The following is a 135,152-nucleotide window of genomic DNA, read 5'->3' as shown; positions in this document are numbered from 1 at the left end:
GGAGGGACTAATCATTCCTGCCTGAGCTGGAGAATATATAAACCTGGAGTTTCAGAACCTTTCCACCGCTCGTGGGATCCAGAGGAGGACTGCAGCTCACCGCTCTCAGCCAGACTGAGACCACCACCCTCAACTGAACTGCAATCACCACTTTGGCCAGACTGCAGCAGCTCTCCCACCAGCAGGTTTTTCCCCTCTCCCTTTGCTTTGGGCTCAGGGGGGGCCCAGGGAGCACCGTTTTGTTTGTGCCCTGGGGTGCTGGGTTGTACATTTCGGCTTTGTGGGTTAGGGTCGGTTGCTTGTCTGTGTGGTCGTACTTATTGTATTATTTTATTAAATTGTTATTCTGATTTGTAATCTCTCTTTTGAGTTGGGTTGGTTTCCCCTGCTGGTTAACTTTTAAACCAGCACACTCAGGTGATCCCATACAGAGCACCAAAGTTCCATCTTTTGCACAAAGATTTTATATTATGATTTTATATTATGAGCTTGGCATTGTCTTGTCTTTTCTATATGCAAGAAGACTCCTGAGACATATTTGCATGGCTCAGGACTTGAGGAGGGCAGGAGCCCCAGGTCTTCATCTGGCATAAGACTTCTGACCAGATCTTCACCAGGTTATACAGCCCTTTCATGAACTCTGACTCCCAGGGAAATCCTCCTCTCCTGCCTCTGCACCACACTGTTGTTAAACCTCTCAGATTTTACCCTCTCGAAGCTGGCCAACAAACACATGCACTTGTATCAGTCTGATTAACAGACCCATTATCAATTTGTTACATCAAAAAATCTGCATTTCCCTTGTCATGAGCACTGTAATGCAAGACATACAAAAAAAATTCAAAAATCTGGGAAGTGTCTCTCCTTTCACAACTGCTGCTAACACTCAGAGAAGATGAATGAAAGCAAAGCATCCATCCCTCAAGCACTGACTACAGCTCTTAGCCTCTCAAAGATCATGCCCTCAATTGCAAAGATCACTGTGTCAAAGGTTACCTAATTCATAAAGCCATGCACACTGCTCAGGATTCAATTGCAAAATGAAAATGGGTGAAGCTTTTGGGAAGAGGAGGAAATCCTGCTCAGGCTTCAAGTAGGAGCACAGAATGGTGGCCAGGAAGTGGCCCAGCTAAAAGCTTCCAGTCATGAACAGCACGTGTTAATTGCAACTCTTCTGATTGAGAGCAAGGCTCTAGGTGTGCCTTCTGCGATACTGAAGTTTAAAAGGGTTAAGCAAAGGTCAGGTGTGCTGCTAACTCACATGCAATCTAGTTGTAAAACCCTGAACATCCTGTTCTACAAGCCACATGAAAAACTGAACGATTTTGCATTTCACTGGCATTCCCAAAAAACATGTGCATTGCCTCAAGTCAATGTATTTCTTTCAAACTCTATAGAAACACTTCCTATTTCGGGATTTTTTGTTTGAACTGAACTAAGTCCTAAAAGAAATTCAGTTTTGAATGAGAACAAAGTATTAGAGATGGCAACAATCTACACTTTGGTTTATTCTACAGGTTAGGGGGTTTTTGTCAAAATTAAGATGGATTAGAGCAATGTTTTCTTCTTGATTTGCATTTTTTCACAATTAAAAAGAATGTTCTTTTCTGTAAAAATTTGTAGAAGTGGTAATCCTGGCCTCCAAGGCAGACCCCAAGAGGGAATGACAATCTGCCTGCCCAAAAAACTGTTCTGCAGTTTCACCTGCATACTGGGTAATTTTTGTTGGATTGTGATCCAAACACACTGGCTAAGGCCACTGTGCACTATCACAGAGGTATTAAGGTTATTGCAATATTGAAGTTTATGACTCCTATGTTTGTATTACTAATAGTTCCATAACATCGAATATCTAAGATGCTGTGGAAACAATACCAATCACTGTAAACTAGATTTAAATTGTTTTTGAGTGTGCCCACCTGAAGTTTCACTGCATTTACCAAACTGTTGAAAAGTGAACCTCATAAACTGTTGCATCTTCTCAGTGTTATGCAGACAAAGAAATGGTTGCAGGTCATAGGTGAACTACCTATCTGAGCAACATAGGAAACCTTGTACCAGTCCAGGATATGTTCCCTGGGGGGAAGTAGACCACAAATACACAAAAAGGAATGGAGAGAAGCCGCGTACACCTCCCTGTAAGCCCACAGCCCCTTAAAATTAAAATAGGACTTGCTGATGCTGTTCATTGGATGAAGAACAGAACAGTCAGATATTAACTGCCTGAAATTGTACATCATGAGTTGTGGTGGTCCAAATTTCTGCTCTGAACAGCCTCTTGTGAGCACATAAATTAATTTATCTGGAATAGCATTTAAAAAAAATTCTTTCAGAGTAAAATCAAGTTTAAAGCATCACTCCTACTGAGAAACCATATAACCACTATTATGATGTATAAGTATATATGTATAACCATCATACATTATTTCATAGAATCACAGAAATACAGAATTACTTGGGTTGGAAGGGACCTTTAGTGGTCATCTAGTCCAACTTTTCTACCATGGGCAAGGACATTTCCAGTACACTGCTTGTAGTTGTCCCACCACATCTAGATATATTTTATGTCAGGGAGCAGAACCCAATGTGGTTAAACTACCCAGACTACTTCTAGATTTTGCCTCGAAAGAAACAAGCAGAGAACGTGTTCTGTATCCTGGTCGTTCTACCACACACATAAGACACACCTCACCCAGACTAACCATCTGAAGTCCCTTTGCAGCTGGTGGAAAGGAACTGCAAAGGATCATCAGTTTGTCTGTGAGATGGACTGGATGAAGCATCCCTGGGAAAGTCTTGGCCCCAGCAAACAGGAGACAGGAAAAGAGCCCAGCTTCTGCACCATGACTGCAAGCTCTGCCAGCTCTGCTTGTGATGGCACAGCTTTGTTGTACTTCCAACGTGAAGTGTTCTAGGGATAGCAGCATTGCACCCAACCCTGATCCTCTGCCAGGAACACCCCAGCATCTCCTCCATCCCAGAGTGGCACTCAGAAGCAATGGAGAAAAGCCAGCCTGAAAGCTGCTCTGGCCAGCAGAAGTCTGAGTCAGCCCAGAGAATCAAGTTCCTGCTTGATTCTACCCTTCAATGGCTCATAAGCACCAGTGCTGCACCCGCTTCAGCCCTCTTTGAGGCCACCTGTCTGTATAGGTTTAAGGAAGCATTTGAGCAACTCAGAGGAATGGACAGGTTCCCTTCTTCAGCACAGCAAAACTGGTCGGCTTTGGGCTCACACTGCCTCTCTAAAGGCATGCTTCTACTTTACTAAGACCCTAATGATTTACATATGAAGAGCCCTTGTTCCTGAGAGAGACCAAGGCTTTACTGCAGCTCCTCACTACTATTTCTGCTGTTTTCATCAACTCAGCTTGGAGTAACAGCAACTCCCAGTCTGTGCAACTTAGTGATGCCAATGTCATTCTTGCACAGGAGGAGTCTACAGCTCCCTTCACCCTGAGCAACTCACATTCCTCTTGCTCTGCATGGCAAGTCTCACCTGTGGTCTGCACAGTACAGAGGTGTTCCTAGTTTGTCTATATTCAGAGCACACTGATTTATTAACAGCTTGTGAACTACTTTGTTTGAGACATGATCTCTCCTAATGTGTAGACCTACTGAATTTATACTACTTCTTTTCTACTTTATCATTACCCATCAAAGATGTCTGTGACTCTCTAGAGATGCCACTATCAGTGTCATGCCAGATGTCCAGCTGTGGGAACCATCTCTTTATCTGTTGTCACACTGGTTTGGGAATGGTTAACCCAGACCATGGAGTGACAAGACATGCTAGTTGCAATTCTGGACAGAACAGGGATTCTTGGAAAGTTCAAGCTGTGAGTAGTCAGTGCTCTCTCCTCAGTGGTTCTGAAATACACAGTACTCTCTATGAATGCTGTCGTGAGGCAAACTACTTCCATGCTCACCATGGAGCAAGAGTTAAGTGAAAAGGTCAAGTGTGAATGCAAGTCTGTGGAAGGAGAGGGAACCAGGAGAGTGGATGCAGGGGAGCAGGAGTGCTCTTACCCCACCGTGTGATTCTCTCTTGCATGCAGAAGCCCTTCTGCCTATGAACAGCACGAACCAAGCTCCTTGCTGTCACCTAGGTTAAAAAAATAAAAAGGGAATGGATATTGAGAAGAGTAGGAGCATCAGAACAGAGGTTGGGAAATTATGAAGGAGGAGAATGGAGGAAGGGACCAATGAGGGTAAGTGCTTTCATGTAGGTAGCATTAACAACAACAATAAAAATCAAAGCAGCAGAACAGGTGCTTTCTCCAACTCACTCATCACTCAAAGGCACCTGAGGCATAACCAGTGTCTACACTTTTTCTTGGAAACCAGGTCACAGTGTATTTCAGCAACCAACACCATTACTACATAACACCGGGAACTATGGGAACAAATCCCTCTCCTCCAGGTAAAAACACTTTGGGAAAGTTCTCCCTGATAAAATATCTCTGTTTGCTTAATACACACCTGCTTACACAGCAGTGCAAACTTGACATGTTTGCATGACCAGCTCTATGGAAAGATGTAGTTAGTTCCTTCTGGTTTTCCCTCTGGCCTATACAAATCAAGTCTGGGTCTTGATGTATCTCTGGAAAAGGTAGAGAGGCACTGTTCCTGGGAAGCTGGTGAAGAGGAAAAGTAATCATGTGCTTTACTAAGCAATTTTATTTTATTTTTAGTAAACTGTCTGACTGAATTAAACTTTTAACACTACTTGATTATTCAATAGTGCTAGCTGGAAAAGTTAATTTATTAATGGGCTAGTTTTTACTGCTGTTAGCTGGTTATTTCCATTGCAAAATTCTCTATTGATAGGGATCATGGGATTTCTGTAGGAATACCTTTTATTGGTATTAAATCTAAATCAGTTGATTCTATCAAGTTTGTCTGGTTTTCTACCTTCTTCCTCTGCCTTGGAGCCTCAGGCTATGTCCCTGTAACATGGACACTCACTACCAGCCTTGTTTTGGCTTGCCTGTCTGATGTACTACTTAGATATTCTCTAAATGATGCACAACTAAATAACTAAGTAACTACTATTGTTTACATACTTAATTGCAAGATGTGGAAAAATACGTCATTACTTTTAGACCCAACCCTAACTAAATGATAAGTCTGCCAATTTTAAGACCCTGAATACTTAAAACAACACAGTGTCACCAGGAAAATAAAATCTACAGTTTAACAGAGCCTGGTTTTTGCTTCTGGAAGAGGGAAGAGAGGTTCTACCACATACATGGGAAACACAGGTTCAGCAAAGATTTGGCAATTATGGGTATCACACCAGAGTTTGTCCTAGTGTTAAGCATGAGGACTCTTCACTGCACAGGACACACAGATCTGTGTTTCCTAAAAGAACCTGCGGAGCACATAGTAAGTTGCTTTGCTTGTCTGTCTGCTACTTGGTCCCAACTCTTTGTATGCTCTTCAGAAAAGGCCAAATGCTCTTTTCCAGTTGTCTTCAATGGCAATCCCCATAATTTCAGTAAAATATCTTATATTAATTCCTGCATGCCCATGTCTCAGATATATGCTGAGGTAAAGAAAGTCTGTGTCTCTACTCTTTGCTTAGGAGAAGAGGTAAGCAACTTCTGTAGGGTCATGCAAGAAGACAACAGCGCAAGAGAGATGTGAACCTGGTTCCTCTGCATCCCCAACTAATCTGACCTATTTTACAATAACTTTTGATGGAAGCTGTTCTGGTGAAGGCCTGAAAAGAAAAAGTCTCTCAGCAAATCACTTGGTACATCACATAGTACTTTGTCCTGCCAGTCTGAGGATTTGCAGCCCTCTTAAAGTTAGAAAGTGTTAAGAATGCCCAGAGATAGTCAGTCCTGAAAATTCCCAAGCCTGATTGCTTATACATCGAGTATTTAAATGCTCTTGACTTTTTGAAATGGGAGTATTCATGCTTACCAAGGATTTAGTGTACTATAAAGCCAGGAGTCAAGGGAAAAAAAAAACCAAACACATACCTCAGCAAATAGAGTTTACTCCCTTCTAATTCAGGGCAATCTAGAGTTTAACAGCTTTGTTCTGACTCATACACGAGTTTAAAGCAATACTGCTACAGCGGAGAGAGGGTTAACTTTTACTCCTAAGCTATAGTATAACAAAAAAATAAGACCCAAAGGGCCAGAACCTGTATTCATTGGCAAGGAGAAGCACTATAAAAGAGGGTGGAAGTTTCCTGTTAGACAGGAAGGCAGGAGAAACTGCACCACACTGCAGAAAAGCTCCCATTAAGAGCTCAAAATATTTCTCCATTTCCTTCACCTCTCCACTAAGCTGCCTGCAGACTCTCTGCAAACCCCTTGCTGTAAATCACCCTCTTTGAGTCAATTCCCCCTGCCAAAGTCACAGCTTGTCACATCAGCAAGATCATTTCATGGAGGGTTGCAGACCTACCTCCTGGACTTTGCTGTGGTCTCTTCCCCTTGCAGAGCTCTTTAGGATGCCCTGCCCCAGGATATCAGCACAGGCACATCCGGTTTGGTGGGTGAGCAAAGTCCTGGTGTCTGCTTCATCCTGCCACTGCCCGCAGCCTTCACCATCATCAGTGTTTCAAGCGCGTATGAAGCCGGATGTACAGAAGTAGTAGGGATGACATTGTTTCTTGCACAAATTACAAAAGAAAATTGTAAAAGTTAGCTGAAAAATAGTGAGCATCAAGGCTTTCTATGAAAAGCTGCGGAAGACATTATCTGTATAAGAACCTGTAGTGGGTTGACCATGGCTGGACACCAGGTACCCACCAAGGCTGCTCTATCGCTTCCCTCTGCAGCTGGACAGGGGAGAGAAAATATAACTAAGGGTTTATGGGTTGAGACAAGGACCAGGAGAAGCCCCTTGTAGCCTTGGTATCAACTACCTCAGGAGAGAGTACTCCAAGAATCCAAAGGGCTATCGATAGGCTTTTGGTGTAGCTACTCTGAATACAGACAAGATCAAACAATTAGGTACTCTGCCTGGCCTCTCAGAAGATCCCTTCATCATGAGGTTGCTGCAAGTTGAAGACCAGCAAGTGCCAGTTGCTACCAGAGCAGTGCACCAGCAGAAATCACACCAACCAAGACTCCGTAATTCCCATCTATAAGCTAATTTGTCAACTGGAGAGCCAAGGAGTGCTCAGCAGGACTTGCTCACCCTTTAACAGCCCCATATGGCCCATGTAAAAGTCTAATGGAGAGTGGAGACAGTAGACTATTGTGGCCTGAATGAAGTCACGCTACCTCTGAGTGCTGGTGTGCCAGACATGGGCAAAGCATCTAGCAGCTTCTCACACAAGCCACCCCAGTATTCCCCCCACCACTACCAAAACCTGGCCACACAAACCCAATACAGAATCCTATATTTTTGTTTACCCACGTAGCATTTCTAAGCACCAAGAAGGTAAGGAGAAAAAAAGAAGATAAGGAGAAAAAACAAACAAACAAACAAAACAAAAAACTAAAAAACCAGCTCACATCAAAGCAACCTAATTTCCTCTACAGCACACTGAAGAGGACTTGGAGATAGGCAGGAAAGCACTGAGATGTGAGGAGTTTTCGTCAAAAGCCTCACCAATAAGATGAGCATGGTACTTCAGGTACTGAGACTTCAGGTCTTGGAGATCTTCTCCTTTCACAAATTAAATAGCTCTGACACTAAGCCAAGACCAGAAATTTGGGCTACTGTTCTGAGACCCACAACCCTGGTGATATTTCCTGAAATTCTGCTTGGATACGATGATCTGCATTGCAAGTTCACCTGTGCGTAAGTACTTTATATGGTATACAATGTCTCCTACACGGCAAGAAATACATTTTTAGGCTATTATACCTAACTTTTCTGTGTATAATGGTTACAAAGAAATCTGAGAAACTAAACACTGTACCAATTGCATATACAACAAACAATTATCACAGTATTTTCCCTCAAGGAAAGCACAGCAGCAGTAACTCCTCTCCATCCATATTTTGACCAAAATACTCTGCACACCAGCCTCCTCTTCATCATCAGACTTCCAGCTCATACAGAATTATAACCTGCACTTCTGTGGCTAGAGTAGGCTGAATCTCATAAGCTCCAAAGAGGGTTCAGGATCATGGGATCCTGCAGTTCTGCCTTAGCTCGATGGCCCCAGCACGACAAAGTCGTACAGAGCACAGTTTCTGGATTCCCCACTTAATATTTGGCACTCTCTGTATGCATAAGATGCCATGTGGCATGACAGTAGCTGGGTCAACATTACCTCTTCTCAGTCTGATGGTAGGGTATAGTGGCTAATTGTATCAAATGTTAGTAATTGATTAAAAAAAATTAAGAACATAGAACATTTTCTGTGAGACAAAAGCTTCCAGCACATGTAAAACCGGGAAATGTCTGCAGACAGCTATGCATCTTTTGAGTAATCTTTAGGCTGCTGACTTGTCCTTGCCTGAAGAATCAAGCATGCAGAAAGACCCCTCCCACCAAACAACAAGACACCATAAAAATGCACACAGGCCAACTGCACTCCGCAGCCAATACAAAAGGAAAAGGTCTTTGACTGGTACCAGGGTATTCTGCATGGGCCAGGGACTAGCTTCCTGACACACCAGACAAGCCACACTGTAGTTAGATAATATGACGGAACACACTGTAGGAGGATGGGTGGGTCTCTGATGGGCTGGTATGTACCCTGTCACCTGCTTATTGATGCCTCTCTCTGGCCATGATGCAATTACAGAACTCCTCTTTCTTCACAGCTGTCTCTCTTGTACTCAAAGCAGAGGGACCTGTGCATTGCACATTGCAAATCCTGGTGAAGCCCTCTTCATTTATGAGTGTTTCAGTGAGAGGTCTGATGAGGCTTGACTTGTTAACAGCTACGCAAAATGTAACTCCCTTGCTGGATTTAGCACCCTGCTGTTTATGTGATAGAAAAGAGCTTTCTATGACTCATCCGATGTACCTCTTAGTTCCTTTATCAATATTTCCTGGAAGACCTCAAAAGCTCGAGTCCTGATGCCTTTCTGTAGCTGTAACAGCTACGCAAATGCTGTAAGGTTAATTCTTCTGAACTCATCTGGACTGCTTCTAAAGAATCTCAGAGATATAGTCTCTTGCCTTTTACCAAGCATTTTTAAGGTCATCACAGACAGCCTGTTGACTCACTAGAATAATTTGCACATATTAGGCCAGAAAATAGCATGCATAGTACAGGCTATGATCTACAAAATCTATAGAACCCAATGCACAAGCAGTTTTCAGTGTCTGGACCACTTTCTTGCACTCCCACCGTAATAGCAGCACAAAGGTGGAGCCAATACAAGTAACTGAAGCCTGAATGTATTCCTTATCACCATTACTGCTTTTCAAAAAGTTAGAGTCCTTAAGAATTGCTCATTTATATGATGCATGTTTCAAAAAGCATTAGCCAAGTTTGTTGGCAATCTTTAAATGCCTTTGCAGCTGGGCAGCATAAAGAAAAAGATAAAAAGTGGACCAAACCCCAGCAGCATCAGATATATAAAACCAGAAACCACAGCTGCACAAACGTAGTAGCATTTCACTTCCCTTTCTATGACCTTCTCAGAAAAGCTACATGCATGAAAGAACAAAACCCATCCAGCCCAAGATGTCGCCTAAGAGTACTCAAAAGCAGATACTTGGAAACAGAACTCTTGAACACCTTTTCCACACATTCTTTCCACTTCCATTTCCTTACAGCTCAGCAGTTGCCAAAGACAGGGGTTACAACTGTCTATTTCTTATGAAATTTTGGGTTCTTCTATCCAGTCATTTTTTAACCTACCTAAATTTTCTGACATCCAGAGACTAGGGAGTATGGGGGTGGGGGGAAACACTGTACAGCTGACTTAACCACTGCGTAAAAACCCACTTTCTCATACTTGCTTTCAGTATTTTGCCCTCCAGTGTCATTTGACCGTTGTAGTTCCTAGTCGGAAAGAGAGTAAGCAGCTCTTTCCTGTTCACTGCCTCCACTATGTTACTATTAAGGACATGTGCCTCACTCAAAATGAAACAGGCTGCTTTACAGACTAGGTCTTCGGAATGAGTTAGAGGATGTTCAGTGGAGCAGATACTCACAATGGAGCACATGGATCACAGTGGAGGTTCCCCTTAAGGTCTCCTTCTTCAAACCTTACTCTGATATTAATAAATCTGTCTGCCCTATAATGAGGAAGAAGCTGCTACCGTCTCTCTTCCAGGAAAAGAAAAAAATTTGTGACAGATTCTTGCTATTGTTACTCTTTGTTTCCTCACAAGGAAAAAGAGCCTCTTTCCATACTAAAGAAATGACTAAGTGCTCTTGGTACATTTAAACACAGATAGAGGCTAACATGTACGTTTTTAGCAACTTACTGAGAGATGAAAAAAGGCTAACATCACAACAAATCCGATTTCTGTTATCAAATCACCCTGAGTTGATATATAGCTCCTTGAGAGCAGCTTGTGCGGCTGCAACATCTGGGCAGCCGCCTGCCTGCGGGGGTGCGGGCAGGTGCGTGCCCGGCTCCAGACACCCCTTGGTAAACTCTGCCTTGTTTTGCTTCCGAGATGCAAAATCACCCTGTAACTAACTTTTGAGACACACGGCGCCTTCTTACCAGAACTTTCCCGCAGCACCGCCGGCACCGATCCTGCTCCTCCTCCTGCTGCTCCGGCCGCCTCCAGCGCCGAGCCCGGCCCAGCCCTCTCGCCCCCGCACAGCACCGCCCCGCTGCGCTCCCGCGGAGCCACAGAGCTGCTGCCGCCCTTTCCTCCTCCTCCTTCTCCTCCTCCTCCAAATTCCGCCGCCGCTGCCGAGCCTCCAAGTTTGCGCCTATGGCAAAGCCGGCGGGAGAAGGACAGGAGCTGCTGCGGCCCCAGCGCGCCGCTGCGCGCAAAAAGTTGGGGCTGAGCTCCGCGGGCCGGGCGGAGCCGGGCACCCTCGCTGCCGCTGCCTCGGGACGTGCCCCCGGCCGCGCTCTCCCCGAGGCGGATCGCGGCCGTCTCGGCTCCGAGAGGCGCGCTGTGTGCGGGGGTTGCGCGGACATGTGCGCGGCGCGGCATTTTGCTCCCTGACGTGGAGGAAAAATACGAAGGGCCGCCAACCCCCCCCTCCCCCCGCAACCTGGCGGGTAGAAGTAGGAGGAAGAGGAGACGGCGAGGGCCCCGTCGGCACCTGGGTGCGGGAGGAGCCTCCCCACCGCCCCTCCGGCGAGCGCGGCGCCGGGGAAGCGCCGCGCTGCGGGTTCCCAAACACTGCGGCCGGCGTGGGCCCGGCAACAAGACAGGACTGTGCTGGGGGGAAGCCCCCGGCCCGGGCTCCTCGCCCTCTCCGCGGCTGCCCCGGGAGCGCACAGTCGTGAGCAGGGCCCGGCTGCAGCGGTCCCGGGTCGCGTGGGCGCGGGGCGCCGGCTGCAGTTCTGAACCAACAAGCTGTGGTCTAGCTTTAAACCTCTACTAAGAGTGAGATAACCTGCCGCTGCACCGGACTAGTGCAGTGCCACAGCGACTTCCAGGAAAAGGCCGGTGGTTTAAGGTCAGGTAGAGCTTGCGGGCCTGTACCCCTAGTACACCGGCTCGGTGGGAAATGTGGAAACGACCACCAGAACGGAGAGCATCTGTCTGCTGCCGTAGCGCAGATCGTGCAGCTGGGCACAGCTGTGGCAGCTCGGCTTAAGGGTGATAATTATTTAAGCTGCTGTGACCGAGTTACATGTGTGCTTGAACTCCCACCACAGAAACGCGTGAGTGAAATCAAAGGGACACAGATGCCGAACAATTCACCTGTGGGTTTGCTCTCCTACAGAAATATTGGTCTAAGTGGTAAAACTTTCTCCCAGAGACAAAGCCAAAGCCTTAGTAACAACACACAAACATCCAAAAACCGCCCAAACAAAACCAACCCCACAACCGCAACCCAGAAAGGCAGAGATACAAAACACTTAAAAGTTCTTTGAATTCAGTTCCCAAGTCCCATTCCTCTGAAATGTTTTACTCTCTTCCTGTATCATGATTGTTTTCTTGATATGGACAGAAACTTAAGACTTCAAATTCCAAATCAGTTATAATATTTTCCTACTTCAGTGGTTAATTTACTGGTGACCAGAAAAAAGGTCTGAATTTCATGTATGCAGTTGCTCATTCTCTTGACTACCTAAAGAAGATATTTTCCTCCAGTTACTATTAAAGTTTAGAAACCAGAAAAAAAGTCTCCGTCTTTGTGTCATAATGACAAAACACTTGAAAACTGCAACTGCTTGAAGAATTTATCCAGATTCCTATGGTAACATTATTCACCCCTTCCTCCCCTCCACTCCCCACCTTAGTTGCATTTCCACCATCAAAAACTCTTGCTGGTTACAGTTCATCTTTGCCTGCCAAGACAGTGCAAATGTTTTGTGCTGATCCTCTACCTAGCATGAATTTAGCTCTCTCTTCATGTATGTCTTTATTTCTTTTCTCTTTCCCATGTGTTTCCCTTGTTTAACAGAGCTTCATAACCTCTGGCCGGTGTTACTCAGGAGGTCTGCTTATCACATTGGTCCCCGCTGGACTTAAAATCTATGTATCTTGTGGTGTATTGTGTGTCTCCCAGCTGCTTATCTTCCTCCTCATCCCTATTCTTTCGAGTCTTGCATTCTTCTTCACTGGTATTAATCTCCCCCACTGATTTTAACTCCATTTTAGCAATAAATAAATAAATCTGTGGAAATATGAATCTGAATTTGTAGCTTTTGTTCACTGCATCATCTCTTTCTCTTTTTATTCCCCATCTGAATATTAAGAGCATCATAATGCTGGGGGTTTTGTATTATTATTTGCATTTTATATCCTTTTTACTTTAGCCTGCACCATGCAAAATAAATGCTAACTCACAGCCTAGGAGTGGAGAAAAGGGGTTTACCCAATAAAAGAACTGAATTACAGAAACAGCAGGAGGGGCTGGGAGGACTGACAATCTGTTTGCCATTTGTGAGCAAAAGCTTTATTACTCTGCTGCACTTCAGATCACTAATAGCTGCCTATCTGACCTGTGATAACCAGTCATATTTTTTATGCAAAAGTACACTTTAAAAATATAAGTTTAAACAGAGAAAACATTATGGGGTAAGTTTTTCCCACCTCTTAATGGATCTTCACACTAAGAACAATATTCCAGCAGGGAGAATGGGGAATATTCACAGCTTTAAGATTTGGGGAGCAGAATCCTACATTTGCTAGTCATAATAAACCATATGTTATCAAGCTATCCTTTCTCAGGACGTTTATATATAATACAAAAATTGGAAAAAAAAAAAACAACCAAAAAACCACTGGTAGCTTACTTTTACATATGGCATCAGTAAAAACCAGTGGTTTTCATGTAGCACTTTGCATTTTTACCTCTTTGCTCAGCTTGAATCAATTCAGTTTTCTATCACTATCTAAGGACTGCCTTAGGTCATGTAATCATGTTAATATAAGGGAAATCATGTTAATATAATGGACCAAAATATTACTGTCAGACACTTATGGGTTTTTTACATTAATTTTATTAGACATCTTGCAACAAAGAAAAAATGTCAAACAAACATGCAATTCAGAGGTCATTTTAACAGTCAAATATTTTCTGCTTTTCAGTGTAAGTGCCATATTTGAATGAACACTTCCTTTTAAAACAACATGCCTTCAGGTTTGTTTTGCTGCTGCAGTTGTGAGACCACTCCATATTCTTTCTCTGTGGAAACTGACCTTTACAAAATACCTGTTACTCAATAGCACTTACCTTTTTTGACTTCCAGGCCATTTGCATTTCTTTATTCTTACAGCCCACCTATGATTGCTCATGCATCCTATGGCACAGTATTAGCTGTCTGCGTGTCAGACCCCCCTCTCTTCCCTAAACCAACTTCTCTTTAAGCCACTAATCAAATCTCTGCAGAACATCTCTTCGCACTACAAATATCTTGCTGAGGCTATTTTGTATTGACAGAGATACTTCTCATCCCATTCACTGGAGTTAGCAGCAGCAGGTACAATTATTTCATCCCTTCTTATAGTCCAGAGAATGAAAGAGCAAGAATGCCATTTGAATGCAGATAACTCTCATGACAGTCAGACATGTTACAAATATGCTGCTAAGGCAGATTCGCACATTGTAAAATTAAAATAAATAGAAACCCGCCAGAGTTTGGAATGAATATCTAAGATGCTGTCAGATGAAAATATTTGTGTTCTGCAAACAGGCTAACTGCAATTCCTGCCATATGCCAGCACATTTTCTGCCTGTCAGAAACACTTGTCTGGAACATGAATGGAGTTTCCCTGAGCACTTCCAGTGGCCAAAATTCCTCTTTTAACCTCTCCCACTACCTGCCCCTCTTCTCAAATGTTATATTCATGCCACACAAAGCAAAGCTGCTGGTGATTTTCAAAGCTGCCCATCTTGATTTTTTGCCTACCCTAACAGTTTATATTATTACACAAACATGTGCTGTCATTTCTGATAGCACATGCTCAGCCAGAGCAGTTCCAGGTTTAGGTGTAGGAAGTAACTATTTGTGTTGATATCTGTCAGGTTCTGTGCTGCCCCATCAAGCATGAGCAGTTGCTTAAATCTTAAATTAAAACTTGAATTCCATACAAAGTTATCAACCTGGAATATAATTCATAAGTACCACTGTATAACAGTCCTCATCTATTTCGCCATTTCTTAATTTTGCAGCACAAAATTAAATATTGATAGTTATCCTTATCTGCTACTAAGTACTCCACTGTTCCTCACTTAATCAGTCTTTCCATTCATTCCAAGTGCTGGGCAAATGATTTATCAAAATGATAGTAACGTAGCACTTAGTTCTAAAAGCCCAAGTATTTACTTCTAAGTGATGAGAGGAAAAAAAATGTTAGTACTCAAAAAGTCTTTAAAATCCAAAATCTTCACACGCTCTGTAGAAACTCCAGTGCTTTTCCATTACAGAGCATGGCAGAAACTCCTCTTTACGTACCATTACTCTCTCACAGAATTGAAGAAAATGTGTCAGACTTTCCACTGAGTTAAACTGGACAGAAGAGCCTGTTGAAAATGAACGCAAATGATAACAGAGTGTTTACTGGAGTAATGGAAAACAAACATTGGCACTACTTTCTAAAAAGGTGTTTGCTATTTGTGAGACCATGTAATCATTAGTGTTCCCTACAAATCTGTAACATATCCTAGAATTCTTGTGGAGAAAGACTCAGGACATTTCACCAGTATCTCTCACCCACATCCAGCCTACAGTGAGACAAGGGCCATATTAGACCTTCTGGTGCCCAGGCTGAAAAGTTAACCATCCCAGATATTTCCAGTTACATAACAGGAAAATGCAGTTTTTCTTTAGTACTGATGGAATTTCACATATTATGTCTACAAAGAGGTACGCTTGGTGTACTTCCCTAAATTGAGGACTCTCACAGGGAATACCCATCCTACAGTCCTGAAAGGACTATATAGAAAGGAAGGCATACACTCATAGAGAAGAAATTGCAGGATTGAATAATGGGTGTTTGCAATATTTAAATATCTGCTGGACTGAATTAACTATTGAAATGAATATATTTAAGGCATTTGTGTCAATACAAAAACTGAACTTTTTAAAACTTAAAAATCATTCACAAAGTAACATTGTAAAGATCCAGCAGTAGGAAATGTTACAAGGCATTTCTCCGTACACAGTACAGACCCCAAAAGGCATTTGCAACTGTAGATTTCAGTGTTACTTGCTTTTGTTTATCTTTCATCCTCACTTTCTCCCTTCAGCACCCTTGCACAAAGTAACAGAGTTGCTGAGCTGCCACAACCAGCCCAGCACAGAAACTGCCAGTGAGGGCAGAACTGTCACACTTAGCAGGTGGTATCAAGAGAGGGAAGACTGTCATTAAAGTAGGGATGTCTTCTGATTAAAAAAAACAACAACAAAACCAAACAACAAGCCACATCAAGAAGGTGTCCAAACAACATTCAATAAGCAAAACAGGGTACATATTTCAGGACTATTAGATCAGTCAAGATAAATCCTTGTCAAAGTGCAGAGAAAACATATTTGAAGTGACATCAGCTGGCCATTTAGTTTGCACCTACTTCTGGGCTCCCATGTGCCACCCCAAGAGTCTCTTTCTCTGATACTACAGTTTTCCATTTGTGTCACCTACACCGCTTCCAAAAAGCAAAATATATTCGCTGAAAACATTGGTAGAAGAAGCCAGTGCTAAAACAAACAGTGTAGCTTGTAAGTGTTAAGACCTTCTAACTCCATGTCTTGGTAATAATTACCCTGCCACACCCTGAATCCCAGGAGCTCACCATCAAAAGCAGCGAAGCAGAAAATTGCTATTAGAAGCAAAAGGTCTGTGTTCAGAAACGCAAACAGGGAGTTTTATGTGTGTGGATGTTCCACACCCGCGACGTCCACAGCAAAACTTCTGACTCCAGTGAGGACAGGATTGCATTCGGCATTTTACACCATCTGTGCATCTTCAGTACCCTCAGCCACAGCATAGTACATAATAGAACAAAGTATATGATCTCATGTCTGGGGTATATTTAGGTATGACTGACTGCAACAAAGATAGGCTGCACACAAGTCCCATGCAAGAAGTTACATCACAAACCCTCCTCACACAGTCTTTACCACTTGTGAAGCAGCTGTCAGTTGCACTAGAAGAAGACAACTTATACACTCATCTAGAAGCGATGTTTTAAAGGGTACAAACAGGAATGTTTGGACAGAAAATCAAAATATAGTTTTAAGAACAACTTCAGGTAAAAATAATCTTAAAAGTATGCCTGGGAATTTTTTTTATAAAAGAAACTGGCAGAAACTGAGATGAAACATTGTCATTAATTCTGAGTCTGTACTGCAGTGACATGACAGGCATGGCTTCAATCTGCTTTGGTTTGTTCAAAATAAGCTTCTTCATTCTCAAATCTCTACATTTTGTATACAAGCAGAGGGAAAATTCTTAGCACAGCCTGAATTTAACATCATGTTTTGAGAGATCATAATTGGAGAAAAGACATTCCTTTCTTACTTTGGAAATACTCTTTGGAAATGCTCCACATTGATTTAACTTACTTACTAAAAATTCTCAACTCAAATACAAAAGTGTAAGAGAGATCTGACCAATTAGATCTATTGAAGTAACTTTTTTCTTCAGCAGCTGACAGCTTGTTGATTCCTTTGGGTTAAATTTACGTTTTACTTATCCGATTAAGATTTTGTAAATTAAATATCAGTATTCTACTGTAAATACTTTACCCGAGTGAACAATTAAAATATCTAATATCTATAACCTCTATTTTTTAATAATTTAGGTAACAGTCAACAGCTAGCAAAACCACAGTAATTTATATTTCCTAAGGCCGCCTTCCTCAATTCTGACATCAATGTTTGATATCAAAATTTCTACATCCATAGACAATATTTCTTCCCCAGTAAGGATGAATCAGTATTTTAGTCCCTGTGTTTTTTCCTCTATATTCTGACACAGATTATTAATGTCCTTCCCATTTTTCTTTCTCAATTTTTTCTCCCCTTTCTCTTTCCCTTTCCTATTATTTTTAATCATCCAATACCCACTTTGATGTTTCCTTCCTCCATTCTGCTGACTGTTAACTCTCAGACCCTTACGAAAGACTGGCAGCTTCCAGGCTGTAAACAGCAGAGAAATGTTGCTATACTGTTATCCAAAACTCAGGGCCCCCAATACAGAGGAAAACTTAATAAATGAAGACACACAGAGGCAGGGTCTTTCTCTGCTTTCCTACCCTTGCTGTCCTGTTAGGTGTTCTCAGTTTTCTGTCATCTTCATGAACTACAGGATAAAGTATCAATACTAGAATGAGTTTTTTTCCCCAAAAATATGTGGAATGCACATGTTGTCTCTTCGCAGCTTTTCCATCCTGCTTATCAACAGTTTTTCTGTCTCTGAAGGCATCTATTTTAGTTCTACAGTTTTGAAAATCCCATTGGTATCTTCCTTACTTATCCCAAGCAAGAAAGTGTTGGGACTATCCAGAGGCCCGGTTATGCATTTTATAACTATTTTACTTGGGGAAATTATTTGTAAAAGGAATTTAAATGCTTTTGTAGTTTAAGCAACATATTTGAGTAAATTTACAGGCATCAGTGAATCCAGTTTAAACATTTCTGTAAAACAGGTAATCATTAGTATAATCTGAGAGATCATCTGAGGGAAAGATGATCTCATTTGCAGTATTTGGCAAAGTCACAGGAGATTTTATTCTTCTAACTCAAAAGGATCTGGTTCAGCACAGCTAGTCTAGACATGGTCTACAGATGCATAAGCTAAGAGAAGATCTAAGAACAACACACTTAAAGGTGACAGCCTTTGATCTAGAGTGCCACAAGGGAGTATTTATAAAACAAAAATCTATTTTTAAGTGCTTTCAAGTTTCTTGGGACCTACCCACACTCCTCTCAAGAACTTAGAGAAGACCAGTCAAAATCTAGGAGTCTCAATAGGCATTGTCTGTTCAGACCAAACAAGGCCTTAGAAATGACAGCCAGCAATTCACATAACATTTTTGGGCCCTCTGACTCTTAAAAAAAGGTTTCTACTAAATTGAGGCACAAGAATTCTGCCCATGCTAGTAGTAATTTTGAAAACAACTTTTCTTTCAGCTGATCGAGACCTGACATTTTGGAAAAAGAGATGTGTGTGAACAGATTGAATAGTAAGAGTAGACCTTTCTCCAACAAAATATGTTTTCCTAGTAGTTTAATATTTTTCCCCTCTGAATGCTTTTGCTTTTCTCCAGGTCTCCCCACAGTTCTTGATTCACTTCACTTGATATCAATTCTTTTTTCCTCCTGTAAATGCTGGAGTCCAAGGTTTCTGTCCTTACAAACCAATTACTAAGGAGTGATCTTTTTTTAACATTCAGATGAACCATGTCAGTTAGACACCTGAAGTTAGGGTGGTGTCCATCCACTATAAGACACAGGTCAGCAGGGATTTTGTCAATTGTGATCCTCTTTGGCTATCCCCATCCCAATTCTGAAAGTAGCTTTTCCCCAAGAATTAATTTATAAAGCAACTGTAAATTACACACACTGCATTTTTTTGAATTAGTAATTATAACTCTTTGAAAAAAAGTCAAAGGATATTTATAGCATCATTATAATAAATAAATCATTTTAGTTCGGAAGCTACCTAATGGACTTTAATGACCAGATAATTCATGGAACAGCTATAACAGTGCCAGAAGGACGCAGAGCACCTTCTGATAGTACCTTAGCCTACATTTTTTTCCCTTCACATATCAGACATAAGTCACTGTGGATGATCTATAAGTTCAGTTCATCATTTTCCTATAACTGGAATTTGTATAGTAATAATGTGGAATTTAATTCATACTTCCACAATTCACTATTCTATTCTGTTGTTTCTAGATAAAATGCTAGATTTGAGAAACATTTCCTTTTTCACTCAGTAAAGGATAGTATTCCTCAGAAGTTCATTTTTCCTTTTTGCCCTCCAGTGAGATTGGCAAAAACAATGTCACAAAGCAGAAAAAAATATTAGGTGCTTAAAATCATTCTTCTTTCAAAGTTTTTATAACTGGGCCTTTCTTGTTGCACTCTGTATCTGCATGGGAAAAGGACTTGCAGGTATGATTAAAGATTAAGTAATCATGCCTTTTATTCTAAAGAATCACTTTCAAGGTTTACGCTGAAATCTCTAATTATTTTATGTTTCATTTGGCAGAAAATATTATTCCTACAAAAGGACTCAGAGATGGTATACTTTTTCAAAAGATATACTTTTTCTGTTTTTAAACATCTGAAGAAGGTAAAATAATAATATTTAAAAAAAAGTTTTCTTTAAAGCATTGCCCAGATAAGTGATATGAAGTGACACGAATACATTATTTTCCATTAAACTTCTGCCTACATCACAATCTCATACAGTAACTGGTTTTTATCTTCTTCTAGGTATCCTTGGGCCTGTTAGCCAGTAACAAATACTTGTACATGACACATTCTGAATCATTATTCTTTAGGAACCTTGGATTGGTGTATTAAGATATTGTTAAGTTTTTCACTTAACAATGTGAGGAAGTCAAGTCCTCCACTGCACTCCAGAAATCCACCGATGTTTCAATAACCTCTAAGAGAAACAAGATAACAATTTAAATCTCAGTGACTCTTGCCTTCTTTGATACAGATATGATTTTTTCCTCAAAAGGTGAGAGAAGTATAATTGACACACATGCAAATACCAATTGAGAAATGTAAACAGCCTCCCACAGAAGAATCTATATTCAAGACTGAATTTATAAAGAAATAAAATATAATAAGTATTTTTGAAATAAAACAGCTGATTCCATTTTTCTCACACAAATATTTTTACACAGTTGTCTAGATGACCTTTTGGTTTCTCAGTTAAATCAATCACCCTACTTCAATATCAAATTGCAAGTTCAATAACAACAACCTAGTACCTTTTATTAAAAGGGACAAAGATTGCTTTAATATGATTCCTAGGAGTCTACTTCTTGGTATGACTAGCGGGGTGCAGGTTTCCAGCATATGTTTCTTTCTTTTCAAACTTATTGATTTATTGTTGTACACTTGATTATACAGTTGTATAATCATTTGGAAGGAAAATGCTTCTCTAAAATTATTTCTAACCACTTTAAGAAACTTGAATTTAATGTGCCAAGATAATGCATAAGAAGCAGTTCCAGGGCTAAACCTGGGTAATTAAAAACACAATACTTTAAAATTCTTGCAGTTTATAGCAGACTGAGATGCAGACTGGAAGAAATGGAAGAAAAAGTATAAATCAAACTTCAGCCCACCTGTAGAAAAAACAGCAGCTCATGTTTTCCAAGCACTGGCAAAATCTACAGCGGCTGTAACTCATTTGCTGAGTATTATGTACAGCCTCAGAACAACTCATAGAGCCTTCTCCTAGGCTATTAGCATGTGGTGATTAAAAGACTGAATTGTTTTGTTTAGAAGCTTTGTTGTAACTTTCTTAAAAGTCACTGAAAAAAAGATAGAAGTATTATATAATCTGAACACTCACCAAGGTAAAATCATCAGGTAGTCTCCTAAATGCTTTTATTTCACATGTACAGTGTCAAAAAAGTCTTTCCTCTCTGTTTCAAGCAAAGCAGCAGCTGAAGCCAGTGCCTCTTGAAGCTTGCTGTGTATCACACTGCCTTTTGTTTATTGCTTCCAAAAGTAAGATAAGAAAAGATAAATGTGTTCTAGGAAGATTATCTACAACAGTTCTGTTTGCCTTAGTCTTCTCTCAGTCTCCATGGGACCACCAAAGCAGATGAAAACATCATAGTGCAGCTGATGAATTAAGAAGATGGGTCAGTTATCAAAGGATTATTTTTACAATTGTTTCACAAAGTAAAAAGGCCAGAAAGCCAGTGTTCAAAGCACTTGACTAGGAGTTAGTTTATGTACTCTTAGGTAGGTTTTCTTAAGGAAACATGGTTTCTGTATCAACAAAGAGGGGCAATGGTTGCAAGTTTTTTCAAGCAAGATTCCAACTACATTCACTGGGGAAAAAATCACCATAAGCACATGAATATGCTGTACAGTCATATTATGGAATGCCCATCCTTGAAAATATTCAGAATTTGACTGGACAAGGCACTGAGCAACCTTATCTAACTTGGAAACTGGACCTACTTTGAACAGAGGGTTGGACTAAAGATCTCCACAAGTCCCACTGAACCTACATTAGCCTGTGATTCTGTGTAATCACACTGTTACCTAGTTATTTCTGCAGTGATTTGCCAGTTTCAGAAAAATCTAACTTACAGGTAAGAAAGATAGATATTAAATTCTTAGAATTGGCTTCCATGACATGTAGTCCTTGATAGCTGTTTCTTTTTCCCCCCTTTCTCCCCCTCCACAAGTTTTTGGCCATCTAAAAAGTGATTTTTGTTTGTTGCTTGCTGGCCACATACTTCAGTTCTGAGTCAGTCATGTGACATACTACCTTCTAACCTGCTGGAAGTCAAACAACAGCAGATAGAGGATTTTGGAAAGGAAGAGTGTGCAGATGAAGAAAGCCTATACCTCAGTCACGGTATGCAAAGGTACTGGAAAACACAGCTTAGTAAATTCTGCAAGCAGAACTGTGTGCTTCTCAGTAAAGTAAGTAAGTACCTAAAGCAACTGCCTTGTACTTTACAGTACTGGAAAATACTTTTAAATATTTTGTCTATGAGCCCTAAGGAAGAGAAAACAGTGTAATACTTGTGCCTTGAAATACCTCTGAGCTTGAAAAATATTATGGATGCAAAAAATTTGGATTCCAGAAGGCTGAGAAATCGAAATTTGAGATGGTGGTTAAATTTTTTAAGCCTTATACTGCATTTTAGGCAGCTTTTTTTCCTTCAATTAACAGGGTAATTATAGTAAGTATAAACAAAAATTTATATATGGAATGACATTTCTGTAAATTCCCAATTTACTATTTTTTATTATATTATGAAACTTTAATTTTGCATGATCTCCACTGACTGCTATGGTTACTTTTGCTACAAAATTACTCTACACTCTTGCTGTAACAGTTTCCACACAGGATTGAGCACCCAAGGACCACATATGCTACAAGACCATTATTCTGTTAAGCAAAACTAGTAACCATATTTCTTAAAACATGAATGTGGCTGTTAATTTGTTCAGCAGAGAAACGTAACTCCTATGAGACATTACTTTTCAATTCACATCATAGGGTAGTTCAATTGGGGTTTTTTATACATAAATCTGAAAACAATCTACTACATAGTCTGGTTTTTTTAACTTTAAAGACTACCTTCCTCCAAATATTCTGCTCTGGCTTTTACTAAGTCTGAAAAAAAAACCCCAAAACCACAACCCACCAACAACAACAAAAATAACAACCAAAAAAACCCCATCACAAAACAAACAAAATAAACGTGTGGGATAACAAAGCATTTTCTGCAGAGGTTTGTCAACCCTGGGGTAAACTTCATCCTTTGCAAGGTAGCTGCAGGGCCTATGTACAGAAGCATATAAAGAAATGCTTTAAACCGTGGATACTTTCAGTTTGCAATGACTGACAAAGTTTAGGCCCTTCACTTCTGGTTTCTGTCCTACTGCCTCCCAGAGCAGATCTCACTCGGCGCTGTTTCCCACTTCAGTGCAGTGTTACCTGACACCAGGGTTTGAGTGAGGTTTGACTTTGCACTTTGGTCAATCAGGATCGTCCCTCTTAGTGTAACCACAAGCAGTACAGAAAAAAGTACCAGGTCCAAGTGCAGTTATCACTGTTCAAATCGTACAAATATTACACATAGGGTTTAATGTGCAATCAACATAAAAATGTAAAACTGAAAACACAATGTTACAAGCTCAGTCAACTACACAAAGATCAGAGAATGTTTAGGAACATTTCCACATCTTCCTTTAAATTAGATTACATGAGATTATTTAGCAATGCTTATGTATCATATTTCTCCACCTAAATCCAGAAGACATTTGGCTATGCTATTATTTTGGAAAGACATTTAACTCAGTACTCAAAATGATACGGAGTTATTTTGTTAACTACATCAAAATAGCAAAATGTTTCTAATTTGGACACAGGAGAGTCAACCGTACTGAGTTCTGAAAAAATCACTGTTGGGTCATTTAGATGAATCCAACCCATCAGCAGCGTCATCCTTTTTCTCCAGCACTCTTTCCCTCCCACACACTAATCAGTTCCATGCTACCTACTTTCTTTTTCCTTTCATACCTCTTGCACAGTCCCTGAATCCACCATTAGCTTTTTAGACAGTTAAAAGAACACTTACTCATAAATTCCCTGTCAACAGCTGCTTCTCTTTCAGCACACAGCAAAGTTTTCATAACTTCTCTTGGGGGCAAGGATGGGGTATCTGGATGCATGTTGCTCAGGTCAAAGCTCTCAAGAGGCTGAGCAATGGAGACACTACTAAAACTCTGATGGTGCTGGCTATGGTTGCTGCAGACCCTTGTGATAAAATTCTTTCCTGAGAGCATAAAACGATAGTTTTCTTCTAAGAACAAAAAGTAACACTTAACACTGGTGCTTTAATGCACAGAGCAGATATGCTTTTTATTTTTCTTAACTTTTTTCTCTAAATTTCCACTTAGTCTTACACCACCTAACACATGTAAGGGCAGACTTTCCTTTGCTCCTTTGCAGCCCAGTTGTTGCTGCTGTAAGATGATTTTTTTTAAAAAATATATGCCTTCCTTGGCAAAATTACTAGACACCACATGAATTTAACTTGGAAAGTAGCCTACTAAATATATGAGTTCGTTGCTTGCCTCAAGGAACACAGAAACATATACCATATCACATGATATCCATATCATGATCACAGCAAAACTATTCTTACTTGCTTTCAAGAAAACTTACTGAGTTCAGCTGCTCATTTTATGCTCCATACCTGAAATAACACTAACATAAACCTTCCGAAACAGCTCCTGGTTTAGACATTAAGAAATCACCCAGATACCCTTGAAAACACTCTCTGTTCTATACAACTTTAGGGTCTTTCATGAACTAAAGTTGAACAAGAGTTGTTCTAATCTTTCTAAGTGGAAAGATGGGTTATTAAATGCATTAATGATTATTAAAGGCATAATAGGATTGTCAGAGCACAAGAACTGGACTACCTGTTTTCCAAAGACTGCCTTCCTGAAATAGCAACCTTCAAAATGAATATGCATATCACACTTACTGTAACAACTGGATAAGCTTTTATTTTAAGCCACTTTTCTGGAATTTCAATATGAAATTAATTACCTAACATCAACATCTACTCTGCAACTGACATCTGCTTCTGAATCCTTGTTATTCTTCGTCATTTTTAGCAAACATTATCTCGTCATTACATGTATCAGAAAGCACAGAGGAATAAATTCCAAGCCATATAATAACTGTTTCCTCTGCTTTCCTATATACAGATAGTCTAAAAGTACTGTTTATTTGCTTAAATGTTTAGTTCTCACTCAGACTTGAATACAGTAATTCCCTCTTTCTGCGTGCATGACCCTGGAACAGAAGGGACGTAAACTGAAATTTAGTCGGGATTCAGATGACCAATTCCAAAACTGCAATATTTAATGCTGTTCAATTTTTTTGCACTAACACTCCTAAAGTAGCTAAAAGTCTGCTGCTGTACAAACCTTCAAGCACCTTATTAATCTCAACCAAGCTGGAAAGATTGGTTGAGATTATGATTGATTTCTTACGCTGGCAGCAACAGAACATCAACTCCATCTGTCTTGCCTAGGGGCCTTGATTTGGTACATGTTCTCAGGACACACTTCGTAAACTGGGCTGCATACAAAGTTCATTGGTAGCTGCTTCTTTCTGTTACAAAATGGCTAGATGCAGCTCCTGCGCATATCATTGTCTTCCCACTTCTCCATACCCTTCATACAGTATCCCAATGAACACTGAGCTAAGATACAGGAAGCTGGAAGGACAGTGAAGGAGGGGTATTCAAAAGAATAGCATTCTCCTCCAAAATCACTCCAATTACAGACCTCAGTCTTCTTTCTTAACAAGGCTCTGGGATGCACAGAAAAAAAATCAAATTCATTAATACAGTGAGAAAAACAGAAGTTTGATTCTTTACAAAAGCAGCATTAACTTCTACTATATAATACGCAAAGGCTTCAAGCATATTAGAAAGATAAAAGAGTGCCTGGGAATGCGTCCAGGCAAGCAGTATGGAATAGTCCACATCCACACCAGCAACGTTTCCTCTGTTTTTGAGTAGGCTGGCTGCAGGCAAAATGCCTGTTGTGAACAGTGTTTGGAACAAACTAACTCCTGAACTCGAAACCATTTGAGAGTTGCCAAATGACTGCAACTGTTCTCACAATACAACACTCCAGGTTAATCCTTTCCTGAAACTATTTAAGGCACTGTTTAATTTCCTACTATATATCTGGCCATCTGAAACAGAACTGAAACTGCAAACACTCTGGTTTTCCCTTCCTCAATTTCTCACCTTGGGCTAATTACACATCACAAAAAACAACTTCTTTAAGTACTCTTTTCCAGATTGCCCTGGACTATTTGGGAAAAAACACTCTCTGCCCTTTAGGCTGATTTTCATTTGTCAATAGTATTTTTTGAATAAATAGATTTCTCAGTTCTAGAAGTTACAACATTTATCATAAATATTCTGCAAGTGGAATAATTTAGAAGAACTAGTGAAATTTTCAAAAGCCTATTAAAAAGTTATAAAACTAAACCCATTTTAAAGTCATTTACACCTGGTATAAACTGAAGTTACTGAAGCAAGGCAAACTGAACTCATCATCTGGATGGTCTTAGCTTGAAGAAGATACCAGCAGAACATGGTAGTTTGAATATCAAATTAGTTATTTTGAATTATTATATTTTAATTTATTTTTTAAGAACAGACTAAACCTGGTATCCCAGTTCACATGAAATGCAAAATCTCATCCAATTAATGGCACCAACCCCAAAAGCCCAAAACCTTTTTGGATTCCAAGCACAACTGGCTGTCAAAGAGACTTGGGTTTCCCGGAGAACACATTACTTATCAAAATTGGACTGAAGTTCTTAAGTCTGCTGGGCAATTCCGAAAAAATTGTTCGGTGTCATTTTGTTTCTTATGCACTCTGTTTCTTATGACTATTTATCTCTAAAAGAGATAAATAACCAGGGGTTATTATCGTTGCTTGGGCATACTGGGATTTCCACCAACACAGACTATTCAATACGATTTGAAGATGTACGTGAAATTAAAACTTATGCTAGTGTATCTGAGTTTGCAACAGAATAAATAAGTATTAAAATAGCTTATTAACTTCACTATATATCAGATATTTTAATGTAAAACTTTACACAAAAAATTTTAACGCAGCAACCAAGTCATTATTAACTATTCTCTTCACACAACAAATTTATGGAAGAAAAGAAGTGTACTTCTTTAGGGTTCATGTATAAGTTCTAGCACTACTTTTATTTCAAGCCCAAGATCTGTGACAATCATGTACCCCAGAAAAAGCAATCGGAAAGCAATAGAGGAATTTTGGGATTTTAGTTCTTCAGAAATCACTTTCTGATGCTTTCAGTCATGGCAAATATTAGATTTTAAGTGGTACATACCCAAAGGCTCTCCTTCCTGTGTTGGTAACTCCAGGTCACTGGAAACTGACACTTCATCAACAATAAATTTTGACAATTCTGTCCCAAGATATGTAACCTGCACAAAGAAATCTAAATGGATAACTCATTGATTGATTTAGTGGATTTTTTTTTTTTTAATAGGTGTAAAAATTTCACTTTTCTTATAAAATGGAGTTTATGGACTTATCAATCTAATTTGTGTCTGTCAAGATTAAGGAGGAATTCTGCTAATTTGAGTTCTAAATGAAAGAAAAAAAATCCACAAGCAAAATACAGTCCATGTGCAAAGCCCTCTAAACTCTGCCAGTATGTTTGCAGCGTTTGTCGGTGACATCCTGACATTTCAATAAGCTTGCTCTTTTTTATTCAAACTACCTTTCAGCTTTTTCTATCCCTCTGAATCATTATTAAAAAGAGTGTTTTCAAATACATTAATGGCAACAGGCAGTTTAAAAATAACATGGGCCTATTACAGGATGAGGATGGTCAGCTCACAAACAGGGATAGAGACAAGCCAGGGATGTTTAACACTTTCTTTGCCTTTGTCTTCAACATGGAATACACATCAAAGAGGTCTCAGTGCCCTGAGCTGGAGGACCATGACTGTGAGAAATATCAACTCCCAGTCAACCCTGAAATTTTGAGGAATCTGCTTCTCCAGCTGAATCCCTACAAATCTATAGGGCCTGACGGGATTCATCCCAGAATCCTCAAAGAGCTGGCTGATATAATTGCAAAACCTCTCTCAGTGATTTTTGAGTGGTCTTGGGGTTCTGCAGAGGTCCCAGCTGACTGGAAGCTGGTGAACACTGTCCCAGTTTCCAAGAAGGGCAAGAAGGAGGACCCTGGAAACTATAGGCCTGTCAGTCTAACTTCAATGCCTGGTTAAGTTATGGAGATTATTCTGTGAAGTACTGAAAAAAACCTGAAAGACAACAAAGTCATTGGTCACAGCCAGCACAGCTTCATGAGAGGAAAGTCCTGCTTATCAAACCCAATTTCCTTTTATGACAAGGTAACCCTCCGAATTTATCAAGGGAAGCCAGCTGATGTAACTTTTCTGGATTTCAGCAAAGCTTTCAATACTGTCTCTCACAGGATCCTTCTGGTCAAAATGTCCAGCACACAGCTGGATAAGCACATCATGTGGTGGGTGAGCAATTACAGAGTAATAGTGAATGAGGTAACATCAGACTGGTGACCTGTCACTAGTGGGGTTCCACAGGGCTCCATCTTGGGCCCTGTGCTTTTCAATATCTTCATAAATGACTTGGACAGAGGACTGGAAGTAAGAAAGTCTGGATAGTAAGAAAGTCTGCAGATGGTGTGAAACTGAGAGAAGCTGCTGACTCCCTTGAAGGCAGGGAGGCCTGAGGACTGGGCAATCACCAACCATATGAAGTCCAACAAGGGAAAGTGCTGGATTCCGCAGCTGGGATGGGGCAACCCTGGATGTACAGACAGACTGGGGAATGAGATGCTGCAAAGCAGTGTCAGGGAAAGGGACCTGGGGGTCCTGGTTGATGGCAAGTTGAATATGAGTCTGCAGTGCCCTGGCAGCCAGGAGGGGGCATCAGGCAAAGCATCACCAGCAGTCAAGGGAGGGGATTGTCCTGCTCTGCTCTGCGGCAGCCCCACCTTGACTGTTGTGTGCAGTTTTGGGCAGCACAATATAAGAAAGATATTGAATTCTTAGAGAGTGTCCAAAGGAGGGCAACAAAGATGGTGAGGGGCCTTGAGGGGAAGCTGTATCAGGAGCAGCTGAGGTCCCTTGGGGTGTTCAGCCTGGAGGAGACTGAGGGGAGATCTCATTGCAGTCTACAACTTCCTCATGGGTGGAAGAGGAGGGGCAGGCACTGATCTCTTCTCTGTGGTCACCCGAAGGAACATCCTGAAGTTGTTTCAGGGGAGATTTGTATATGATATAAGGTTCTTCATCCAGCAGGGGTTGGGTGCTGAAACAGGCTCCCCAGGGAAGTGGTCACAGCAAAAAACCTGACAGAGTTCAAGAATGGATGATACTGTCAGGCACAGGACAGTCCTGTTGCGGTGAGGCCAGAAGGTGGTCTCAATGATCCTTGTGGGTCCTTTCCAACTTGGCATATTCTGTGATTCTGTGATCTTTAACACTATTCTTTCAAATCCCTGATAGCCCACAGTGCAAGCATTCCACATTCTTTCAACACTTATGACTAGTTCATCTCTGTACAGCTATAGTTATGTAGCTCTATCTTTGCTGCTCCCTTGGTAAAAGTAAGAAGATCTCTTAAAATTTAGGCTTGTATTCTTTTCTGCTTTAAGAACTGTACAGAGATCTAGATTAGTGAAATTTGTTATATCCATTTATTATTGCTATTTTTGGCAGTAAAATCAGGCCTACCTTATTCCACACATACTTCCATGTCACAGAAATATCACTTCCTAGTAGGTCTTTAACCCATTGAACTGGATTCTGCAGTATTCGTCCTTTACTGGTTCTGATCTTGCCATTCTTTAAGATTGTAGCTTTATGACTAAATTCCTAAAAAAAAAATAAATTTCAACTCATATATTAAAAAATCTGAAATAACATTCTTGGAACATGAAAAATGCTGAAGAACAATATAGCTGAAAAGTTGCAGCTAACTCTCTTTTTCTCTGAAAAAAAAGTGAAAGAATTTATTGCCACTATCATAAACTGTGTGATGTAAAATAAGAGGATTTATTCCACCAGAAAAAGATGTTGTAGCCAATAAGAGGACAAATCTCCCTATGTGTTTACCAGAATTGTATTTACATCTTAATTCCTCCTAGACAAAACAAAGCTTTGAATAAATTATTTTGCAACAGTTAACTCAGGCACTCACAGGAGGCAAGTCCGTGCAACAAGGAACTGCTACTCAAATGCAATCTGCCTTACACATGTGGAACATGCATGTCACAGTGAAATTCCAGCAAAATGCAAAGATGAAACGTATTTGCATAAGAATTTCCCTTATATCAAGGGATATAATTTATATGTTTTAGGAGGAACCTGACAGTCTTATCTTATGCAAAATTAAGTATAAAAGAACTTACTGTTAATGCTCCTTTGATAATGTAAATACAGCTCAGTTCTGCAAACACAACCTCCAGAAGCACAACTCATTGTGCTTAATAATTGTTTATAATTGAGCAAAATAAATAACTGTTAAACAATTGTTTATAACAGAGCAAGTTTCGGTTTTGTCATATTGGTCTTGGTTAGACTAACAGAGCTAAACAGTGGAAAAATCAGCTGTTGATAAACTCCATTAGTAAAGTCACTTATCATGCATGAGGTTAAATAAATAAATCAGAATAAGAGGAGGATCCAGCAAATATTGAACCACCTCCTACCATATCCACTGGCTTGGGGTATCCGTAAGAATTTAAATTAAGATGATTAACCCAAACGTTTTGATGAGCACTCAATCCAGTTCAGTTTCACAGCCTAGGCCTACAGAATTCAACAACTGCATTCAGCCTGTCCAAAGCTAACCATAGGTATGGACTATGCACCAGCTGCATGTTGTTAAGTACATCTCTATAATGAAAAAGGAAAATTTACTGATCATCTTCTCTTTGCAACACAACAGACATTGATTTCTAAATTTCAATCTCTATAGCACATTCTTCCAAGACATAAATGGATGTCATTTTCATCCTAGTAAAGATCACTGACTTTTCTACACTCTGAACACCAGTACTTCCACAGGGGGTTATAATTCCTTAAGATCCACATGCATCAAGCTGGTATCAAAGAAAACTGTCTTGAGAAATGACAGTAACCATACTGAATTCTTCATCCCTTGAATTAGTCATCTTGCAGTTCAAGGGAATATTATATGTTCTTTAAAGAAAAGAAGCATGTGTACATACCTATCATACAGACCACCGTAGAGCCTTGTGATTTACACTATCTTGTTACTAACACAAGACCACATGAAATGGCAACTCTCAGTAGAAAAGCATTCCAGAGCAGATTATAGGTGTAGAAAAAAGTGTCCTTTCTACATTAACTGCACCGGGTGAGTTGGCTGAAGAGAACCTTTCACGTTTTTATCAATATGCTGCCCTGCAAATAACTAGCTCTCATGTGGGAATTCAGTTAATAATTCCCTCATTTGCTCAATACTAAACCAGGCCCCTGCCAGCTGCCTTGCAAATCTGCTCTGTATTTGGAGGGACATGGACATGCTTTTCTATCAAAAAAGAGGTTTCTTTTTATTTTTTTTAATTCAAATATGGTTCGTATCAGACTGTAAAATTAGCTTGTAGCCTACAAGCAAAAAATTTTGCACGTATTTATGCCTATGAAATCCTTGATGTCACAATTCTTTATTTGAGGGATTTGCTTCCAAAAATCACATTAAATCACAAAACCCTTAAGCTCTCGCTCCTTCCTTCTGGTTCTAGCAGTAGGAAACATTAACAAACTGATAATGCAAAGTTAAACACAAATTTTACACATGCAATAGTCTGCGTGTTATAGTTACAGATCGATAAAAGACTTAATCCATAGCATTTTCCTTTAAAACTCATAAACAATTATCTGTAACCAATGAACAAACACATTCAATAATGAGTGCTGAAGATACAGACTGAATTATGAGAACTCCTGATTCCCCATTTTAGTGTGTGGGGTTTTTTTCATTATATGCTAATATTAATATTATTAGATCTCAACAATTACCTGCAGTTTGAATTCTAAAACATTTTCTCCTGGCTTAATCCTTCCCAATTCAAGCAGATCTATCAACTGAAGCTTTTTCTTACTTTTCCGTTCATACCTCACTTGTTTTTGTTCCCATTCCTGGTTAGTATAGCTCTGTGAAGATTTCTCACTAACATTTACTTGAGAATCTCTATTTGAGGTAAGATTTGTAAGCACCAAGTTGGTATTAAATGAATTCTTACTACTCCAAAAGACCATTTGCTGTGAAGTATTAGGGAAGTTCTTCACAGGTGCTAAAGAATTTACTTGCTGCTGCTGGAAAACTTCTTTCTTGTTTACATATCTGTGCAGATTCCCATGCGTAATAACCTGCAGGCAGTCACTGGCTGGGTGACAGACATTCTTATTCACAATATTTAATGTGTTGGTCACTGAAGTGGGATTTAAAGACTTGTTTCCTTGTTCTGCAAATGCTACACAATCAATGTCTTTTTGCTGTGAGCATCTTGTTTTAGCAGTGGAAACAGTAGGATCTGAAGGCAATGTCACCACTTCCGCAGCGTTTGTCAGCTTTGACATGTTGTCAAAGGGATATTCTCTTACACTGTTTTCAGATGCCAAAGCATGATCAGAAGCCTCTTTGCTTCTAATTGCTTCTTTATTTGCTCCTGTCTCATCCAAGCAGATGTGTGGATGCTGGCTGCAGTCCTGAGCTGAAAATCTATTTTCTAAAGAGACATGTGCTCCTACTCTGCTTCTATTAGGCATGTTGGCACAAAGCCCCATACTAAATGTAACTACATCAGGACATATGATTTCATCAGCAGTTAAACTTTGTCTTACATCATTTCCACAGAAAATAATGCAGTTTGAGCTTTGCTTCTCTGAAGATGATGAACTGAACATTTGCTTTGTTTTTCTGTAACTTTGTATTTTCTGCACTAATTTTTCCTGGTTTTGGGCAAGAGTCAACAGACTCTTTTGCCTAGAAGCAAGGTTAACTAATTGTTTCCTCAGTGCTCCTTTTTTGAAAGATTCCACTGAAGCCCTATAGAAAATAAAAAAATAAGGGCATCAGAGTTACTGTAAACACAAAATAAAGACAGTTTAATAGATGTAACCTACTAAGAACAGCAATATGTTCCAAAGGACTCTGCCAAAACCTAAAATATCAACAATATTTTTATCCTGTATGAAGTTTAAAGTTCAAATCACAGGGTTATGGACAAACTGCAGAATCTCACAGCAGGATGTACAAGTAAGAGAATCCCATAGAATTTGGATGGAAAGCATCAAAACAACCTTGTACTCCTATACCACCCTTAATTCACAGAATCCAAACTGGGTCTGTATTATAACTGTCTGCTCTTTTATTACCACAAATAATAATACTTCATTGAATTCAATGCCTTTCAGGATCTAATTTGGAGCCTTCTAAAATGAGCTCAGGACGAACTACTGAAGGGTGATACTATCAGAATTTTTTTATGGTGCACATAACAAAATATTTTGTGAAGTTACACTAGAAGTACCACATGACCATTAAAAAAAGAGAATAGAGCATCTTAGGATTACCTGCAATTCCCAGAAATATTTATCACTTCCCCCTGGAACAGTTTCACTCTCAGTATTAAAATGCAAATAAATCTGTGTAGCTATTAATTTTACTGTCCTTGTTTCTTAATTCAGTCACTAGTTCGTTCACAAGGATAATCTGGAACCCTAATTCCTCATAATTTTTTTTATTATCTGGTAATTTACACATTACATTTTATAGCTGGCAAAATGGCTCGTGGCAGAAATATTTCAGTCTCTGCTCAACAGCCTGTATGTTTTGCTGTGGGTCTACCTGGGAGCTGTACATGCTGCTTTTACATAATCAACCAATTCTGCTCACACAAACATTATGGAGACATCCTCAGAAGCTGGCCTAGAAAGCATCCATTAAACAGGATGTTATATTCTTATCTCACCACATGACCAGCACTGAGGTAGTCCCTCTCAGAAGGAAGAAAAAAAGAGGCCTTGTGAGAGCTAGAGTCATGAAGCTGACAATTCACACAGTCCATGCTCACACTAAGGTGAGCACTCCTATCCTACATTTGAGTTGTCCTCACAAAACATGAATGTCTGCAAGCATGCTTCAAGCCATTTCTTTAAATGGCTCTTGGCCGAACACTCCTAGTCTAGGGGTGCTAAAGAAACAAACCAGAGGCAGGGACACTCCAAATAGTGTCTTGAGTTGCTACTACCTTCCCCCATGATACAGATCAAAATTAATGTCTTTGTTCAATACCTCCATTTCCCAATTTCTTCTTAGGTATTTTTCCACACTTTTTGCATGTTCACTACTGAATTTCAATGCCCACTGTGTGCACAGCAACTGATTTGTATGCACTAGCTCAACTGAAGTTCTTCCTTGATGTAAATGCTTACTGGGGGTAACTGAAGCCAGTGTGGATCATGCTCCCACAAAATCTGAATGAAAACCACACAGATTTACTTTCATGCCACTGTATGCTAGTCTCCTAAAAACTTCTAACACTACTTCTATGAAGAACAGCTTCCTATCAATACAATCCCTCTATTCTGCTTACCTGTATTTTTTAGCAAGGGCATCCCTCTCTGTTTTCTGGCTTGCAAGCATTTCATTCAAAGTATCTTGTATTTGAGACAGCCTTTGTATATACACATCTGTTCAATATTTTGAAATAATCAAAATTATGGTGGTAATAAGCAGTAGAAAATAATTACAGTAATATCCTTTTTAATGTAGCAAATACATAGCCAAAGTATGAAGATATAGTTAGAGCAGTACCTTATACTGTCATGCATACTGATAGCTCTTTACAACTGGATTACTTTGAATGAAATCCTTCAGAATTAAATGCAGGTTTAATTCTGAGAAAATAGTTTGTACTGGAAAATTTTGAAGTGCACGTACTTTGTCTAGATTAAAAAACTGCCCTATGGATGATAAGCACTGAAAATTTTGAAGTTCTTTGTGTTGCAAAGAGCTACTTACGATGACAATTATACTGAGGATACCTGCAGAAGTTACACAGAAGGTGCACAAAACTTTTATGTTTGAAATATTATAAAACAGTTTAATGAACCAAGACTGTTCCAAGTTACATACAATGATAAAAGTATATCGATCAAGTTTTCACAGTTTCAAACCCATATTATAAACTAGAATGATAAATTGTCCCTTTTTGTTAGTTATATTCTTCTAAATTGAGAAGAACAAATATCAACTCCTCTATATATACCCTATCTCTTAAGACATATAATATAAGGGAGGGCTAGAAGTCACGACCAGTGGATACCACCAGGATAATTTGCTACACATGCTTAAAGTCTACAACAATCAGTGTAAGCTTTTCTTAATCATGAAAAACGAAATTATAGGATTAAAATTAGCATTTGTAAAATCCAAACTGGTTTTAAAGCATCTACCAGATATTTACCTACTCAGTAATACATACATACTGCTCTTATTAAGGCAGCTTAACAGCGAATTTGAATCTGCTATTTACAGGAGGTTTCACGCACGCAAATACCTTAGGATTTTATTCTGTGTTTTAAGTTTGTCAATGTACTTCCATGTTCTTGTTCAGTCTTGTGCCTCTTCGGTAGTAATGATTATGACTTAGTTTAAGATGTGCTATATTATTAATGCTTTTGCCAGTAGTGGTAACAGAGCACCATGTTCATTTCTCTCAAACTCCTAAACAGGAGAAGTCTGATAACTCTTTTCGATCTTTTTATGAAATTGCACTTATCTCTGTCCATAGGCTCCTGCTTCTTGTATCATCTACCTGCTTGTCCAACATTTTTCAAGAAAACATACCTATTTTAATTAAGACTTCATACATCACAAATTTGCTAAACTATAAATCTGCATACTTCCATATTTCACATTTCCTTTTAAAGGGAAAAATTTGCTTGTAAATATAATTTGAAAGCTCCACCCTATATTCAGAAAAACAGATTTAAGAACAAACCCTTTCTTTCTGTCACGAATCCAAACTGTTTCATGGGCGTGAGCTGCTCCAAAGTGAACAGTCCTGCCTAGATGGCAAAGGCAGCTGGAGAGAGAGGCCTTCGTCAAAGGCATTCCTACAGCAAGCTATGCCAACTTGAAGAGTCACGGTACAGACACAACAGACTCCAACTGCTTCACAGCAGCAGCATCATGATCTCCTAGGAAGTCACTGTCACTTAGTAAATTCTTGAGATTAAGCTGAACTGAGATTTGATAGCCTAAGACAAATTACACCTCTGGGCATCAGCATTTCTGAAACTGTCCATCATCCACAGTGTTTGCTTAAAGAATTCTCTTTTTTCTCTCATAAATTATTTCAGGCTCCTGGAAGTCCTGCCACAGAAGACTGAAAACGCTGCATCTGCTACTTTACATACAGACATAGATGTTCTTGATCATGGAGAGGCTCATGTACTTGTAACTGAATAATGCTGCCAACAGTGGGCATTCTTATCTAATGATCCATTTTGATATAATCAGTTCACTTGAGATCTGTGCCTCCAAGTGGCATGTTTACCTTTTTTGTCAAAATATTCATTCCTATGTAAAGTGGAAATACTTCAGGAAGTGCACTTACCTGAGAGATGCTATTAAAATCTTATTCTCTAAAGATATATTTTCCAGAGGAGATAATCAAAATATATTACATGCAATAACATTAAAAACAATTACATAACCAAAGATATCTACCCTCTAAAAATAGGTGAAACACTTGAATTTATGTCTACCTGCATCTTTAGAAGTTGTCAGTTCATATAGCAACAGTTCTTTCTGCTTCTTTTCTGTATTTTGTATGGCAGCAACATTCTGTTAATGAACACAAAATTACATTAAGAAGCAGAGCCAAGTGCACCATAAAAACAGGCCATGATACATGGCCTGCGGTTTAAGTATTGGTGGACTCAAGTCATTCCAGGCAGGGAATTACTATGTGAAGGGAATGGGGCACTGCTAAGACAGACATACATACTGTCAAGGGCTTGCTCTGCAAGGGGTTGTCACAGTCTGGTTTTATCTAGGCATTCAAACTAGTCCATACTCAGAGACCCACCTCTGAGCACACTGCAAGGATTAGACAGTGAAATTCAGCATGACAGCATCACCTAGGCAATGCAGATACAGCCTACAGATACCAGCAAGAGCTCTCCTGACAATCTGTGCAAAAATCTTCCTGGTTGTTTTACATTAAGATAAACGATTTCTAAATACCTTCATCATGAAGCCAATTCATTACTGTTTCAAAAAGAACCCTTTTGGAAACATGATGAAAAGCCTTAGGACTCATGACATTTTTTTCTATTCATATAACCAGTAAGAAATATAAGTATTGAATACCCTTTGTACAATAAATGTAAGTGCACAGGAATCATTAAAAGAGCGAACAATAAACACACTTGTATATGTAAAACACAACTTACCTATTATAAACCTCTGTATGATGCTGTTTTTACATACATTTTAATGGATTAATTATTTACATTATATTTTTATATTACTCAGTCAGCAAATGTCACTATGCACTACCACACTAGGAAGCAGTTTAACAAAACTCTGTTATCTATACTTACCACACTGTATTTCTCATGTTGTGGCTCCCAAGCTGCATCATCATTTTTACAGTAGTCAAAGCAACAATGTTCTGATTTCCTCTCTCCACAATTCAGAAAAAATAAATAAAATTTATTATGAATTTGCAGAAGCATAATAGGTTACAAAGATACAATGGCAGATCAAATAATAAAAAATATCTTGTATAAAAATGAAATCAAATTTAGGTAGCATAAGGAAATAAGTCCTTAAAGTTAACACTTTGAAAACCACTTATTTCCCTTCCTGTAATAGGAAATATGGATAATAAGAAAATTTGAAGACCTGAATATTTTCTTACACCTCATTCTCTCAAAAAAACCAAAACCCACTCATGTATCCTACTTTCTGTAAATAAATTAATATAATTCAATAGTTAACAGAGTTAAAAATATCAGTGCCAGGCAATACGCAGCTCCACAAATCAGCACTATTTGAATGTATATTTTTTTTCTTAAGACCATGGGGTAATACTATAATTTACATTACAAAACCAACATACCAGTACCTTCAATTGTCGGAACGGGAAGTAGAGAGTTCATAGCACTGTAAGACTTCAGAAGTTCTTTCATTTCTTCATCACAAGCTTGATCCACAGCACTTTCCCCTGCTCCATCCCTCTCATAGGGATTCGCTCCATACTGCAGTAGAATCCTGACTGCCTATTATGTATTTTTATTATTTGTATTGTGGTAATTCTTACTGTGGACAACTATGTGTGTTGTATCTAACATAAATCACAAATAATACACATACAAATAAGATACTCTAAAACCTGTTACACTTGCAATCCAAATTAAACAAACCAGATTAACTGGCTATTATCAATACAGACTTCCATCTTACATTTCTAATTTTTCCATTAAAATACGTAAAGAGTTCACAAATTGTCATTAAACCTATCACTTTTATGGTACTGTTATACAAAGCAATTACAAAACATCATATATCTAAATTAAAAGGAGCTGGCCAATTGAATTAAGACCAAAATGCGAAAAAGAAGTGGAATTTTTTCTTTAACAGCAGTTTCGGTTTTCTGGTTACATGAACTGATATTTTTTTTCCTAATTCCAAATAACTTGCAAGTCTGTTTAATTGTAAAATGTGGAAATGAGATTAGTGGCACCAGCGGAATCATCTATCCCCTAAAATTCAAATTATATGAAAGTGCTGATGAGGTCAGAGCTCAGATGTTAAAGAATTTTCATATGTTTGATTTCCCCATTTTAGCATTTCTTCTTATTTCTTACACTCAGAGTGCAGTTAAGTATGAGAAAGTATCAGAAAGACAATATTGTCTTGAAGTTCAGAATGTTCTCCATTGGTTTTCCCTTGCAATACTGAATAATAAGCTTATACGTTTGCAAGAACCCTAATAATAGTTTGGCACCAGGTCTGTGAATCATCCCCTTTGTTTGACTGTTTTTCACAGAAAAAGATAAATGTGATCAAACATGTCCCTCTGACAGATATAAAAGTACTATGTCTGAGCCAATCTGGCATTATCTTCTTTACATTCAGTTCACCAGAACTAACTCTGCCAAAAGAACACTTTATTTATTTGTGTGCAGTGCTGGGTCCCACAATTTAAGAATGATGTGAAGGTCCTCGAATGTGTCTGGAGCAGGGCAACAAGACTGATGAGAGGGCTGGAAGCCATGTCCTGCGAGGAGCCAGTAAGGACTTTGGGCTTGTCTAGTTTGGAGAAAAGGAGGCTGAGGGACAAACTGAAGCTACAGCTTCCTGAGCAGGGGAAGTGGAAAGGGAGGTGTCCATCTCTTCTCCCTGGGATCCAGTGATAGGATGTGTGGGAATGGTTCACAGCTGTGCTAGGGCAGGTTTAGACTGGACATTAGGAAACATTTCTTTACTTTGAGAGATGGTCAAACACTGGAATGGGCTTCCTGGAGAGGTGATCAATGCCCCAAGACTGGGGTATTTGGACAATGCCCTTAACAACATGCTTTGATTTCTGGTCAGCCCCAAAGAGATCAGGCACTTGGATGAGATGATCACCATAAGTCCCTTCCAACTGAAATAGTCTATCCTGTAGAACCATTTTTAAACAGCAGGCCTAGAGTCTTTAAAAAAAAGAATTTTTTCACAATGGAGATGGTGAGACACTGAAACAGGATGCCCAAAGAAGCTGTGGACACCCCATCTCTAGATGTTCAAAGTCGGGTAGGACAGGGCTTTGGGCAAGCTGAGCTAATAAAAAAATGTCCCTGCCCATTGCAGGGGGCTTTGTGGCCATATACTCCTCTGCTTAAGCCATAACCACCAGGGGCAGCCGTGGTGGTTGCATTGAGCTTACCTGGATTTTGGGGGATGAATGGCAATAAAGTAGCCAAAGACTGCCTGGAACAGTGAACAGGTGTCTTGCTGGTATGCAAATATGACTGTAAGTAATTCATCTTACTCCATAAATAGCAGACAGCCCTGGGCTCTTCAAGCTCTCCTGCACAGCAGTGGTCTGCACACCAGGATCTCCCCTTCAGTAGGGACATCTCTCAAGGTTGCTCCTCAAGACTGAGAGATTCCTTGCCACAACAGATTCTCAGTGATTAACTGTATGCTAAACTTCGATATGTTAGCTAACTGATAGAAAGGACTGATTGTGCACACATAATCCTTTAGATACGAACTGCTGACTGAGTCTGAGACCAAGTCTGGATCTAGTCATCTGAGATGGAGTTTAGAAAGCAAGGGGGTCCTTTCTGGACATCATGACTCAACAGGAAGGTCCCCCTTCCGGTTCCGTTCCTGTCCTCTATGCAGTAAATAATCAATGTATCTTGCCTCAAATCTTGTTAAACAACTGTCACATTTACCAGTGAACTTTGCTAACTCAGTCTTTTCTATCAATAAAGTATATTGTTTCTTCTCTCTTACGTGTGAAATGCATCACTCTACTCTGCAGCATCACTCCTCCCTGCAGCAGGGTTGGACTAGACAATCAAACCAAGAATGCTCAATTTTAGTATTAAAAAGCCCAAACCTGGGAGAAAACCAAAGGAAGTTTCTGAATTTTTATGCTCTGCCTGCTGTACTAAAAAAGGCAACTAACTGTACAGTTTCAACTGTCACTATTGAAAAATATTTCTTTCTCTAATTTGGATCACTTTAAAGAATCCTACTTTATTTCCTAAATGCAAATCTACACTAAAATTCTATTAATAACTTGAATGAAAAGAGGATTTTGCTCTGCTGGAAATCAGCTTCAGGAAATCTTACGAAAAAGAAAAATGTACCTCCAAATAATTGCCAGAAACAGCATCGTGTATTGGTAAAACACCATCCAGACTTCTGCTGTTGACATCAGCACCTGCTTTCAGTAATTCTAAGATCACATCAGTAAATCCCCTACTGGAAGCTTCGTGAACTGCTGTCCAACCTAATAAAGGCAAGACGACACACAGCATGCATCTGATTTGGAAAGATCCACACAGATCGCTTAGTAGTGATTATACATTTTGCTGCATTTAAGATAAATCTTGTACAAATAACCATCTTGAAATGCCAAGGTCAAATATTTTCTGTGCAATTCAGTTTACCTCAGAGAAAAATGTAACCAATATTAAGCAGAAAATATACTGCTTTCTTTTCTACTACAGTACTGAAAATAATAAAAGAAACAAAATACTGGAGCAGAAAAACTCTAAAAATTCAGAAGCAGAACATTAATAGTCTCATTTCTAATCTCACTACCGTTGTAGTCTGCCAGGCATCTAGAATAGAATACAATGCATTTTGAGAGTATGAAAACAGAAATATGTTATACATTCAGGCAGAGAAAAAAGAAAAGATAATCTTGTCATCTGGTTTTTACCCTTATTTCTTAAGGAAATAATACCTGTCGGAATGTGCTTCACACACATACATATACATGCATATGAGCATTATTTCTCTCACCAAACTTTCAAGTTCACTTTCTGTACACATCTCTATAAATGTGTTCTTCAGCAGAGAAGCAAGACCCTATTAATACTCCTGCTGAGAAAAGGTCTGCATTACTTCCATGCTGTGACACAAAATCCAGGTATTCGCTGATTGTGCTTGCACTTGTTTAATGAATTCCTTTTCTCCTCACAATTTTAAGTCAAGAATCCATATTTATACTACAAATTATGTAAAACTATATCATAAACAAGCCCATAAGAGAGTAATTTTCAAACCTGCATAATCCTGTTCATTAACACAAATTCCAGATGATATTAGAGTCTTCACCAAGGACAAATCTCCTCTCTTAGCAGCAATATGCAGCTGAGTTTCCCCTTTTTCGTTTCTCTTAATTTTCTTCTTTCGTCCAGTTCTTGAATTACAGGTAGTGTGTACAATTACAGGTTCTTTCCTGGTAGATTCTAACAGCATATTGGGTGTTCCTTAAGAAATTTTTGCACAAAGAAAGTTTAATTATAAACAGAAAATTAAGCTTCATAACTCATTTGAATTACTGCAAATGTGTGCAATACTGTTGCTTTAATTAGTCAATAACATTAACTGACTACATCAAAAGGTTAAAAAGTAGTGTGTAAGAGCTCAGACAACAAACAGACCCTAAAAAAAAGAAGTTAAAGTTCAAATCTAGATGATTTAACAAGGGTACAACAAACGTGGGATGAAACACAAGGTAACAAGGTTAAAGTTCTATACTGTATAGAGGTAGGGAGTATGTTATGTTTCTTCATGGACTGCTTTCAGGCTACCAGGCGTGGCTGCTAAACACATAAACTACACACATAAATGTATTTAAGAAACCATATAAAACTATATCAGTTCCATATACAGTATATCAGATAGATACATGTGTATACATATATATACATATATACACACTTATACGTATAGGTATACATACAGATAGGTGAATATGTATTTATATACATCTATACATATCTATAAATACATAAGGTACTTTTACAGCTCTGATGTGAAAAAGTCCTGTAGGCTGATTAAAAATTTTTGATTAATGTTTAGTGGCATAGATAAATTGTCTTTTAATTAAACCTGTGCAGGATTGGACCCATAATTGTAAATAAACTTGATTTAATCCTTACTGGTTCACAGAGCAAACAACACTCACTTTAAATTTTATCATGTGATCATCAGACAGGTTCTAATTCTGAAACTAATTCAAATTATAAATTCAAATTGAAATACAAAGAAAAACACAGATTACCAAAGTACTGATTATGCATGTAGAATAAGGACAACCCCCTTCTCAAACTACAACCAAAAAGACAAGGTATATAAATCTTCAAAAGCTCTATCATGTATGTCAGCTTTTTAAAAACTCCTGTACTCTTCATTTTAATATCATGCTATCAATATTTTCTTAAAAATTCACAGTGGTCTTTCTCTGTTCTCTTGAAAATCTGTAATTCATTCAAAAAACCTGAAAGTGTAAGGTTTAAAACGAGCGTTTTGCATGCTCTTATCCTTGGAGATTTTGTCAATTATTCCTATGAACAATTAGTTGCTGCATCTCCCTCTTCTCATCAGACAAGCTGTTTTCTTAAATATTTGCAGTCAGCAGTATCCACTGGTATCAAACATCTTCCAGGATTTGACAGCTGCCTTTCTTAAGGCTCCTCCTGCACTCTGGAAAATTCGCTTTTCCAATGTTTCCTTGAAGGTAAACTACTAAGCTTGTCATCCAAGACTATTTGGAAGAATACGAAATGATATTAGAGACAGACATTCACTGAGGATAGATCCATACTAACGTTAAACTATCCTGTTCAGGCACTGCTCCAGCCAGGCTATGGCAGCATGGAGCTCACTGTAGGCTTTTCAAAGCTGTCTGAAAGCATTCAGGTAGTCCTCTTTGCACTGTGGGTGCTTGGCCCACACTGTATTGGCAACCAGAAAAGCTCAAGAGTTCATTTTTTAAATGAAAACTGAGATTCTAGAGCTCACAGAGCCATCACATTATTAAAATACTTCTCCAATTTGAAACCTACTTTTCCGTAAGATAATGTATTGTGTTTTGTCTAAAAGCTTCTGGGTCTGAACTCCCAAAGCAATCATCTGCTTTCTGGTTCTTCCTTTTTTTTCCCTTTGATTCATGGGAGAATGTCCAAGGGACTGTTTATAGACATCTAAGAAAAAAAAGGCACACAACAGCCCATTAAGTTAATGACCCTTAGGAATACTGGCAGCCAGTGAACAGAAATAATTGCAGAGTTTTCCAGTTAAATTGCCATGTACAACAGTTTGCTTCACGGCTGTTAGGAAACATTTGCAAAAGCATAATGGGACACTGGTATGTAAATCAAAATACTGGTTCTCTGTTGGATGCACTGTCAGGTGGGTCATGAGCAGGAAAGATCCAGATCTTGGCAAAAACAAAGTCCACTCAGCACAGTATAAAGATAAAATGAAAAGATTACAGTAACCAGCAATCAGGCTAGATCAGGCTGACATACCTCAACAACTTCAACTTTGTGCTTAAAAAAGACATTTGAATACCTCAACATTGGTCTAAGAGCAAGGCTGAACTGTAAGAAAAGAAGCAAACTGTACCTTCCTTCCCTATAAGCACATTAGGAGTGTTGGTAGCCTAGTAAGTGACTGACTGTAGATGACAGCAGCTCTGCATCATTTCAGAAGAAAAATTTTTATTCAAGAATAGAATAATATAAGGAAGAGCAGTGGGAGGTAGGAACAATCAGATGACATACTATGGCCAGTTAATGAAGAAAAGGCATAAGAGAGCAAAAATCTGAAAACTCCAAAAGTAAGAAGACATTATCCCATCTTCCCTTTTTTTCTACTGCAATCTGAATGTCATTATCCTGGACCCCAAACTTATTAAGGCCTTCAACTGTACAAAGGGCAATACCTTCTTGCACCACCTCTCAAATGGCAACACTCTCCTGGTACAAAGGGAATAATAAAATTTTATCTGAACAAAATATTTCCTGAAGAATCTCTTTTGAGGAAAAAAGCAGCCTGGGAAATGCTATTTCAATGGAGACCAAAATGTAAGACACACATTCAGAATAAAGTTTTTTAAATCATAATTTTATACATAGGAGGCAAAAAATAGAAATAAAAAAAATCCAAAACTGTATTAATGCACACAGACCTTATTATAAAGGTTCAGCAGGAACATAAGAGCTACAAAAAAGAACGTCTATAGAAAAAAGAAACATTTCTACGTTCACTGTTTGTTCTTCCAGTAAATAGCATGGGTGATGACATGTATTAGATATGCCATGGATTTTTTTTCCAGCATGATTTAAAAAGACATGCCTACAGCAGGAAGAACAAAATTTAGAAATAGGAAAGATAAGCACCGACACTGCCAAGAATTGGAAAGCAGTAAGTAACAAGAAGCACTTACTCCTCTCCTTCTCCCTTCAGCTTCCAAAGGAGAACACACACTTGCAGTCCAGAAATTCAAGAGAGTAGGGACTTAAGAAGGGTTGAAAATAAGCAACCACCTGAGAAAGGAAGAGGGAAGAGTGTTCTGTACCACTGAAGGCAGAAGACAAGAAGACTATGACTATCATAGAGAAAAGGATCAGCAGGAACTTCAAACAGTTTCTTGAGTGTTTTTTGTCATGTGTAACAGGACATTGCAGAGATCGGCTGATGGTTCCTTAACTTTTAAGACTAGTGAGCATCCAGACCAAACTGAAGTCCCCAAACAGAAGGAGAGTACTCATCAAACAGAAGTAAAAAATGTGCATGTTGATGATATGTGAGCAGATGTATTTGTCCATATTGTGTGTGCATTTATGGGGGGGCTGGGTGTATATTTGTTATATTATTACATAACCATGCTCTTATATACACCGGTTTTAAAGAATTGAATGCACATAGGAGCATGAATCCCATTGACTTTCAAAATATTCTTGATGCTAGCATTCATTTACATCTCATTCAAAGGCAACCAAGGTTTGACCAATAAACCCCAGCAACACATAACTGCAGTTCAGAGAAAAAACTTAAATTTTTTGCTGCACACACTTAGAAAAAAAAAATCAAATGTTATATCCACACACATATGCATTCACACATGCTTCTATAAACCTATATATATATCTATAAATCCACCTTTTCTTATGTATGTATATGCATACACTTATACTGACACAGTAGTTATTTGAAAGAGAAATTTTCAAAGAGCTGAAAACAGTTATAAATTAAAAAAATTGAAGAAAAAATGTCAGCAGAAAAATATTAATAACAGCTAGGAAGTATTTCACAACATATCTCACACTCAAGATGAAAAGCTGTAGTGATTCAAAAACTAACCTAGCTTAGGAAGGGAAATACAGAGCAATAAAAAATGAGAAATGAAAAAAATGGAAATGAATAGTAACAAGTATAAATAAGGAGTTGTAGAAAACTGATGTGGAAAACAAAAGAACACAAGGAAATAGTCACAGACAGCTGAAGTCCTAAGAATGTGCTATTTTAAAAACCTATCAAAACCAGAAAAAATAATTCCCTAAGTTTTATTTGAAAGACAGAAAGAAACAAAAAATGAAAAGAGATCATAGTTTACTTTACATATAGAACATGCTGTTGCATATGTATAACTTGTCTACAATATTGTGTGTAATAGTACTTACCATATTTAGCTTTCTAGAAAAATTTTCAAGCCATAAAGGTTTTATTTGAATCTAAAACATAACAATATATAAAATATTTATAAAAATACTGGAGTCTAATCTTTGTTGCAAACAGCACCTTGCACAAACCAGAAATGGCGAGAGTAAAGAGTGACATTGCACCTCCAAATTTTTTTGAAGATTAGTGACCTAAGTGATTCTTTTTGAAACTTAAGAGGAACCCCTGGCTCTTCTCTGTAAGACTCCAAGTGTGATTCAGGGTATCCAAGGAGTCTCAGAGCAGCAGGCTGAGGGTACTCACTAGCACCCCATCCACCTACCTTGCATATATCACCCAACGGCTTGTCATGGGCAAGTCTGATATTGTCCCAGTCCCTCTTCAAGTACAGTTTTGAGCTCTGCCAATGAGCCCCGCTAGCTTAAGAGCAAAGACCCTCTTCTTTCTCTGAGAAAGGTGAATGCCATCTGACACCAGCAGGTCTGGTGACATTTAAACCATCCCATTACTGAAAAACCCAGAACTGTGGCAGTGACATCAGTTATGGAGCCATGTTTTAATAGACTGGCTTTGTCTGTTTCTTCCAATGTCGCGGCTCACAACTGGGAGAGTGGAAGAAAATTATCTGTGCACCAGATTCCCCTACCAACTATCCCAAGGTTCTGAAGTCTCTTTTGATTCTCCCTGGACTGTGCATTGTAGCTTTACTGTCACCCACATGGAAAAGCAATAATGGATAACAGTCCAAGGCACGGGGACTCCTTCAAGACTTAAACATGCCATAGCTCACACTGGTCAATGGGTGTCCAACAGTCTTAATTCTAGCTCTAATCAAGGCTTATCTTGTGACACATCTTTGTACTTGCTTCTGATCAAACAGCCTTTTCTGAACCTTCTTCTCAACTTAGTTCCCAAGACTGTACAAGACACAACTTCTTCCTTAGCCATAATCACTAACTCTAACTCAACTATCTCCTTACAAACTCACTAGCTGTTACCTACACCCAGCCCAAACAGTAGCAGTTAAGGCTTGGCAACTCATAAGATCTAGATCTAATCCTAGATTCACCACTGTTTATCCTATGGATCCTTTAAAATTCAGACTATATGACAGTTTAAAACCAAACTTTATCCCTAGCTCTAAACCATACCTCACCCATCAGCAAATCAAGCCATGTCCCATCTTCCATTTAGACAGACAATGACTACTGTGCTTCACATCTCCATTTCAAATTTAAAGGTAACTCCAGCCCAAGAAACAGCTGGACATCATTATCATTTACACTTCATCAATGTACAGCAACTGTGGAAGGTAAGGAGTGCTCACTGCTACTCAGGCATCAGACACTGAAGTTGATAGAATTACTAGCAGTAATTAAGGAAACAGTTTAACAGATGGTCTGAATTTCTCCATTTAATGGTTATGCTATGACAGAATAATTCTTTCCTACCTGATACTGAATATCCCCTGGATTTTTCCACATAACTGGTAAGAAGTTTCTTCATAGATGGGTCAGAAGCTTCTTCTAATGCACACCTTCCCATTTTATTTTTTAATAAGGGATCAGCTCCATACCAAAGTAGTAAGTTCACCACCTAAAAAAAATAAGTTTTTTAGATCATATCTCTTCTGGTAGTATTTTCCATACTCCTTACATAGGCTTCTCTCTCTTGTACTTGACGACATGAGCAACTAAAATCAAATTTCTCTATATTCTAGTTCAAATACCCTAAGCACTCCCCTAGATAAGGCATTATCCTATCATCTTATTATTTTCATTTTTATAAATTGCTCCAGTTGCCATTAAGACAAGGTCTCCCAAAATACAAGGTAGGATTCATGGCCCCATAGCTCTTAACTGGTAGAAAATAACACGGTATGAGCCAGCTTATCCATTTAGGACATCACAGAACACGTGGAGTTGGAAGGATCCACAAGGATTGAGTCCAATGCTCAGCTCTGCACAGGACCATTCCAAAGACTCACACCACGTGCCTGAGAGTATTATCCAAGTGCTTCTTGAACTCTGTCAGTCTTGCTGCTGTGACCACTTCCCTGGGCAGCCTGTTCCAGGGCCCAATCACCCACTGGGTGAAGAACTTTCTTCTAATATCCAACCTAAACCTCCCTTGACACAACTTCCAGCCATTCCCTCAGGTCCTGTCACTGGTCATCACAGAGAAGAGATCAGTGCCTGCCCCTCCTCTTCCTCTCACAAGGAAGTTGTAAACTGAAGTCTCTCCTCAGTCTCCTCTTCTCCAGGCTGAACACACAAAGTGACCTCAGCTGCTCCTCAAGGCCCCTCACCATCCTCGCTGCCCTCCTTTGGACACTAAGAGCTCAGTATCTTTCTTATATTGTGGTGCCCCAAACTGCACACAATATTTATTCAAGGTGAGGCCGCCCCAGTGCAGAGCAGAACGGGACAATCCCCTCCCTTGACCAGCTGGTGATGCTTTGCCTGATGCCCCCCAGGACACAGCTGGCTGTCCTGGCTGCCAGGGTACTGCTGATATCTACTTTAGGACAAAAGAAATTTTGATCTAGATGTGTTGATTGTGACTCCTGAGACTGCAAAGGGGAGCTTTGACAGCTATTTCAGATATGCAAGATATATCTGATCAAATGAAACCCATTCTGATGGTCTTATTACCAATATTATGATTTTTGTACAAATATAAAGCCTGATTTTGTTCTTATTCAAGAAATGACCTTTTTAGCAAAATGTTCAGCCAAGCTTTGCAGGCATGGGACATGGGAAATTTACAATCTGATTGTTTCATTTCTGTGGGTAACCCTGCAATCTTATTCCACCACTAGTGTGATTTTACTTGTACCTCTGCTTTTGTCCCTTCAGCATGTTGTAATTTCAGACTGACCTTGACTCACATCCTCCACCCATGTGTTTGAGTCCCTCATTATTTCTAACCAGACTGCTAATGAGAAAATTGTTAGTGACATTTTCTCAATTCATACATGCTCCTAACAATAGAGTAAAATAAAATGGGGTCAATCAAGAGCAAACCTCTGGATTTTTTCAATCAGTAATGTTGAGAACTCTTCTTCCACAACTGTGATCATACACACTTGCATGTTCTTCCCCTTAACTGTACTAAAAAATCTTTCCTATACTTACCATTTCTCCTGAAATAAATTAATTTGGCATATTGCAGGCACAGAAAGGAATAAAATAGTAGATAAAAGGCATGTTTCCAATCTACAGTAATAATGCAGCTTTGAAAAAACAGCTTCAAATACTATGTTACCAAAAGTCTGAATCACCATCACTATCACTGTTTTGTTGCTAGTCAGAAACAACAAAAATTAAGTCTGACAGATCACTGCAGCAAGACAATTTTACTGATAGTGAGCAAACAGAGACTGAGTAAACACAGCATCACCAGGTAGTACCACTCCCTCTGGACATACCAGCTTGCATAACTCTAACTCAGCTCTGTGCTGAATGATCTCAGTGTGCCTCAAGTGACCTAGTTGAAATGACTGTTCTTCCAATATCATTCTAGTTGATGGCCCCTAAATATTACTTGCAGAGATGCAGAGTTCTTCATGCATAACCATGGACATGGTGTGTTAGGTACAGTCACAGAACACAGAAGTATTTCATGAACCCACAACAGTCTGTGATGCACAAGCTGAAAACCATTCCTGGGGCTCTCAAGTCTCAGAAAAAATTATTAGCTGGAAGTCCACCCTTCCTCTTTGCTCCAGGGAGATTTGTGAGGAAACAGAATAAATTTCATCTCAGTTGTGAAAAGAGCAAAACACCCCACAAAAAAATACTTAAAAGATCTTGGAAATCAATAACTATTAGGCAGCAAACGTGCACTTCTAGAGAAAGAAACTGCAAGCAGATAAAAGGGACACATAGAACTCCTACATAAATTTGGGTCACCCTAGAAATATGCACAGACATGCCAGCTGGAGGCAAGCACTGCCAGACTGAAAGAGGATCCACAATTCAGACACAGGTTTATGAAACCACAACATTTGGCAACAAATCTTACAATTATTTCACATTCGCTATTCAGTTAACTTTCAGTTTTAAGACCATACAAAATATAAAGCCATGCCTTCATAACCCTCCATGCTGTGTGTTAAAACAGGGTGTGCATGGCTGTGGCAGCATGCCATACACGTGTGATTACAAAATCATGTATTAAACAGTAGCAATCTATTCCTCAGTAGTACACTGTCCCCAACAGTTAGAAAAACAATTAATTTCTCCTTCAGGAAAAATCCTGTAAAGCATGGAACGATTTGAACAGAAACCAAGCAGGAAGGACTTGCAAGCTCCTGAATTTGCCTATAATCTGAAAAGACCAGCCACATGCAAAAACATTATGTGACCTTCTGGACTCAACAACAATAATTTGTAATACTAAATCATAATTTGTGTTCAATTTGGAATATACCTCATAATGGCCTTCTTTAACTGCATCTTGCAACGGTGTTATTTGTTTCTTTTCTGCAGCATTAACATCAGCACCTGCTTTCAAAAGCAGATTTGCTATCCCATAAAAGCCTTCCACACTTGCTATATGTAGTGCAGTCAAGCCTATGAAAAAGAAAGGCATGTATTTCACATTTGGATAAAAAAAAATCTAAAAATTTATGTCAGCTTTAGGTTGCCTGTTTGATAAAGATTTCAGAGAGTATACTGAAAAGGTACAAACTGATGCATTACAGTAAGTTGTATGAAGAAATACTTATGAAAAAGTCACAAGGGTTGGGAGATCTCTTGCTTTTCACAAAATTTGCACCTACTGAAGAAGCAGACGCTGCTGTAACAACATTAGTTTTAGATTTGGTAGTTCTGTTATGAAATGAGAGAATTATTTGACCCATATCTTGGTAACTTCTCCTGGAACAAAACATATATGCTGTTTTAAGAACAGCATAGTTTTTCATGGCACTCTTAATTTATATAGCTATGCTGAAGAAAGTTAGTAAGAAAGAAGCTACAAAAATAAAGATGTGAACTATTACCAAACAGAAATGTTTTTTAAGACTACCCAAGAATAATTTCAGTGTCCAAAATAAATTAAAATTCCCTACTGAAATTCCATCTTCATTCCTAGCTATATGGAATAAGCTTCACAACAGAATTCTACTCTATGAAAGAGGTGTTGAGGAAAAACGTGGAATATAAGCCTTTGAACTGAGTTTGGCATAGTCATGCATTAACTCCTTAAACATGCAGGGTGAAAGAAACAAGGGAAAAACAGAGAGGATTTTCCACTTCCTATCTTCCAACTCTCAAATCAACACGCCCTCCAGAAGACCATTTTGATCAACAGTCTTACTTTTCAACAATCTTCTATTATCAGAAGGTTGTTGTCAGGGCCTAATTCACATACTAAATATATGAATTAATAAGGCTTAATGAAACTCTTTTGCTACCATAGAGCAAAATTATCTTAATTTCACTGGAGAGAGAAATTCTCAAGGCTCTCTTATGCACAGATGAACCTGGAATATTGTATATTATGAATATATGTGTTTATTATGAAATCTGTTAAGGGGAGAATTAAAAGGTTCACTTAAGGGAATGCACTAATTTTTCCCTCAGTAAAACGTATCCTCTATCTGATACAATAATAAGGCCCCACCTACAACACATTCAATTAATAATTCTTAGGGATTAGCGACATGAGGCAAGGATGCTGTGCATGCTCCAGATCAAGAAGAAACACAAGTTTCACTGCAACTGTTTTTCAGATCCCTTGAGACACTGTGAATCAAGACTCAAACTAAGAGCACAAGACAGCACTTCTAAAATGCTGTTCATATCCTACATGCTGATGCCCAGGAAATAAAAAGGAGAAAAAAACCCCCAAACCAAACAACAGAAGATCACAAGAACTCAGCAAAGTACTGAAGCAGAATATTGTAGCACAGGAATAAGGAAAAATACTAGGCTAAAATAGAGATAATCACTGGTGAGAGGCTTTAAAGGAAGAGAACAGGTACAGAGGCAGAATATAATTCGGAACAATGACTCCCAAAGAGATCAAGATGAAAGTGCATGTCAAAATGGCACAGGTCTGGCAACTACTTCTGTCTGACTATACCTGCCTCATTAAAAAAAAAAAAAAAAAAAAAAAAAAAAAAAGCATGGCCAGGTTAACCTCTCATCTCTTCAAGGAGTACAACTAAAAGATACTTTGTGCAGCTGTGCTGTTTTTGCACTAAAAAAACAGCAACCAGAGCCTGGGGAATGAAGAAATCGTGGCCTGGCAAAACATTAAAAAGGCAGGAAAAGGAAGCAACTGTGACAGCAAAAACTAGAAGCAGTGCACTTTGGTATACGTGCCTACTGTGGCTGCACTATCAGCACTTCTTTGTCGTCAGCATGGGGCTTTGAACCCCATCAACAAAATATTTTCTCACCTGCCTCTAGTACAAGTTAATACATATTATGAGTCACTCTGTTAGCTCAAACATCTGTACTCCAAAAGTCTGAAATCTGCTGACCCAATCTATCTCCCAGTATATTCCAGAAGACAGATAATTTTTAACTTAATTTTGGAATGTTATGTGCCTGCATTATGCAATAGCCTATAACTGCAGAATGTGAGTTTTTTCCTTTCCCACAGAACAGTTGTGAAATCCTAGCCACTAGCATGGTATGAAAACACTCTAAGAATTGAAGTTTTCTACCAAATGAGTCAGTTGCCTGAAACAATCTTCTCTTTTGTTGTGGAAGTTTATCAGATATTAAGGGAGGAGATGGGAAAGTGCAAATAAGAAACAGTCTTATATTTGAAAAAACCAAGTGATACTTAAGGTGCAAAGCCTTTGAAACAGAGTATCACACATGAAACTGGATAAGGTGAATTGCTTCAAACAAAACATTAACAGCTGGCCACTATTTGTCATTCCTTTTTTTTCATGCCCAAGATGAAAGAAAAATGGAAAATACCAAGTAGTCACAACTTTCTTAGAAAGTTAGGACAGTGCCGAATTATAAAACTACAAGTTCCCTTAAGATCTAATGGGCAAAATCAAAGTCCCTGAAAAATTAAACTGAAAAATCTACATCTTGGTGTCTCAAGTTGGTCACTGAAGTGGACAAAAATAACCCCAACTTTCAAACCCATGAAGTTGATTATTTAAGAGACTGCTTTGTGATAAGCAGGCACAGAACTGTTGAATTAAGGCTAAGTAAACCTAATTGCATCACTATGTAATTTTTAAAGTGCTTACTTTTCCCTCCAAATTTTCTTTTCTCATATAGTTTTATAAGTAGATCTACGTATTTTACCATGAACAAGTACCAAGTGAAACCAATAAAAATATAATAATCTACTGACCAGTAACAAACCTACAGTCTTGTCCACTGCACAAACTCATAATACACGCTTTTATTAGTTACAAGTGGATACTTCACTGAAAATAGTATTTTAATACAATTTAACTTACCAGAATAATCCTGAGCATTTACATTTCCACCAGCTTTTATGATCTTACGTACAAGGTCTACATCTTGATGAGTAACAGCTCTGTGCAGTAAATTCTCACCATACACATTCCTCCTGTGGATTGCTGAAAGTGTAAGAGGGCGAGCCAGACCCTTACCAAAGGTTTCTCGTTCTGAAAAATAATGTTAAAAGCTCTGTTGCACAGAAAAATACCTTTTCTCTCTTATTTTGGCACTTTGTATTACAGTTGGTAAATGATCTTTCTGAAGAAACAAATGCTCATTCAATCTAGTAGAAATGAGTATCTCAAAAAACACATCACCAGTTAAATAATAATACCATTCAATAAAAGATGCCATAGGGAATTCCATAACAAAAAGGCAACTGAAATGCAACACACAGAAATATGACTTTGTAAAGGTATGTTAACTTTAGACTTCTTCCTTTCTAATGACATTTTTGCAAAGTGCATTGCTTCCCAACAGATGATAAAACTGCTATTCTGCAATACGAATCATTGTAAGAAGACCACCCCAATAACTAAGTCAGCTATTCAATAATTTAACTGTTAAGAAAACTCAAATTTATCAACCATTATTTTGTAATAATTTTTCTTTTAAAACCTCTGCTTTGTGAGGAAGTATTTACATTCGGATAGTGATTGAGATTAGCTCCCTCAGACTACCTTTTCCTATTACTTCACAACCAGCTCAGCCTTTTCTGCAAGGAGTGAAAGGTTAAGATGAGGCCTAAATGTAAAAAAATAAAATATAAAAGATACTATTTTTAATTCTTAGTTTACTATTTTACAAAACAAATGCTATCTCCCATTATGCACTCATCACAGTTTTCATCTTGGCTGAAATTATTTCCAATACATAGATGAGCTCTTCTGTACTCCACTAGCAGTGCCATTCCAGCATCCCTTAAAACTGTGGAGAAGAGCATCCTGGCTACTGCATCTGATGAAAAACAGAGAGGGAAGAAAGAAGGGAAGAAGAACAGCAGAACTGCCTGCAGGAAAACACAGTGCATGGCCTAGGCCATTATTTCATCTACTAATGAAAACGCTTGGTACAGCAGGTTACATACACTGCTCCTCTCCACAGGCTGTAGCAGGTGTGTCTCGCTGGCCCTAAAACTCTGCCCAGGTGTCAGAAACAGACCTTAAAAACCGTATTTCTTCTAGAGCTGTAACTCACGCAGCCTGATGTCTCTGTTTTGTGCATGGTGATATACTGTGAGCTCAGTATATTCCCAAACTTTTTAAGTTCTTGAGTCTATGTAGATTTTTGGAATCTGACAGATACGGGTTTACTCAGGACCTTCCCCCAGCTGAGCACATGGACAGTCCCTCTCATCCAGCCTTGCAAGACCTTAAGCATTTCAGATATGCAGTCACTAGTCAAAGCTGGTCTAAACTAGCCAAGCAGCTCAGGAGGGATTAAACTGCACAGATACACACAGAACAAGGCGCAGTTTTATGCTGCAATTTACCTGATTCAGCTTCCTCCTTCAAGAGGACCTATTTTCCATCACTTCCACCTTGCCTTCCCTAGTGCCTTCCATGTGCCTGACCTTGTGCCAGCCCAAATGAAACTTATCATCAGGCTGTTTTCTCAGAGAATTACCAAACTAAGATGACTCATGGGCTCTTGATTGCTAGCCCTGACACAAAAGGGAGATAAACTTGCTACACTGGTTTAACACAAAGCTACCTCTACAGGCATTGCAACTCTTTCTGCAGAAATCATGCTAAAGAACCAACAGCCTATTTATTGAGTGGAAACTAGTAAGTCAGTTTGAAATAGAGGAGCAGCTACTCATTCAGCTTTAAATCTCATCAACATAGTGCTTCTACCATGAATGCTTAAAATCCTGCAAAACAGAAGGTTTGTTAATTGGAGGCAGAATTCTTCATGTTTTGTAAGATCTATAATGTAGCTGTTACAGTTCAAATACTTCCAAACTTTGTAAGATGTTTAAATGACTGTAGATTCATGGATAAATCCCAACTAAGTGGCCTTAAAAAAAACCCAAAACAAACCAAAACAAACCCACAAAAAACAACTATTAACATCCCAATCTTAAAGGTGCTGGAGTGAGGACATAAGTGAGGAGATTCTTTATCCTCCTACAAAATTCCTCATTGAGGTAAAGAACTTGTCTGCATGTATCTTCAAAGGATGAAACATAGTCATCTTTCTGTCTGACAAAGCACATCGCAAAGAAAAGTACTTTACAAGATGCTCCATAACTGTGGTAGTGAAGGCCCTATAATCCTGTAGACAGGATAACAACATCAGGCATTCAAAATAGAATAAACCGTTTTGTAGAGGCCAATTCTTGCTGATGGCAGTGCCCTGAGAATGAAGTTGCAAACAGAACACTAAATGACAAAAGGATATATAAATGCGTGTCATTTATATACTTTTTCACTCTTCATGAAAACATTTCTCTTCTTGTCAGAATACACTGTAATTTTTTTTCACATAAAACACTGTGATAAAAATTGCATCCTGAAAAACTCATGATTCTTAAGGAGTTCATGCAAACAAGTCAACTGTTAGGTTGCTAATATGAAGGTTTTCAGAAGTGAGGGAAATTATCAATAATTTTAATTATTAAAATGAATGTTTCTACCACCTTTTAGAAAGAAATTCATGCCACAATATATTGGTAAGGTTATTAATTGTATTTGATTCAGTATAGTTGTTCAAATAATAAAATAATCTGTATGATAACAGCATAGAATATCTTACTCCGTTTGTTGTCAATTCTCTTGCTCCTCCGATTAACTTCCGTATACTCATTCAGAATTATTTCTTGCCATATTCTGGTTTCTAGATTCTGCTTGTCTTTAGAAGTAGATTCCTGAATTTTACTGACAAGAGATTTGCTTAGAATCAACAAAATTATTCTCTATATAAAACAATGTTTACAGTAGAGGTAATAATATGAACGTATCTGATTTTAAAAGGAAGTAACAGCATGCAAGTACACAGGCTAACTTAGGCAGTACTTAATAAAGAGTAGATCAGAGGAGAAACAAACTTCCAGATCTTTTAATAAAAGGTAAAACCTTTACTTTTTGATCATTTTAAACTCACTCACATGACAAATGAGTATTCTATATGCATTGTATTTATTACATTAATATTTTTTAAAAATTAAGAATATTATGCATTAATTTCTCATACTCAGAATCCTTGAGTTTGTTTCATGTTATACTGCCACTGTGAGACATTCTCTGCTGAGTCTCTTCAAGTATTTTATGATGAGAGGAAACACAATCACAATCTCTGTACCTTCTTGAGGAGGTCTCTCTCAACTTCTTCACTTACCTTGATATTGTTTGGGCTGTTTCTGCACATGCTGTAAGCTCCACTGAATGTGAATGTCCCTCACCAGTTTGCTTTTCACTAGAGGTGGCATCCCAGTAATCAGGAATTACTTCTTTCTCTCTCTGCTGATCACCCACAGGTTGTGATAAAAAGAAAGAAATATTACAAGCAACCAGTAAGCATGCAGTAAAACAAGAGCTGTACATAAAAGAGTTCCAAGAACACTTATAAATTCTATGTGTCTTCACAGACAACAGAGGTGTTGCTTAAGTGCATAACTAGATTTCTACAGATAAGAGAGACAAAGGCTGCCATAGGAGAGGCACCCCTGAAGTAGTATGCCATACCATGTGCTCCTGACAGAAATAGCCAAGAGAATTAGGATACTCAGAATCACAACTTAAAACATAAATCTCGGCTGGCTGACAGCAAACAAAAGCTGTTCCATCTGAAAGTTATCTGGACATATGAACTGACTTAACAGACCCATTTCAGTTTCCTATAGACATGAGCTCCTGTCCTAAAAAGTTAGATAATGTTTTAGATGTCTTAAGCTGGCCCATCTTATCTCACCCTTGCAGAAGCCTAGAAACAGACACAGGGTAAGAACCATGTTTCACTCGAAGTTCAGAGACTCCCAACTGAGAAGTTATTTCTAAAGACACACCATCCATTAGCTACAGACACTACTGATGAGATTCACTTTACTAACCTTCAGCCTCCTAAAAGCCAGGTAACTAGTTGTCACTAGGTATCCTCATTACCCCCACTACTGACTAAGAGGAAGAGTTACTTTCAAAGATGATAGTGATTCACTCATCCTAGGGGGTGCAGTTGATCCGTGTATACCAGAGACTTATCCTAACAGCAATGGAGAGAAATCCCAGCCTAAAGACAGGTCATCCCATGCAAGTTAATTTGAGTTACTTGAGTTTATTCCCTGTTTTAGCCAAGTGAGTGTAACATGCTGTTGTGTATCGCTCAAGCTGCTGAAACCTGGGTACTCATTAGTTCATTACTCACTTGAGTAATGCTGAAAGCTTTTAGGACACATCCTCAACACATATGCATAGAAATTCTTTCTCAATGACATGGGAGGACTTGTTAGTCCTTTCCTGGGATACTGACAGAAATGGAGAATTCATTGATTAATTTTTTTAATTGACACATTTAGCAGAGAAGCTACTGAAGAGGTGAATTGCTTTCCCAGAAGTGGTCCTCCTGGATCAAGGGATGATGCATACCAACCCAGGATATGGGGTTGTTTAACGTGGAGAAGGGGAGGCTGAGGGTGGCCCCTATCACTCTCTGCAACTACCTAAAAGGAGGTTGTAGTAAGGTGGGGACTGGCCCCTTCTCCCAGGTAACAAGTGACAGGATGAGAAGAAATAGCCGGAAGTTGTGCCAGGGCAGGTTTACATTGGATATTAGAAAAGATTTCTTCACTGAAAGAATGGTCAGGCATTTGAACAGGCTAATGAAGTGGTGGAACCATGATCCCTGGAAGTGTCCAAAAAACATGTGGATGTAGCACTTGGGGATATGGTTTAGTGGTGAACAAGGTGGTTCACAGTTGGATGGTTGGATTTGATGTTCTTAAGAAGTCTTTTCCAACCTTAGTGATTCTATGGCACTTGGGGAAAATCAAATATGTTACTTTACAAAACTATCACAGCAGTACTTTTTGATGGTTAGAGAAGAAGAAGAAAACATTTCAATGAAAAGAAACCTCAAGCTTGCTTTATAAGACATCATATACTAAAATAAATGGGCTCTCCTCTTTAGGGCACTTGTTTCACCACAACAAGAATGCTCGGAAGAAACAAGAATGAGAAAAGACCAAGGTGAAGAATATACTGTTAGAATTCAACAGTTACTAACATATTAACTGGGATTTTTTTTCTCATTAAATTGCCTCCTTACTTCCTGCCTTCAAGAACACCAGGGGAAGACATGAAAAAAAAAAAGCTAAAATTGAGTATTAATCGACAAGAGGTTATAGATACCCATTTCCACAGGACCCTGCTTCATAATCTTAACTGTGATTTTGAGTAGATCTGTACATAAAGCTTCACACAGCTGTGCTACAAATTTCAGAAATCAACATGTCACTTAAAAAGCTTTGTAAAGTGCTATAGTTCTGAGACAATTATATGACAGACCTTTCAGCACCTTGAAATTGCCACCTCTGTGGCACATTTTATTACATGCTATGATATTCAGTTAATACCGTTATGAAAAGACAGAATTAACTCATAGTTTTTGGATGTTTTATACCATTGTGGGGAAGCAAAGTGGTTGTAAACCCACTTTAAATAGCTGGCTATACGCAACTGATCATTGATTTGCAGCTCCAGATTATTCAAAGACAACACAGAGCAGACCATCAGATTACAGGTCTACAAGAGATGCCTATTACACTTTGTAGCATAAAGATACATCTCCTATGTGTCATCCTCTTTCCCTTATTATAATTTAAACAGGAAGAGATTATGGCATCGCTTTCCTTTCATGCTCCTCTCCAGATTTTTGCATTTCAATACAAATGACCTATTCCAGAACACCTTTGCAGCACAAGGCGTAACAAGAAGGATCACACGCTGTATCCATACATACACTGACTTCTTCAGGGGAGGACATGGACATAAAACCATGCCTTAATTTTTTCATCAAGTCTCACACAAGCACAACTAAATCAAATAAATACACTTCTAAACACATGTGTAAAAAATCTCCATTGAGTAACCTTTCCAGTCTACAGAAAAGACACAGTTGAATTTATTTTATAGTACTTGCAAAGCATTTGTATGTTACAGCAGTGAGAACTATGACAGAAGAAAACAGCACACTATAGCCAGGAGAAAAAATAGAACTGTATGGGGTATGAACCTAGAGTTTTTGAAATTCCCATGCTGATTCTAGACTTCCACATCAGTCACTGAATTAACTTTAACAGTATTTCCTGTCCCAGCAGGCTGAACTTTTTCATCACATGGATATATCAAAGCAGAAGATACACTACTGGAGTTTTAAAACAAAAACAACTTAAATGATTCAAACATGCAAATTACTGATGCCAGTTTATTCTTTACTAAGATTCACATCTCTAAGTAATCTGGCTACTATAAAACATTTTATGATAAACAGGAATTTCCAAATATGAATTAAATAGTGTATATACTTGCTCATTTGTTGTCCTCTGAGAGTCAGATCCTCTGAAGGCATTTATTTCTTTCACCTGACTTGTAGCAAGTTGAGGGTCCATCATGTTTGTTATTTGTGTACAGTCATCATCTAATTGGGGAATGCTGGGTTCTGAATTTAGCTGTTCTCCCTCGGTGTTAAGCTGTCTCTCAATTGGCACTATAGGAGTGACAGGCTGTACCACAGATCCTGACAAAGCATCCAGAGGCCTCACAAGCTCTACCGGCAGGGCATCAGTGCTCTCAGCTGCTGATGGATCAGTGGAAAAGGCATGACCCTGACACTCTAACTTGTCAGGTAATGGGTTTATCACTTTAAGACTCTCAGAATCACCAGGGGATGCTAACACAGCGCTGCCGTCAAATCCACCAGTCTCTATACTCTGTTCAGTGAATACATCCATGAAAATCTTCCTTGGGGATGTCAGAGAAAGATTTGTATCATTATTAAGGGAATGCTCCTCTACTATGTTATCAATGTCGACAGTGGTCACACAGGTTCTGTGGCAATCATCTAAAACATGCTGAAATGTATCTTCTGGTGTCTGTTCATTTAGAACTGTTACGTCTTCCATAGGGCCATCTAGACAGAGGCTTACTTCTGGACAGAGATCTTCATTACTTAATTTTTGTGAAATCTGAAAATTAAAACAAAAAACAGTTCACAAAAAGTAACGGAACAACTTTTTCTACAAAGCATTTAATTAATATTCACTTTAGAAGTCATCTACATATATACATATGTATATGAATATTTTATTATCAATTTTTGCATAAACTACAAGACTCAAAGCCCTCCTTCACACAATTGCAAGAAGGTTTAGACTGAGGTCTCAGTTTCAAAAGTAGACCACTTCAGCTCTTGACTTTCATAGCAATGAAAATCCAGAGCAAGAGAGACTAGATCTGTTAAAGATACTGTGCCACTGCCAGTGACCTGAGTGTATTAAAAGGCTCTAAAAGAAAGTAATTAAAAATTTCTGTCAAGTAGAAATAATGAAAATGAGCATATTCATAATAATAAGAAACACGTAGTTAGTAAAACATAACATATGAGTTTTGATTATGTGTATCCCACACAAATGTGGAACACCTGTGCCTCACGAACTTCAGTTCAAAAGCTTAGGAGTTCAAGAAGTTTGCATATTTGAGTTTCCACACTGAGTACAGAACACAAAGGCACAACTGTTCTTGGAAAAGTAATACTGCTTCTGTTTTTCTAACCACTTTGAGTTGCTTTCAACAGATGCACCCATTTTTATATCAAAACATAGTTTTTTTATTTTTTCCCTATCCTTGTTTCAAATGTTCTGCAGAAGAAAGTATGGTGCCTCCACCAACCTAAACCATATTTTTTTCCATATAACATTTGTATATAATAGTGCTCTTACTTAGTAATACTGGTCTTAAGAAAATACCTTTCAATGCATTTTTAGAGTCTTGCTGCCAGCAAGTGGTAATACGGGGCAGTGCAAGAAACCTTTAACCACTGGTAACATGATTTCAATAAAGCTCACACACAGTAAAACAGGGCAGAAATCTGACAGCATTGAGTCACATTCAGTTTGTAAGTAAACATAAATCCCTGCTTCTTTGTTGAAAATTTATTCCTCACGCAGCTGTTCCATATCTTATACCTTTGTATGTAATTCTTCCTTTTTAAGTACTGACTATTTCTTACTTTGCTGTACTGAACTACACTTTCTTTTTAGACCACTTCTCTAATGTATGCAGACTATAAACCAACCGTATAAAGCCCCTCTATTGGCACAACTTTCTGTACTTGAACAACTGTGGTATAAACAGCATGTATGTACATTACAAACTTCCTAAGAAAAATGCTCAGTGTAAAGTGCAGGTGAAACTTACATTTATATTAATGGAGAAGGCAGGCAAAGAAGGATTAATTTTGCAAGATCCTAAAAACCCAAATGCCAACTGAAATCCAAATCCTATGTGGGATGTGTTCAAAAAACTTCTGTCCAATACAGATGCCTAAACTTCCTTAGCACTCATTTCTGTTGGTAAAATCCTGTGGGACTTTCTCTACAAATGATTCAAATCTGCAGAACATAAAAGAAGTTTAAACTTTCCCTCCCTAAAACCCATCCTCAGCTGCCACTTATGTGCAAAGACACTTAAAAGCCCCAGTGCCTAAGATCCCTGTACCTTCAGTCGTCTGTTGAAAAGCAACAGAGGAGCTGCCGAAGCAGCAAAGCTGAGCCAGCTGTGACTGGAATCAAAAGTGGGAGTTCTCTCTTCTGTCGATCCCAGCCTGGTTAAATATGGTTTGAAAATACCTAAGTTTCATTCAAATGAGGAACAGGATTCCCCCTCAGTCAGCAGTTCAGCAGTAAAGTATCAACACTGTGGTAAATGCAGGTTCAGAACCATCTTCCACCAGAAGAGCTATGCTTCAAGCAAATTATTTTAAAAAGGGGTTTCTACATAAAAAATGTACCACTTCGGCATAATGCTGTTGATTACTTTATGCCAACCATGTCCACTGGTCACACTGCTTCAAAAAACTTGATTTAAATCCCACTATTCTCATGTCTCAATTATTTGCAGTACAAACCCAAATCACAGCGCTCCTTAACCCAGGCACAAATTCTGGTGACCTAGCATCAGCCCAGAATGTCTTGTCTCCCTCTCCACCTTACCCAGTAAGCATGCACTGAGTAACAGCTGAGCATAGACACAGTCAATTCCAGCCTTGGCTGATTCACAACCCAGCACCAAAGGAAACAGGTAGACAGGGAAGTCAAGAAGAGGTTTCATAAAAAAAAACAACTTGACCATGAATAATGAAACTGTATGTTAATACATGTACTGCATCAAAGGCCAGTGAGCGAGCCAGGCTTTGCCAAGCCTTAGATGTTTACTTCTCCTTGTGCACTACATGAGCAAGGTTAAATCTGGCCTGGCAGCTCCAGCAGCCAGCAGGACATTCACATCACCTTGGTGCTGGTGAATCGTGACACAAAAGGACTTTTTTCCTATATGTTTGAGAACAATGTGAAAATTATCAAGAAATTGTAGGCTTTTGGGTGTCACAGCCTGTGTCTTACAAATGTTACAACACAAAAACAGAATTACTAATATTGCAGTATAAATAATAAGGGTGGAGTAGAAATATTAAGTGGACTACTGTATCTGATAGCTCTGAGTAAAAGAAGTTCAGTTGGTCAATACACACATGCAAGAGAATCACTATAGAAGAATTAAGCCTTCAGAGAGATCAACTTCTGTAAGAGTGCTTTGCTGAAGACTACTGCAATATACTGGGACAGGAAGAAGGCACAGAGAATCACACAACATTTGAGGGCAGAAGGGGCCTCTTGAGACCAACTAGTCTTGACCTTGCTGCTCAAGCAATGTCAGTTGCACTAGGTTGCCCAGGACCATGTCCAGTCAGGACATAGGTGGAGAATGCACAACTGCTCTAAGAAACATTTTTCAGTGTGTGACACCCCTTCTCAGTTAAAAAGTATGTTTTTGTGTTCAGATGGGATTTCAGATTTCACAAGTTATTTTGAATTTGTGTCCACTTCCTCTTGTCCTATCAGTAGGAACAACTGAGAAGTCAGTGTCCCTTATCTTCATCCCTAGCTGTCAGATATTCATACGCAGTGGTAAGATCCCCCTCAGCATTCTCTTCTTCAGGTTGAACAGTTCTGGCTCTATCAGTCTGTTCTCATACAGAAGATCACAGAATCACAGAATGGGCTGTAGTCCAATGCTCCTGCCATGGGCCAGAACACTTTCAAGTACATCAGGTTCCTTAGAACATTACTCAATCAGACCTTGAATGTTTCCAGGGATGTGGCATCTACCAGCTCTCTGGGTCACATATTCCAGTATTTCAACACCCTCATCATAAAAAATTCCTTCCCTATATCTAATCTCAATCGACCCTCTTTTACTTTAAAACTATGAGCCCTTGTCCTGTCACTACAGGCCCTAAGGAAAGGGTCTGTCTCCATCTTTCTTATTAGCCCCTTTTAAGCAGTGAAAGGCTGCAATGAAGTCTCCCTAGAGCCTCCTCTTTTCCAGGCTGAACAATCCCAACTGTCTCAGCCTGTCCTCGTCGTAGGAGAGGTGCTCCACCCCTCTGATCATCTTTGTGGCCCTCCTCTGGACCCACTCCAACAGGTCCATGTCTTTCCTGCATCCAGAGCTGGACTCCAGTACTCCAGGTGAGGTCTCACAAGAGTAAAGTAGAAGGTCCACCAGGATACCCAGGTCCTTCTCTGCAGAGCTATTTTCCAATCAGCTGGTCCCCAGCTGTACTGGTTCCTGAAGCTATTTCTCCCCAGATGTAGTACTTCACACCTCCCTTTGTTGAATGAGATTTCTCTCTGCCCCATTCTCAAATCTGTCCAGGTCCCTCTGAATGCCAACACAACTATCTGGTATATCACTCACTCCTCCCAGTACCATCTCTGAACTTGCTGAAGGTGCATTCTCTTCCATTGTCTGGACCACTAAATGAAGATGTTGAACAGTATTGACCCCACTATTGACAGACTAACCACAACAGAAATCAGCGTTGCTACGTCATCAAGGTCAAGAAAACCCAGCAAGACTAATTTTGTGGTGTCAGAATTCTACATAGATTATCTTAATTTATAGATTTATCTTGTGTTTCCAGGGACACACGGAATTAAGATGCTCACTGACTCTCTGCTGGTTGTCAAGGTGTCCGTTCTGCCCTTGTTGCAAATCAGTCTGGGGTGGCCCTTTCTTCCTCTCACTAAAGATCTTTCTGCAGGACTCAGATCCCGCCAGTGCCAACATCAGCCAATATCCAAAAAGCATAATTCACTGCAATGATTATTTCCAACCTTCTTTCTCCAGGCTCCTAAAATATCCTCTCTGGAGATATTCTCAACGCACTCAATCTGCCTATTCTCCGGAAGCTATTAATCAAAGACAATCTCTTTTTCAAGGCATTTAGATTTTGTTCTTTTGGACTAATTCTGTGCAATTTGAATGTTTCATTTAATAAACTTGGTATTACAGGCTTATATTTATAGCTGCATATTTTTCAGAAAAGAAAAGCCTAGGAGATTTCAAGTTTTTTCCCCTTGTTTCCAAGACAAAGAATACTTGGCCCTGGTCATCAATGGTATTTGCTGCAAGACATGAACAATTTGCCATACTGATCTCAAATCTACCTTTGGTGAATTTTATCAAAAATAGTTGCTTTTTCCCCAACTATTACCTCAATCAGAAGGACAGTTAGAGATAATCTATTCCTCCTCAGAAACCTTCCAAATGTAATGCCTTTCCCATAACTTTCATCGGTGGGAAACATTTTAAGCTACTCAAAAGTCTTCATTACTTTATCTTATCTTAAGTAACAGCCCTTACAGATTCTGTGTCATGATGATGTCTTCCCCACTTCCCTTTTACTGCTGTGCTCCTACCCTAGTGTTCTGCAAGCTTAGGAACTACACTCCTTACCTAAAAAGCAGAAAATAAAGTTTAGCTTTAAAGGTGTTTTCGCCTAATGAGCTCAGTGACAGTTTCAACAGCTATGTGCTTGCTTTTTAAAATGAAAAAAACAGGCATTTTTCAGTAAAATACTTTATAATGCTAAATAAATTATATGATATTTTATATACATTCTCTTGTAAAAATACACTTACCTTTTCTTCTGAATCCTTCTGAAATTCATTCAATTTGATATCTAAATTAAGGAGAACAGACAAATATTTCAATTTTACACTTTTCACTTCTGAAAGTTCTCATTGCCTCTAAAAAATGGCACTATTTCCTAAGTTTAAGTATAAAGTTTCAAACCTTAAAAATTACTATAGTCATGTTCCCTAAATGGAACTGACAATAAAATTTCTAGTCAGGCTCTGTTAGCCACTAAATTATATCCCAGAGCTATTTTGTCACATTTCTTCACTGTGGTTTAGAGGCCTGTCTTTCCAAAGACTGTCAGCAGATGGTATTATCACCCATTCCACAGGATAAGACTTATTCCCTGCCCTCTCCAATTACAACGCAATTAGGCAATAGTGCTAAAATAACCTAATTACTTACTGCCTCTGGAAAGGGATGATCCCAACCCCCCTGCTCTTATTACTCTGTTTTGACATTCATGTGACTCCCTGGCAATTTCCTCATCAGAAATAAAGTGAGTGTTTTTCTGTAGAGTTAGCAAAAATAAGGTAAAGGCAGAAGACGACTAAATAGATGGGGCAGTCCTGCACTGCTGGGAGCACAGAGGAATGGAGGCACAACCAAAGTAGCATGAAGTGACATACAGACACGGGGAATAGTAGCATTTCTGTTTCTCCTTTCTTAGAAGTGCCTCTGATTCTTTGATATGTTAGTAAGAAACATTTGGGAACTCTCAACGACCTGTTTATCTTACACAATCGTATGGCCCTTGAGTATTAAGTATATTTGTGTGGCCTGTAACTTTTGTCAGAAAATTCCACGGTAATGAAATAATTTTATACTGGATATATAGCACTGGATTGAGAAAACAGTTACCTCTTCAAACAATCCCAGCAGAACACTTACAAAACCAGAACTTTCAGTTCATGACTATAAAAACTAAACAATTGTTGGAAAGCACACATATCATATTCCAAATAAATCTACATGGATACTCATCTTCAGCTTCTCAAATGATTTTCTCAAATGATTCTGGCACAGCTAGAACAACTTCCAGTTTTGTACAACATACCTACAGAATTAAGTTGCTGTTCTTCTACTGCAGCATTTAGTGAAAAATCAGACTTAGAAATATTTTCAGAAGGTGATGAATGCTTTATCCAACCCCTAGAAGTAAGTAATACAATAAAAAGTTCTTAAAGAATTGTAATCTGCTCACCTTACAAAAATTTTTACAGTACTTTGAGTTTATTTATGTAATTTTGTGCTAACCATTATTCATGAAAACAGCTGCAGTTATTTCAGAGGCATACCTTTATTTTACAAGGACATGCAACAAATAAGACTTCTGGATTTCCTACATGGAACTAGCTGTGTTTGCACATTCATTCTCTAAGTGAAAAAATGGCCCTTCCTGTTTGTCATTAGTTCTTTCTGTGTTTCTGCTATAAATCCATCTTCTTCTGAAATCCTTCCATAGTTTCCAGGAACAAAAGGTCTAATATTATTTATTATAAATTTTTGTTTGTCTAATGGTTTTCTCCAAGTTCTGTTACTCTTGTTGGTTTAAACCAATAAAGGTAATATCATCAATATAAATAAATCCAGGTACATACTGAACCTAGTGACATAAATATAGATCCTTCACTAAGCAAACAAGAAAACTGTTTCTAAATAGTACACTGGGAATAAAATAACATACAAATGGATGTATAATGGAATTGTTTAATTACAGTATGCCTGACTGAAATTCCTGTGTGATGTATTATACTCACTGCAGTAGAGACTGAGACTGGTCAGATGTGTGTGCCTCTTGAAGTATCTAAAGAAAAAAAAATTAACAAGTTAGCAAACAAAGTATTTATTTTTGTTTGTTTGTTTGTTTTATTACCAATTGTCTACCTTCTTCCTTCTGTAATTGAGTTGGGAGATGGAATTTTTAGATCCTATCATTACATATGTTACTAATAAATCACAAAAGTATTCTGCTTTTTTTATTTATACTACTTGAGAAAAATAAGACTGTGAAAGATAACACTCCTCCAGAAGGAAAACATACCCATGCAATTAAGACATGAATGCTTCAAACTTAAGATGTTTTATACATCAAAGAACCAAAACACAAGGTATTTTAACTTTAACTCACAATTTTAATCTTTCTTTGATAACAACTCCCTTTTTTCATTAAATAAAACAGAGTGCTGCTCCAGAGATTGTGAAGCTCAGTATACCACTCTCAATACCCCTGTAAACAGCATAGTTTAATTACTTCAAGACCTGCACATCAGGAAGCTCTAAGTGGCAGGGCTGCCACATGCCAACACATGAAAAGAGCACGAGGGTAATGTAACAGCAGGTGCCAAATTCCAACACTTCAGTACAAAGAGCTTGGATCTGCTTTTCGTGCCTTTGTACATAAAGGAGAGATCTCCTCCAGTATGGAAAATGGAGCCTTTATCTACTTTATAAAGTGTATAAGCCTTTATACACTTTTTACAGAAAATATATACACTTTTTACAGAAAGAGGAGCCTTTATATAAAGCCTAAGGCAAACTAGGAATGATTAAGAAAGACACTGCAGAAAGTGAACTGCAGAACAGTTATCTCACTAGTGAGCTGAAGACTAGGTATTATTAATGAACTATCTGCACACTGGCTATAACTTTTAACAAATCACTGACATACAGCGGACATTAACAGCACTAGGAAGATTCTGGGAAAGAACACCTTGGTGTAGGCACCAAGTGATGACTTTTTTTGTCTTACACAAGACATTAGGAAGGCAGGAAGATCAACCATCTTAACAATGACCTGAAGAGTAACAGGTGTAGATTGGCCAGTAGGAGGACTGCTAAAAGGCTTCCTGGAACAGAACAGATTCTTTAATTTGTCCAACAATTATCGACTCATGTAATTCCAAAATATGGCAGTGAGATAGTTCACAGAAAGTTATTGCTTAAATACACCCCTCAGGCGAGTCAGCCTGAATACTTACACAGACCATTATTCAGAGACCAGGCAAGGTCAAGAGAATAACAGAATAGCTATCAAACCCCTCTGACTGCTTTACATTGCTCTTAAAAGCTCAGTGAACTACCCTTATAACTCAGAAGACAAGGGAGCTATTTTTTCTGCTAAAAAATTAAGTTCTAAGCAAAATCTGTATATTGCTTAATGGTTGAAGGGTCTTCTCAAATCGTATAAGTTACACAAATAGTATTTGTGGCCACTGACTGGAAGTACTGGAACAGCTTTTTGTCCTGCCTCTTGTTTTTGGTAAGGAAATTCCTGCAAAATCCTAATAATTTTTCTGATTTCAACACTCACTTATACAGCCAACTATATGAGGGGACTCTGGATGTGGTCCAGAGGAAGACTAATGCTAAAAAACTGTAAAGCGCACTTCACCAAACAGGGCAAGAAAAGAACAGAAAAGCTGAAAGCACAAACTTAGTCATGACACCTGTCTGAACAAGCCATGGAATAGGGTGTTAATAGATAAGGAAAATGACTTGTCAGTTGAAAAGAACATGGATCCTACAAAACCTAATGTATGTCTACTGCATTTCTGGTGGAAGAAAATTCTCTAATTACAATTTCTTACATGATGGAATCAAAGACAGGACTGCATATCCCAAGCCTTCCTCCAACCCATCCAAAGTACAAAGATAGCTAAGACTTCTCTGGAACAACTGGAATGGATGTTACATTTCCTGAAAAAAAATCACAGCCAGTCCAGGCTGCATGACCCTCACATCACATCACATCTAAATGCTGTACTCACCTAAGATCATTTCTTAAGACATAGTAGAAGGAAAGCTTCTATGTAACCATATTCCATGCTGGCTCTTGGAGTGGCTGGAAAAGCCACACTGGTGCAATCTACACATGTGGGTATCAAAGATGACAGAACAATACCACTCCTTACAGCATTCAATAAAGATTTAAGTTTTATGCTGTCCCCAAGCTTTGCATGACCAAACTACCAGTGGCATGCTATAGAGGTCTCCCCCCAAAAAAACTAGTAAGGATTACCCAAACTATTTGGTGAGAAGTACTAGTTTCTCTGCTTTTCTGACCTTTTCCTTAGTGTACAGGGTATTTGTCCTTAGACTTGGAAGAATCCCTTAATGGCATTGCAGACTGGCTAATCTGCTGGTAACTATGAAGCCAAAGACTCAGGTTAGGAAGAGGGTAGTTAGATCAGCTCCCAGAGTGGAAAGGAAGAGAGCAAATGTGCACTTCCCTCATTCCTTCCATCCTTAGAAAACCATGATAAACTTCAGTCAAGACAACCCTGGGACATGCAAGGAGCAAAATAAAGTTATAGAGAAAAGTCTTTGAAATAACACCATTTTTTGGATTTTTGTTCACTGTTTCCCACACTGTCAGCTAAGACAAATTTATTTGCAACTTTATAATGAGCTGTAAAAACATTCACTCTAGTAGAAATGTCTTTTTCCAACGTAGCTTTCGTCATCCAGGAAACAGTTTAGCTCTTACCTCTCTTTCACTGGAATAAGGTTATACAGACTGTGGGCTTTGGAATGGTGAATCCACAGTGCTAAAGATGGTGTAACACTCACAGTTAAAAGCAGAGAACCTGTTTGTCTCTAATTATTTCATGACCGTATCATATGCAGGTGCAAACTGATTGCTCAACTGAACAGAGGTTTATGGGCCAGCTAGCGACCACAGTAAATATGTTAAAATGTAGGCTAATTATTAGATTAGGAAATGCAGAATTATCCATAGAGTAAAACTATTACCCCATCATTATGCAAGTAGACATTTTATTCTGCATTTCAGATTATTATCTCTTTGTTTTTGAAAGACAAATTGTTCAATCACTGGATCACAGCTAATCTCACAGTGAGTAACTAAGGGTGTATTCTGGCACAGTCAATCCAGATGGTTATCTTTCAGCTCCTAAAGGGAACATACTAAAAAGACTGTGCTCCACGACTTCTTTATTTTTGTCCTAGGATTGTTCCTCAAATTAGAAAGGAAATTTCACATATGAAATACTTCATGAAATACCAGGGAAGAGACTTGGATACGTTCCTGGAGACAACATGCTGAAATTCACTTCAGCTGTAAGCTACCAGACTCTTTCGCATGTAATCAAAGGGAGGCCCAGTGGGTTTATTAATAATTAATCCTTGGATATGTTTACAGGAGACACTGTCATTGGTGTACTTACTGGATTTATCTCGTCTTCCTCTTGACAGTATGTCTGGCCACCAAATTTCTGTATAAAACATATTTCTGGAGAAGGAGTTCCTAGAAAAAAAACAAACAAAAAATCTCCAGTAATTAAAGTTTTTATTGCCTTAATTTCTACATAACTTTCTGTAATTGCATACATTTTCACATAACTCAGTAATTGAGCTACATGAATCAAAGTTTCTGATATGCAAGGGATTTAAGTGGCCAAATAATCTATCTCACTAGATTTTGAAAATACAATGAATGGAACAGAAATTAATAAAACCAGCCAGGGGGATAGATTTATTTCACTTAGTGTTCTGGGACCCTCCTTGAGTTTGGAGATTAACTCTTTCCTCTTATTTTTTTAAACTAACAACTGCAATTTTGATAAGCTGCCTGATCCATTTGACTAAAAATATACTTGTACTCTTATATGGAGTAGTTTCTTTAATGAATATACAAAGGAAGACCTTCTCTCTGGAAAAAAAGGATAGAAGCCCTTAAGGTTGAACCCCTAAGTTTGAAAACTAAGATGTTGATACCGACATTAGTAAAATACTAATCAAATTAATATTTGCATTATGTATCTCATCCCCGAATTGCTAATACACAAGTATGTACAAACCCATGAATAATTAAATTCTAATTCCAATTTACTGAATACAACATGTGGCAGGCAGAAATCTATTACAGTTGCAAGGAAAAAACCCCCTCGCTCAACCCTCAGACGAATGCCTAACTCCACAAACTGAAGAATTTGAGTCAAACAGACATTGCCAGGTCTTAATTCCAGTGGATAATCACAGGTAAATTCAAAATGGGATGATGTTTCTTTCCTCAGTCAAAACTATTAAACAACTATAAAAGGTTCAGCATCAGGAAAACATAGCCATTGGAAAAGTTTCTTCAGATTCCAATGAGCTTTAGGTAAGATTTATATTAACTCAGAGTACGCTGATAAAAAACGACAGTCCACTCAGATCTTCAGATTGGCAAAAAGACAAACAATAAAAAAAATCTGGAAGAACACCATGTGTCACTTAAAGAATAGTCAGTCCAAAATATTGCTGAAATAAAACCTACAGTATGCAAGTCAAGTATATTATATAAAAATGTAAAGGAGGTACCAGTGAAACTATTATGTAACTAAGACATGCTTGCTCATGCAGCATGCGTTATGGGTATTATTATGGAAGATTTTAAGACTTTAAATGAGCATGCAATCATTTATGCTGAAAGTAATTTAATGATACACTTAAAATAATGCACTTAAATATACCTACCCAAAGTTCATATGCTACAGAGAATGGATATATTAACAACAATAAGGGTTTTTAAAAATACTATAAGCAACTATAGTTACATATAGCTATTATGTGCATAGATTCCATTTATTTTATTCTGTTCAAACACATACATACAAACACATACATGTAAATAAAAAGGATATCCCTATATATAGCTCATACACTTCCCAAGACAGGGATCCTCAGTTATAGTACACAGAAAGAATAGAGAAGTCAAGAGCAAACCTAATTTTCAAATATTAAAAAAGTGTTGAAGAATCTTCTAAAATACGAGCTAAAATTATAGATGTAAAAGAGCACATATATTCCTAAGAATGAACTTCATGCAGCACTGAAGCATAAATACCATAGACTCAGGCAATATCTAAAGCAACAGTTTAAAAAAATAAACAAACTGAAAAAAAGAATCCGTCCTACCTTTAGTAATACTCATCTCAGTGGTTAAAGCTATGTCCACATTAAGAAAAGCCAACCTTTGAAAAATAAATTAAATAAAAGGTCATTAAGCATTACAGTCCTATGAACTCAAAGGGCAGGTCAGAGTTTAAGTTCTCTTAAACCCTCAGTTTAAGAGAGGTGCTCATCCCAGCCTCTGACACTGGGACACCACTGGGCAAGTGCTAACACCAACAGCAAAGGACCCCCAAACTGCAGGGATATACCTGATTTTCTGCATAGAAAATCATAGCTATTGAAGCACATCACTGCTTTATGTATTTCCAAGAAATGCCAGGCCACAAAGCCAGCACAAAGAGGTGCAGCCGCAGGTGTTTTCAATCCTTTGCCATGTCTTAAATGAGAGAAAATGGAATGAAAATGGTATCAAGTCAAGGTTGTAGGGAAACAGTATCAGCACAAACTGCATTTAATAGTGTTTATTTCCTCCGAGTTGGTTTCCGGGACATTTCACTTCTGCGGACTGAAATGTTACTCAGGAGGGTCCAGAGGCACAAGCTCCGAGGCCATCAGTGGAGCTAAGAACCACTAAGTCTAAAGGCATACAAAACGGCTCTGAATACAGAAAGGAAGAGGGGGGGAGGAAAAAAAAAAAAAAAAAGAGGGCAAAACCCTCATCCCCGGAGCGGCCCCTCAGCCGCGGGCCCCCTACTGTTCCGCGGGCGCGCCACACCTGCCGCCGCCCTCGCATAGGCAGGTGCCGCTCAGAGCCATCTGCCTTACTACCTCCTCCTACAGAACTCCTCTTCCTCCACATCACTCTCCGTCACAGAGCCCTCCACGACGGTCTCGTCGCCGTCCGTGTCGGTGTCCCCGCCGCACACCCGCCGCTCCACCGTGGGCTGGCCCCGGCGCTGCCCCGGCACCTCCTCAGGCGGCCACCCGTTGCACTCCGAGGCGGCCGCCATCTTGTGGAGGCGCCTCGCTGCCCGTCGGGCGGCCCCGGGCGCACGTCGTTCCGTAGAGCCGCAGAGCACTAACATACACCGTGCTCTGTGCGGTTAAAAAGGCTCACTTCTAGGCGTTTGTGCACTCCTGATGCTGATATCTCAAGAGTCAGAAACGCTTATTTGCCCAGAGAGTTATAGAGAATGAGGAGGGGGGCTGTGAAACAGGGTCTGGCCTTATCAGTGAGAAGCCTCATAGCCTCAAAGGAGGGACCCAGAATGAAGGGCCACCTGGGCTTTTATAGTCTGGGGTCTTAGAATCATAAGGGGTTGGAATAGACCTTAAAGATCATCCAGTCCCAACACCCAGTGGCAAGGACGATTAGCCCAGGTTGCTCAAGGCCTTATCTAGCCTTGCCTTGAACATTGCCAGTGCTGGGGCATCCACAACCTCCCTGGGCAACCTGTTCCACTGTCTAATTCTTCCTAATATCTAACCTAAATTTCTCCTCTTTCAATTTATGCCCATTACTCCTTGTCCTATTGCTACAGTTCCTGACTAAACGTTCCTGTTGACTTGTCGACTCCTGCTGTGTTTCTGATCACCTTGCTGGCACCACAGGTCTCCATGCCCTTTGTAAGGGAAGGGATCTGTGCCAGTTCATAGCCTCTTGAGTCTGGCAGTCCACTGTCAAAGACTGCAACCACTCACTCATGGACCAATGACTCAAGAAACCCACCAACTTGAAAGAAGAGAAAGTCTGAGCATGAGAAGCAAGAGAATCATTTAACCAAGATATGATAGACTACTAATTAATAAGCAAACGAGGTAACCTGTAGCCAATGAACTGTGACTTCTATGGTTTCTAAAATGTATATATAGTGTAAAATTTTGAGGAAACTCCACCTTGCACCCTGCACAGAGTAAACAATGTCTCCTTTCTAAACTAGGCCTTGTATCTGTGTTTGGAGTCCCTACATTGGCAACACTTCCCTGGCCATGGTTAAGTAGCTATCTTCACATGCTGTCCTGAGCACAATGTCCATGGGCTCATCAGTGGGAACATGTTTGAGATAACCAAATTATTAGTTGACAATACTTTGACAGTATTTGCAGTAGCACTCTTCAGTGATTGTCTGTGAATCACAACATTTTCCTGAGGCAGAGCTGTTCTGGCTCTGCTTTACCTGCCATCTGCTTGGCAGGGGCAATGAGGCAGTCTGCTCCCATGGCCTCTGTCAGCACAAGGCTGGGCTGCAGGCAGGCCACCACAAAGAGCTACAGATGTGAGAACTTAATGACAGCATGTGTGGTGTCACACAGACTGCAAACCCCAAATCACTGCAGTGACTCCTGCTGCCAGTGAACTTGATGATAAAATTAGCATTTTTAGTACTCTCCAAATAGTGTTCATGGAAAATGTGGAAAACAGAGCTAAGATACTAAGGGTCATCTTAAATTATATATCATTTGCACATAATTTTTGAATCTGTGTACAAATTGTTATTATCTTTGGCTTAGTCATATCCGTATGCAATTATAGCAATTGCTGTGCATGTTATCAAGTGAGTCCAGAAATCTCACTGATAATGGCATGAATGATTTCATTACAGATAACTACTCTGGGTGGAGTTCTTAGGAAACCTTTTCATAAGCACTTCGTTTTTTGAGGATCACGTTGATGCTTCACAGCACAGCACCATGCGGAGCTAGTAAATATATTTCCAAATGAGGTGCCACACGTAAGAAGCAGCTTCAGGAAAGCCAGAATGTGGATCATCTGCTTCAAAACCTCTTGGTTTGTATTTGAACGTGTTAGCCGGCAAGCTCAGACCCAGAAACACGTAACGGCAGTGCCAGCCTGGAGCGCTGTCTTGCAGCGCCTGGAGCGCTGTCTTGCAGCGATCGTAGTGTCACACCCGACTCGGTGCCCAAAAAGAATCACAGAATTGTTAGGGCTAGAAGGGACCTCTGGAGACGATCTAGTCCAACCCCCTTGCCATTGCAGGGTCACGTAGAGCAGGTTACATAAGCATGCATCCAGGTGGGTCTTTGAGAGCCTCCCAATACTTCATGAACCAAAAAACTGCACTTCCTCTCTGGCCAAAAGACACAAATACAAATATATTGCCTTTTTTTCTCTCTCTTTTTTTTTTTCTTTCTCTCTTTCCACAAGCAGGAGCTGCGCATTTCTGCGCGGACTCTTAGTGCCTCGGCCCAGCGCGGTGCCCCGGGCGGTACCAGCGGCGCGGGGGTGTTCGGGCAGCACCGCGGTCCCAGAGCACGGCGAGGCACGGCACGGGCCCGAGAACGCCGACACCGCTCCACTGGCCATGCAAATGAGTCGCTACGGCCGTCCAATTAGAGGGCGCGGAGTGGGGAGCGCGGCGGCCCATTGGTGGGCGGGCCATGGCGCGATGGCGTGTTCGCCGCTCCTGATGGCGCGTGGAGCCGCGCGCCGCTGGCCAGGCCGTTGCCGCGGCGACGCGGCGGGTGACGCGAGGCGGGCGGGGCGGGGCGCGCGCTCGCGATTGGCCGCGCGATCGGGCGATGGCGGAGCCGGCGTGTCCTTGCGCGGCGGGGCGGGGCGGCGGGGCCGGGAGGGAGCAGCGGGCGGGACGCAGTGAGCTGCCACTGCGGCTGGGGCGCGGCGGTGAGCGGGGACCGCGGCACGGTGGTGAGCGGGGGTCGGCGGGGCCGCGAGCGCGGGGTCGGCACACGGGCGCGCCGTGCCGGCGGGCGGGCGGGCGGGCTGCGGTTGCGGGCCGAGAGCGGCCGGGTGGCGGCGGCTCGGGGCAGGGAGGGCACCGTCGCCATCTCCGCCCGTCGGTAGCGGCCGCCGCCCCGCTTCGCCGCCGCCCTGGGCGCTGTGCTGGGGTCTCGGGGCCGCCTTGGCGTCCGCGGGCTGCGGAGCTGAGCCCCTCCAACTCTCGCTCGGTAGCTGCAGCTCTGGGCCTCTGAGGGGCTGCCTTTCCCCGCTGGGAACGCCGAAAGCGGTCCCGGGCAGCGGTGCAGGGTCTGTGCCCTGTGTCTGCGGTTCAGATGAGCTCCGCACAAATTCTCGTTCGGCTGCTTTTGCCGCTGGGTTCCCGTAGCTGTTGCTGAGTCAGCCCGCAGCAGACGGGAAATTTGTGCTGATCTCATTGATGGTGTTGCAGAGGACTGCTCTGAGCTTAGAGCTGGGTGACAAACCTTGGGTATTTAACACACTAGTCGTACAGTTACGTGATAGGTAATTGCTATGAAGCGTTCCATACGACTGATCTAGTTTGCTTTTTACACTGGTTTGGAGGAGTTGCAGCTGGGTTTTGTTTGTATTTTGTGTTCTGTTTTGATTTCCCAGGTCGAAAACAAAGGCAAGCGGGATTTATAAAGCACCCTTTTTGTACCACCATTTTGAAACTTAGCAGAATTACTTCAGTGTTAACTTTTGGCTTTATATTTAACGTTATGTCTTGCTAATTTCAAGCTGTGAGTCAGTGTAACTGTATAAATATTTCAAACAGAAATATGAGCTCATGTTATGCACTGACTTTTTTTTTTTACACCACTGTAATGCAGAATCAGTGTGTTTAATCATGAATATTTTCAAGAAAAGTCAACTGCATAGCAAAAACCACCATGTGCTTCAGGCAGGTTAAACTAACATGAAAGCTTTAAAGAATACTTTTAGGTTAGGAGTTGGTATCATTCTGTTAACCCCAAGATCAGCCATGAGGCATCCTCTATTTCATAGCAGCAGTTAATAAAAAAACTAAGATATTATGGATAATTATTTTCATAAATTGATTTATGCACTTTTTTCCTCTAATTGATTTATGTGAAGCCATTTTACTGTTTTTGTGTAGAAATGTGACAATTTCTGAAAAAAGATTTTGAAATCTTTCTAGCCCTTCTAGGTTATTTATTTTTTTCATGGCTAGATAATCATTCCAACTCTCAGAATTAGTTGTATTAGCTGTACTACTAGTACGACTCTGTAAAAGTCATGTAGTAACTACTAGTTCTGATTTTCCTGAAACAGTGTGATATTCAAAAGTATTTGTATTTTCAAAGAATGTTGTTTTGCCTTTCCTATGTTTTGTGTTGGTTTGAAATATTCAGCACTGAGATATTTCTCTGGTAATGTTTTTCTAATTAAAAAATACCTTCCATTCTGTTGAGGAAAAATGATACCACTTTGGTACAGCTTGGTGGCAACATAAATTTACAAAACAGAATGTAGGTTATACTATAGAGAGAAAAAGAAGGGTTAACTACTTTATAAAGGAGATGTCTGCTTTTGGTTTTTAATTTTATTCTTAAAAAGCTTTCTGTCAGGAAATGAAATAATTTGTTCATAAAGAAGGCAGCCCTCTCAATCGTTTTCTGCACTTGGTTCCATGAAGCACAAACGTCTGTCCACACCTTCCCCATGGAAGGATAAAGAGAAATAGATCAGTCCTGTTGGTGCTCATGTGATTGAGATCAGCGCTGGTAGGAAACCAAGATGATTCTGGTATCTTCAGGAACACTTCATCAGATAGTTTTGCCTTGTTATTTTCTTCATTGAATGGCAGCTTCATTTTTGATGTCTGAGCAAAATAAATAATACCAGAAGCCCAATGGATGTATTGTTACTTTTAAAGCAATGCAAAGGGATTTTTTTTAATCCACTTTGAAGTGGCAGTGTGTACAGCTCTCAGTCTTCTATGGAAATCTTTACAGTGCGAAGTTGGTACATGTAAATACTGAATTATAGATTGTCTCTGTTAACCAGGCTACTATTAAGCATTTTTTTAACTTCATAATGCTGTTTTGTAAGGTGTTGTTTTTGTGTTGTAATGAGAAAAGGAAACTCCAGCTATTAATGCATTAAGAGAGAATGTTACTACATTTTGTTTCCTTGATAAACTTATGTAAAGGTACAACACACAGCAAATAGACTAGGATGGGGTCTGAAGGATGTGAAGAATGTCCATGTTTTTAGTTCTGTGAAAGACAGATGTGAGAATTTTTGGCAAATGTTTGTTATTTGTTGGAAGCAAAGGGATGATGATATGTACCAATAACCTGGGAATTAGTTATGGGTAGAAGATAACTGTCACAGAATACTTTATGTGAGGACTTGCATGCTTGAGATGAAGAAGGAGCACTTTTTTGAATGTAATTAATTTGTGTCACAGAATAATATTGATCAGAAAGTAGAGAAAATGCAGCCATAGAGATAACATTGCAGTTCTTGCTGTTGAGCATTACCAGTAATGGTTAATTGGTAATTTTTATGGTTCAGCAATACTTTTGATAGGAAGAATGAATACAAAGAAGCAACAGAATTTGGTGAGTGCTTATACAGATGATAAAACCAAGAAGTTAAGTGAAAGGTGTGTCAGAATTTTGTGATACTGAGAGATGTGAGAGTAGTGAGGACTTACCAGCAAGACCTTGAAGAAACAGGGCAGATTTGTATTAAAAACAGGTTGAGAAGGCAGGAGCAGATTGTATTATATTTTGGAATCTTAGAAATAGATGTGTTTTACATGGAAGGTTGAAAGGTGAAGATTACTTTCCTCACTCGTCTGTTTTGCTTTTTTTTCCCTGGAAGATGACTTGCAGGAATGTGTAGATTTCTGTCTTTTCACTCAATGTCAGACTTGCTAACATACAAAATATTCCTTTGTTACAGGATTGCTAAGTATAGAGGAACAGTCTTGAAAATGTTGTCCAGGCTATTTCGAATGCATGGCCTTTTTGTAGCCTCTCATCCATGGGAAGTCATTGTGGGAACAGTGACTCTTACCATCTGTATGATGTCTATGAAGATGTTCACTGGGAACGATAAGATCTGTGGCTGGAATTATGAGTGCCCCAAACTTGAAGAAGTAAGTATTTGAATTAATTTTATTGTACTTGGTGTTAATCAGTAGATCCAGGGTTTTCTGTAGAATAAGATGAGTGTGTGATGTATTAGGAGTAAATTATCTATGCAGAAACTTCTTTATTGCCTTATTTTTTAATTGTGGATATTAAAGTGGTATGCAAACAGTGATGCAGTAAAGACGTGTTTCGTTAAACCTAACATCCATCTGCACAGTGTCTAGTGAACAAGGATTTTCATATTTTAGTTTTTTAAGGCAAGACTATCAGTGATACTTCTGTTATTCTGAAGCTTCATTTTTAGTGCAGCTTCACAATGGAATCTTTTATTACTGAAACTTAAAAAGTTACTTCTTGCTGTAAAAGCTAACTAAATTTCTTTGTATTTCAAACAGGATGTTCTGAGCAGTGACATCATCATCCTGACAATCACACGCTGTATAGCAATCCTTTATATCTATTTCCAGTTTCAGAACCTAAGGCAGCTTGGATCAAAATACATTTTAGGTACTGTGTCTGACTTCTATATTTGCTGTATGCATTTTAATTGTTGGTGGGGTTTTTTTACATAAATTGGTAACAAATATTAACACTTTAATCCTTATGTTCAAGAAAGCATTATTTTAATTGTTTGTTACATAGCAGAAGACATGTTTTACGTTTATCAAAGTGCTTTTTTTTAAATGAAAGGTTGTAAGATTATATAAACACTGGAAATTTAATTCTTAAAATAACTGTTGTGTGAATCACTTAAAGTTATAGAGCTGTTTAAGCCAATTTTAATTTTGCTTGAAATAAATTGAGAAGATTTATGGCTTTTATTTCTGAGTCTTTGAATGCAGTACAAATTTGAGTTTTAAATATCTATGAAAACAAGATGTGCTTCAGTTTGTATTTTGACTGCTGTTAATACACTCTGAGAGACAAGAATTCTCATGCATTTGTTATTATTGATCTAAAGATGTGGTTTTTCTTTTTTTCCCTTTTTTTTCCCTCCTCCTCTCTCTCTCTCTCTCTCTGTACACCAAAAATTTCCTGTTCTCTTGTTTTTTAAAGGTATCGCTGGCCTCTTTACAATCTTCTCAAGTTTTGTTTTTAGTACAGTGGTAATTCACTTCTTGGATAAAGAATTGACAGGTTTAAAGTAAGTAATGAATTATTATTATTGATTTCTTGCTTGCTATTTTTTCCTGTACAATAAACCTTGAAGTTTAACATATGCCTCTTTTTTTTTTTCAGTGAAGCTTTACCATTCTTCCTGCTCCTGATTGATTTGTCAAGAGCAAGTGCATTAGCCAAATTTGCTCTCAGTTCCAACTCACAGGTCAGGGGGGTTCTTCTTGAGGGCTTTGTTTGTTGGTTGGTGTTTTACTTTGTTGGGGCTTTTTTTGTTTTGCGATGGAGATTTTAAGTTTAATTTTCTAAACTGAACATTATCCCATGGCTGGGGGTTAGAACTAGATGATCTTGAGGGTCCCTTCCAAGCCAAACCATTTCATAATTATATATGAATAATCCAGGTGGAGAGACATATAGGTGAATACTGTCTTGGTGATATATAAAATGTCAAAAGGATCAGATTTTATCCAGATTCTGTGTTCTCTTGTCTTCCAACCAGATCAGTGTTCAAGTGAGTAGTAACGCTGTTTAAATTAGTGTGCACAGTCACATGCACTAAGTTAAAAGTATGAGTGTGACTTTATAAAATCAGAACTTGAAACCTGCAGTGCTTATAGCTCTTCTAAGGAGGCTAATGTTCCTAGGCCAAAGTTTTCCCTAAAACAGTTACTGATATAAAAAAGTTAATTTTTAGGGCTCAGGAACAGTAGATAAAGAGACATCTAATTTTACAGTGCTTCTACTGGAAAAAGCATATTTCTAGACCAAATATTAGCAGATGGAGCATATGTGCAGACAGGAATAGTCATGTTCTAGTGCATTTAATGCAGCACAATAGGAGGGATTGACAGGACACTTTGCTCGTCATACCTAGTAATGTTTTTTTGCTAATACTCTTAAGTTCTGAAGTATATTTCTTGCAACTAATTTATGCTAACAAAATACTGTATGTGGTCTTTGAGCATACTAATTGTGACAAAATATTGTCTATTATATTTTAATGTCGTGTATATTATGCTGCACATTTTCTATATATGTAATATTGTTATAGCGTGTTCTGTATTATTTGATTATAATTGCAAGTACAGAACTTTTTACTGATTTTCAAGAAAATATTTCACAAATATGTTTTTCCTACAGTTTTCTCCCCTTCTCACCCCAAAAACAACACCACTGGAAAAACAGCAGCAAACTCTAGAGTTTGCCATGCCTGCCTGCTGGAGGAAATCCCTTTCCCCCCGGCAAAGTTTTAGTGGTTTTTGTGTGCTCTTTTCTATCAACTGAGTCTAGAGAGTTAAATAATAAAATAATAAAGTAATAGTAGTTAGGGTACAGATATGTGGTTGCAAGAAATTTTTAAATGCCTTGACACAAGTGGCTTCTTCGTGTCTTAAAACGTAGAAATCTTGTTCTGAATTTAGTGTAGAGTCTCTGCCTCATCAGTATTCTAAGCTCCTATAACACTGATGGACAAAGGTAGACAAATTAATTAAAATTCGATAACCTTCTGTGACTAAAAACTGTCGAAGTATGTTAAATTAGAAGAAATAGAATACATTTTCTATATGCTTTCTCATAGGAGTTCATTTTTCAATATATGTTTTACAAGACTTTATCACCATAATACTACTCAGTTTACTAATCACTTTATGTCATAAACTTAATTTGCTTTTTGTTTTCATGTTAATGGACAGAAATTTTTCTTTCTAGGATGAAGTAAGAGAAAATATTTCACGGGGGATGGCAATTTTAGGCCCTACATTTACACTGGATGCACTTGTGGAGTGTCTTGTAATCGGTGTTGGTACCATGTCAGGTGAGCCATATAGTCTAAAAGTTCAAATATTTTCAGTTAAAAAAGACTATTTGAGAGACGTTGAGATATTGAGAGTTTTACATCATAGATGTTACCCATGAGAGTGGAGTGACCTAATCTCCTTATTTACATTCCGAATTAGCCTGTTTTACTAGTTTCTTGCTAGTATGAATAATATGTATGTGTTAAACCAAAGTTTGAAATACAGATAATGGCTTTCCTTGACGATGGTGCAGTAGGAATGGACTTCAGTGCAGCTACTTTCATAAAATTAATATCTTCCTGTTGTTCCCATCACTCCTGTTAACATCTTAGTGTCTCTTCTCTGGGCTGTCCCAGCAGGTCCATGTCCTTGTCATGGTGGGGGCAGCAGAGCTGGGCGCAGCACTCCAGATGGGGTCTTAGGAGACTGGAGTAGAGGGACAGAATCCCTTCCCTCAGCCTCCTGGCTGTGCTGTTTTGATGCAGCCCAGGATATAGTTGGCATACTGGGCAGCACATGCACACTATGATCTTCATCAGTTCTGTGTGCAGTAGCAGTTGGTTTTCTCTTAAAAAGAGAATAGTTAAATGTAGTAAGCAAAGGACTTTCACATGAAAATAACTAAATTCTTTGTAAAATAAATTGAGGTTCCATAGTTAAGACTAAAGTGAGGTTTTGCTTGCATGTTTATTTTTATATGTTGTTTTTGATGTGGCTTGGTTTGGTTTTTTTTCCCACCTGTTTCACATACTTTAAAGATATCTTGCAAAGCACTTGCTCTGCAACTTTTGGATCTTTCACAGTATCGTGTGTTAATAAGTTTTTCTCTTGTTTACATCTTAGGGAAAAAACCCATTTTGATGTTGTGTATAGTTCATTTTATACTGTTAGCTCTTTCATCTTTACTAAGGCAGTTCGGTAATGCATGTGCAGCATGGCTGTCTTTTTCTGGATACCAGACTTATTGAAGAGTAGGCAGCATATATACTGTTTCTTATTGCCTGAACACTTAATTGGCCATCTTTCAGAAAAGATTTAAATACATAATGTTGGCTACTTGTTCTTTGCTTAGGTAAGTAAGGAGTTTCAAGCTTTTAATGTGAAGCTTTAAAATCTTGGTGAAATTTATTTGTATACATTTAGAATGGCATATTAAAATAAAGTTTTCTGTCAATACATAAATATATATTGTGCTTAGAATAAGCCAGTGCACAATAACTAGGGCTAAATATGCTTGTTTTTCATTAATCTAGACAATGCCTTCTGTAATCTGCAATGTCAGTTTAGTGATTTCTTGCTTAGTTCTGCAGCACTTCTTCAATATAGCCCATTGCATATTCAAATGTAAAAAATGTCTTTTTATTTAGGTGTGCGGCAGCTTGAAATTATGTGCTGCTTTGGCTGTATGTCTGTTCTTGCCAACTACTTTGTCTTCATGACCTTCTTTCCAGCTTGTGTGTCCTTGGTATTGGAGGTAAGACCAACTTAAAGACAACATCAAGCTTAGTATTCAGCCCCTTTGCTACTTATAGGCTATATATTTCGTCACAGTTACATGACATGTTTGTCTTCCTTCACTGGTGAACTAGTGACAGTAACTTGTAAATGTCACTGTAAATGAGTCACACTCAATAGTAGGAGTTCTGATCTAAAACAGAGTAAACAAATTACAGTGTAAATTATTGTCTGTTCAGCATTTTTCACTGTTGAAAGTCTTAACATTGTTTGGACAGTAGACTGTAGTCTGACTCTTTTGTTGGTAATTTCTCAACGATCAAATAAAAGTGCAGTGCTGAAGCTTATTTGTTGGTTCTTCTAATACGTACTATACATGACCATTTTTAAATTATGTTATATTTTGCAGCTTTCGAGAGAGAGTCGTGAAGGGCGCCCTATATGGCAGCTCAGCCATTTTGCTCGTGTTCTGGAAGAAGAAGAGAATAAACCAAATCCTGTAACACAGAGGGTCAAAATGATTATGGTTTGTGGCTCTTTTGCACCTGTGGTTATGCAATCAGTGAGGTGTTCTGATGGAATGAATCAAGCTTTTGTTTCTCACAGACTTGTATTCTGCATCTCATTAGTTCAATTTACAGTGGTAGATTTTAATAACTTCTCTTGTATGTAACCCTATCATCTTCCTGCCTATGCCGTTTCTGTGCCAAACACTTGGGGCTTTTTATGTGTACCGTTCCCTCCCTCTTACCCCTCCAGTATCCTCACCTTCCTATGCTTATTTCTTGAGCAAGGGGAAGAATGTGGGTGGGACACATCCAAAGCTACTGTACAACAGTGTTACCGTAGACCAAAAAGGGTGTTAGTGAGAGGTGTTGAAAATCAGCTGTTAGCTTTAGACTTTTGAGGCATGGGGGGAAAAAAAAGCACAAAAAAACCCAAACAAAGAAAGGACAATATTTACTCTTAGTAGGCCAGATACCAAGTTAAAGTTGAAAATTTAATATTTGTTTTTTGTTTTTGATACAGTCGCTGGGTTTGGTTCTTGTTCATGCCCACAGTCGCTGGATAGCGGAACCAGCTGCTCAAAACAGTACTGTAGAAAATTCAGTGGGATTGGATGAGAATGCACCAAAGAGAATTGAACCTAATGTTTCCCTGTGGCAGTTCTACCTTTCTCGGTGGGTGACTTCACAGAGTGTGTTTCCTTGGGTGGGGTGTATCCTCTAATACTGCCAAGCTTATTGTTCTAGAGCACAACACTTAAAAGACTCACAGATCTGACCACTGTAGGACTTCCTGGAACTAGAGATGACATTTCAGAGGAAATACTTCAATAATATGCCATTTGTCCAATCTCTTTGAAGTAGTCAAGAATATGATTGAACCAGCTGTCCTGTATGCATCAAAGTGTTCTCTTTTCCACTAGCCCTGATAGTTTTCAGAGTACACTAGAAAATAAATTTTTTAACTGCACTAGGGTAATTATTTATGCAGAGCTTCTGACCATTCACACTTAAGTGCAAAAAGTGCAAAAGCCATGCCACTGTGGCTTTTCCTTCAGCTCAGCTCAAGTTAGTGGCATGTGTGATTTCATGTTACTTCTGAAAACTCAGAACTCTCTGTTTTAGGTGGGATTTTTTTCCCCTCTTAGCAGTTCATCTTGCGTCACAGTAGTCATTATTGGTAGAGGATGATAAATGAAACTATCCTGTCATTAGGGGATAGGTGTTACATCAATTTGATGTAGCTGTTACTGCATCTTTTACAGTAATTTTCTTACTGGGACTGCTTTTTAGCCAGATTTAGGTTACTCTTTAATGACATCTGAAAATCTTTGTGTTGTTAATAATATGAAGAATTATTTCTCTAGCCTAACCTAGTGTACTTAGATGTCCTGGTAGAAAATATCTTTTGACTGGGATTTCTGTAGCTGTAAATTATGGTGAAATAATTACTCTTTGTATGTCAGAATGCTGTTATAAAACATGAACTGTATATACTGTGTATTTACTTTCTGATTTGTCTCTTTTAGAATGGCCAGTATGGATATTGAGCAAGTAATCACTCTTGGATTAGCCCTTCTCCTTGCCGTCAAATACATTTTCTTTGAGCAAGCAGAGACTGAATCTACCCTCTCACTGAAGAATCCCATAACATCTCCTGTGATGGTCCAGAAAAAGGTCCCTGAGAATTGTTGCAGGAAGCAATCTATACTTCTGAAAAACAATCAGAAATCTAACACAGTGGAAGAAGCTTTCATTCCCAAAGATGCAAATGGTAGGTAATTCTTATAATTTTGAAGTCTGAACCTATTCATAAATATTATGAACAAATAGTGAAATCTGGTGTAACATGTTGTATTTAGTACCAAAACTTAAGTATTTTCTAAACCAGAGTTCCTTTTAATTGTCTTTGTGCAGCTGAAGTCATAAAACCTGTATTAGAGTCATCATCCAAGGCTACATTTGTAGTTGGCAGTTGCAGCCCTGTGGAAACTTCTTCACTTGCTAATGAAAAAGAGGAAGAAATTGAGTTACCTAAAGAGCCACGTTCTATTGAGGAATGTGTTCGTATACTTGGAAATGCACAGGTATGGCAAAATAAATTTCTTCTCTAGAATTCTTAAGAGTTCATTTTGCAGCTTTTACGTGTTCCCACTGGTTGTAGTGTCATTCTCCAGAAAATTACATTACATTAATAACTTGGGAGTGCATGGGAGTCACAACTAAAACAAAACCTTTAGTGCATTATTTCACGTTAAGTCAGTTGAGATGGGAGGGAGGAGGGATTGTCATTCATTGAAGCTTCCTCATGTACATGTGTAGGTGGGTGTCTGATCATAAAAGTTTTTGTTCACATCCTGGCCTACTGTAAAACCTGATGTTGGCAGTTGACTCCTGTAGTTGTATTCAGATAATATCAAAGGAAAGTTGTTACTCTTTTTTGTTTGGAAACATTAAAAAGGATTTTCACCAAGAGAATCTATATTTTCTCTCTCCTTCTTTTATATTTCCAGGAAGGAGCAAAATTTCTAACCGATGCTGAGGTTATCAGCTTAGTTAATGCTAAGCATATTCCTGCATACAAACTGGAAACTCTGATGGAAACTCAGGAGCGAGGTGTGTCCATTCGCAGACAGATGTTATCCAAGAAACTCCCTGAACCTTCGTCTTTGCAATATCTTCCTTATAGGAATTATAATTATTCTTTGGTAAGTAAAAGGTAGACAAGCAAAACTCATTGTAAAACTATTTTCCAAACACATGAACAAGTCCGGAGGAAAGCCACCAAGTTGATCAGCGAGCTGGAACACCTCTTCTGAGAGGACAGGCTGAGAGAGTTGGGGTTGTTGATCCTGAAAAAGAGAAGGCTTTAGGATGACCTTATAACGCCTCCCAGTATGAAGGGGGCCTACCTACAAGATAGCTGGAGAGGGACTTTTCACAAGAGCATGTAGTGACAGGACAAGGGACCTTAAGCTGAAGGAGGGTATAGGGTATTAGAAAGAAATTCTTTATTGTGAGAGTGCTAGACACTGGACTAGGTTGCCCAGAGAGGTTGTGGACTCCCCATCCCTGGAGGTGTTCAAGACCAGGTTGGGTGGGGCTCTGAGTAACCTAGTCTAGTGGAAGGTGTCCCAGGAGGGGTTAGAGCTGGATGGTCTTTGTGGTCCCTTCCAATTCAAACCATAGTCTGCGATTCTGTGAAATAAATACGCAGTGATGCACGTGAATTAACAATGACCTTGGTCAAAACTGATGTAGAAGGAAAAATAAAAGGCAAACATAAACTTACTTTTGTTGCTCTTGATGTTTCTAGGTGGGCGAGGGCAAGTTTTGCAGGTTATCCAAAAAAAATTTCCTATCGAAGTATGCAGCTGCTTTATCTCAGAAATGCAGAATTCTACTAATACTGAGCTACAATTCAGCTGAATAATACTACTTTGAGCTCAAGTTAAAACTGAAGAATATTTAAAATTAATTTAACAATACAAGGGTTTTTTTAATAACATTTAAGACTCTATAAAATTCTGTACATCTACCTACACTTGAATAGTATTAGCTGTTGACAGCTGTAGCTGTTAAGTTCTTGAGGTGGGAATTAGTTACTTTATGGGTAGGTTTGTGGTTTTTTTACTAAGATGCGTTGTTGTAGTCAGGTACATATGTCAGGCATAGTATGTGGCATGCTGTACTGTACCACTGCAGTGTAACCTTAATGATTGTTTTGTGTGGTTTTTTAAGGTTATGGGAGCTTGCTGTGAAAACGTGATTGGATATATGCCTATTCCTGTAGGTGTAGCAGGACCACTGTTTTTGGATAACAAAGAGTTTCAGGTGCCAATGGCAACAACAGAAGGATGTCTTGTAGCAAGCACAAACAGAGGATGTAGAGCAATATGTGTAAGTATTGTTTGACTAGAAAAACTTCCTATGTTATGAAATGTTCTTGGGGTTATATAACCCATGTTTTTGACTTCCTAAAACACAAAATTTCAGTAATCCTACTGTGTTGCCCTTCTGCTTTGGTTTTTAGCTTGGTGGAGGAGCAAGTAGCCGCATTCTTGCAGATGGGATGACTCGAGGACCTGTTGTAAGGCTGCCCACTGCCTGCGAGGCTGCAGAGGTGAAGGTTTGGCTTGAGAGTCCTGAAGGCTTTAAAATAATGAAGGAAGCTTTTGACAGCACAAGTAGGTTAGTACAATGGCTATTCCAGCTTCATTGCCCAACATAAGACTTCTGTGAATGGTAGAAAACTCCTAATCAGTTTTTTTTTTCTGAGTTCTGCAATACAGGAAATTACATCTTCATTTTTACTATCCTGTGTAGTATGTATCTAAGAGAACAAAAGTCACTCTGCCTACATACCAAAGTTGCAATCAATAAACATCATTCAATGATAATGGTGAACACCTATATTTTAGCAAAAAATGCATTCACACTTGTGTAACACTTAGTAGAATATTAATTTGTCTAATCATTTAAAAAAACTTTGCATAAGCTTGTTTTGATATTTAGTAGTTACTTTGCAAAAAAACCCTCAAAGTTTGGTATTTAGCCTTTCAGATGATATTACTAATATCGATAACTAATCTATGAGGTTCCAGAGAATACAGGAAAAACTAATGCTAGAAATGAAATGCTAAAAAATGTAAACCAGTACTAAGAATAAGTCTGTTTTAAGCCCTGGAGTTTTTTCTAAGGCTTATGATTACCTGCTTGCTTTAGGAAGATTCAGAGAGAGATTTCCTTACCTGTTTTGTTTCTTGAAAGTGTCAGGCAAGTATATGACAGGCCTGACACTGTATTTCGGCCAGAACGAACTCATGCTGCTTTTTAAATGCAGTATTTCCTGGGTTTTGTGTGACTTTTAGGGCTTACTCTGTTGAAGATAAGTATGCCTTTTGCCTTGCAGTAAAACTGACAGCAGAATTTCTGAAGGCCTCGTTGTTAGTTTATAACTGGTAGACAGATGTTTTAAGGAGTACAAATGAATTGGATTGGTCAACACCTCAGATTACTTCATTTCATGAAGTCCAGTGTTAGAAAACATAAAAAGGCAGAGAACACTTTTACAGTGAATGTTTTTATAGTATTTACCTGAGAAAACACCATCACTGGAGGTGTTAAAGAAGCAACTGGATGTGGCACTTGGTCCTGTGGGTTGAGTTGACAAGGTAGTGCTCTGTCAGAGCCTGGACTTGTTGACCTTAAAGGTCTTTTCCAACATCAATAATTCAGTGATTCTGTATTGCAATGATTTACTGTCATTTTGCCACTTAAAACTTATCTTTTTCCTTGAGGATTATAGGTAATAGTTAAATTTTCTTGCAGGTTTGCCCGCCTGCAAAAACTTCTCATCAGTTTGGCTGGTCGTAACCTTTATATCCGCTTTCAGTCTGGAACAGGGGATGCAATGGGAATGAATATGATTTCAAAAGTAAGGACCAATTCTCTTAAGTATTTTTAATAAATGTGTATTTCTTTTAAAAGTAAAGATAGCCTATTAATCTGTGACTGATTTCTGAAAGACAGACAAGACATAATGCTGTTTGCAGTCCTGTGAAATAATGACAGTGTTTGTCAAGTGTAAACAAGAATAGGATGAAAATGATGAAAGAAAAAAGTAACTTTGTGTCTAAATTTTTTTTTTCAATTATGTAAAGGAAGTATTTTTGATATAGGGAAGTTAAGTTGGTTTCTCTGTTGCTTTGAGCCAAAGATTTTATCTAGCAGTAATTCGTCTGTTACTGTGTTTATCACTTCATTCTAAGTACAGGATTTAGGAGTGTGGTGAATAGCGGCAGAGGGATGTTCTCTAGTTTTGTTTGGTTGGAGTTTTTTTATGCAAACATGGAAAAACATGGTCCATGGATCGTTGGGATGCCTAGAGCTGTTTGAAATTAATAGTCTTAGACTTACATTTTATATGGAATAGCAATCATAATCATTACTAAAGTGGATCTGGTCGTAAACAAGTCCTAATGTAGCAGATTTCCCACTGATTACCCATAGGGAAGCTCTTTCCACTATCCAAAGTTAATTAATTTCATGCCTGTAGTGTTTCACTGGGTTCATGTTGTATCTTCAGTATGGTACCATATGCCCATGCACCTAGAATATATCCAGGGAGTCCATATATATTGGGAAGAACCAGTTATTCCCCATATAATTCCCAAAGTTGTTAAAGAAAAGTCAAAATAGTTTGGATTTTTTTCTGTCCTATTTAATATTTCTTTGTGAAATTATGTTCTTTTTTTCCACTGTAACTGATTATCTGATTAGACTTAATCTAATCTTACTGTTCCACTGTCCCTGGTAGCTTATTTTGCAACCATAACGATAAACCTAGCCTACTACCTGTTTTGCTCCTAACAGGGTACTGAAAAAGCACTGGCAAGGCTGAATGAAGAATTTCCTGACCTTCAGGTTATAGCTATTAGTGGTAACTATTGTACAGACAAAAAACCGGCTGCTATAAACTGGATAGAAGGAAGAGGGAAGTCTGTTGTCTGTGAAGCAGTCATTCCAGCCAAGGTTGTTAGAGAAGTAAGTGTCTGCTCTCTCGTTTATAAAAATACATACATTTTGCAAAACTGCAAAACTTTTGTAATGGGCCTGGATAGTTTTAGGTAAATTTGGGAAGTTTTTCCTCGACCCCCAGACCTGTACATCATTACATTTACTGACATTGAACTCCAGTATGTAAGTGTTGGGTTTTTTTGTCAGTGTTGCAGACTTAGTGCAGGTCTGTGTTACCACTGTTATACAGGAATATCTTAAATTTTGCTCACAACACTCTCTCTTTTGACTGTCTTTGGTCACTTTTGTATTAAATTCAGTGTAAATCTCTTACTTTAAGGTTTCAGAATACAATCAGTATAGTGTAAATGTGCCACTTAATTTTATATTACTGTGCATAATGTTTATTTGCCCATGTATCATGGTGTTTTCTGTTGAAACTCTTGAGTTTGGCTCCATAGTCTTAACGCAAAGCAAAATTGGGAAGAGCTGAGAGTCTGGAGCAACTTGACAGGAATGTTGCTATTGTGTCATGGTGAATTAATGGGATATTTCTGCCAAGTTCATTTTGTTTGTTTTATTCTGAATATAAATGAGAATTTGAAATAGAGTAGATAGCTATGAGCTTTTCTCAAAGGCCTATGCAAGTCCAAACCCTTAGCACTGACTTTTCCATTGTTACTGGAACATCCTGCATTTGAAAGTCTCCTTTGGAACAAAAATAAAAGGTAGGATAATGATTGAGTCAGATTCCATATAGAAGCAAACAAGGGGTGAGGGCTTATTAACCATAAATAGAGTATTTCTACTCCTGCTTAAGGAATGGGGTAGTCAAAATGTATCTATCTCTTTGTCTAGGTATTGAAAACAACTACAGAAGCTCTAGTTGAAGTCAATATAAACAAAAATCTGGTGGGGTCTGCGATGGCTGGAAGCATAGGTGGCTACAATGCACATGCAGCAAACATTGTGACAGCCATCTACATTGCCTGTGGTCAGGTAGGTTTGTTTTACACCAGCTCAGATTTTCCTTAGTTCAGTAATTCTCAATCAAACACTTACTCGAGCATCTCGAATTTGTTTTGTTTCTCCTTCCTGATCCAAAGGATGCTGCACAGAATGTGGGCAGCTCTAACTGCATCACTCTGATGGAGCGCACTGGTTCCACCAACGAAGACCTGTACATCAGCTGCACGATGCCTTCCATAGAAATAGGGACTGTTGGCGGAGGCACCAACTTGCTCCCACAGCAGGCCTGTTTGCAGGTAAAATTCAGAAAGCTCAAATCAACATAGCTTCTTCAGTTAAAGCTCACTTTCATGTGGTGTCCAATAGCTTCTTCAATTAAAGCTCACTTTCATGTGGTGTCCAAGTAATGTTGCAGGAATGGGGCCCCTTGATACTTGCTGTATTTTCTATGAAAATTTCAGAATAGTCTAATGAATTGTTTTCATATAGCCAGTTCTAAAGCTTAGACATAACATCAGAGGGACTTAAAGCTAGTAATTTGGAAGCTCATACTAAATTTAGCATAAATTGACAGCATAATATTGCCTGCATTTCTCCGCAGATGTTAGGGGTTCAAGGTGCCAGCCAAGATAACCCTGGTGAAAATGCCCGTCAGCTTGCTAAAATTGTCTGTGCTACAGTGATGGCAGGGGAATTATCACTAATGGCAGCTCTGGCAGCTGGGCATCTAGTCAAAAGCCACATGATCCACAACAGGTAAAAAATAGAAAAATTCTTGAATTTTGTGCTGTTTTTCCCTTCTCATAAGTACATGAGATTCAGTGATGATTACGTGAATAACTGCAACACATAAGAGCAATGTAACATTTTAACTATCTAATTAGTTATCTTACTGTTTTATTAGGTCAAAAATAAATCTACAGGATCTTAAAGGAACCTGCACTAAGAAGGCTGCTTGAATACTTTAAAATGGCTTTGAAATGAAGAATTTTTCTAGTAACTGACAAGGAGCACAGGGGAAAAAAAAAAAACAAACCAAAATCTGTGAAGTTTAGAATGAAGATTGCCTTCAACTCAATAATGTCTGTGTAAGATAAACTAAGAGATCATCAGACTTACGTGAGACTGTTTACACCTTTGACCTTCTTCAGTGGCTAGTGATGACTTCATGAGTGAAATTCTGTCACATGTCTTGAACATGGCTTTGGAATTCTCAATCTTACACATCATTTTTTAAAGGGTCAGTCTTAGGTTTTTACAGGTTGAGATTATTTTGCTTACCAAGGTCCTGGTACTTATTAAGCTGCAAAGTGATGTTATGTACTTTGGGTGTTTAAAACAACAAAACAAAAAAAGTTGGTGTAAACTTGGCTTTAATGCACAGGCCCTTGCCATTTTATTTTCTGGTTAGACAAGCATGTTTTTTTAAGTGATGGCAAACCTCATCACTTTTTATGAACTCCTAGTTTTAGTTTTGTTCACATGTAAACCAGGTTTTAGGCTATCAGTTTAATTGAATGATACTAGTTTTATAGAAATCTGTCTATATATATAGTACTTAATTTGCTGCTGCTTCAGCTAAGCAGTGTTCAATATTTTAACTCCACAATTTAGGTTATTCCTTTCTGTAAAACTTGTGATCTGTAAAGTTCTGAACTGTTAAATATAATTTGTACTGAAGTAGGAAAAAACAGTGTCTTAACTGTTTTGTTGCTTTGTTCAGGTAGAAAAATGAAACTGGTAACTCAAAAACCTGTCAGACAAGACAGGCACTTAATTAAATGCTGTTTCTCAAACTTTGTTTGATAGGAGTGCATTCAAACGCGTCAAAACCAGATGTTTACACTTAGTTTAGAAGTCTCTTTAGGAATATACAAACACATTGTGTACCTGATGTTGGGGATTTTTTTTATACAGTGTCACCTATTTTCCAGGAATAGGTGTGTATCCACTGTTTAAGCTGAAGTAAAATGAAGCCAGAAAAGCACACTGTTCTTAAAAAAAAAAAGTAGTTTTTTTTTTTTAATTATTATGTTTCAATTCCCTTTTAAACTTTATTTTTAAGGGGGGAGTATTTATTTTAAGAGGAAACCTTACCCTTTTTTCAATGAAAATTACTAATTAAGGAAATTCAGTGAAATGACATGTTAATGTAACAAGCAGGTTTTTTAATAAAATACTGTACTTGGACCAGTGAAGCAGTCTCAGGTGTTCTTACTGTAATAAAGAAAATCCAGGTTTATTCTGGTTTGATTCATCTTTGGGAATATTCCTAAATGCATTGCCCTGCCTAGTTAATCACAGAAGGAAAATTATTGATATGCTTGATTATTTTTTTTTTTAATTTTTTTGTTTGTTTGTTTGGGCTTTTTTTTTTTAAGTTTTTGTGGAGTGAATCAGTAGACTGGACTGGGTTTCCTGCAGCATCATTCCTAAAGGGGTGACTAGCAGAGGTGCTCTTCTAATGTGCAAATTTGATGTAAATCATGGGTTGCTTTGTCAAATCAACACATTAATATCCATTGTAATGAGCTCATATAGCTGATGTGCAGGCATGAAGCCATACTACATGCTAGATATGTTATGATGGCATGTAAATATTAAATACCATGAATGTTTATCTTCCTGCATTTTGTTGCTAATAGCTACTATTTTTATTTAAGGAAAGCTGGAAATATTTTGGTTTTTTGTTCATTCAGTGATCTTATTTAAAGTAACACTGTTCTGGCAATAAATGGTGGTTCAGTGTTCATTTTGGTGGATTTAACTGACGTTCTGTCTTGCAGAATTAACTTTTTGTATTATTACTAAATTGTGTACATTTTGGTACAGAACTACTTTTTCAGTGTCAGTAAAACCATGGAAAAGACATCTGCTTACTTGTGATATTTTAAGCTTACTTCACAACTTAGTGACATACAAACTAAATTAAGAAGGTTAAGGAAGATATGATTGGTGTACAGTGCTAAACACAGCAGGGCCGTGACATGTTCTCATGTATTCTCCTCAAAGCTGAATGAGGCAGTTTGTCCAAGGGGAGAGCTAACTCACTGCAGCATTAGAGATGCCTCCTGCTGGAGCCTACTTCCTCCCTCTTTTCCTCACCTGCAGTGCAGCTCCCATCCTTGATCTCAGTCATATCCAGCAGTCTCTAATCAGATGTGCTTTTTCAGTCTCTGCAGCCATATGGGTTTTGTACCAGAGGCATCTGGTACAAAATGACCATTTCAAACATGTCATTAAGTTCAGGGAACTGAATGAGTCTCATTCCCCTGCCTACACCATAGTAGTGTGTTTCAACATCACTGCAAATTTGTGTGCAATTTCAGTATAAGAAACCGTCTTACACTGTTTGTTTTGTGTCCTTGGCAAAACCAAACCACCTGTCTGGAATCAAATTTCTGGAGTTGCTGTGACTTAAATCCTGTACTATTACAATTGATATAGTCTCCCAAATATTTTAAAACCCTAGGAAAAAAACCAGTAAAAATAGTGTGTTTGGTAACGCTTTGCTTCTCTGTTTGCCTAGATTACCTCCTCTCTCCTTTGTGTTCTGAATCTATTGATATTTGCATTCCCCTGTAACACACCAGTCCTTTCCTGCTGCCTGGTGTGGAAATTTTGGAGCTGTGAGGCTGCAAGCACTGCAGCCCCAGCTGTTTCTAACCACATACTTGTTGCCCACTTTGATTTCCCTCAGCTGGTGTAAGACCTCACCAGTGAACAGCGCGTTACTGAATCTTTGTGCCAGAAGAAGTGGCTCCTGTGCCTGTGGCATGGGGATGCACACCAACATTGCTGCATTCCGAGCACAGCTGTGATTCCAGGAGATGGGATGGGGCCCTGCAGCACAGGCCCTAGCACAGGTGTTCCTGGCAGGCACTCTAGTTCCCAGAAAAGAGCATGGCTGGGAGACCACTTGCTTTCTCATAGGAGCATGCAAGCACATCTGGGCTCTGGGTGTGTCCGTGGACAGACACTGTTTGGACAATTTTCATCCTTGGTGTGACCCTTGCTCATAAGGTGAATACAGCTGTGGTGGGTGGGCTGTCTTCCCACTCCTCCCAACTGCCTTCTGGGGTCCTGTGAGAGCTCTTACTGCTACTCATAGTGCTTTTCAGGTACCTTATCTCTCTCTCTTTTGGGACACCACTTACTATTTTTGGGGTGTTGTCCTCTTTTCTTTGCCTTTAGTGAGGGAAGGTTTACACTGCACAGTGATATCTGCTGAAACAAGATGATGGTTTGGGATCCTCTCTGTTGCCTCAGGGGAAGCTTGTGTTCGTTCCTCTCAGGTCCACCTTGCCTGACACACAATGCAATGACAGTGCTGTGCATCCAGTGCCACTCTTAGTACTGACAATTCTGTACCTTCTCTTCCTGCCCAGAGATGACTGCTGGCCCTAGGCTCACCTTGCATACCGGCCTGTGGGAAGGAGAAGCCCTGCCTCCAAAGCTAACCTGATCTCTACAGGGCTCCAAGTCTTTTGCAAATTACCCAGTGCCGCATCTGCACTACTGGTTTATCTTCAGTCTGCTTTCAGGGAACTCTAGGGGTTTTAGCTGTTGCTCACCCCCATCCCAGCAAGACAGAGGAAAGCATCAGAAGGGCAAAAGTGAGAAAACTCATAGATCGAGATAAAGACTGTTTAGTAGGAAAATGAAGCTGCACATGGAAAGCAAAATATAAAGTTTATTCCCATCAGCAGGCAGACCCTCCACACACCATCAGTTACTTGGTAGGACAAATGCCATAAACACCAATGTTCCCCCCTTCTCATATTTTTCCCAGAGCTTTTAGTGCTCGGCACAATGCCACAGGGTATGGAATATCTCAGTGGTCAGTCAGGATCAGATGTGACCCCCTGTGTTCCCTCACAGCCTCTAGCCCACCTGCAGCCTACTCACTGGCAACAGGTGCATGGGTGAAAAGAAGCACAAAAAAGAAAACATTGGTGCTGGGCAAACTGCTCAGCAACAACCAAAATGCTGCTATGTAACCAGTGCTGTTAGTCTTATCCAGAACACAGCCCTGTACAGGCTGCTATGGAGGCAACTAATTTCATTCCAGCCACAGCCTGTACAAAACCAGAAAATATAGATCTTGGCACTAGTATCCACAACAACTGAGATCCACAACAGCCGAGTAAAGACCAGCTCTTAGAATCACAGAGTGGTTTGGGTTGGAAGGGACCTTAAAGATCATCTAGTTCCAACCCCCCTGCCATGGGCAGGAACATCTTCCATAGACCAGAGAATCACAGAGTTGTTTAGGTTGGAATAGACCTTTAGGATCATCAAGTCCGACTGTAACCTAACACTGCCGATTACACAGGCTAAAAAAGCATCAGCCTAATAGACCTGATGGTTCTTTCTTCCCATCATGTGGCCCATATGTGGCACACAGTGAAGACATAATTATGCAGCTTTCCTCCTCTCCCTGCATCCTCCTGGAGGCCTCTCCCGTGGACACAGTGCACTAGACACAGCCTGTGTGTCAGCAGGAGCCAGCCCTTTTTCCTTTCTCCTTGCAGCTCATACTAGGCAGCAGTAGCAGAATGGAAAACATTTCTTTGTTTATCAACTACCCAAAACGTAAGTTCAGGTTGCTCAAAGCCCTATCCAACCTGGCCTTGAACACTTTCAGCTACAACTTCTCTCTTCCAGTATGAGCAGCCTGATAATAAATAATTCCTTCCTTAGCTACTTTATTCTTCTGGAGAAGAATTCTACAAGGTCAGTCCACTTTCACAAACTGTAACACCAGGATGAAATTAACCATGCCATAAAAATTAAGCCAATTACCAGTCTCTCCTAAAAACACTGAGTGAAGGACCAGACTTAGGCAAGTCTATCATGCTCAGTGCAAGTCTGAGCACATGAGTTTGTAGCTTCCAGCTCTCCACCTGGTTTGCCAAATTGCTTCCTACTTCCCCTTAATGAACCATTGGTCTCCAAGAGCAGGTGGAAGTCAATCCTGTAGTGTGTGTATGCCATAGGCTGCCATCATCAATCCAGAATCTCAGAAAAGTGGTCTTCCAAGGAGGCAGTCACCATGTAAAGCTGCCCAGAAAATCTTCACCCTCAAAACCACTTGGCAATACTGCAACCTTCCTCTGCCCAGCACTGATTGCTCCAACAGTGTTTTGCCCACAACCCACAACCAGCCAAAGCCTCCTATATACACTGTCCAAGGGTGCATGTGCTGCCAAGGGTGAAAACCCTTTGAAAAAGGTACTTGAAACAAGCCAAGTACCAGTGTAATGGTACACAGAGTAGTACATCTCACTCTCCATCTTTTCGGTGTGAGAGCTGATGTAGCTCTGAGTGAGCTAGTCCAGTTTAACAACTCTAAAAGTTAAAATTAGTTCTACTTTTGTGAACATTGGGAAAATGAGCAGGTCTATCAGGAGCACAATGCTGTTTGGCAGAGTTTCTGGCTAAACAGAATTGTACTTTTTGAGAAATAATCTTGGTTTCCCCATATGGAAATTGTTTTGGGGTTAGTAAGTCTAAAGGGTTGAACATTCACTAAATAAATGTTCTCACAGCAGTCTCTCTTAAAATCCAGGGAACAGAGTTACATAATACAGAAAGCTACATGCAACTTCAGTTTTTGCTTTGGTATTACAAATTTAGGAACGGAGCCAAGTCTGGAAACCACCAGACTGGCCAGCTCATTGAAATATCTAACTCGGAAAATGTTCCTGCTTTGTGAGGTGGGGAGAAATAAATTATAACATGTATTACACTGAGTCTGGTAATTAGTCATCAATTACCTGACTTTTTTGTTTCCTCTCTCTGTGCTGTAAGCTTATATAGTGCCTTTATTTACAATAGTGCTTCTGCTATTGACACATCATTGCTTGTTGTGAAATTGCTAAGAACAACCCAGCCCCTGAGTTATCTAAGACAGAAAATCACTTAGTGAGTAATCCTAGTCTTGCAATTCTGTTGATGGCTTTTAAAAAATGCAAATTATGTAATGAACTTGTGATATAAATTGCCTATTACGTAACTGAGTGGAGTAATTGCTCCTCACTACAAGAAAAACATTGAGGTGCTGGAGTGAGTCCAGAGAAGGGCAATGGAGCTGATGAAAGGTCTGGTGCACAAGGAGCAGCTGAGAGAGCTGGGGTTGTTTACCCTGGAGAAAAGGAGGCTTAAGGGAGACCTCATTGCTCTCTGCAGCTACCTGGAAGCCAGATGGGGGTTGGCTGCTTCTCCCAGGCAACAAATTTGAGGAGCAATGGCCTCAAGCTACACCAGGGGAGGTTCAGGTTGGTGTAACAGTTCATTTGGATACATGTCCAGAATAAAAATAAGTGCCAGAAACATTCAAACACACAAAATATCTTTTATTACAGTGAGAATAGTAATAATAAACTTAGCAAAAAGAATCAAAAGCTAAAAAAGATACAAAATAACTACCTTATTGTGTGGCCTTAAAAACAAATGCTACGAACAGCATTTATAACACGATATTAACTAGTAAAAAGGGAGTTTAAAGGGATACCAAAAAGGGATCTTAACACAATGTTATGGATAACTATTAACACGATATTGCTTAGTAAAAGGGGAAATTAAAGGAAAATTACTATGAACAACTTATTTATGTAAAAATGTTCAATAGCAAAAGGGAATTAAAGGGACACTAAAGGGATATTAAAAAGTTTGTTCTCTCAGTTGCTTCCTATCAATAAACTGTGCTTACCCACACAGACAGGCCATGGCTGTCAGGACCTGCAGCAGCTGGTCAGTACCCATACTTAGCGGGCATCCCTGCGGAGCAACACAGTCTCGGTGGTAGGATGAGTATCGCTCAACTCAGCAGTCCCAACACCCCATTTTTATCAGTTCCACATTACACTACAGGGGGCCAGTACACAGTATAAGGTGATGCCTGAATGGCAGCCAAACACCACCTAATCATTACCTAATGGCAACAGTCTGCGCAGGCCCTACTTGTAGGGCAAGGGGCAAGCGACCCCCGCCCACATAATCTTCCTCCCATCATTATCTTTCTCACCCCTATGTATGACCTCTACCATTGTGTTTCAAGGGTAGATGTATCTATCTTGCAGTATGTAGCAAAACCAAGGAAGAACTCAGCTCTGATAATAGGAGATATCAAGCTGACTTGCTAAAAAGCACAATGGACCTTGCAATTAGCTTGTGCCATGAAGTTACATTGTACCATACTCTAGCTGGTTTCACATCCTAATATGATTTCTTTCTCATGCCCCTATGCTCCATTGATCATCTAATTCAAAAGTACCCCCCTTACAGTTGGACATCAGGAGGAATTTCTTCACTGAAAGGGTTGTCAAGCATTGGAAGGGGCTGCCTGGGGAAGTGATGGAATCATCATTCTGGGAGATGTTAAAAAAAATTACTGAATGTGGCACTTAGTGCCATGGTCTAATTGACGTGGTGATGTTTGGTCACAGGTTGGACTCAATGACTCTGGGGGTCTTTTCCAATTTCAATGATTCTGTGGTTCTGTGAACTAATTTCAACAAGCTCGCACACAGAATTGTACAGTGAAAGACTTTTTGCTCCATTAATGAATGGAACATGTTGTATGCTTAGTCTAAAAGCATTTTTGATTAATAGATGTGACACAGTGGGGATTTGGACCCAAAGCCTGTGAGATGAGTGAGAAAAGAAAGTCCCAGTTTTAGTAACAAGGAAGGAAAAACTTCCCATCCAGTTTATATCTAACTGACCCTCCCTACTGCTGGTGTTATTTCAGTGTGAACATGGGTCTGCTCTGCTCTGAGCACTTGACAAGTTGTGACACAGAGCTGAGATAAAGGCCTGGCCCCACAAGGGCATCCTATTTCCCTGACTCAGACAGGTGAGTCAGAAGGGTTTTAAAGGGAGCAGAACAGAATTTAGGTAGGTGGCTGGGAATAACATGTTTACCCTCCATTTCTATCTCTGTTTCTCTCCACCTCCTCCATCTGCCTGATCAACTGTTGTTGCTGTCTGCTGCATCTTATCTTCAAGAACTGCAGAAAAAGATTTTTTTTTAGGATACCTTTAAAGTATGGAGGTGCACCACAGAGCCTCCAAGCCCACAGTGAAAGAGCTCAGCAGCTCTTTCTCTGTTGTTTTTTACACTACTGGTGAGGAGAGAACTACAGGGGGGTTGACCAGTTTGGGGAAACATTTATTTTCTGAATGGCACCATTGCATAGTTTCTTAGACTGTGGGGCAAAAATACTTAAGGTTGCTGTAGCTTTGCAGCAATTTGCACTTCAAAATAGAAGACTGACATCCTTTTAGATTTTTTAGGTATCTGAACTCACCCTACTGTGCACCTCAGCTAGGCAGAAGAGACAATTTGTATCACCACAGAAAGAAGCGAGCCTCAGAAACTATTCTTTGTGAAATGCTAAAATGCATTTTTACTTTTTCTAGCTATCTCTCTCAATATCAATTTTTTCATGCTAACTGCATTATGACCAGATTAACAGCTGATCTTTATATAAGAGAAAACTTATTTTTTGCTCCCTGAAGTGTAAGGAAGCTTTTAGACCATTGCTCAAACCTTTTATTGACTATTTTATTACTTTATTTCAACACAGGCCTCTTCTCTGTAATCTGGGAAGTATGTACGATGTGTGTTGACTGTGGTGGCTCCCTGGGGTGTGGTTCCCTCATATTTAAATATGATTATTTCCCTTATGGATTGCACTGTGCCCCTCAGGTCACCCCTGCATGGCACTACTCCAAGAAACCTCTAATACCTCAGTGCTGAAATAAAACATCACTGCCCTGGGAGCACACACTTCTGCCATTTCTCATTTCCAGGTCTTCAACTTGTGTGAAAATTTATATAATTTAATAGGGGGAGGCAGGGGACACCACTGCTGTGTCAGTGCTGACAAAGGAAAGACAGACTCACTGTTCACCTTCTATGTGGCAGGAAGGTTTGTTTGTTTGCTGAGGAAAAGGTCAAATTTATAACCCTAGTTTGGGGATGAACAGGAGCAAATGTAACTGGTACATACTGGGCATTTTTGCTAGTTTTTGAACACAGAGGCTTTCCACCTAGAAACAGTTCAAACCTGGCTGTGTCCAGGTGAGATTTCTGCCTTTCCGAACCAATGGATCGCACCTGTTGCACCCTTGATAACAATTTTTAACCAAAACTGCTGCAGGTGCTGAAGCCCAGCCCACAACATCTCAGAGCCTTGGCCCCTTTGCTGCTGCACCCTAGTGCACTGAATGGCAGGTAGCGAGAGACAGATTGGGGTATTTTCAATGGAGATGTGACGTGGAATCATTGTACACACCATCTCCCCCCGCGGAGGGGAGCGGGAGGAGCTGTGCTGTGTGCCTCAAGATCTGAACCCCTCAAAGTCTGAACCGAACTTTGCAGATTTTTTTATTGGTTGTTATCAGTAGCTGTAGCTGAACAATTATGACTAAGCACTTGCATTGTGAATGTCATACGCTTGGATAATCTTTTGTTTTGAGGAAAACAGAAGACAACCCTAAGATGAACAGGCTGTCTGGACGAGAGCCGCCAGGAGTGAAGTCAGCAGGATTGGGCGGTACCTAGGGGAAACATAATTCCGACAGGGAGTGACTGTGACTATGGACTCACTGAGCACCTACTCAAAACGGCCCCCTGGCTCAAACGGAGGGAAGAACTGCACATGGGAACTAATGAGCAGGAGAAGTGAGAGATACAACTGGCAAATAGAGGTTTGATAGCTAATTAATAGAGAAGTTATGCAACTTATAACCAAAGAATGCTGGTGCATTCATGTTTGTTAAAATGCATCAATAGCGTAAAGTTTTGATGATCGGCAAGCCAGCCTTTCATGGGTAACCACCCAGATCCCTGCTTTGTGCAAACTGAAATAAAAAGCAGAAATACAGAATCACAGAATTGTTAGGGCTGGAAGGGACCTCTGGAGATCATTTAGTCCAACCCCTCTGCCAAGGCAGGGTCACCTGGTACAGCTGACACAGAAACATGTCCAGGTGGATTTAAAATGTCTCTAGAGAGGGAAACTCCCTGACTTTCCCGGGCAGCCTGTCCCAGTGCTCTGCCACCCTCAATGTAAAGAAGCTCTTCCTCCCGCTGACGTTACACTCCTTGTGATTTGGTTCCCGCCCACAGCTGCCCGTCTGTCGCTGGGCACGCCGAAGGCCCCGCCCCGGCTGGGCGAACCGGGCAGGGCCGGCTCCGTCCCCGCCCCTCAGCGCCCGGCGGCACCTCCGGGCCGCCAGGCGGCGCTGCCGCCCGCGCCGCCACCGCTCCGGCCGCCCCCGCCCGCCGCCGCTGGTCCGGGCGGCCACGATGGAGGCGCCGCCGGTCACGATGATGCCCGTCACGGGCGGCACCATCAACATGATGGAGTACCTGCTCCAAGGTGGGCGGCGGGCGGGCCGGGCAACGCGGGTGGCCGCCGGGGAGCGGGGGGTGCAGGGGAGGAGCCGCGCACGGGCGGGCCGGGGGGCAGCGGCGGGAGCCCGGGAGGGTGTGACGGCGGCGCTGTGTCCGCAGGGAGCGTGCTGGACCAGAGCCTGGAGAGCCTCCTGCACCGCCTGCGCGGGCTGTGCGACAACATGGAGCCCGAGACGTTCCTGGACCACGAGATGGTGTTCCTGCTGAAGGGGCAGCAGGCCAGCCCGTTCGTGCTGCGCGCCCGGCGCTCCATGGACAAGACCGGGATGCCTTGGCACCTGCGCTACCTGGGGCAGCCCGAGATCGGCGACAAGAACCGCCACGCCCTGGTGCGCAACTGCGTGGACATTGCCACATCCGACAACCTGACGGACTTCCTGGTGGAGATGGGCTTCCGCATGGACCACGAGTTCGTGGCCAAGGGGCACGTGTTCCGCAAGGGCATCATGAAGATCGTGGTGTACAAGATCTTCCGCATCCTGATGCCGGGAAACACGGAGAGCATCGAGCCGCTCTCCCTGTCCTACTTGGTGGAGCTCAACGTGGTTGCGCCAGCGGGGCAGGACGTGGTCTCTGATGACATGAGGAACTTTGCTGAGCAGCTGAAGCCTCTGGTGCACCTGGAGAAGATTGACCCCAAAAGACTGATGTGACTGCAGTGTGGGCGGTTAAGGCACTGGTTTTGTAAGGGTTCCAGAAAAGGGTGTTTTTCTAAAAAGCTTTTTGAGGGCAAATCAAAACAAGGAGAGGGGAATAAAGGACTACATACCAGTTCTGTTACTTGCAATTACTGAGTGTCTTTTCCCTTCACTGGTGGATATGAACAAAAGTGGAGACTTCAACACCGTTAAAAAAAAAAAAATTAAATGTTAATATTGGTAGTTTTCCTGCTGGGAAGATACCTATTAGAAAGCCTATTGCCTAACACTCTAAAAATGTCATTCTTACTGGAATTCATCCCTCTCGTACCCACAACCCAGTGCTGTCTTTGTTTGGTTCTTTGAGCACCATTTGCGTTTCCTACCCAGTCATCCAAAATTTTTACATAATACATGAAGTTAATATCTTTTCATACAGGAGGTTCTGTTTAATACAAGCATAAACCCAAGGAACTGCAGTATAAAAGAGCAGGTGTACACCTCTTCATAATAGCACATGTGACAGGAACAGCCAGGACAAAGATGCTTGTAGGGAAACTGTTTCTGATATAAGCAAAGTTGGAAGTGGAAGACAATTTAGGAATATTGACATATGCAAGGGGTTTTTACATTTTTTAATGGTGTTCCATCTTTTTCATTGGAGTTGAGTATGGCAGTCTTAGTTGATAAAAAGTAAATTACAAGCTGTTTTTTGTTATTGGGCTTGTCGCAGCTGACAGCAGTACTGAATATTGAAATGTTAAGTGCACTTTTGCTGCATTTTTATAAAAAAATCTATTCGCAATTTTTATAAAAAAATTTATTAAAATAGTACCAGCTGCTAATTGAACTACTGATGATTTTGTTTCGTACCTCTCTCGATAGAACAATGGTTAGTAACCTAATACTTCAGTGATAATTCAGTGTTATTTGAACTAGGTTTTGAGGGTTTGCAAATACAGTTCAGTCAAAAAAAGTTTGGGAAATATAAAGGAACTTATTTACATTTCTCAAGTTTTTTACAGAGGACAACCTTTTTACCCAATACTGTACCAACCTCTGCCTGAAACATTGCCACACTTCAGCACAAGTGTCTTATGTAACAACTAAAGGCAGGGACCACTCCCAGAAAAACCTTCAAAAAAAGCCTTTTAACAGCTATATTTTCAACACTGGAGTTTGGGCAAGATAAGCCTGGACAACTGACCAGCACTTAACCTAAGTGCAGTGTCTTAAGCATTCCAATGCCACAGGCTCTAGTGTGGATGTGGGGAAGAGTCCAGTACTTGGCTGGTACATGAGCACAACTACGCTGCAGACAGAGCAGTGATTTCCAGCAGGGCAGAAGCAGTGAGGTGTAAGCTGTGTGACTGCTCATTACCCACACTGAAAGTGTTTTCTAGAGGGTACAAAAGCACACCTGCAATTCTGTTCACACTAACTGAAGCATTTACACTTTAGATGACAATAGGTCTGACTAGATTGACCCAAAAATAATAATTAAAAAAATTGTTCTTTTTAGGGAGAATTAGTTTAAACCTTCCAAACTGCAGCTACCAACAGTACCAGGCTTCCTTATTTTAGCTGTAATCCTTGCACAGAAGAGGCAGATGTGCAGAGAAGAGCTTACTGCATCAATGGCTACAGCTGAGAACACTTTTGGGCAGTTAAAATACTCAAAAAGCATCTCCCTTTCTCCTATCTAATGAAATATATTTTTCTCCTATAAAAGTTAGCTTATAAAAGCTGTAGACTAAAGACTACTAGTATCAGTAATAGACACTAGTAAATTGCATGGCATATCCTTAATTATCATTCATTATCCAGGGTCAAATTGTAGTTACACAGAAATGCTCAATCTCTCTTTACTGGAAAATAGGTAGTTTTTAAACTAAGCACATAAGTTATGGGACCAGGAATGTCAAAAGTGTGACCATGTTTTTTTTCATTCTATTTTTGGGGATTTCTTTTTGCAAGATAAAATAGCTGCATTCTTCAGGGTCAGGGCTTGCTTCAGGACTCTGTTGCAATATATTAGCTGAGGCCTGATGCAGCTGAGCTTGAGATAATTTTCTTTTCTGTGCAAGTAATGCCTTCTGTTATTTCAAACTGTTTCTCCAGTCTTGCATACCTATAAGGTTTCTAGAAATTTACTGATTACTATATAAAAAAGAAATCCCTGTGTAACAAATAAAGGTAGGATTGCTATTGTTCCATTAGGCACCAGCTATCTCTAGTATTAAGAAAGCTTGCTCTGTGGAAGCTCATCTCAGTTCCTAAAATTATGCTTACTTTGGAAAAAGCCACAAGTTTATCCTTTGGCACATCTCAGTACTGGATCTCTGTTCTTCCCATGGAAGCTTTCAGAATGTTGTTAATTATGTACAAATGAAGATGAGCTGAAATACTCTGGAAATGCTCTATATGATGCTTACCCTGTACGGGAGCACCTTTTAACATCCCTCTGATATGCCAGCACAAAATGAACTTCTCAATGTATAAACTAATGTGCCATTCACGTTTTCATCTCAGTAATGTCAGTAACACAAGCAAACTGCTTTCCTGTTAAATGTTTTCTATACATTAGAATATTGTATATAACTTTATTCAAGATTTAAAAGTTAGTTAAAAGGTAAAATGTTTTAAGTAAGTTTCTCCAAAGCACTGGAAAGTTAAAAATAACAAGAAGCCAGGATTTTTCTTGATAATTTTTAATACCTTTCACTTTTAAATACTGGTTTTAAATTTGTGATTGTAACATGTAAGAGCCAACTTCTTTTAACTTTTAAAACTTATGATTAGAATCATAAAGCTATTATAGAACAGTTACAACTCTACACACTCAAGGTACTCAAAAATATGATTCATGTTTTAAGTCTGTAAATAAACAGTGGTAATTCAAATACAGCATTATCTGTACAACTTGACAAAAATACAGGTGGACAATCTGATTAAAGAGAATCTGCACAACTTCAGATAAGCCAGCTCAGCCCAACTAAGTAAAAGGTAAGGTTTTTTTCAAAGTGCATCACATTTTTTCACAGATAAATTCGTCAAAAATGTTCAGGTTCTCAGACAGAATAACAATGACCGTCTCATCTTCATTCCCAGTACAAGTACTATCAAGTTATGCCCTTCTGATCTAGTTTGGCAACATTCAAATTCTCCAAACAGATGCAGATAGTCAGAGAATGATATCTGATGGAGAAGACTGCTGCATTTTCAGCCTTTCAAATTGGTTCATTCTAGAGTCAGGAGCTGCTTCTGCAAAGACCACCACAGCTGCATAAATTCTACTGATCCATTAACAGGAAGAAATGAACTCACAATGCACAGATATGTGGCAGTGACTGAAAAGAGGGATGGGCTCAAGAGACAGGGCAAATTGTCTAAAAGCAAAATCTCTTGCAGAAGACAGGATCTAATAGCTACTCACAAGGACAATCTGAGAGGCCTTCTTCCTTCTTTTTTAAAAAGGTGAATTTATACTGATTTCTCAGTCATGCAACTCCTTCTAAATTCTTTAAAAAGCCTCTTACAGCTCTGGGCAGGGCTAGCTACAGTGAAGTACCAGTGCCTTTATCTAAAAGTAAAACATTTCTTTACAAATAGTATCTGTAGTGTAATTTTATTTACAGAATAAATCGCAAAAGTACATCACATTTAGTGCAAATGCAACTAATGATATAAGTTTATACACTGCTTTGTAAACTTTCCATACCTTTGTAAAATAAAGCTATCCAATTAAATTAATAAACTCGCCCGTGTTCCAACAATTACCAGAAATGGCAAATAAGGAGTTAAACTCTTTATATTTTGGATTTTTTTTTTTTAAAGTTCCCATCAGTGTCCACGGTGGAATATACCACTGCTTGGTTGATTGTAAAAAGATGAAGTACATTTGAGGTATAAGATTTGGTTTTTTAACGTTGGTATATAAAATGCTCACTGGTGATATAGTAAACATGTACAAATTTTCATCTTATTTGCCTTACTAACATTACCATATAGGCACTTTTCTACATAGTCAAATTAACAGAATAACTCTGTAATAAGGCATATTCCATGCACACCATTAGAGAAAGGCAAATAAAAAGGGAAGAGTTATGGAGCATGAAATCTGCATGCGTGTGTTAGGTACGGTTTCATCTCTACACAGAAGATGAAGAGAGGAAGTTTTTCAACACTGTGCAGATCACATTTAATCATTTACCAAATCTTCATTGTTACTATATTCTATTTCTTTTCAGGCACCTAGCACACTATATCAAATAAGACTTTCAGCTTTCTTTTGAAAATAATATGTCTGAAACTATTTTCCTCAAGATACACAGGTTAGTGAAACACTGAGCAGTCTCTGAAGAGCTTCCAACTACAGGACACGGAGAAAAGACCTCAAAGTCAATACTAGCCTGATACAGTCCTCTCCTGATCAGCCTCTCCAGAATCAAAGCTAGGCAAACATCTGACATTTAAATTGTCACAGCAGCCAAAGGGAACTTTTCAGTTAGAACTATGCATTCTTATAGCTCTGATGGGTCTTTGATCAAGAGGCAAAAATAATTTTCTACATGAAAATAGCTTTTATTAAGATGAGGAAAACACATGCAGGTTCTGAAAATAATGTACTCATCCTCATTGTAGACTGGGAATGTTGTCTTATGTAATCCAAATGACTTCAATAAATATTATAGTGTACCTTCTCACAGTTTGGGAAAACCCTGGATATCATGCAAGAAAGCAATCCACATATAGCATGGACAGATGTCTTCTAGGTTTCAGGCAGTCTCTTGCCCTCTTATACAGAATCTTTCTAGATAATTCTGGATCATGTTCAATAACAAAAATTCTGCGGCACATATTACATAACTAAAAAATACAATAGAAATATAAAGATATCTGGAAAAAATAAAGCTTTTCACACTCTTACTCCTTCAGAACTAAAGATCGTCATAAGAGTAAGACAATAGAAAAGGCAAAGTCATAAAGATATTGACAGCCCTCAGTTATTAACTGACATTTTATGTAACAAGATGATTCATTATAGAAATCAGCAGCAATGAACTGTGATTATACAAAGCAGAACAAAACCTACCAACAAGTCACCTACGTTTTACTGAAGCTCCTCCTCCAAACTCCCCCAAAATACCATACAAATTTTTGTGCATATAAAGCACATACAATATGCTATATGTGCATCTGTCTTTTGTGCTTTTTAGACATGCACAAAAACAGCACAAGTATCTTAGGAAGGCTGACAGTGAAATTCTGCAACTTGTTTAAAATTAAAGTGGTAACCCATGTTGGTGATTCAAAGTTGTATATGCTCTTCTTCTAAAGCAAGCAAATAAAAGTAGAGCCATATACATGTTATCAATACATGTATTTATAATTACACACTGATTCAGCAAGAAAAGTTAACAGGAGAGAGCTACTTTTAAATATTCAGCCTCATGGTGTTGCAACACTTCTTCACTTCAGTATACAAAGCCTAGAACTCAGGCAATAAAAAGACTGTAGATCCTTCGTTCCAGCATGGAGTGCTCTATGCATGGTCACTTCTCCAACGTGGAATGCTCACTCAGTCTTGTTCTGATTGCTGCAGGTAAGCAAAGACAAAACTACAGCACTGAAAAGTTTGAATGCTAATAGAAAAATGAACTTGTTAAATACTTTAAATATCACCAGAACTGCTATGATCACGTGTGAACTGTTGGCTCGTGACAGCTGTGCTGTTAACGCTTCACCTACACTACTTCTCTAACAACATAAAATTAAAATTGTGAATCATTACAGGGCTACCTGTTACAGAATGATGAAATGACTACAACTTTTGGAGTCTGGCACAATTAATAGAACCTGAAAATAGGGGGGGGGCTATGTCATGCATAGAAGAAGCAATAACGGCTCATTTTCAGATGTAACGAAATGATGCTGCAGCAACAGAACACCTAAATGGAATTCCATGGTTTGACATGGAAGTTACACGTTAACAAAAATTAAGCTAAGCCTTACTTAACACTAAGGGGCTCAGAAAACCCCTTAGTGATCAAGAAATCCTCTTCTAATGTCGTATCATCATCTAAATATTAAAACAATTTTAGATTAGCTCAATAACCTATACCATTAAAATATATCTACTGACTTCAGGAAGCATCTGGAAATCCCTTTTCTTTCTCAGGTTCATCAAAAAGGCTAAAAATTTAAGTCACAGCCTTATAAATACTCTAGTAATTCATGCTGGTCTGTCAGAAAAGTACCATTAATAAAAATCCTAGGTCAAAACTATTCTGTCAGTACAAAAGAATACTTTGAAATGTAGTAATACTCTACCAAATATGCAATTATAAGTAGAATTTAAGATATAAAAACCACATGAGGCTCTAGAGAAATTTAGTGTGTATTTTTTCAGAACAAGTGTAAAATGGCTGTGATAACTGAGAAAAAACAGTGTTTCATCCTTTCATACTTCTACATAAATTGGACATGTATGCAAAAACTTGCAAGATAAACTACTAAAAGTCTACAAAAAACACTGCTTGCCAACTTATGCAGCCCTTATTTTTCAAGCTAATAATACACACAAATTACACAAATGTTTTACAAAAGTATATATTGCATATGAATACTAAAACTAAGCACTGAATTCATGCTAATCAGGTAAGACATTTCTAGAATGCATACTTCTGTTTGGCCTTAAATTCAAAATGGCGAAGCAAGAATAAAAAAAAATATATATACCTGCTAATACTAGAATAAAATAGGCTTTCCTGCTGTTTTCTCTTGCACGTATGATGTAAAACGCTTCAAGAATTTTGGATACTCTCGTTTAGCCACTGCTCGTAGCACTGATGCTGGTGCCCATCCTCCTGGGTTCACTACAAGTAAACAGGAAGAAGGACATTGAAATAAAGCAACTCCATTAAAGGCTAGAAAAGAAAATTTAAGTTCATTATTCCTTCAACTCTCTCTAAAGTAACAGGAAAGAATAAAGATGAGCAGATTTTTATTTTTTTTTTATGCCCCTAAGCTTGTGCTGTAGCACTTTCTACTCATAATACTTAAGCTCAGTCCAGGTCTATGATGCCACTATTCAGAAAACAGTAAACATGATGTATTGTGAGTCTTGGGAAAATGCCCAAATGGAAGAGGACATTCTCTATGGGCTTCCAAGAAAAAAAACAAAGAGACTTGAGTAACTTTTTACTTCAAAGAAAACATAAGTCAATCTTTACTTTTCAATAACTGCTGCATTTCTCTGCAGAACTGCTACATAGCCAATGCCTTACAAATTATTTTAAAGCATTTAAACAAAATTTGAACTGATTCCGAATCACATTTCAATTCATGCAGCAAGTATGTTGCTGAAAAGTTACCATATAATCATAGTTCAGAATTTAGCAATGAAAACGTATGTTTTAAGTAATTGTGAAACTTTTTAAAAAAGTAATAAGGTGAGCTACTCTTGAAGTGTTTTGTAGCTCTAGGAGAATAGCTATTAAGTATGCACCTCCAATACTACAATACACTGGTAAACACTGGGTACAGCAACAGTACAGTTTGGCTTTGACAACTTTTCAGTCAATATCAAGGGTTCTATCAGCTAAAAAATAATTAAAGAATGTACACTAGATTATACAGTTGCAAGCATCTTCATACAAAATGTATTTGCTCATTCTTGGCACCAAGGGTGAGAACTGTATCTTTACTATCAGCAGCTTTTCAGCCTAATGAGATGAACTGAGAGAAGAAAAAATTTCAGCAGTACATGAAAAAAACAACACACCACCACTGACACTAAAAGCTACGCCAGCTCATCCCAGCTGCAAACATTTCTGCTCACCTTCCTCCAGCCCAAGGTTGTGTACTTAGGACTGAGCTCCCAGAACACCACAAAATGAATGATCCCATTCATTGATTCATGTAGCACATTAATTTGATACTTTTTGAATGTGAAGACCACAAGTGTGATGCTATATATAGATTTAACAGAAAACTGCATCAAGGGTCTTTTTTTTTTTTTTTGCTAGTATTCAACTCCCCAGAACTGGCATCTATCATGAATGTCATACTGAAAAATTTTAAACTTACCATTAGCTACATATGTAATCTTGCACAGGATGTTGTCCCTGCTTATTTCCTTGTTCCCCTCTGGTGGGCTTACTAATGTCTGACAAATCATAGCAATATTGATTTTGGCACGGACACAGCGATTGTTCAGCTGTCAAAAAACATGAAAAATTGTAAGCCTCACAGTAAAATTGTTTCAGAAGACTTAACCACGAACATTTTAATTGACTAAGAAGTCTAAGACACTAGAAACTGTGTTTCTGAAAGTCTGCATTCTAGCACTACATGGACGTATCAAGAAAGTGAGTAAAATGAAAGGTAAAAGGTGAATAGGGAAAGAATTAAACTAAAATGCCTGAATTTCAAGTTTCTGCTTGCTTAACACAAGTGGATTACTTCAATTATTGTGACAAATCAGTAAAGGAACATTTCAAGGATAATGCATCAGTTTACAAATATCAGTCAACTTTTCCCTTGACAGGAAGCTATGGCATAGCAACCCAAAGAAAACAATCATTGCTACTATCTGATAAAGCCAAGGCAAAACTGTATAAGATAGAGACTTAACCATATATACACTCATACAAGCCTAGTCCTATATCTGACAATACTGAAGTTATTAATTTGAATCCATATAAAATAACCTCTGTTCTTTAAAATTATTTCACATCTCCAGAAATTTTGCTTCCATTCTGATGAAACACCTTAGATCTGCCCACTGAGAGATAAGGCAAGAAAGCTTTTGGCTCAGAATGCCTTCATCAGGTCATTGTATCACCTGGTTTAAATTAGCTGTATTTTTGTATAAGCCCCCCATCTCCACTCACATTAATATTGCAAATGCATTACCACATAATAGAAAAACTTCACCTTAAAAGCAGAACTTCATAGAATCAAAATAATACTTACAGGAGCACTGTCATGTTCTACAGAGAAATTGCACACAATCCATGTTTCTGGATCATTTTCACTAAATGCTGGTATTTTTCTGATGGCAGACAAATACAGCACATCCCTTTGAGAAGCTGGCCACACCCTCTGCAGAGAAACACCTGAATATAAGCTTTTCCAGGTTTTCAAATTAAGTACTTATTAACCTTAGTTAAAGGAAAAAAACCAAGCAAGACAAACCAGGTCAGTTATGTCATTGAGTGTTTCTTCAAGTCAGTAATTTCATTTTCAAAACTGAAACAGACATACTGTTATAAATAGGTAACAGAAACTTCAGGTTGTATGGCTATGCTTCATGCCAAAAAAATTAAGGTATAACTTTAAGGCCTTTGAAATGCAGGGAGCCAAGCTGCAACGAATTTTTCAGTAGAAAAACAGGAAGAGGCAGCTCCCTTCCTGTTTCCTCAACCTCAGGTTTACATTTTAGTTAATACTTGTAAGCTATAAACTAAACTAACACTTAAGTATATAGCGATGTATCTACATCTACTTATGTCTCTGGAGAGAAAAAAAGAGGAGAGACATATTTAAAACAATTATTTCCAAAAGCCACTTCTTCAGTAAGACAGATATGGTGAATTCATATTATCCAAGAGAAAGTCTGAGATACAAAATGCCTGATAAAATAAGAAAATATACAAAAGTTTTCCTGACTTTCATGACACTCAATAGGATAAAAGTCTGGCTTTTACCATAGTACAATACAGATTACACAATGTCTTACTCAATCGTGAGTCCTCTGTTAAAGTAGTCTAAATGTAATCATGCTACTGTTAAAATGGTCAAAGAAAAATACCTGTTTGAACATTTGAGTATACTACTACCTAGAAACATGCAAGAAAAAAGATGAATCTGTATATTTCATTCCCATCCATTTTTAAAATTTTTAAGTTACAGTTGTTGGATTGTAATTCAAATTACCATTTTTTTAATTGACAGCAGAACCATTTTGGAAGGAAAGACAATGAAGACACAAGAACAAATGTTGTATCAACAATTATAAACCCTTGCATTATGAGGTGGTATGTCAGCTAACTGTGGTTAACAGTAGCTCGAATTTTTGCAAAAAACATCTGATACAGTGGTATAGGATTCTTCCCCGTAGTACATGTTTATTTACTGCTTCTGTTTGCCTCAGATGACTCTTGCTAGCAGCAATACAATTATGAGATTAAAAACAGTCCTCATTTGTTATTACAAACTCTATCAGACACGTACACAACCGATTACACTCTCAAGACAAGTTTGAAAAATTGATGAAGTTGCAGTTTAACAGAGAACTTCTTCTGAAATGTTGTTCTGAAGAGTATTTTAAGTTGTTAACCCAGTAAAGTATTCAGAGTAATATTGGAATACACATTCCTAGGACTGTCTCAGTAAGGTATGCATATGGATGAAATGTTATTACCTTATGTGTCTGGTAAATGATGATTGCATTATCTGCTAGATTTTCCACAACATGAAAATTTTCAATTGTTGCTAAAAGAAGAGGGGAAAAAAATAAATCCATCAGTAAACAATCACAGACACATTAGGTCAACAATATCCTTGCTGATAAACATGCAAAGTTGAAGAACCAATTCCTTACTTTCCCAGTCATTACGAACATCGACATTCCAGAAGTAGTGGCAAACTTCATGCCCTGTTACCCCTTTAACAGCATGTGTTGCTTTCAAAGGATCTAGAACTATTCCATTCTCTTCCACCTCTCTTCTGTATACCTACAGCCAAACACAAAGAAAGAAATGTAGAAAAGAAATTGTCAAAACTGTTCATGTGTTTAATTGTTTAAATTTAATCAGTAAAAAAACCAAACCAAACCCACTTACCCAGATGACTATCACATGAATTTGCCATGAGAGTGTTCTCTGGTAACCACTGTTGCAGACATTCTAACATGGCAATTCACACTGAAATACCAGCACCTGAAGGATCTCTACTTCAAAAATTATTAAGCTACCTTATTTATCACTATGCACAAGGATTCATAAGCACAGCAGAGCAGCCAACACAGTAGTTTGCTACTCTAATATTTTTGTACGTTGAATTTACACATTACTTTGATACCAAGCTTTAAGCAGGAGGGAATGAGAAAGTAATCTGCAAAGATAAAGCTATTGCAAGAGTTACACTAGATTTTGTATGAATAAATATATTGGAAGCCACAACTCTGGTGGACTCCAGTCCCAATCTAAACAATGCTATTCTCAGAGAGAAGTTTTAACAGCCTAACTTGCTGAGTGATAGTGTTGCAGAAAATCACAGAATCATTTAGGTTGGAAAAGACCCTTAAGATCATTAAGTCTAACTGTAAACATAACACTGCCAAGTCCACCAGACTGAAAGTATCTGTCTTCACAGCATATCATCTTACAAAAATGTTTACCTTCATTTCTCCTTCTTCTACCACTAGCTGCCAATTGGCATCTCCTCCTACATCTTGCAAGGAATATGTCATATGATTTTGTACCATCTCTTCCACCTTTAAAGGGAAAAATAAAAAAAAAGGCTTTTTAACTCATTCCTTTCATCTTTTTGTGTAGATACTGTACAGCATTGGAAGTCACAAGTCAGTACTTCAGTTCCTGTGCAGGAGATCAATTTGAGAGCTTTCTATTACAGGTTAAGAACAAGCAGATAGTGCTAGCCTTCAGAAACAAAGCCAAAATCTTGATTTAACTTCCAACTTCATTCTTTGTGGGCACTTCCTATCCTTCCTTTGTGCCTCTAAACTGTGAAATCTCACTACTTCTACCTAAAACAGTTTTATTTCAGCATATAGGAATTTCAGTTATCTCTAAATAGAATTAAAATGCACTGTAAGATATTCAGTGAAGAGCATTTAAAAAGCTGAACAAAGGCAGGGGGTTGGGGAAGAAGACTGACAATCTCTAAAAAAGTGAATACATATCAAAAGTAATATTGGAAGAGCAGTGAAGAAAACAGTCATGAGCAAAGCATGCCCACTCTGTTTCAATGGCATCTTTGCACAGTTGCCAGCTACAACAAAAAAAAAGAATAGAAATGCCTACATTCAAAAGATTATGATGGTATAGAGACTATTATTCTATAGAGACTACATTATTCTGTTTCTTTGGTTCCCCATCCCCTTTCAAATGCCCCAATTAAAAAGGAAACAAAATTATAAAGTATCCATTACTGTGTAATGCTTCAAATATTGAAAACATTCGAATATCTTTTAGGTGGAAAAAAGTTAAGTGACTACTAAAACTTGCCACAGCAAGCAAGTCCACGTGATTCACACAATTTTCCTGAATTTCTAGAAATACCTTTTTTTTTCAAAAGGAAAAGCATTACAAGCAAAGGTTAGTTAATTCACCAACACAAAGATTAGCCTAAGAAGTTCCCAATCACAGGATTATTAGCCTGAAGTTAAAGTGCTTTTGCACAGCTTACAAAAATATGAAGTCTAGTATGCAATAAAACAACATATAAAACGTATATTTGAGCAAATAGTAAAATAAGTAGAAAGCAAAATTAATAAACAGTGATATGATACAGAATGGAAGTTCTATGGAAGATGTTATTTACTTTTAATTTAAGGCAGTAATTTTGTTTGTATTATGTACTCTATGGGCAATACACTTAAGACCAGGAAGAAAATAGGTAACTGAATGAAGTCAAAACCTTTAAAGTGCAACATCAAAATAAAACACATTAGATGGAAATTCTAGTTTGTCTCAGTTTAATGATAGAATTCTTTAGAGAATGAAAAGTTATCACTTCAGTTTTTGGAGGGTTTTCTAGGTGTTTTGTTTTGGAGTTACAGTGAAAAAACACTCCCAAGATTTTTGTTTCTGCTTTTGGACAAATCAACTTTTTCTGCCAGTTACTAGAAGGTTTCCTTCAAAAAGTTCTTCTGTTTTTCTTATCCAGTGAAACAGTGACAGTACAATACAAATTAGGTAAGAATGTGGGCTATTGAAAAATTCAATTTATTAGATTAGATTACACTTCTAGATTACGCTTCTAGATCACACTTCTAGATCACACTTCTTTCAGAAAGCAATCCTTGCCATGCTCCCAACATTTGCTTGCCACACCTTCAGGTCCCCATGCCTCTTCTCCCCACCTCTTTATTTATTGAGGACAAAGCTATCTCTTATACATTTATTTTTCTCTTTGGTTACTTTTTGCTTTATACTAAATGCAGAGGGATGAAGGAAATAGCAAGGAAAGAAGAGAAGGAGGCATCCACAGGAGTGCCATCTAAACAGATTCTTACTTCTGCTTCACCAGGAAACGCAGTACCTACAGAATTGCCTTGTGCATGCTATCTGTCCAAACCATATTTAATCTGAAGACTGGTTGCTATCTGTCAACTCGCACCTATTTCAGAGGTACAGAATCAAGATTCACAGACTCTCTCCCACTGGAGAGGTTCACTATTACCTCTGGGTTCCTAGCTGGCTACAGAATAGTCTGCAAAAATACCTGTAACATGTATGCCATGCAGCCTTGGCCTGAACATTAAGTGGCAGGTTCTTAACTTCAAAGGGCCTCAGAACACCTCAACCTACTAGAAAAGCTGCTATTTCTTTAAGAAAGTGATCTGACCTCCCACTCAACTGGCAGAGGCAAATCAATGCCTTTCTAGAGGCACACTGAAGAACCAGTTCCCATTAGAATACATTTATACTTCTCAGTCTTAAAAACAAGGTTGCAAGTTTCTACTTGACCTTTTCCCCAATATCAAAATTCCCTTCATTCATATGAATTCTAAAAAAAAAATTAATTTTTTTTAAGAATCGAGATATTAGCCTTCCTTCCCAAAAGCCAAATTGTCAGCCTGGGGCCAGAGGCCAATTTTTTATTAATGAAGTCCAGAGCGGTTGTAATGAAAAGATTTGCTCCTTTTCTCATTTTGCTCTCTGTTGTCTTTCACCTGCTTGTTCACTAGAAATGAAGCTCCAGAGCAGGTGTACTGACTTGTTGGTTTGGCAAAAATTTGTTCTAGAGAAAACATGTAGGAGATAGGGGCATGTGTGGGGATAGTAGCTTTCCGTAAATGAAGATCATTCTTTCTGCAGTGAGTCCATTAACTTGAAACTGCATTTAAAGGCACTCTGTAGTAATTTCCATGTAGTAAATTCCATGCAGCAGCTGAAAAGAGCAATTTGACTCCAGCCTATTTGATGCTGATACATAATTACAATTTGCATTATTGTGATAAAGACTTAGTCCACATGAGATTTGTTTTTAAATTATTAGTTCTGCAGTCACAGTACTGCTCTGATATTTAGATTTATCATATGAACACAGAAACGTTATCACAGGCATAAGAAGTGAAAATGAGGATGCCTGTGTATCTTAGCAACTATGAGTTTTCCTTTCTGTATACCCATAACCTGACAGAGTACCCATTCCTATCTTGGCAGTCAAATTTGCTTTCTATTACTTACTACTCCCTGAGTTTATTATCCCCTCCTCCCAAACAAAAACCTGAAAGACTAACTCGACTACTGGAGTAGCAGCAGATAAGCCTATCAGTGATATGCAACAGGACTCACATACTTTTTTCCTTGTGCTAAGTTCAAATTTCAGAAATAAACTGACTGCAAAAATGTTGAGATATTAGTCCAATAGACAAATCTTTAAGTGCTGGTAATAAGGTCTGCAAGTAGTAAAATTCCAGGCTCCGCTAATGAAGCAAACAAAAAAAATCCATTCCTATTTGAAAAAAGATTGTTTGGAGTGTTTTAAATTTTAGCAATTTAAAAAAAACTCCAAAATAACAGATCCCAGAATAAAGCTCCATATTCATAATCACATATGGACCACAGCAGAAGAAAAGTAATAGCATAAATGCCATACCCGAACAACATTTTTGGAGACCAAAAAACCCCATGTGAATGCACCTACCTAATTCTAGTCTAAACTATGATCTTCAGACCAAGCACCTATAGAAATTTTGGACATCACTGGAATACATCACTGTGGCAACACTGACGTACTCAGGATGTCAGACATATTTTCTGAAGGATAAGCGAATACATAGATATATAAACTCTTCAGTAAAATCTGTCATACCCACGATCTTGTTTGTCAACATACTTTATGGCCTTTCAGTAATCAAACCAGTTGAAGAGGTAAAAAGCAGTGATAGTAAACCATAATATTTAGCATATTAATGTCATTACAAACAAATGTTTCAGATTAAAATCAAACCTTTGACTTTAAAAGCGCGAAAAACCATTCAATATGAAGAAAGAGCATTTCCAGCCTACATAAAGCAGGTGTTATTTTACCTTATTATAACTAGAAATAAAAAAATTTCAAATTGTAGGTATTTTTTTAAAGCTATTGAAATAAATCAGACAGTTTCACAAGATTTGGGCCTCTGCACAAGTGGTATGCATGCAAGCTGGACGTAAAGAAAGACAACCATTTAGTACAGGGATAGAGAACTCCTTTGTTTGTCTCAACGTACTAGTTTAAAGCAAGCAGTGACTGATGTAACAAAAAACCCAGGTTTTAGAGAAGAAGATGAAATACAGTAAAGATATGCAACCCCCACCTGACACATCAGTACAGTACCTGGGAGCTGAATCTGTGAACATCATCAGAGGCACTGACTAGATCAATGGAAGACATGGAGGAAGAGCGACTATAGGGCTACCAGAGACAGACAAAGAAAAAACCAAGTAATCAGAACAAAGGCACAACAGAGCGATCAGTACCAACTTGCAAGCACAAGATAATAAAGAAAAGGAAAACAAAAGCACCATAAGCAGCAAGCACAGTGGTGAATGCTGATTTCATGCACCTATTATATATTATGCTCCCAGTGTAGCCCTGACAGGAGCGTAGTGTTTCCAGTAACACTAAAAAACAGCCAACTGATTCTGATGCAAAAGACTAGATTTTTATTTTTATTTTTAATAAAATCAATTCAATTAATTTGGGTGAAGATATCTTGAAAACACTGAGTTTAGCCAGTTGGGATTTTTCCTTTATTGTCTGACTGACAGGCTTAATACAAATCAAGAGTATTCTAAAGAGATACTCAAATCAGTATTTTTTAAGCCAAGACAAAAAAAAAAGTCCTTCAATTCCAGCTACTTTATTTGAAAATGATTAGACCATTGGAAGTTACTAGAAACACCTAAAAATCTCATCTACCATACAAAATATTATACAGAAACATCACAGATCAGCCCATTATTCTGAGGAGATCAGGAAAAATATCTCACCGTTTGCACAAATCGATGAGTCCCCACAGCAGTATATGCATCTCCAGAAGGTAAGGATGTTGGCCAGTGTAATCTAACCTTTTCACTTTGGGACTGCAACAACATAGGTTTAATTATTATTAGTCAGCTGCTATTGAGCGGACTGTGAAACAAAGTGAGTCATGCTTAATGTACATAGTGACTACAAGAACTAATGCCGTCCATGACAGGAATGAAGCTGTCATTCTGCTGGAATTCTCATTAAGTGAGTGGGCCTGAAGACCGAATTCATCCAAACTTCAAGGTGCATTTCTAAGTTAAGGAAAACATATCAAGGATGCATGTAGTACTATCACAGTCACTAAAAACTTACACTCTCTGCTAAGAGACCTCAACATAGGTAAGCTTTGTTAGTTACTACATGTCCCCTAGAAAGTTTTTTAAATCTCAAGTATTTGTTATTCACTATATTCCTAAGCATATAAGTGTTTAACACAAAGAAAGCATCACTTTGTTATTCCCCCTCATTTTATATACTGCTATACTTTCTAATATTCTACATACTTTCTTCATATATATCTTATCCCTTTTTGATCCTTGTCACTGAAGCGTATTCAAGAAATGAGTTAGAGAAGTAGCCAGAGCCCACAGAACTTTTGAATAAAACCAAACACCAACAGAACTATGTCTTTCCTATTTCATATACCACTAGAGTAAACAGAAATTTTAGGTTTTGGAGGCAACTGTAGTGTTTGATATTCTTATTTCAACAGGGCATCAGTTACGTATAAAGGTAAGTTTCATACAGAACACTTATTTAGGAATTATAAACTAGAGACATTAAATTAGTTTAACACATACTGTCCTTCTCTATACAATCTGTGAAGTCACTTTCTCAAAATTGGCATTAAGCAACAACATTTAATTGTAAAACTGATCCCCTGATCAGTGTCAGAATTAAATATCTACAGTTTCGGAAGATGCACTTCAGGACTGAGTTTAAGTCACAGAAGTCTCTTGTGAAGTGCTCATCATTAAGATATTTTTCAAGTATCAATACCTGTTCTTCCATTTTATCCTGTCTATCAAGAGCAGCCTCAACAGCATCAAAGAATTCTTCTTCATTAATCAGACTATTAGGACCCTCCTAGAGGATAAGAAACAAAAGGAGTTAAAAATTCTGGAGACATGAAAGTTCCACTTCAATTTATTATTATTAAAATTATATATATATATATATACACACACATATATATAAAAATAACTGATGGAAGCAAATTTCTTCTATAGATCTCAAACATTTCCACCAATATTTTTACATTACAAATCCTCAGAAAACCTGTACTAGTTAAAGGAAGTTACTTCCTTTAACTACAATTTAAGGATAGTTGTATAAAGAAGAAAAAAAACCCAGGAAACTGAGTAATAGCGTCAGTATGCTTTGACGTCAAATTTAGGTTTTCATTAACAAATATGTTCTCTTGAAATGCTTACAGTGTGTCAGTGAAGTACACCTATTAACATACTTGTGTCGTTAGACTCCTTCCAAGTATTTCAGTGCCTTAAGGCATGGAATTTCAGGTATTTCCTCAAAATATAACAAGAGAAGAGAAAATTCTGCGGACCTCTATTGAAAACTCTTGGAAAGCCCAGTTAAACAGCAGGTAGAACTGAGTCAACAATTAAAAACTCCAGTTTAGTAATTAAAATGGTAATTTCATAAAACTAGATTTGTTTCTTTTACTGTATTGTAAAACAACCTGGTCTAGCAAATTAAAAGACCCCTACTTTACAACACAGATACCTGGAAAAAGCAGCTGGGTTCATAACCAAGTAGACAAGGTCCAACTTCCTATCCATTTTTTAATATTACAGTGCATGCCTCAGTGATAAAAGATAATCTAAGATCAAGTATCTTAAATATCTGTATAGTACTATTTCTCAGGCTATGACTTGTAAGTAGAAACATGTTTGATTATTGTACATGAAAGAGTCAAGTTCGTAAAAATTATGCAAACTGCATTATAGGTGCATTATCTTACATTATTATTGTGGATGCGTCATCCATGTAAGTGTTCAAGGCCAGGCTGGATGGGTCTCTGAGCAACCTGGTCTAGTGGAAAATGTGTCCCTGGCCATGGTGGGGGGTTCGAACTAAACGATTTTTAAGGTCCCTGCCAACTCAAGCCATTCTATGATTAATCTTCAAAAGGTAGTTTAAGCACCTCAGAATCAGACTAAATATCTCACTGAGGAGGATGCTAATGAAATATGCAATTTAACAGAAGGAACCTAAAATCAGTGAATTTGACAACACCATATTTCAAGTGGCAGTGACAAACTAAAAATCAATTCGACTACAGATTTTAAGACTGCCTCTAAACTCTAGTCAGGGTTTTCATATTTGCTTTACATATCTCTACATCTGAACAAATAAAAAGGGAAAGTACAATACTAGTACATATAAGCAGTATCAAATGTAGAAGAAAATAAAATCAACAGATATACATCTATAAGAAACACACTTTAGACAATATCAGAGCATGGAAGGTAAAGACATATTTCCACTTGCAAGAAATTAAGGACTCAGATTCTCCATATAGTTTCAGTTTTCAAGGTGAAAAAGTAAATGTGGCATGAACACATTTGTAAATCACACTTGCACAGGCTTGTGCAACACCACTTTCCCCTTTGATAAACAACCCAATCTTTACAAGTGTATTGGGTTTGTGTGGCCAGGTTTTGGCAGCTAGGGGGGGCTACAGGGGTGGCTTCTGTTAGAAGATTCCAGAGAATTCTTCTGTATCCAGCAGAGCCAATGTCAGCCAGCTCCAGGACAGACCTGCTGCTCGCCAAGGCTGAGCCCATCAATGACAGTGGTAGCTGCTCTGGGGTAATGTATCTAAGAAGAGGGGAAAAAGCCTGTGCAACTCCATCTGGAGAACAGCAGAGTGAGAATATGTGAGAGAAACAACTCTACAGGTATCAGTGAAGGAGGAGGAAGAGAATCTCCTGATGCTGGAGCAGAGATTGCCCTGCAGCCTATGGTGCAGCCCTTGGTGAAGCAGCTGTGCCCCTGCAGCCCATGGAGGTCCACCTGCAGTGGATCAGAGATCCACCTGCAGCCTGTGGAAAGCCTCATGCTGTAGCAGGTGGATATACCCAAAGGAGATTGTGACCCTGAGGGAAGCCCAGACAACTGGCAAGACCTGTGGCCCTGCGGAGAGAGGAACCTACGCTAGAGCAAGTTCACTGACAAGACTTGTGACGCTGTGGGGGACTCACACTGGAGCATTCTTTTCCCTAAGGACTGCACTGAGTGGGAGGGACCCCCACTGGAGCAATTCATGAACTGCAGCACACAGGAGTCATGTTGGAGAAGTTCATAGAGGACTGACTCCCACACGGGGGCAGGGGAAGAGTGTGAGGAGTCCTCCCTCTGAGGAGGAAAGAGTGCCAGAGACAATGTGGGATGAACTAACCACAACCCCCATTCCTTTTCCCTCTGTACAGCTGAAGGATAAGAAGCAGAAACCGGAATTAAACCCAGGAAGAAAGGAGGAGCAGGAAAAGGGTGTTTTTGAGATTTGATTGGTAGTAAACTAAGCAGTATTTCCCCAAGTTGAGTCTGTTTTGCCTGTGTCAGCAATTGCTGAGTGAGACCTCTGCATCCTTATCTCCACCCAGAAGCCTTTCATCATATTCTCTCTCCCCTGTCAGCTGATAGAGCGACTTGGTGGACACTTGTTGTCCACCCAGGGTCAGCCCACTATAAAAAGTCATAGCATTTTAAAAAATTTCAAAAGCAGAATTCATACCTCATAGTCTGGCCCTCCGAAGTGGGACTTTTTCTTCAGTTCTGTCACAGCATTTTTGTAGGCTTCTTCAATTCTTCTCCTTTTCTCTACCTCCTGTAAAATCACATGACCATTTGATGCAGTGAGAATGAATTGTCAACATGTCAACAAGTAGAATGACCAGGATAGTTTTTTCTCCAAGTAGCAATTGAAAACCTGATGATTTTCTGAATGTATTTGCATGCATGCATTATATGTGCCTATATACATGTATATATAATAGTAAGCTTGGGGAACTAGCTATCTTGAAGATACTTTTTAATTAATGTGAAAGAAACTAGATCAGCACGCAAAAACTAGTTTCAAATTTAAGCATGGTTCATTGAGTGTCATATTTTGTATCTGACAGTTTACATAAACCTCCTTGATACAGATGCTTGGGCAGGGATAACAAAGGGTAAAAAGTAAAACAAGTAAAAGGCTAACGTGCTCAACATGGTGATATACTAATGAGTTCCATCCTGTGAATTTGTATCCTAATTATAGGATCAATGTGAATAATTTTGTGGACTCCATGCAAAGACTAGCAACTTGACATCATTCTCATATAATAGGTTGTGACTGTAATAGAGCCACTGATGGTGTCTGTATCACTGTACATTTTGAATAAGATAGTAGTAACATCAGAATCAGATTAGGTCTAATATTTCCTCTACAAATTCTGCATACTGCCAGATACTTTCAGAAAAAAAGCTACAAAGATTTCTGAAATTCTTGCAGAATTCAGCTTTTATATGTGAGATGTTTGCTTCTCTGTCCCCTCTCAGAATCTATTCAAGTGAAAGAAAGTTAAGTCTTACAGGTGACAACTGGACACCACACACTACTTCTTGTAAATATGAGTTTATTCGGACTACTTCTTGCAGATATGGGCATAATTATTCAGCAACCCAAACTGAAATGTAAAGATTCAGTGGAAAACCATGAAGCAATATGGAAAGGTTGAGTTTACCAATTGGGAATTTGGAGGTAACATTCACTCTGGAACATTCCAGTTTCTAGTAGAGCAATAGCTTTGATGTAAAACAAAGTAGTAGTTTTCCCCAGAAAAATAAAAAAACCAGCACTTAGACTAAGACAGTATTGTCTGTAACTGTGACTGTAGGTTTTTATCTTCTGAAACTGTCACAAAGAGGCTGAAACTGCTAACAAATTTCACAAAATTTTGTGGTTTTTTTTTTTTTGAAAGATAGACTGGAGAGTCGTGAAGATGCATAAAGCATGACTTAAGTACATGTCACTGAGAGAAAGCACAGAAATGTTACCAGACTTGGAATGAAAATCAAAAAACCAAAACCAACCCCCCCCCCAAACACAACTCCTCCTCCCACTCACCCCAAATCTCCACACTTTCTGTACTTCAATCTGCAAACTAGTGATAATTCACCTATGTCAAAATACAGCTCTCCAAATCTGCCAGCTTCTCTTGGCAATAACACTAAATAAGGCAGAAACTGGGAAACTGATTGCACAGCAAGAAAAAATATTACTTGCTGTATTAAAACTCTGTAGAATTTAAAGAGACATTTAAGTTTCAAACATCAAAGGTGAACAAAGTAAGTGACATAAACATATTATTATTAAGGTAAAATTTTATGTTCAGAAGATAAATTTGCTTATTAGTAACAATTAGTGAGAACAAACGAAACAAGAACAAAAAAATGCTGCCGTAGTCAAGAAGATATGAAAAGCATTATCACAAGGACTTTGTTGAAAATGAAACAATGGTCCAAATACTAAAGACAAAATCCTTTTCTTGTGTATTCATTTTAAGAAAAGTCTATTTTAAAATACACTTAACATTTTATATACTGCAGTGGAAAAATAAAAAGTCAAGCTCAAGATCTTAAGAGTTAAGCGTAAAAGGTGGAAAGAAAAGTTGTAACTACAACTACCTTTAGAAAACAGTATTTGCTTTTGTATTAATTTTATTCAGGCCATCTATTTTGGTATTGAAAGAAAACTAGCCACAGAATCTGTACTTTAATCATCTCACAATATTTATTTCCTTCTCAGAGCATTTTATACACCTAGCCAAGAAAACCAAAAGTACAAAGATCTATACCATTCTCATCCCATGTCTATTCAGAGGGCAAAGCAATGGTTTTGCTCAGGCCCAGAGTTATAGAAGATATTCTTTATAAAGCCGTGTTTAAGTACTAGATAAAATTAAACCCAAAGCAGCTTTATTATGGAATGCAGAGCTGTGGAATAGTGGTAGCAGAGGTCTGAATACAGTCAACTGCTGTCCTTAGGGTTGTGGGTGTCAAGGTGCTGCTCCCAGGAGATTGCAAGGGTGGTGTTTGTAGGAGTAGACCAGGGTTTCACTCTCAGCCAAAGCTACTTCACCATAATTCTATGTTGTTTAATTCATCAAAAAACCTCCTCTTCCAAAAGGCTACCCAATAGAGAAATACAAAGTAATTATTTTATATTAGAATTAAGGTAATTTACCCTGTGTGTCCTCTAAACCCCATTAAATTTCATTGAAAAATGTAACTTTAAAAAAGTTGCAAGTCTACTAGAGCAGAGCAACTTAAAAGCTCTAAGGTTTCAGAAGCTTTTGCCGCTTTAATTTCTAGGAAAACAAGTAAAAATAAGTTTGTGACCCCCTTTAAAATATACTTAGTCATGCTGTATGAAATATTACTCACATGAGACCCAAACTGAAATTTAGGTTGGAATTTGCTAACCACTTGCAGCTTAAACAAGTGCTTTAAAGTTAGTCCACAGGAAAAGATAAAAGTGAAAAATAACTAATATAAATAAATTCAAATTTTATATTAACATATTATTTTGCATTAAAATATACTAAACTAGGGGCAAGGAAAACATCCCTTCATCCATGCTCAAAGGAAAGCCTGATCAAAGCAAGTGAACTGTGTTTGCTCAGCACAGAAATGAGAAGGTTTTTTTGCAGGTGGGCCTAAGAGTAGCCTTCCAATACCTTCAAGAAAGTCATAAGGAAACCAAACCAGACACTTCACAGTAGTTTAGAGCAGAAAGATAAAAAACAAGAGGCAGATACTGGAATATCCAGTTACTCTAACTGGATATAAAGCAAAACTTTTTCACTCTAACAACAGATGAGCAGCAGAACAGGCTGCCCAGAAGAGTTGTGCAGTCTCCAGCCTTGGAGACCTAAAACCAGACTTAATAAAACCCTGAGCAACTCGATCTGACCTCAAACTGTCCTTCCTTTAAGCAGAAGATTAAAGAGAGAGAAACCTCTTGAGCTCCCTAGTCCAACCCAAATTACTCCCAATCCTATGAACAGGCTTCAAGTCTTGGACCTACTGTAATTCCTCCAACTGCTTATTGTTGACAGAAGTCACAATACAGTTAGACAGGGCCAGGTCTTTGGCATATGAACAAAGACAATACAGGATTCAAATATGGATGTATTTTGTCTGAGTATGTTCATTCTTTGAATAGTGTACACTAAATGGAGTAAAAGGTGAAGCATAATATACACCACATGGAAATATATTAAAAAAAAGAGAACAGAACAACAGCTGCTCTGCACACCAGCCAGTGATGGCATGATTATGGAAACTAAAGCCTGAAGTACAACCTGCCATGCCTCCAACAACAAATCTCAGGCAGGAAGACACTGTTCCTTTAGCAGTGTTACAGTGGTTGAGTAGGCTTAGCGTGAACCACCACTGCCATTAGGATAACAGATACTGTAACACCACACACAAATAATTGAACCAATTAGTATAAAACACAATTTAATCTCTTCAATCTGCCAAAGGAAAGTGAAATAACTGTATCTTGAAGAGACTTATCAAGTTACAACCGGTTCTCCTATTATCACCATCTCTTATCACATTAAAACATTTCAGAGACTTGCACATCATTTTGCACATATGGATAATTATATCCATGTTAGAAGGCTGCAAGCAACACACTTACTATTATGAAATAATGTCAAGTGCTTTATAGATATAAAACATATAGGATTACCATCTGTGTAAGAGTTAGGAAAAGAAAGGCTATGATGAATAGTGTTACTATATCACCAGTAAAGATGAGGCCCTTAACATTTTATAGGGGTGATAATGAAAGCACCTAAAATTAATAAATGTTGTACATAAAAATAAAGCAGTTCCTGGAGTAAAAAAATTACCAACAGCTCATTTGAAATTTTAGTTTCAAGCTACAGAAAACTTTTCCTAGCAAAAGTAAAAGGAAAATGATCTTACCTTATCTAGCCTTTTTTGCCAGCTTTCTTCACGTTTTACCATGAGTTCAATACAATGAGAGAGTGTAGCAAGGATTCCAGCAGTAGTTGCCTTGAAAGTTATAGCTTCTCCTTTAAAGTCTATGCCATTAATTCCTTTGGGTGTCACATGTGGAAACACTAAAAACATACATAAATGAATCTCTGATAACTGCCTTTAAATCAAACAAGCACTTTACACATATGTGCTATATTTGAAGACAATAGGCTGGTTAGAAAAAACCCCTAATTTAAAAATAAAAATCAGAAGTGGTAATAATGTTCAGCTATCCATCGCTACAGCTTCATCTTGCTATACTGTATTTCAAGCCTGCTTGTAATGCTGTATTACTCTGCACTCTGCAAATCATGTGGGTGGAGGGAGTGGTAATAATTTGTAACAATAGCAGTTTGACAGCTCGAAATGGGGCCTAATTAACACAGAGCAACCTTAAAACATATCGGATACAGCACTAAGAAAGGAACAATTTCAAAACATCTTCAAACCCAAAATGTAATACTCAAGGTTGCTTTAAGCATGCAATTATAGATTTTAAAACCTCGAAGTAAAAAGTATCAAATGTGTGGAATTATCCAAGTACTGTGGGTTTTGCAGTTCCAACATCTACTTCATGCTGTCAACCACGCCATCTGTTGCTAAGGCTATTTAAACAAGTCACTTAAAATGCGTGACAAAAAAAAAAGTACCTATTACATGTCAAACTGGTATGTAGGTTGACACAATAACAAATCAAGCACTACACATGAATGTCAGAAAATATTAGAAAGCAGAAGTAACATTCAAGTTGAAGCTGACGGAGCCCAGCAAGTTAAAGTAACTCTTGCTATGCCACAGAACAGTATAATGACTTATCACCTAGATTATTATTAGTTTTTCCCCAGTCTGTCAGTTTGTCAACATGCCACTGCTATAGTTTTAAAAAGTACAAAAAAGTATTTGAGTAAGTTTACCCAGTATCTGTCTGCAAGGGCAAAGTAGGGCTTTAATCAGCCCAGTTCTTGTAAGAAAGATAAATGCTATTGCCATTCCCTAACGGCACAGCTCAGCATCTGCACTTTGGGAACAGAAAGCAATTGACACAGGGTCTTCAGCAGTGGTTTAAGTCTCCAGAGGTTTTTTATGCACCCCTTTCAGAAAGAATCAAACTATTTTTCAAACTAGTGACTGTGGACTACACACTACCAGAAGTACCTCAATAAGCATACCTACTATGGTAGAATACAGCTTGTTGGGTTTTTTTTACGTTAATCAAGAACATTTCCAAAAAGGTAAAGATGATGGGGGCTGGAGGGAAAAAAATAATAAAGGAAGGGAAAGAAAAAACTGTTTCAGAAATGATCATGAGGAGAGCAGCTCCTCCTCCAGAGGGAACACAGAGGAGGCTGAGACTGAAAGTGGTATAAGCTGACAAGGTGGTGATGCAGTGGTTCCACTGAAAATAATAAAAATTACACAAGAGCTTTGTCCATAACATTTCACAGCTGAAAAAGACAGTTTTATACTAATAATTTCTCTTCTTGGTGTAGACAGTGTTCACATGCAGGTTTAACAGCACAGCTATAACGCTTGCAGATGAGATTTTTCTCTCTCAACTAGGAAACATGGAGACAAACTGAAGAAACTGCCCCTAACTGCAACACTATATAAATAGTTTCAGAAATCTCTATGGTAGAAGAAAATGCAGCAACCCAGCCTCATTTCCTGGAAAAGAGAGCTTTTATCCCTTTCTAGGTCTCAGCCACAGCTTATTAACACTTCCATACAGTTTTAGTCATCAAATATTCTAAGCCATTCTTTAGTAACTAGTCTCAGATAGCAGTGATAGATGGAGAGCTTGCAGACTTAAAGTCAGTGTCTGTAGTTCCTTTCAACCATTACAATTATGGGCAAAATTGAACATGTTGTAGAAGGATGTAAAACCTGTTTCTTTGAAGAGATGGCCACGCCAGAGATTCCTTATGATGGATGCAAGTATTTTGATTCAATCCTAATCACAGGAAACGTGTCTTTCTGAAACATGTCAGAAGATGACCTCAACCCTCGTCCAAGCAACAACTGAGTTTCAGCACATTAGAAGTACTTGTCAGGAGATTTTCTATTTGGAGAGCCCAAACATCTTTCCAATTCCTGTTCTATGCTTTTCTTCATATCAGCTACATATTGATTTTTTCAGAATGAAATCAGGCATCAGGAATCTATGTTCCAAGGTAAAGGCTAACAGGAAAGTGTTCTTACTGTTGCAACTGCACTTTGGTGATCAAATTGCATGAAGTCAACTGAAAATAGCAGGAAAATTTTTCTCCCACTTTAACTTCAATTTCAACATGTTCCAAGTGGTTCCTTTTTAATTATCCCATCTATGCTCTATTTCTGATTTGTTTTCTCTTGCATTTCATATAACAAATTCTTCATACTGTGCTTTAGCCTTGAATAGCTTTTTATCTCTTCTCTCCTACACCTCTGTGTCTGTTAGGACAGGTGTTTTCCCTTCCTGTTCCCAAGATTCTTTGTGTAACACTTTCCCAGATGTCCCAAATATCAAATTGTTTGATCAAATCTGTTTTTCAGTGAAACAGGAAAATATTCTAAAGATAGTAAGTAGGAAGAAGTTCCTTTAGCTTTTCTATTTTATGTCTCCTTAACATCTTACGTCACTAAACTAATTCTAAATACCTTTGTAGTACTCTACTTAGCTCTTCACTTGAAGATCCTAGAGAATGTACAAAAGAAAAAGCCTCCCTATCCAAAACACCATCTTCAGAGTAGGACATAAATGTCCATACTCATGTCAACTTTCTCCTCCCACCCAGAGAACAAACCGCAAAAGACAAAGTGAATATGGTCCCTTGGGTCAGTCTTAAATCTAATGAGCTGAGCTTTACATTGGTGCACTAGGAGTCTGAACAGTAGGCTTAAACACTCCTCCTTATAGTAAGCTAAATAAACAGGTTGAACCTATGCCTTACTCCTGGAACACTGAGTGGAGAACAGTCCCAGAATAAACAGGCAACCACTTCTCAGCTACAGTTAAGAGCATTGTTACAGTTCCTCCAGAACCAGAGAGAAACTTTTAGAAGGGAATCTGAAATTTGAGAAACCATGTTTTATAGCTGCTCTGCAGCTAAGCTCTAGAAAAGGGTGAAGCTGAAGATAAATCTTTCACTGTCTGTTACTCTAAATATATGGTCATGGTTGAGATATCTACTTTCCTCACTGCATCACTTATGATTCCACTTAAGGGCAGAGACTCTAATTTTTCCTTTCTAATCAAGCTTAGCAGCACTCTGCAACTAAATATTTAATGAATTTAGCCCTTAGAAATCAAGCTGAGGCACAGAAAAATGAAAATGGAGATAAATATTTTCACAGAAATAATGGATGGATAGTAAACTTAATGAAATACAGTAATCATAACAACTGGAATTAGAAATTCTGCAAAAAGCAAGGGGCTGCACAAATTATTTCCTCTAGTGACCTACAGTATGTGAGTTTATATACACATATCCATAATACATATCAATTTCTGAGCATGTAAGTTCCCAAAGGCTTGATGACCAGATGTATTAAAAATACAGATTTTCCTAATGACATTCCCCATAGTGTATGCATATATGTAGCAGATGCACCACAAGAATGTAGATACGAAGAAATGTTCTAAAGGTAAATGAAGCTGAAACACCTACACAATCCTATCAAAATTAAGTCTGACAAAGACATCTCCTCCAAAATGAATCATGCAGTAAAATTAAATTATTACTTAATATTTTTTAAATAAGGCTTTTTCAGTTTTCTGACTTAACAGTCCTCAAAAAAAAAGTACAGTTTTATTCATACAATAGGGTTAGTGGAACTGTATGCTTGCCTATAGGTGAACATTGCAAGCTTGCCTACCTTTAGTGATAAGAAGCAAAAAAGATTTGTTCAAAACTTCAGGGCTATATGCTGCTTAAACTCTGAAATCAGCATTACAATTAATCTCAGCAGAATAGGCACTTAATAGAAAAATCTACTCATATGATGAATTCTGGATGTATCCTGAAAGCTCCTTTCATTTCCTCTTCCCTCATAACAGTTTTGGCTATACTCTAGAAAGACCATTTAAATACAACAAGGAAATATGTAATACATGGGAACAATAGCAATTAAAAAAACCCAGAAGACACAGAAAAGGCTTATTTTGCCCTATATTTTCCAGATTATTGATGAAAGTATTTACATGTTTAAAAACATTTTTGCTGAGTACTTCAGGAGATTCTATCACATTTGAAATTGAAGGTAGTGCAACTTCAAAGTCTCGTGAATCAAGTCTAAGAAATACCTTAGGACTAACTGAATTGTCAACATGTAGAGAATGTAAACACTAAAATATTTCAGTCAGGGAAAAGGTCTAAGAAGAATACAAGTAGACTTTAAATGCACACACAACTTCCTCCAGGTCAGAAGTATCAGATTTCTTGAACAGCAAGTTATGTGTGAATTCTTCACATTTGCTGCATGGATGCAATGAGTACAATATTCTTATCATTTATGATAAGAATAAATATCAGAATTCTGTCATCATAACAATGAAAAGTACAGTAAAAAAGAGTTAGAATTATGATAAGTTAGAATCAGTAATAGTGCTGACTTAACCATTACATAGCCATAGTATTTGGAAAAAATATAGTGGGACATCCCTAACTGGAAAAGCACTGCAGTCCACCAAATTCCTAAAGCAGGTAACACTTGCAAGAAAAACTGCAATTACCTGTTACAAATCTCAGTTCCCAATATCTCAATGATGCAGTTGTTTCAACAGAATTTTATAGTGATAATAGCTTTAGACACAGAATAGGAAAGTACAGCTTGATATATTTGGATTAGTGCTTGTGGGATTAAGAATAACTCAGAGAACCATGAAAAACAGCCAAAGAATTATTATATGACCAAGAACTTCCTATCACATACACTTAAATAAACATTCTCACCATTTTCTGCTTAGAAAAGAGCATAAGTACCTGTCTTGTATCAGACTTTTCATCATACCATTTATCATAATTTTTACCAGTGGAAAAAATTGGGACAGACTTACATTTTTCCTTACTGCTGTTACTGTTATGTACAAAATCCCCATCAGGACGCATTGTAGGGAAATCATCTTCATCATCTTCTACCACTAAATTTGAGAGAGAGTGTGTTATGGGAGTGGGAAAGCTCTTCTAGTACTTTAGTGTGCAAGAAAGAATTAAGAGCATTTTCATGGGTAAGCAGTACTTTTCCCCATAACAACAGTCATGAACCCTCCCTCCCTTTTTTTTTTGGTTTTTTTTGACCCAAGACCACTATTAGCATAGATGTCGATAAATGTCAGAATCTAATATTTGCTAAGTATTGAAGTTTAGCACTCGATTTTATGGTAAGAACAACATATTTCAATGTTACAACTGAGTAAGTAAGGAGCCATGATTCCAGCAGCTATCTAGTCTTCTATACCGGAAAGTTTAAAGAAAGTGGAACTGCACTTATCTAGTGTTTTATTATAGCAAAATTTTCAGACTGCCAGAAAAACCACAGGGATGAATATAAATGCCTCAGTAAAGTGCACAGATATGACAATAAGCTGTGCTCTGGGATAAGCAATTTAGATATTTAGACATTCACACCTTAGTCTACTAAGGCCTTGAGTGGGCATTCAGTGCTCTAGTTCCAGTCAATACATCTCAGAAGCATTCCTTATGGCAGCACTTTTGACTTTTTTAAAGAATGTACTGTTTCTATTAGAAGTATTATCCCACTGATTTTTCCAAACAAAAGGTAAGAGCAATAAACTAACTTAAATTCATCTTATGAGGGTTAGCAATTGGTATTCTATAATGTAAAACACTTAAAAAGAGCAATTCTTTTGTACAGTTGACAGGTATAGGTTAACATCAAGCAGATTTTTATACAAATCTGAATTCTGAAGCGAAACTAGTTAACACTGTTTATGCAGAAATATATATGATTGATCCCTTTACTAAAGAGTAAACTTAAGATACATATTTTATTTATATGACATCAAATGCTATTGTACTTATACCAAGAGGTTGACGGGGTAAAAACCAAAAATCTATGGAGGGCAGAGTTTTCATTTACAGTGTTACCTTTATCCCTCTGGAGTTCATCTTTGGAAACTGCATCTGCACAAGCATCGAAGTATTTCTGTAAAGTATCAACTTGTCTACACAAGATGTCTCTAAAAGTTTCCATTTCTGCAAGCTTCTCACGTAAGCTATGGCCCTTCTGAAAAGAAAAAAGGAAAAAAGCCTGAAATGCCTCTACACACTAAACAATAGACTGATGCATAAATTTAAAAAATGTATTTCAGCAGTGATAGTGAAGAAATTGAAGTACACGAAAGATATTTTAAGTATCAGCAGTCATGAAATCCTGTTAGTGTCAGAAGATACCATATAGAACTGTTCCTTACTCATTTTGTCCACTAGTCTCAATTTCGCTCTTGATTGCATCTGCTACTTCAGAGCATTCAACAAAAGCTCATTAAAAATGTGGTCTTGCATGCTACCAACTTTATGCCCATTTGCCTGAAAACAGTCAGCCCTAGTTTAAGATCTTTATTCTGATCCTTACTCCCCTTCTTCGTGTTGCTCCTCTTCTGCTCTCCTGGAAGTACAGGACATCCCAGTTCATACATTAAATATTCATACAGTTGACATAAGGAGAGCCATAATTTGTCGGTCAGTATTGTATCAAATTTATTGAGCCACAGAATCAGCGTTTGTTTTCATTTGCTATTCTGGTGAGTAAACTAGAAAAAGCTAATAAACATGCTCATAACTTTGATTTCCTTGCCACTAGAAGATGACACTACAGTTAAAAGAGAAAACTGCACAGAGGCATGAGAGAGTTTCCTCATATCATCTGTTCACCACCATATGATGAAATATTAACAGTTAACTAAATATTTTGTATTTTTTCTATAATTACGTGAATGAGTCTTCACATGTTACTT

At 38.6% G+C, this 135,152-nt stretch overlaps 5 protein-coding genes across 28 annotated transcripts in view; 2 read left to right on the top strand and 3 right to left on the bottom strand.

The window, feature by feature from the left end:
• The window catches only part of GCNT4 (glucosaminyl (N-acetyl) transferase 4), a 19,236-nt gene extending 8,568 nt beyond the window's left edge, over positions 1-10,668 (bottom strand). Inside the window, exons 1-3 of one of the 3 annotated variants that reach the window (XM_027635237.1) lie at positions 10,608-10,668; positions 6,421-6,627; positions 4,027-4,102 (exon numbers count right to left, since the gene is read on the bottom strand). The gene's annotated coding sequence lies outside the window, so the exon portion shown is untranslated. Of the gene's footprint in view, positions 1-4,026; positions 4,103-6,420; positions 6,628-8,681; positions 8,834-10,607 lie in introns of those variants that run through there. The other 2 variants (XM_027635239.1, XM_027635238.1) reach the window with 2 other exon arrangements.
• Positions 10,669-13,502: 2,834 nt separating this feature from the next.
• Positions 13,503-74,004, bottom strand: ANKRD31 (ankyrin repeat domain 31). 16 transcript variants are annotated; one of them, XM_027635234.1, is made up of 23 exons: positions 73,393-74,004; positions 72,628-72,683; positions 70,896-70,975; positions 67,467-67,513; positions 66,764-66,858; positions 65,709-65,749; positions 60,033-60,692; positions 56,852-56,976; positions 56,270-56,391; positions 53,509-53,679; positions 50,499-50,641; positions 47,516-47,660; positions 41,657-41,863; positions 40,733-40,875; positions 37,984-38,143; positions 37,463-37,545; positions 36,623-36,701; positions 34,444-34,540; positions 32,690-32,894; positions 29,552-29,692; positions 27,151-27,247; positions 23,825-24,022; positions 13,503-15,043 (listed from the first exon to the last, which is right to left on the bottom strand). In XM_027635234.1, exons 1-23 carry the CDS (start codon positions 73,647-73,649, stop codon positions 14,892-14,894), a joined length of 3,504 nt encoding a protein of 1,167 aa, XP_027491035.1. In that variant the 5' UTR covers positions 73,650-74,004; the 3' UTR covers positions 13,503-14,891. The 16 variants fall into 16 exon arrangements, with proteins under 16 accessions (XP_027491035.1, XP_027491020.1, XP_027491018.1 ...); XM_027635219.1 differs by having other exon boundaries at positions 31,865-32,894; positions 56,852-56,973; positions 73,393-74,002; XM_027635217.1 differs by having other exon boundaries at positions 31,865-32,894; positions 73,393-74,001.
• Positions 74,005-76,141: 2,137 nt separating this feature from the next.
• Positions 76,142-94,644, top strand: HMGCR (3-hydroxy-3-methylglutaryl-CoA reductase). 4 transcript variants are annotated; one of them, XM_027635213.1, is made up of 20 exons: positions 76,142-76,231; positions 79,220-79,415; positions 79,806-79,917; positions 80,467-80,554; positions 80,650-80,734; positions 82,240-82,345; positions 83,696-83,802; positions 84,193-84,309; positions 84,813-84,964; positions 85,819-86,063; positions 86,207-86,376; positions 86,803-86,997; positions 88,031-88,189; positions 88,323-88,480; positions 89,621-89,726; positions 90,665-90,835; positions 91,667-91,807; positions 91,915-92,073; positions 92,379-92,533; positions 92,682-94,644. In XM_027635213.1, exons 2-20 carry the CDS (start codon positions 79,251-79,253, stop codon positions 92,734-92,736), a joined length of 2,646 nt encoding a protein of 881 aa, XP_027491014.1. In that variant the 5' UTR covers positions 76,142-76,231; positions 79,220-79,250; the 3' UTR covers positions 92,737-94,644. The 4 variants fall into 4 exon arrangements, with proteins under 4 accessions (XP_027491014.1, XP_027491017.1, XP_027491016.1 ...); XM_027635215.1 differs by lacking the exon at positions 76,142-76,231 and adding an exon at positions 76,237-76,264; XM_027635214.1 differs by lacking the exon at positions 76,142-76,231 and adding an exon at positions 76,496-76,596.
• Positions 94,645-103,054: 8,410 nt separating this feature from the next.
• On the top strand, positions 103,055-104,067 carry MED18 (mediator complex subunit 18). The gene is made up of 2 exons (XM_027634654.1): positions 103,055-103,170; positions 103,305-104,067. Exons 1-2 carry the CDS (start codon positions 103,098-103,100, stop codon positions 103,856-103,858), a joined length of 627 nt encoding a protein of 208 aa, XP_027490455.1. The 5' UTR covers positions 103,055-103,097; the 3' UTR covers positions 103,859-104,067.
• A 2,471-nt stretch (positions 104,068-106,538) lies between these two features.
• Positions 106,539-135,152, bottom strand: part of COL4A3BP (collagen type IV alpha 3 binding protein) — a 79,073-nt gene continuing 50,459 nt past the window's right edge. For 3 of the 4 annotated variants that reach the window (XM_027634649.1, XM_027634651.1, XM_027634652.1), the window contains 14 exons: positions 134,284-134,422; positions 133,233-133,316; positions 128,123-128,280; positions 123,876-123,968; positions 121,118-121,204; positions 120,079-120,171; positions 119,423-119,500; positions 115,251-115,346; positions 114,453-114,585; positions 114,273-114,343; positions 112,823-112,951; positions 111,935-112,064; positions 110,585-110,721; positions 106,539-109,442 (listed from right to left, as the gene is read on the bottom strand). In XM_027634649.1, the coding sequence (XP_027490450.1) occupies positions 110,594-110,721; positions 111,935-112,064; positions 112,823-112,951; positions 114,273-114,343; positions 114,453-114,585; positions 115,251-115,346; positions 119,423-119,500; positions 120,079-120,171; positions 121,118-121,204; positions 123,876-123,968; positions 128,123-128,280; positions 133,233-133,316; positions 134,284-134,422 (1,419 nt within the window). In that variant the 3' untranslated portion in view covers positions 106,539-109,442; positions 110,585-110,593. The remainder of the gene's footprint in view (positions 109,443-110,584; positions 110,722-111,934; positions 112,065-112,822; positions 112,952-114,272; positions 114,344-114,452; positions 114,586-115,250; positions 115,347-119,422; positions 119,501-120,078; positions 120,172-121,117; positions 121,205-123,875; positions 123,969-128,122; positions 128,281-133,232; positions 133,317-134,283; positions 134,423-135,152) is intronic. The other variant, XM_027634650.1, reaches the window with a different exon arrangement.

This window comes from Corapipo altera, unplaced genomic scaffold (assembly GCF_003945725.1).
Source record: "Corapipo altera isolate COAL_440 unplaced genomic scaffold, ASM394572v1 61411, whole genome shotgun sequence".
In the NCBI taxonomy this organism is placed as follows: domain Eukaryota; kingdom Metazoa; phylum Chordata; class Aves; order Passeriformes; family Pipridae; genus Corapipo; species Corapipo altera.
Note: the sequence above shows the minus strand (reverse complement) of the source record. Positions and strands in the feature narration are given on the sequence as shown.

Excerpts from the sequence above, each read along its gene's own strand:
- ANKRD31 (XM_027635217.1), bottom strand. The coding sequence starts at position 73,649 with ATGTTAGTGCTCTGCGGCTCTACGGAACGACGTGCGCCCGGGGCCGCC. Across the intron at positions 67,514-70,895 it reads AGGAAGACGAGATAAATCCA|ATACTTCAAGAGGCACACAC; the intron begins GTAAGTACACCA and ends TTTTTTCTTTAG. Across the intron at positions 41,864-47,515 it reads CAGGGGATATTCAGTATCAG|GAACACCCAATATGCTGTTA; the intron begins GTAGGAAAGAAT and ends AAATTTCTTAAG.
- MED18 (XM_027634654.1), top strand. The coding sequence starts at position 103,098 with ATGGAGGCGCCGCCGGTCACGATGATGCCCGTCACGGGCGGCACCATC. Across the intron at positions 103,171-103,304 it reads GATGGAGTACCTGCTCCAAG|GGAGCGTGCTGGACCAGAGC; the intron begins GTGGGCGGCGGG and ends CTGTGTCCGCAG.
- HMGCR (XM_027635213.1), top strand. The coding sequence starts at position 79,251 with ATGTTGTCCAGGCTATTTCGAATGCATGGCCTTTTTGTAGCCTCTCAT. Across the intron at positions 82,346-83,695 it reads CGGTGTTGGTACCATGTCAG|GTGTGCGGCAGCTTGAAATT; the intron begins GTGAGCCATATA and ends CTTTTTATTTAG. Across the intron at positions 86,998-88,030 it reads GGAATTATAATTATTCTTTG|GTTATGGGAGCTTGCTGTGA; the intron begins GTAAGTAAAAGG and ends TGGTTTTTTAAG.